The sequence below is a fragment of the Phoenix dactylifera genome, chromosome 2 (assembly GCF_009389715.1).
Source record: "Phoenix dactylifera cultivar Barhee BC4 chromosome 2, palm_55x_up_171113_PBpolish2nd_filt_p, whole genome shotgun sequence".
Taxonomy (NCBI): Eukaryota; Viridiplantae; Streptophyta; class Magnoliopsida; order Arecales; family Arecaceae; genus Phoenix; species Phoenix dactylifera.
The window spans coordinates 24,911,829-25,056,007 of NC_052393.1; the positions used below are offsets into that span (position 1 = coordinate 24,911,829).

At 39.0% G+C, this 144,179-nt stretch overlaps 6 protein-coding genes across 12 annotated transcripts; 3 read left to right on the forward strand and 3 right to left on the reverse strand.

Annotated features, from left to right (window-relative positions):
• Positions 1 to 1,183: 1,183 nt before the first annotated feature.
• LOC103712090 (putative nuclear RNA export factor SDE5) lies at positions 1,184 to 50,008 on the forward strand. Of its 4 annotated transcripts, none has more exons than XM_039123748.1 (12): positions 1,184 to 1,373; positions 3,585 to 4,218; positions 6,908 to 6,933; positions 29,564 to 29,641; positions 35,049 to 35,119; positions 35,309 to 35,541; positions 41,310 to 41,386; positions 41,539 to 41,595; positions 42,279 to 42,346; positions 42,460 to 42,569; positions 42,676 to 42,746; positions 49,590 to 50,008. In XM_039123748.1, exons 2-12 carry the CDS (start codon positions 3,645 to 3,647, stop codon positions 49,713 to 49,715), a joined length of 1,491 nt encoding a protein of 496 aa, XP_038979676.1. In that variant the 5' UTR covers positions 1,184 to 1,373; positions 3,585 to 3,644; the 3' UTR covers positions 49,716 to 50,008. The 4 variants fall into 4 exon arrangements, with proteins under 4 accessions (XP_038979676.1, XP_038979675.1, XP_038979672.1 ...); XM_039123747.1 differs by having other exon boundaries at positions 1,187 to 1,373; positions 3,562 to 4,218; positions 41,304 to 41,386; XM_039123744.1 differs by having other exon boundaries at positions 1,189 to 1,373; positions 41,304 to 41,386.
• Positions 50,009 to 53,134: 3,126 nt separating this feature from the next.
• Positions 53,135 to 63,485, reverse strand: LOC103712091. Of its 4 annotated transcripts, XM_026806584.2 has the most exons (8): positions 63,325 to 63,485; positions 62,640 to 62,903; positions 62,437 to 62,568; positions 56,149 to 56,209; positions 55,898 to 56,033; positions 55,442 to 55,769; positions 54,445 to 54,573; positions 53,135 to 54,152 (listed from the first exon to the last, which is right to left on the reverse strand). In XM_026806584.2, exons 3-8 carry the CDS (start codon positions 62,534 to 62,536, stop codon positions 53,590 to 53,592), a joined length of 1,317 nt encoding a protein of 438 aa, XP_026662385.1. In that variant the 5' UTR covers positions 62,537 to 62,568; positions 62,640 to 62,903; positions 63,325 to 63,485; the 3' UTR covers positions 53,135 to 53,589. The 4 variants fall into 4 exon arrangements, with proteins under 4 accessions (XP_026662385.1, XP_008796713.1, XP_008796711.1 ...); XM_008798491.2 differs by lacking the exon at positions 62,640 to 62,903; XM_008798489.3 differs by having other exon boundaries at positions 62,437 to 62,903.
• A 2,641-nt stretch (positions 63,486 to 66,126) lies between these two features.
• On the forward strand, positions 66,127 to 71,260 carry LOC103712141. The gene is made up of 6 exons (XM_008798578.4): positions 66,127 to 66,677; positions 67,198 to 67,620; positions 68,749 to 69,447; positions 69,544 to 69,607; positions 69,707 to 69,889; positions 69,963 to 71,260. The coding sequence occupies exons 1-6, from the start codon at positions 66,204 to 66,206 to the stop codon at positions 70,931 to 70,933; spliced, it is 2,814 nt and encodes a 937-aa protein (XP_008796800.2). The 5' UTR covers positions 66,127 to 66,203; the 3' UTR covers positions 70,934 to 71,260.
• A 15,739-nt stretch (positions 71,261 to 86,999) lies between these two features.
• Positions 87,000 to 104,822, forward strand: LOC103712092 (monothiol glutaredoxin-S11). The gene is made up of 3 exons (XM_008798495.3): positions 87,000 to 87,420; positions 92,153 to 92,227; positions 103,396 to 104,822. Exons 1-3 carry the CDS (start codon positions 87,253 to 87,255, stop codon positions 104,641 to 104,643), a joined length of 1,491 nt encoding a protein of 496 aa, XP_008796717.2. The 5' UTR covers positions 87,000 to 87,252; the 3' UTR covers positions 104,644 to 104,822.
• Positions 104,823 to 104,843: 21 nt separating this feature from the next.
• LOC113463045 (heat stress transcription factor B-4b-like) lies at positions 104,844 to 110,436 on the reverse strand. Its single transcript, XM_039123750.1, has 2 exons — positions 110,036 to 110,436; positions 104,844 to 105,532 (listed from the first exon to the last, which is right to left on the reverse strand). The coding sequence occupies exons 1-2, from the start codon at positions 110,297 to 110,299 to the stop codon at positions 105,251 to 105,253; spliced, it is 546 nt and encodes a 181-aa protein (XP_038979678.1). The 5' UTR covers positions 110,300 to 110,436; the 3' UTR covers positions 104,844 to 105,250.
• A 7,840-nt stretch (positions 110,437 to 118,276) lies between these two features.
• On the reverse strand, positions 118,277 to 132,944 carry LOC103712093 (RNA-binding protein 25). Its single transcript, XM_008798496.4, has 8 exons — positions 132,177 to 132,944; positions 131,607 to 131,652; positions 130,292 to 130,341; positions 130,082 to 130,123; positions 125,522 to 125,635; positions 120,301 to 120,379; positions 118,784 to 118,855; positions 118,277 to 118,696 (listed from the first exon to the last, which is right to left on the reverse strand). Exons 1-8 carry the CDS (start codon positions 132,776 to 132,778, stop codon positions 118,649 to 118,651), a joined length of 1,053 nt encoding a protein of 350 aa, XP_008796718.3. The 5' UTR covers positions 132,779 to 132,944; the 3' UTR covers positions 118,277 to 118,648.
• Positions 132,945 to 144,179: the final 11,235 nt, after the last annotated feature.

Consider the following 144,179-nt stretch of genomic DNA (forward strand, 5'->3'; position numbering starts at 1 on the left):
TATCACTTCAATGCATCTTATAGGAAAAACCATTTATAGTTGGTTTTTAAAGATACCTTATTTTGCAGTTCCTTCGAGGGAAACAAGCAAGTTTTTGCGCTAATTTCTAATTATAGAATTGAAATAATGCCTCCTTTTCTTTTTCCAAAATGCTATTGCAAGACTATTAGAAAAATTGAAAATAACAAAATTATATTGTATAGACAAACCTACAGTGGATAACCAGAAATTAAAAAAACTTGTTTGGTTCGCGGGAAAAGGAGGAGGAAAAGTGTGGTGAACGGAAAAATAAAGAGATGCATTTTGTTTGGTTGGAGTTTGCAAAGAAGAGAGACGGAAAAGTTATATTTTCGTGGGAATATGATTCCTACGTTTTATGAAAAAGTCTTTCTCATTAGAAACATGGAAAAGTTACTTTTCCGTGAGCTGAGAATCGAAATATTTTTATTTTTTTCCAAAAAGGCCCTTCAGCATCAAATCAAGAATTTTTATTTGATCCAAAGCATTAAAGACCTAATTTTTTATTAAGGGTATAATAGGAATTACACCTAATTTTCTAGGAAAATAGATAATCAACCAAAAATAAGCACTCCAGAAATCTGTTACTTTTTCATGATCAACCAAATATAACAAAGTACTTTTCTAGGCATGCTCTTTCCAGAAATTTGCTTTACAGAAATCATATTTTCTGCGAACCAAACGAGCCCTAAAAGAAACCGCCAAATTCGGTCGGTTACAAGAAGAAAAGCGGATGTAGTGGGAGGGCCGAACGCCCTCGCGCTCTCTTCCTTCCTCCTCTCTCCAGTTTGAGGACTTTGAACATAATTCTCATGACTTAATATGGTTGAATGGATATTGAATTACAAGCTCCTAAACATTTTAGCTTATACATTTCTCTGCACAATCATACAAATCACTATAATAAATGAACAAGCAAATGGTTTTTGGTGGTCTTAACATGGGAATTTGCAATTATTCATTGATCTTAAACTAGTACACTCCAAGGAATAAGGATGGAAGAGGAAAACGCGTGGCTGGGGTCATTGATCTTATTCCTTTCCCCCTTCCAGGAAAGAGAGGAAAGCCGAACGCTTTTGGAGTTTCGACTCAAAACTACGATCACACTTTGATGCTGACTCCCCCATAAACCCTTCATAAAAATGTATCCTTTTCTTTAAAACATGATAACAAGACGCTAACAGTTGAATCAAATCAAAGCCATATAAATGCCCGAATCGACCTTCCCCCTTCCTCGCTCTTTCCCCTCACTCGCCGCCTACTTTCTTGAGGACCTCGAAGCGAGCGAGCGAGACAGAGAGAGAGAGAGGGAGAGGGAGAGGTGGAGAGGCGAGCGAACGAGTCCTAAGCCCCGAGTAAGCTTCACTTTCCTCTAATCCTTGTGCTCGATTCATCTCTGTTGATCGAAACTTCGATGCTATTAGAATATGTTATTGTTGTTGTTGTTCCCGTAGCGCCTGGCTGAATGATGGGTTTGTTTCTGATTACTGAGGGTTTGGACTGGAAAGGCTGAGCAGTCCATTTTTTCCGTCATCTGTTCCTGCCGTTCCGAATGGGTTTTTCGTCGATGATTGTTTCCAAGGTTGATGCAGGGATTCTTGCGGCATTGAAATCTTTAAAATAATTGACTCATTTGAGCTTGGGTTAGAGCTTGATGGCCACTTTAACCTTCCAGATCGATACCAACGGAGGATGGTTTGAATTGGTCATCGTATTATAAAGCTAAGGCTTTTTTTTTTTTTGGTAAAAAAAGCTAAGGCTTTCGATCCCTGTATAAGAAGGAAGTTAAAAGATTGAGCTGAAGCGTAGTTGAAAAGTTTTGGTTGCTTGTCTGATCATATGTGAGATTGTTGGAACGAATCATGCATTTATCAATCATTTCGAGAAGCAATATAGGGACAATATATCAGTAAAGGAAAATGAAAACAGAACCAACTCCCTAAAATTGGTCTTCTATCTCAGCCAAATGCCTGACTTTCATCTATTTCTGCTATGAAGATTTCTTACCTCTTGTCCACAAGGACTAATTAACTAAGATGCATTGAAGTGGTTCCTTACCTGGACTATGGTGAGCATCATATGGGGAATTTTATATGCTTGTTGATAATTTTGAAAGATAAATTATTTTCTGGCAGTAAGATTTTGCGATGAATAATAAGAATGTGTGATTAGCATGAAGTGGCTTCCTTGGTTGCATATCTCCATCAATTTCAAAAAAAGCAAGTACTATCCGTGTACTGTTTGCAATTAGGGGTCCTTTCTTCAATATTGATTCATTTTACATGCTCTGAGTCGATAATTCTGATTCACCATGTGGGTTTCGTTTGAAGTGTTTTAAAGTTATTCTTTCTTTTCCTTCAATTCGCTCTCTCAGTTCTCTGATACAATATCTTTGTCGTAGTAATTGCATATCTACGAAAGAATTTTCACTGTAACTTTAGTCTTCAGTTTGTCCGATCATGAGGCTATATTAAGCGCTTTTGAATAAATGACTGCTAATCTTGTTTCCATTAAAAATGCAAAATTTATTAGTTTCTGGTCTTGGTTAGTGCTTGTGATTCTTGACTGTAGATTGTTCATCATTCAGTAAATCAATAGCTGACTGTAGATAGTTTCTGGTCTTGGTTGAGGCATGTTACAAGCTGACTGTAGATTGTTCATCATTCAGTAAATCAATAGCTTTTGATTCCTCGATGACAATAGATGAAAAGACTGAAATGAATTGCAGTAGAGAACCTTGCATTACCTTCTTCTTCCTTGGGAACTAAACGTACTGGATCTTCATTGAGAAACCAAAAGATACAAACAGACGAGTAAGAAAATAAACAAACACTGAAAAAGCAAGCTTTGACTGTGGAGATCATTAATTCAAGCAATATTTTCTGTATTATGATTTTTAAGATGATGTCTGCTTCGGTATGATGTCTGTTTCAGTGTTTCAGTTGCATATATCAATGGGGGTCATTCTTCACTCTCCAATCATCTCCTCAAGCATCACTACCTAATTGGATTCTGCTAAATTTGCTTAATCCATCTTCAGATCTCAAATATTAGACTACTGAGGAGGGTGCTAAATGTTTGCCTACCAAAAGTTGAACATGGCATGGTTATATGAAAGTTCCTCCAATGTGTTGGTCACCATTAAGGTCCTCCATTTTGTTAAGTTGTATGGTCCATCTAATATTGTTCCTTTGCTCAGTCTGTATTCAGTTGTTTAATATTAGATCTAACGGCTTTTGAAAATAGCTTATCCTTTTCTTATAAAGCTGATGCAAATTTGTTTACCTTTATCAAGCTTTTGGTGTATCCTGATAAGGTTTTACTTTATTATGAATGAACGTAATGCAACATTTGCACTTCTAGTCTATTTCGGAGTAGTGTTTCCCTAAGTTCAGCAGAAAACCACTCAAATAGATCTCCATTTCTTGTCTGATTGTGCATAGAAGCCTCCTTAATAAATTCAATCTTTCCATGGCTTCCTTGTATTTTTTTCATGCAGATGTCAGACACTGTACATATTTTTCATGCTAATAGCCAGATCAGTTATTTGCTTTGTCCTTTGTTAGGTCCTTCAATATTAACCTCATTTGAAGCTTATCTTCTGGCCCTAAAAGACTATCTGGTGAATGGATCCATCTAGTTCGCGTGCTTCAAAACATGATGCTGAGTCGATTGCATTGGAGACCTTGCTTGAGGCCTTTGGTTCAGCTTGCTCCCTTGAAGAGATAGCCTCTGCTTATTGCGAAGCGAAGGGTGATATGAGCAAGGCCGGTGATATCCTCTTACAGCTTCAAGCAAAAAACTCTAATGATGTTTTTCATGCTCAAAATGGTGAGATGAATATTTCTCAATCGGTGGAGTTATTGCACAAGGATAATGTTGAGAGTTCAGCTTTTACACGCAAGAATTCTAAGGGAGCAAAGCCAAGGAAGTTCAGTGCTTCAATGGGTACTGTGTCAAGTTTTTTGGGCAAGTCATATGCCCGTCCAGCTTCAGCTTTTCTTGAATCATCTGCAAAGAGCAAACCTCTAAAGATTGAAGTGAAGGGATCAGCAGAAGATGAACATGACATGGAGAGAGTGGAATCGCATTTTGTGCCTAAAAAAGAGCTTTCAACTGATACGGATATTGAAGAGTTTCTTTTTTCTATGCTCGGAGATGGGTTCAAGCTCAACATGGACATGATTAGAGAAGTTCTTGGCAATTACCTCTCCTTTCTGTTTATTTTATGTTTCTATTTGTTTAACTTTTCATGTTTGCATGAATTAACATTATGGTAGCATTTGGATAAAAGGTAATGTGCATATTCATTGATTTAGCACTTTGTGTTTACTTTTTCCTCCGTTATATTTTTTTCATTATCTCATGATTGTTAAGTTGTATGTTACTTGTGTTCTTTTAAAATGAGATCTGGGAGTTTGCGAGTTATAAATTATTGTATATTAATTTTAATTTTTCTGCAGAAATTATACCTGTAGTGCCATTGCAAAGCAGTTATTTCAATATCAGACATTTTCCTGGGAAATAAAGGAAGCTCATAATTTTTAGGTGAGACAAATTACCCATAAAGGTAACAGTTGAAAAAAATAGGCAGCTTGGTTCTAGTTATGGAGTTTGAATTGCAAGGTATACGAATTTTGATCCATCAAGCTGCATGTTCAAGGCCGTTGGATCGAACCCAACTTTTCAATGATAATGATCAAAATAGATGGTTGATTTTCTGTGAATATTGATAAATATCACCTATGTGTTGTCTTCTGCCTACCAATGCTAGATAAAGAATGCTAACATCCTACGGGCAAGATTTTTTCCCCTTATTTTTCTCTGCAAGTATATATTGAGTCTCCCCACCTGGCAGTTAATAGATTGGTACTACAATATAGCTATCTATTTGTTTTCTCTAATGAATTATTTTCTCTTGCTTGCACATTTTTCTCTGTTGCCAAAATATTGTCATCACACTACAATTTTCTTTAGATGTCTATTGATCCTTGGACTACCACTTGATAATCAAGATCTATTTTGGAAAAGGTGCTTAATTAGCTAGTTTTCAGATCATTGGGTTGTGTAGGTAAATAAATTATGTGTGGACATCCCCTTATAGTATTATTACGCATTTTAATTTTAGAGGAATAAACTAGCTGTGCTATGTCAGACTCACTTAATTAGTTCTGTTTGCATCCTCAAACTATCATCATTCATCAAACTTGGAACTTTGAAGTTGCACCCAACATGATCAATATTCAAGACACAGCACAGCATTTTTTCTCCAGCACATGTTGATATTATTTAGCTGTGTTAGTTCATGCACCGAGCATATGTTGGAGCCTTACGTTTTGTCATTAGGGGTGTTGATGCTTATAGATGAAGCCCTAACTCTAGTCTAGCTGGTACTGACTAAGAATTAGGAGATTTCACTTTAGTCATTTGTTTGTTAATTTTCCTCTTAATATCTTTATCATGCAGCATTCACTGGTAATATTTAAAAAACACAGTTAAATAGAAATTTTACTTTGAATTCTTATTTTGTGCATTAAGATGCATGACAAATGTATGAAGATATGTGAAAGGAATGACTAATATATATTATCACCATTTTGGCCATTGGGGCCTGTCTTTTTTTTTTTTCTGCATGTGACCTGTATAGCATTTTTTTTAATGAATGTTTATTGACTTGTGACTTCTATCATAGTCCTCTGATTAGGAATTGCCAAATGACTAGAAAAGTTGTGGCACCATTTTAAAAGAACTAGGGATATCCATATTCCATAACATTGCACCAACTATATTGGAATAAAATTTATGAGCCAGATTATATATTATAGGAAGGGGTTATGGAACAAAGGTTGGGTAAAAAGACAAATTAACTAACGTAAGTTTTTATGCTGGGATAGAGGCTATTGTTTATATTCTGCATCATAGCCATGCCATTATGAGAACAAATGATAGGAGCTTAAGCAAGTGAAAGAAAATACAAAAGTTATTTATTTTCATTTTTAAAAAAACGGTGCAAAAACATCAGAAAAATCTGCAAGAAGCAATAACAGATGCATAGGGTTCTGATTTGTTCAAAAGAAAAAAATAGTGTTCCAAAACTTTGAATGTTGACCAGCAAAAGATAAATGGTTACTTCAAGAAGTACTTATATTCTAGTCTATACAGATCCCTCCAATGAGGGAAAAAATACGCCCTTATGTGTAAACATTAGAGACTCCTTATCAGAGGAGTAACTTTTGAACATTAGCAACAATGTAGAACGTGTTTTCTCCCTTTTTATTTTTTACATCTCATTTGGGATATGTTGCTCATAATGCTATAGCATCGATTACATATATATAATCTCAGAAAAAAATGACTAGCAAGATTTTCTTTACTGCTAAATTATTGCCCATCTATTTTGGGCAACTTTGTGTATCCTAATTTACCATTTGTTAAAAAAGGATCAAGTGATTAGTTAAAATCGGATCTTTTGGATTATCTGACTATCATTATCAAGTTCTTCCATACTATTAATTTGGTCAAACTTTGAAGCATATATTTTGTTGCACATGCCCCCTGACATTTTGCTTGCAATTTAATCAGTGTGCTTACAGCCAGATATTATATTGATCATATATTCAGACGAGTAGACGACTATTCATGAGTATTATGGAGAACGTTCTGTTATCCATGCAATAGAATATGATCAAATGTGCTACTTGCTCTTTAATTGTAGTTCTCATGCTTTGACTGTCCTTACTTGTGTTGCATTTATTAGAGCTGCTATGTTTCTAAATGCATTTAGATACTCATATCTTTTGAGGCATCCTATTGTTTTTAGGTTTTTGTTTCCACCATAAGGGTCTTCTTCCCATAAGATATCATTTGATAGGTTTCTGTGTTTTTGCAGGTCAATGCGGATACAATATTAAGAAGGTGAAATTTCTGCCTCCTCAAGAATATGATGTTTTGATTTTTTTTGTCCTAATAAACAATTTTGAGGATGATAGTGTTATTTTGATGATTAACAAGCAATTATCTAGAGTATGCTATAAGTTAAATTGATACTTCATTTATAAGTTCATTACTCTCAGTATATTTGGTTAATTGAAAATAGATACATGACCTTGTTCATTTGAATGAATCTAACCTTGAGAATGCAGCAAAGTGTGGATTGAGTCGACCCAAAGGTTGATTGGGTCGACCCCGGCACATCAAGAAATCATTTGGCACACTCCTGCAAAAATGGCACAAATGAACAGTGAGTTGGGTCGACCCAAGGTAAGCATGAGTCGACCCAACCTTGAAGAACCTCAAAAACACAACTGAAGAATGCTCTCTGGATTTACTGAGAGGGTCGACCCAAACAGTGGTTGAGTCGACCCAAGCTTGAGTCGACCCAAACCCTGAGAGGGTCGACCCAAAGGCAAGACAGAAAGACAGACAGAAATTGGTTCTCTGGAATTACTGAGAGGGTCGACCCAAGAAGAAGTTGAGTCGACCCAAGTGGACTTTGAGTCGACCCAAAGAATGGTTGGGTCGACCCATGGGAAGGAAGGCTGAAATTGAAGTTTCTGTGGTTTCTGAGAGGGTCGACCCAAGGAATGTTTGAGTCGACCCAAGGCAAAGTTGGGTCGACCCAAGGACAGGTTGAGCCGACCCAAACACGGGCTGAACAGTAACGGCTAGTTCTGCAACTGTACTTTTTGTCCTTCCCAAGGTGAGTAACGGCTAGTTTTTCAAATCTAACCATTGGGACTTGTCCTAAGAAGGTGGGAAGCTATTTAAAGGGGCACTATTCATCAGAGAGAACAACTTTTGAGAGGGATATCAAAGAATACACAAGAAAACAAAAGAGCCCTAATCTCCTTCATCAAGAGCTTCATTCAAGAATCAAAGAAAGGGATTGAGCAGATTCAAAGAGGCATCAAGAGCTCCATCCCCCTTAAAGAGTGAAGCATCCTTGACAAAGAAGAGCAAAGCGACTTCAAAGCGATAAATACTTTCTAACTCTTCCTTGTAGCTTATATTGTTTCATATGCTCATTTAGGAGTTTGAATCTTTCCTTTTGTTTATTAAACACTTTGTAAAGGTTCGTTGGTGAGCCCGCAAAACCAACAAAGGTTTTTGGTGAACCCGGAAAACCAAAGTGTAAAGGTTAGTTGGTGAGCCCGCAAAACCAACAAAGGTTTTTGGTGAACCCGGAAAACCAAAGTGTATAGGTTCGTTGGTGAGCCCGTAAAACCAACAAAGGTTTTTGGATTGTGAGCCCGGAAAACAATCCAACTGTAATCCGCGAGATTATAGTGAATTCCCAAGGGGACGCTTGGGGAGTGGACGTAGGTGCTAAGGAGAGCACCGAACCACTATATATTGTTGTGTTTGTGTTGTGCTTGTGTTTTCATTTACTCTTGCATCATCTTCTACTCTTGCGTTAGTTTAACTCACTCAAATAGCTTAAGAAAGCATCCACCGCACTTAATTAAGAAAACGTTTAAAGCATTAAAATTTAGAAGAAACCAATTCACCCCCCCTCTTGGCTTGTCACCTTGGGCAACAAGTGGTATCAGAGCGAGGTGCTCTAATAGTGCTCATTGATCTAACAATCAAGAGTTAAAGATCATGACAACCCAAGTGGGATGTGCAATGAGTGAGGGGCAATCCACAAATAGACCACCTCTATTTAATGGCACAAACTACACATATTGGAAAGCTAGAATGAGGATATTCATTCAAGCTTCGGACTATGAACTGTGGCAAATCATCACTAGAGGACCTCACATACCCACACTTAACATAGATGGCACTATCATACCCAAACCAGAAATGGATTGGAATAAAAGTGATAGAAGATTAGCACAGTTAAATGCAAAAGCTGTAAATACACTTTACTGCTCTTTAGATGTAAATGAATTTAATAGAATATCCACTTGCACCACCGCCAAAGAAATTTGGGATAGACTTGAGGTCACACATGAAGGGACCAATCAAGTTAAGGAGTCCAAGATAAACATATTAGTACACAAGTATGAACTGTTTAAAATGGAATCTACTGAGTCCATAACTGATATGTTTACTCGTTTTACTGATATTATAAATGGGCTTAAAAGTTTAGGAAAGTCTTATTTTAACTCTGATTTGGTGCGTAAAATTCTCAGGTCTCTACCAAGGAATTGGGAGGCCAAGGTAACCGCTATTCAAGAGGCAAAGGACCTCAACACACTGCAGTTAGAGGAGCTCCTAGGATCTCTCATGACCCATGAGTTGACAATGAGGCAAAATTCAGAAGATGAGGTCAAGAGAAGAAAACCCATTGCCCTAAAGACTACCACCCCTAGACAACAAACTGAATCGGAAGATTCAGATGATGATGAAGATATTGATGAAGAAGGGATGGCAGTGCTTGGGAGAAAATTCAGAAGATTTATGAGAGGTAAGAATAAGTTCCATAAAAAGAAACCCTTTCTTAAAGGTAACTCAAGCAAAGAAAAGGTTAAGGATAAGGAAAAAGAAAAGGAGACTCCCATTTGCTATGAGTGTAACAAACCCGGGCATTATAAGATAGATTGCCCAGATTTGAAGAGGATGGCAAGAAAGTTGAAAAAGAAGAATTTTATGGCCGATTGGAGTGAAAGTGAGGAATCAAGTTCGGAGGACGAAGATCATCAAGACACGGCCCAAATATATCATATGGCCAATGACGATGAGGTAGATTCTGAACTTGCTGTGATTTTACTGTTGATGAATTGCATGATGCATTCTTAGAACTCATGGAAGAACATAAGAAAGTAATTAATAAAAATAAAGCTCTAAAAGAAGAAAATCAATCTCTCATTAAAGATAAGATAAAACTGTCTCATAACTATGAAACATTAAGTAGGAAACTTGAAAATGAAACTAAAAATCTAATTGCTGAAAATGTCAAGCTAAAAGAAGATGCTGAAAAATATAAATCTTTGGTAGATAGATTTACTCTTAGTTCTACCAAATTAAACTTGATTCTTGATAGCCAAAAAGCTGTATATGATAAGGCCGGTTTAGGGTATAGAACAAATAGGAAACAAAAACTCTTAAAGAATATTTTTGTAAAAGCTAAAAGGGAAAATATTACTTGTTATTGTTGTAATAAGATAGGACATAGAGCATATGAATGTAATTTTAGAAAGTCTAGTCAAAACAGATCAAGTAATAATCAAAAGATAAAATTCAAGAAAGTTTGGGTTCCAAAAGGAACATGGAGTACTAACCCTAAAGGACCCAACTTAGCTTGGGTACCTAAAGGTTCTTCTTGATCTTGATTGCAGGTGTGTCTTGCAGCTGATAAAATGGAAAAACGATGGTATCTAGATAGTGGCTGTTCAAGACACATGACCGGTGACGAAGATCAATTTGTTACCTTGGAACCAAAGAAAGGTGGAGTAGTGACCTATGGAGACAATGGTAAAGGGTATATCATTGGAAAGGGTAATATTTTCATTGCTCCATCTATTTTTATAGAAAATGTTTTATTAGTTAAGGGTTTGAAACATAACCTTCTTAGCATAAGTCAATTTTGTGATAAAGGATTTAAAGTTACATTTGAAGCATCTGTATGCATAATCACAAATCCTAAAGATAATAGCATTGTACTTGTAGGACAAAGGCAAAGAAATATTTACTTAGTAGATCTTCATGAGTTAGGCAAGAAAAATGGTTTATGCTTAATTACTAATGAAGAAAAGAAAATTGAAACTAGTTGGCTTTGGCATCGAAGATTAGGACATGCTAGTATGGAATTAATATCAAAACTAGTTAAGAAGGAATTAATAAAGGATGTGCCAAAATTGATTTTTGAAAAGGACAAAATATGTGGACCATGTTCATTGGGAAAACAAACTAAGTCATCTTTCAAATCGAAAAACGTAGTATCAACAACTAGACCATTTGAACTCATACACATGGATTTATTTGGACCTACTAGAACTACAAGTCTAGGAGGAAAGAAATATGGACTAGTTATTGTTGATGATTTTTCAAGGTATACATGGGTTTCATTTTTGGCACATAAGAATGAAGCATTTTCAGAATTTTTGAAACTATATAATAAAATCATAAATGAAAAGAAACTCACCTTAGTAGCCATTCGAAGTGATCATGGTACTGAATTTGAAAATCAACACTTCGAGGAATTTTGCACTAAAAATGAAATATCACATCAATTTTCAGCACCTAGAACGCCTCAACAAAATGGGGTTGTTGAAAGAAAAAATAGGACATTGGCAGAAATGGCACGCACAATGTTGTGCGAGTCAAATCTTCCAAAGTACTTTTGGGCTGAAGCTATAAACACCTTTTGCCATATTCTAAATCGAGTTTTAATACGACCTATAACTAAGAAAACTCCTTATGAACTTTGGAAGAATAAGAAACCAACTGCAAAATATTTTAAAGTGTTTGGATGTAGATATTTTATCTTAAATAATGGCAAGGAGGACTTAAGTAAATTTGATGCCAAGTCAGATGAAGGTATCTTCTTAGGATACTCCACATCTAGCAAGGCATACAGAGTATTCAACAAAAGAACCTTAGTAGTAGAAGAGTCGGTCAATATTATATTTGATGAGTCTGATAGTGAGTCTGCTAGGAAAGAAAATACTATTGATGATGATACAGGAATTATCGACTTTGAAAAGTTGAAAATTGATGACGTGCCAAATCAAGATAAGGGAGATGATTGCGTGCCACCACAACCCCAAGACGTGCCAAAAGAATGGAGGTATGCACATGGACATCCTAAAGATTTAATCATTGGTGATCCATCTCAAGGGGTAAGAACTCGATCATCTCTTAGAAATTTAAATGATTATCTTGCTTTCGTTTCACAATTAGAACCTAAAACTTATGAAGAGGCTGAAAAAGATACTAACTGGATAAATGCCATGCAAGAGGAATTAAATCAATTTAAAAGAAGTAATGTATGGACATTAACTGAAAGACCAAAGCATAATTCAGTAATTGGAACAAAATGGGTATTTAGAAATAAATTAGATGAAAATGGATTAGTTATAAGGAATAAGGCTAGACTTGTAGCTAAGGGATACAATCAAGAAGAAGGAATAGATTTTGATGAGACATTTGCTCCTGTAGCTAGATTAGAGGCTATTAGATTGCTTCTGGCATTTGCATGTTTCATGGATTTTAAATTATATCAAATGGATGTGAAGAGTGCATTCTTAAATGGTATTATTGAGGAGGAAGTATATGTAGAACAACCTCCAGGATTTGAAAATCATGAATTGCCAAATCATGTGTTTAAACTACATAAGGCATTATATGGATTAAAGCAAGCACCTAGGGCTTGGTATGATCGACTAAGTAAATTTCTACTTGAAAATGATTTTTGTAGAGGAAATGTAGATAAAACTTTATTCATCAAAAGAAAGGACAAAAATCTATTAGTGGTGCAAATATATGTAGATGACATAATCTTTGGTGCCACTAATGATACTCTATGCAAAGAATTCGCTGATTTAATGCATGGAGAATTTGAGATGAGTTTGATGGGAGAACTAAGCTTCTTTCTAGGATTACAAATCAAACAAACCAAAGAAGGCATTTTCATTCATCAAACTAAGTATACAAAGGAAATACTGAAGAAGTTTGGGAATGAAAATTATAAGGGAATTGGCACTCCAATGAATCCTACTAGTAAGCTAGACAAAGATGAAAAAGGAAAAAGTGTTGATATTAAGCTCTATAGAGGACTAATTGGATCCTTGCTCTATCTTACTGCTAGTAGACCCGACATTGTATTTAGTGTAGGGATATGTGCTAGATACCAATCGGATCCTAAGGAGTCACATTTAAGTGCTGTTAAGAGAATCCTTAGATACTTAAGAGGAACTACCACCATTGGATTATGGTACTCGAGAGACTCCTGTCTAGATTTGCTTGCATATTCAGATGCTGACTTTGCTGGATGCAAGTTAGATAGGAAGAGCACAAGTGGCACATGTCAATTCTTAGGAAATAACTTAGTATCATGGTTTAGTAAGAAGCAGAACTCAGTAGCACTGTCCACAGCTGAAGCTGAATACATAGCTGCTGGTAGTTGTTGTGCTCAAGTATTATGGCTCAAGCAACAACTAGAGGACTATGGAGTCAAACTAGATAATATTCCTATTAAGTGTGATAATACTAGTGCTATCAATCTCACTAAAAATCCAGTTCAGCACTCTAAAGCCAAACACATAGAAATAAGGTACCATTTTATTGGGGATCATGTGCAAAATGGAAATGTATGTATTGAGCATATATGCACGGAAAAACAATTGGCCGACATATTTACCAAACCATTGAGTGAAGATAGATTCTGTATGCTCAGGAGGGAGTTAGTTCTCCACGAAGGTAATAGCTAGTTCTCTTTCCGCTGAAATGAGATTACTGCTCAATATGATCAATAGGATTTTGTTTCCAAAGACCGGAAGATTCGATCTCATCACTGAGCGAGATCTAGCAGTGATGGAGTGTATGATTCGAGGGACTCCCCTAAATCTTCCGGCTATGATATTGAGACAGATGAGGAAGGTAATGTGCAGCAACAGGGTATCACTACCTTATGGTATGATACTCACTTTGATATTTAGACAGCACGGTTTACCTCTCGAGGAGGAGGCATCCAAGAGTCTGCATCACACTGACACGTACACTGCACGGACACTTATACGCATGGGATATGAGAAAGTGAACGGGCAGTGGATTCACACAGGTGCAGGCATTCAGGGTGAGGCACCAGAGGGAGATGCACCAGAGGATGAGGATGAGGAGCCTATGGATCATCCTACTGTACCCTCAGAGGCTGGACCATCGTCATCCGCTCCTCCGACAGATACGGATGACTTCTGGAGCAGGATGACAGAGCTCATGACAGCTCAGGCGAGGACTATTACTGACGGGCTCACGAGCCGATTGGACGCCCGGTTGGATGTCATGTCTGCTGAGATCAGTAATCTGAGGCAGCAGATAGGAGCACTCCGGAGAGAGAGAGAGACACATGGACCATCTGTGCCACAGGCTGCTGAGTCAGAAATATCGGCACAGAGTCATCCCGCTCGTCGTGCTCCACGCCAGACACAGTCTCACTAGGCTCGACCTCCCCTCGCCACGTATGCTAGGAGGATGAGGACTAGATCCCAGCCATTAGATTCCCCCTAGGCTGATCTTAGCGTCTATGTTTAGAGCCTAGGCTAGATATCTAGTTCTCACATGTATCTTGCTTTTCTCCTATGTATCTTGTTTTTATCTTATGTATCTTTAAATCTTGATTAAGGAACATTGTATCTGTCTTTGTTTTTGACATGAATGTATGAAAATGTTCCTATTTTGATCAATGAAGTTTGAAGTTTATTATTTATTGCATCTTTTCCCATATATATATTTTTGATGATAACAAAAAGGGGGAGAAGAAAAGAAAGAGTATTTAAGAAAAGAAAGAGTATTAAGAAAAGAAAGAGTATTCAATTGAAAGAGCATTTTATTTAAGAAGTAAAGAAAGAGTATTAATTTTGGGAGAAGTAAAGAAATATAACAAAAAGGGGAGAAATAAAGATAAAAGTTATGTAAAGAAAAGAGAAATAAATGGGCAAACAAATTGAAAATCATATAAGAAAGCTTATACATCTAAGGGGGAGCAATTTGTAACAATGAAATTGACTAAATCAAAAATTTCCATCAAAGTTCAGAATTTGGCACATATAAATTCAGAATTTGGCACGCACCTCTCGCACCCCGATACATAACCTGAAACTCAGAGTTTATCTCCAATTTTTGAAGTTTCATTGCTAATGAATTATAAATGAAAGGGGGAGCAATTCAAAAAGTCAAATTGGCAACATTTGAATGATATAGGGGGAGATTTCACAAGTATATATGAAAAGCTGAAATTCAGCAATTTAATCCCTTTTATAAACTGACTTTAAAGACAAGTATCAATAGACTTATACTCTTTATTTTGTAATCATCAAAAAGGGGGAGATTGAGGATGATAGTGTTATTTTGATGATTAACAAGCAATTATCTAGAGTATGCTATAAGTTAAATTGATACTTCATTTATAAGTTCATTACTCTCAGTATATTTGGTTAATTGAAAATAGATACATGACCTTGTTCATTTGAATGAATCTAACCTTGAGAATGCAGCAAAGTGTGGATTGAGTCGACCCAAAGGTTGATTGGGTCGACCCCGGCACATCAAGAAATCATTTGGCACACTCCTGCAAAAATGGCACAAATGAACAGTGAGTTGGGTCGACCCAAGGTAAGCATGAGTCGACCCAACCTTGAAGAACCTCAAAAACACAACTGAAGAATGCTCTCTGGATTTACTGAGAGGGTCGACCCAAACAGTGGTTGAGTCGACCCAAGCTTGAGTCGACCCAAACCCTGAGAGGGTCGACCCAAAGGCAAGACAGAAAGACAGACAGAAATTGGTTCTCTGGAATTACTGAGAGGGTCGACCCAAGAAGAAGTTGAGTCGACCCAAGTGGACTTTGAGTCGACCCAAAGAATGGTTGGGTCGACCCATGGGAAGGAAGGCTGAAATTGAAGTTTCTGTGGTTTCTGAGAGGGTCGACCCAAGGAATGTTTGAGTCGACCCAAGGCAAAGTTGGGTCGACCCAAGGACAGGTTGAGCCGACCCAAACACGGGCTGAACAGTAACGGCTAGTTCTGCAACTGTACTTTTTGTCCTTCCCAAGGTGAGTAACGGCTAGTTTTTCAAATCTAACCATTGGGACTTGTCCTAAGAAGGTGGGAAGCTATTTAAAGGGGCACTATTCATCAGAGAGAACAACTTTTGAGAGGGATATCAAAGAATACACAAGAAAACAAAAGAGCCCTAATCTCCTTCATCAAGAGCTTCATTCAAGAATCAAAGAAAGGGATTGAGCAGATTCAAAGAGGCATCAAGAGCTCCATCCCCCTTAAAGAGTGAAGCATCCTTGACAAAGAAGAGCAAAGCGACTTCAAAGCGATAAATACTTTCTAACTCTTCCTTGTAGCTTATATTGTTTCATATGCTCATTTAGGAGTTTGAATCTTTCCTTTTGTTTATTAAACACTTTGTAAAGGTTCGTTGGTGAGCCCGCAAAACCAACAAAGGTTTTTGGTGAACCCGGAAAACCAAAGTGTAAAGGTTAGTTGGTGAGCCCGCAAAACCAACAAAGGTTTTTGGTGAACCCGGAAAACCAAAGTGTATAGGTTCGTTGGTGAGCCCGTAAAACCAACAAAGGTTTTTGGATTGTGAGCCCGGAAAACAATCCAACTGTAATCCGCGAGATTATAGTGAATTGCCAAGGGGACGCTTGGGGAGTGGACGTAGGTGCTAAGGAGAGCACTGAACCACTATATATTGTTGTGTTTGTGTTGTGCTTGTGTTTTCATTTACTCTTGCATCATCTTCTACTCTTGCGTTAGTTTAACTCACTCAAATAGCTTAAGAAAGCATCCACCGCACTTAATTAAGAAAACGTTTAAAGCATCAAAATTTAGAAGAAACCAATTCACCCCCCCCCCCCTCTTGGCTTGTCACCTTGGGCAACAAATTTTTTCTCTATTCCTGCTATATGTGCACTGGTATGTTTGTATGACTAGATAAACCCATTCGTATGCACATCATGCGCTGCAGATGACATTCTTTTCGCTATTTATTCTATCAATTAACATGTAAATTTGGTTGTATTTTCCAAAGAAATAAACTTTATTTAATTATTCATAATGAAATAGGGAGAATCATGAACACATTGAAGATAACATGGTGCTGCATTTCCAGGTTACACCACAGATTGTCTGGGTGGGGCTGGGTTTGTAAATATAAGATTTATAGATGTGGTGGAAATGTTTCTGACCGGATTTGGCGCTGAAATATTGCTTTTTGGCCAGTCTATTTCGCTTTTGGGGTTACTTATATATGTCTAAGACTGTGTGTTGCCCAAGGTGACAAGCCAAGAGGGGGGGTGAATTGGTTTCTCTAAATTTTTACTATCTTAATTGAGTCAATTGATGAGTGAGTGAAGTTAAAACAATACACAATGCAAACACACAAGAAGTATAGTGGTTCGGTGCTCTCCTAAGCACCTACGTCCACTCCCCAAGCGACCCTTTGGGAATTCACTATAATCCCGCGGATTACAGTTGGATTGTTTTCCGGGCTCACAATCCAAAAACCTTTACACTTTGGTTTTCCGGGATCACCAAGAACCTATGTTGGTTTTACGGGCTCACCAACGAACCTTCACAATTGGTTTTACGGGTTCACCAACAAACCTACACCGTTGGTTTTACGGGCTCACCAAAAACCTATGTTGGTTTTACGGGCTCACCAACGAACCTTTACAAGATGATTAAAAAGAAGAAGAAAGTTGAAACTCCTAGTTGAGCAAATATAACAATTATAAGCTACAAAGAAGAGTTTAGAATATAGTTATCGCTTGATGAGACTTCTCTCTTCTTTGTCAAGATTGCTTCACTCTTCAAAGGTTGATGGAGCTCTTAATGTTCCTTAGAATCTGCTCTACCACTTTCTTTTGACTCTTTGAGTGAAGCACTTGGATGAAGAAAATTAGGGCTCTTGTCTTTCTTGTGTGAGCTTTGATATTTTTCAAAAGGATGTTTTCTCTGATAAATAGTGTCACTTTAAATAGTTTTCCTCATCCATTGGACATTCCCCATTGGTTAGATTTCAAAAACTAGCCGTTACTTACTGTTGGGAGGACAAAAAGTCATTCTGCAGAACTAGCCGTTATGCTTCTGCCCGTGTTGGGGTCGACCCAAACTTTCCTGGGGTCGACTCAAACCACTGTTCATCAGACTTGGGATCGACTCAACTTTCACTTGGGTCGACCAACTTTCACTGGGGTCGACTCCTGCTTCATTGGGGTCGACTCCTGCTTCATTGGGGTCGACCCTCTCAGGAAACACAGAACCTTACATTTCAGCCGTTTTTCACTGGGGTCGACTCAACACTTTTTTGGGTCGACTCAAGGTACAGTGGGGTCGACTCAAGTTCCATTAGGGTCGATCCTCTCAGGGATTCCAGAGAGACAGTATTGAACGACACAGCCTTGGGGTCGACTCATGTTCAGTTGGGGTCGACTCAAGCATTCCTGGGGTCAACTCAATCTGGGGTCGACTCAAGGAAGGTTGGGGTCGGCCCTCTCAGTAAATTTCAGAGACTTGTTTTCTTGAGGCTTGAAGATGGGGTCGACTCAAGCAAGCTTGGGGTCGACTCAACTACTGTTCATCCGTACCATTTTTGCAGAAGTGTGCCTGATGGTTCCATGATGTGCCGGGGTCGACTCCACCAATCTTGGGGTCGACTCATTCCACACTTTGCTACAACTTAAGGTTAGATTCATCCATACAATCAATGAAATATACTTCAAGCAATTTTGAATGTATGCCATGATAGTGCTACATACTCTTAACAATAAAAATTACTATTGTCCCTTTAAGAGTATGTTTCACTTGAAACTTTGTCGAATTAGAATTTAGAATTCACTATCCCTTTTCTATCGCAAATTTTATCTCATTCTTAATCATTGAAATACATCTTGATCTCATTCTTCTATTATACCGAGAGTGACGAACTCAGTAATGATGTATAATGTTAACTTGTAGTATTTAATTAGATATTCCCTCAATGGTTGTGTTAATCATCAAAATACCACTATCATCCTCAATCTCCCTCTTTTTGATGATTACAAAATATTGAGTATGAGCAGATTGATACTTATCTTAAAATTAGTTTTAGAAGAGCTCAAGTTGCTGAATTTCAGCTTTTCAAATTTGAGAGAGAAGTCTCCCCCTTTTTATCCAAATATTGCCAATTTGAACTTTTGATTTTCTCCCCCTTTCTTTTATATTTGGTTAAAGATGAAACTTCAAAAATTTGAGATAAAGCGAGAGTTTCAGGTTATGTATCGAGGTATGAGAGGTATGTGCCAAATTTCGAAATTTGATTAAATGTTTAGACTTTAACATTTTCATTGTTACATATCGCTCCCCCTTAAGTGTATATTATCTCCTATTATAATTTTCAAACTTGTTTGTCAACTTATTGTAACTTCTTTCTTTCCTTACTTCTTCCCCTTTTTGTTATCATCAAATAGGTGCATGACAATAGATAAGTGGATGCAGTAAATAATAAACAGTCAAGTTTCATTGATCAAAATGGAACATTGTAGTACATTAATGTCAAAAATACAATGTTCTTCAATCAAAGTGCAAAGTACATCAACAAGGCAAAATACATATGAGAGTTAGATAAATCCTAGGCACTAATTATAATGCTAACACCAGCCTAGGGGGTATCTAAGGGCTGTGATCTAGTTTTCATCCTCCTAGTATAAGTGGCGAGGGGAGGTCGAGCCTGATGGGACTGAGTCTGGCGTGGACCTCGCTGAGCTGGATGACTCTGTGCCGAAACCTCCGACTCAGCTGCTCGGGGCACAGATGGACCATGAGCCTCTCTCGCTCTCCGTAATGCTCCTACCTGCTCTCTGAGATCGCTAATCTCAGCAGTCATAATGTTCATCCTGCCCGTCAATCCGTCAAAGAGAGTCCTCACCTGGGCTGACACAAGCTCGGTCATCCTACTCCAAAACTCCTCTGTGCATCCCGTGGGTACGGATGACGATGGGCCAACTTCTGAAGGTGCCGTAGGATGAACCTCAGGTACCTCAGCCTCAGGGATGGGGTCTCCATCCTCTGGTGCATCACCCTCTGGTGCATGTATCCCTGCTCCTCCACGCACCCACTGTCCGTTCACCTTCTCATAACCCATGCGAACTAGGGACCGTGCAGTGTAAGTGTCGGTAAATAATAGATGCCTGGAGATCTCTCCCTCCACTGATATGTCATGCTGTCGGAAGACCAGGGTGAGTATCATACCATAGGGCAGGGAGACTCTCGACTTGCATATAGCCTCTCTCATCTGCCTGATCATCATAGCTGGGAGGTTCAGGGGAATGCCCTGAATAACGTGCTCCATAATGACCAAATCTCTTTCAGATATATGATCAAATCTCCTGCTTTTCGGAAACAAAATCCGACCTATGAAGTTGTGCAACAACCTCATCTCAGCTGATAGGGAGCTCGCTATCACATTCTCGGAATAGTCAAAATCATCGTTCTCAAAGATCAACTGTAGAGCTCTCAACTTATTTTTCGGCCTTTTTGGAGTTGCACCTTCGTAGGGGAGATGGAGCAACTCACTCAAACTTTCTTTTGAAATCCTAACCCGTACACCTCGGACTTCAGACACAAGCCCTCCCATTCCAACTTTTAGGAAGGCATAGAACTCACGAACCAAGTCTGGGTAGGTCACCAAATCTAGGGAGCAAAGATGCTCCCATCCTTGCCTTCGGATCCAATCCCCCAACCGGAACCCTTCTTGATCCAAAAATTTGGAGTGGATCCTTCTCCCCGTGGTTACCGATCTCCCCGCATATTTAGCAAGTTGAACTGAAGGGGAAGGAGGTGGAGGAGGCTCAACACGTGTCTCACCTTGTGGGGGAACTGTAGATGAATCTCTAGCATGTCTATCTACAATGGTTGGGCGTGAGACTCTTTCGGATCTCTTAGCAACGGCTCGTTTGGGTCCCATTTTCACCAAATCCTTCCTTAGGTCTTGATCTAACGGCGTAGAGAAGCAATCTAGCACTGTTTGGAGATGATTGGAAGGGATTGGAAAGTGGAAAATAGGGTTTTAGGAAGAGGACAAGATGAAACAGTGCCCTAGAATAGCTCACGGGTCCCTCTTTAAAAAACAGGGTCTCGTCGTTGGGTCGACCCTAGATCTTTCTTGGGTCGACTCAACGTGGGGTCGACCCCATTCTGGCTCGGGTCGGCCCTAGTTCAAAATATTTTCTTTCTCTTCCTTTTTTTTGAAAATTCTTCCTTTCCTCCAATTCTTACAAATTCTTTATGGGACAATGATACATGAGTAAGAAATCTATAGATGACTAGTTTGACTAATGTTTCATGGGTTTTTCGAAATGAGAGAAGAGTATAATGAGACAACTTGTTCCTTTTATATCTTCTTAATCAAAAGGATCACATATGCCTAATTCCCTCCTAAGCATGTAAAATCTATCTTCACTTAAAGGTTTTGTGAATATGTCAGCTAATTGTTTCTCAGTACATACATGCTCAATACATATATTTCTATTTTGCACATGATCTCTAATGAAATGATATCTTATTTCAATGTGTTTGGCTTTAGAGTGCTGAACCGGATTTTTAGTAAGGTTAATGGCACTAGTGTTATCACACTTTATAGGAATGTTGTCTAGTTTAATTCCATAATCCTCTAGTTGTTGCTTGAGCCATAGTACTTGAGCACAGCAACTTCCGGCAGCTATATATTCGGCATCAGCTGTTGACAATGCTACCGAATTCTGCTTTTTGCTAAACCATGATACTAAGTTATTTTCTAAAAATTGACATGTTCTACTAGTGCTCTTCCTATCTAATTTGCAACCAGCAAAATCTGCATCGGAATATGCAAGTAAATCTAGATAGAAGTCTCTAGAGTACCATAAACCTATGTTTGTGGTTGCTCTTAAATATCTAAGAATTCTTTTGACAGCACTTAGATGTGACTTCTTAGGATCTGATTGGTATCTAGCACATATTTCCACACTAAACACTATGTCTGGCCTACTAGCAGTAAGGTAAAGCAAAGATCCAATTAAACCTCTATAAAGCTTTATATCTATACTTTTCCCTTTTTCATCTTTGTCTAGCTTACTAGTGGGATTCATTAGGGTGCCTATTTTCTTGTGATTTTCATTTCCAAACTTCTTTAATATTTTCTTTGTATACTTAGTTTGATGAATAAAGATACCTTCCTTAGTTTGCTTGATTTGTAATCCGAGAAAGAAATTTAGTTCTCCTATCATGCTCATCTCGAATTCTCCTTGCATTAATTTAGCAAACTCTTTGTAAAGATTATCATTAGTGGCACCAAAGATTATGTCATCTACGTATATTTGTACTACTAGCAGATTTTTGTCTTTTCTTTTGAGAAAAAGTGTTTTATCTACATGTTTTCTACTGAAATCATTATTCAGTAGAAATTTGCTTAGTCGATCATACCAAGCCCTAGGTGCTTGTTTCAATCCATATAATGCTTTATGTAATCTAAACACATGATTTGGCAATTCATGATTCTTAAAACCAGGAGGTTGCTCTACATATACTTCTTCCTCTATAAAACCGTTTAAGAAGGCACTTTTTACATCCATTTGATACAGTTTGAAATCTATGAAGCATGCAAAAGCTAGAAGTAACCTAATAGCTTCTAATCTCGCCACGGGGGCAAATGTTTCCTCAAAATCTATCCCTTCTTCTTGATTGTATCCCTTAGCTACAAGTCTAGCTTTATTTCTTATAACTACCCCATTTTCATCTAATTTATTTCTAAAGATCCATTTTGTTCCAATTACAGAGTTATGCTTTGGTCTCTCAGTTAATGTCCATACATTACTTCTTTTGAATTGATTTAATTCTTCTTGCATAGCATTTATCCAATTTATGTCTTTTTCAGCTTCTTCATAAGTCTTAGGTTCTAATTGTGAAACAAAAGCAAGATAGTCATTTAAATTTCTAAGAGAGGATCGAGTTCTTACCCCTTGAGATGGATCACCAATGATTAAGTCTTTAGGGTGTTCATGTGCATACCTCCATTCCTTTGGCAAGTCTTGAGATTGTGGTGGCACGCGATCATTTTCCTTTTCTTGATTTGGCACGTCATCAAGATTCAATTTTTCAAAGTCAATAATTTCTGCATCATCATCAAGAGTATTTTCTCTCCTAGGAGACTCACTATCAGACTCATCAAAAATGATATTAATTGACTCTTCAACTACAAGAGTTCTTTTGTTGAATACTCTGTATGCCCTGCTAGATGTAGAGTATCCTAAGAAGATACCTTAATCTGACTTGGTATCAAATTTACTTAGATCCTCCTTGCCATTGTTTAAAATGAAACATCTACATCCAAATACTCTAAGATATTTAGCAATTGGTTTCTTATTCTTCCAAAGTTCATAAGGAGTTCTTGGTTATAGGTCGTATTAAAACCCAATTTAGATATGGCAAGCAGTACTTATAGCTTCAGCCCAAAAATACTTTGGAAGATTTGACTCGCACAACATTGTGCGTGCCATTTCTGCCAAGGTCCTATTTTTTCTTTCAACAACCTCATTTTGTTGAGGCGTTCTAGGTGCTGAAAATTGATGTGAGATACCATTTTCATTACAAAATTCTTCAAAGTGTTGATTTTCAAATTTAGTTCCATGATCACTTCGAATTGCTATTAAGGTAAGCTTCTTTTCAGTTATGATATTTTTATAATATTTCAAGAATGCTGAAAATGCTTCATTCTTATGTGCAAGAAATGAAATCTATGTATATCTTGAAAAATCATCTACTATAACTAGTCCATACTTCTTTCCTCCTAGACTCGCGGTTCTAGTGGGTCCAAATAGATCCATGTGTATGAGTTCAAAAGGCCTAGTGGTTGATACTATATTCTTTGATTTGAAAGATGATTTTGTTTGCTTTCCTAATAAGCATGGTCCACAGATTTTGTCTTTTTCAAAGATCAATTTTGGCACATCCTTTATCAAATCCTTCTTGTCTAGTTTTGATATTAAGTCCATACTAGCATGTCCTAGTCTACGATGCCAAAGCCAACTTGTTTCATTTTTTCTTTCTTCATTAGTAATTAAACATAATCCATTTTTCTTGCCTAACTCATGAAGATCTACCATGTAAATATTTCTCAGCCTTTGTCCTATAAGTACAATGCTATTATCTTTAGGATTTGTGATTATGCATACTGAAGCTTCAAATGTGACCTTAAAACCTTTATCACAAAATTGACTTATGATAAGTAGGTTATGTTTCAGACCATTAACTAATAAAACATTTTCTATAAAGGTGGATGGAGTAATGTAAATTTTACTCTTTTCAATGATAAATCATTTTTCATTGTCTCCATAGGTTACCACTCCATCCTTCTTAGACTCCAAGAACAAATTGTTCTACGTCACCTGACAAATTTGGGTTCCACCTTATTAGCTGCAAGACACCCCTGCAATCAAGATCAAGAATATGCTTTAGGTACCCAAACTATGTTGGGTCCTTTAGGGTTAGTACTTGATGTTTCTTTTGGAACCCAAATTTTCTTGAATTTTAGCTTATAATTGTTACTCAATTTGTTGTAGCTAGACTTTCTATAATTACATTTATATGCTTTATGTCCTAATTTATTGCAGCAATGATAAGTTATATTTTCATTTTTGGCTTTCACAAATATGTTTTTTAAGTATTTTTGTTTTCTATTTGTTTTATATCCTAAACCAGCTTTATCATATACAACTTTTTGACTATCAAGAATCATATTTAATTTAGTTGAGCTAAGTGTAAACTTGTCCACTAAGGATTTGTATTTTTCAGCATTATCTTTTAACTTGATATTTTCAGCAAATTGACTTTTGGTTTCATTAGTGAATCTCTTACTTAATGTTTCATAGTCATTAGATAGTTTTAGCTTTTCTTTGATAAGAGATTGATTTTCATCTTTTAGAACTTTATTTTTGTTGATTAATTTCTTATGTTCTTCCATGAGTTTTAAAAATGCATCATGTAACTCTTCTACTGTAAAATCACATTCAAGTTCAGAATCTACCTCATCGTCATTGGCCATGTAGCAGATTTGGGCCGTCTCTTGTTGATCTTCCTCTTCCGAACTTAACTCCTCACTTTCACTCCATTCAGCCATGAAGTTCCTCTTCTTAAGTTTTCTTGTCAACCATTTCAATTCCGGACAATCTATCTTGAAATGTCCGGGCTTGTTACACTCATAGCAAATTGGTGTTTCCTTTTCTTTTTCTTTGTCCCTACCCTTTTCCTTGCTTGAGTTACCTTTGAGGAAGGGCTTCCTTTTATGAAATTTCTTCTTTCCTCTAATGAACTTTCTGAATTTTCTTGTAAGCTTAGCCATTCCTTCTTCATCATATTTCTCCTCATCATCAGATTCTTCTGATTCAGTTTTCTGTTTTGGAGTGGTAGACTTCAAGGCAATGGTGTTTCTTTTCTTGACCTCATCTTCTGAATTTTGCCTCATAGTCAACTCATGGATCATGAGTGATCCTAGAAGTTCTTCCAATTGCAGTGTATTGAGGTCCTTTGCTTCTTGAATTGCTGTTACCTTGGCCTCCCAAACTCTTGGTAGAGACCTGAGAATTTTTCGCACTAGTTCAGAGTTAATATAAGACTTTCCTAAGCTCTTTAGCCCATTTATGATTTCCGTGAATCGAGTAAACATTTCAGTTATGGACTCAGTGGATTATATTTTAAACAACTCATACTTATGTACTAATATATTTATTTTTGACTCTTTGACTTGATTAGTTCCTTCATGTGTGACCTCCAGTCCCAAATTTCTTTCGCGGAGATGCATGTAGATATTCTATTGAATTCACTTACATCTAGTGAACAGTAAAGTACATTAATTGCTTTAGCATTTAGTTGTGCTAGTCTTCTATCACTCTCATTCCAATCCATTTCTGGTTTGGGAATGATTGTGCCCTCTATACTAATTGTGGGTGTGTGTGGTCCTCTAGTTATGATATTCCACAATTCATAATCTAGAGCTTCAATGAATATCCTCATCCTAGCTTTTTAGTATGTGTAATTAGTACCATTAAACAGAGGAGGTCTATTTGTGCATTGCCCCTCGCTCATAGAACATCCTACTTGGGTTGTCATGATCTTTGTCTCTTGATTGTGAGATTAACAAATACTATGTGAGCACCTTGCTCTGATACCACTTGTTGCCTAAGGTGACAAGCCAAAAGGGGGGGTGAATTGGTTTCTCTAAATTTTTACTATCTTAATTGAGTTAATTGATGAGTGAGTGAAGTTAAAACAATACACAATGCAAACACACAAGAAGTATAGTGGTTCGGTGCTCTCCTAAGCACCTACGTCCACTCCCCAAGCGATCCCTTGGGAATTCACTATAATCCCGCGGATTACAGTTGGATTGTTTTCCGGGCTCACAATCCAAAAATCTTTACACTTTGATTTTCCGGGATCACCAAGAATCTATGTTGGTTTTACGGGCTCAGCAACGAACCTTCACAATTGGTTTTACGGGTTCACCAACAAATCTACACCGTTGGTTTTACGGGCTCACCAAAAACTTATGTTGGTTTTACGGGCTCACCAACGAACCTTTACAAGGTGATTAAAAAGAAGAAGAAAGTTGAAACTCCTAGATGAGTAAATATAATAATTATAAGCTACAAAGAAGAGTTTAGAATATAGTTATCGCTTGATGAGACTTCTCTCTTCTTTGTCAAGATTGCTTCACTCTTCAAAGGTTGATGGAGCTCTTAATGTTCCTTAGAATCTGCTCTACCACTTCCTTTTGACTCTTTGAGTGAAGCACTTGGATGAAGAAAATTAGGGCTCTCTTGTCTTTCTTGTGTGAGCTTTGATATTTTTCAAAAGGATGTTTTCTCTGATGAATAGTGTCACTTTAAATAGTTTTCCTCATCCATTGGACACCCCCCATTGGTTAGATTTCAAAAACTAGCTGTTACTGTTGGGAGGACAAAAAGTACTTCTGCAGAACTAGCCGTTATGCTTCTGCCCGTGCTGGGGTCGACCCAAACTTTCCTGGGGTCGACTCAAACCACTGTTCATTAGACTTGGGGTCGACTCAACTTTCACTTGGGTCGACCCAACTTGCACTGGGGTCGACTTCTGCTTCATTGGGGTCGATCCTCTCAGGAAACACAGAACCTTACATTTCAGCCGTTTTTCACTGGGGTCGACTCAACACTTTTTTGGGTCGACTCAAGGTATAGTGGGGTCGACTCAAGTTCCATTAGGGTCGACCCTCTCAGGGATTCCAGAGAGACAGTATTGAACGACACAGCCTTGGGGTCGACTCATGTTCAGTTGGGGTCGACTCAAGCATTCCTGGGGTCGACTCAAGGAAGGTTGGGGTCGGCCCTCTCAGTAAATTCCAGAGACTTGTTTTCTTGAAGCTTGAAGATGGGGTCGACTCAAGCAAGCTTGGGGTCGACTCAACTATTGTTCATCCGTGCCATTTTTGCAGAGGTGTGCCTGATGGTTCCATGATGTGTCGGGGTCGACTCCACCAATCTTGGGGTCGACTCATTCCACACTTTGCTGCAACTTAAGGTTAGATTCATCCATACAATCAATGAAATATACTTCAAGCAATTTTGATTGTATGCCATGGTAGTGCTACATACTCTTAACAATGAAAATTACTATTGTCCCCTTAAGAGTACGTTTCACTTGAAAACTTTGTCGAATTAGAATTTAGAATTCACTATCCCTTTTCTATCGCAAATTTTATCTCATTATTAATCATTGAAATACATCTTGATCTCATTATTCTAATATACCGAGAGTGACGAACTCAGTAATGATGTATCATATTAACTTGTAGTATTTAATTAGATATTCCCTCAATGGTTGTGTTAATCATCAAAATACCACTATCATCCTCACTGTGATAATAACATTAATAGGTGGCATAGCTTTGTTAAGGGACTGTGTTAAGACATAACTCCCAAGCTTATCTTGTTCAGTTGAACCCCATCTCGCCACCTTAGTTTACTAGTTCTTGACCGGGAATAGTAGATTCTTTAAATGATGTTTTCCTTTCCACTCTATTTACTTGTGTCAAGATTGTTTCACGACCTTCTGGCCCGTTCAAGTCTTGGACCTAACTATAGAGTATGTAACAAAATAAGAAGCTGGAATAGTTGATTATTTTCCTAACGTTTTTCTTGAACTTGTAGTTGAGAACACCAAAAATCTTGACCATCAAAATCCAAAACATTATTGGGTTTATCTCATGAGGAATAATGAGGGATTTGTCAATTTAGGAGAACTAATGATTTTGTGGAATATAATTGGATGCTAACCCCTCATCAAGACCACTAGGACAACCAACTGTGTATTGTGGCAAGCACAAAAAGAGCAGATATGCTAGGTGGACGAGTGATGCTCTAAAGGGCCCATAGGTATCTGCTTGGTATAGTATGTCACCATTTGGCTTGGAAAAATAATTTATGTTATTGGATACCTCAGAGTGGATGACAAAAGACCTTAGATTATACATTCTTTTTTGGGTTTCGTCTAGTATACCACCTTAAGATGGTTTGATCATTTGCAATAGGCACAATTTCTAGAATGAATTATGAAGATGGCATAGGAGGTAAATTTTAAAATGATAGGTGATGAATATTAATCAATAAAGGAGCTCAATTAGTATCTAGGTGTGCTGTTGGGTCACCAGGGAGAGCAGAGTTGCGTGAGGTAGCTATTTGCTGCTGGGTCCCACAAATTGTATTTTACACAAATTGTGGCTTTTAACAAGGGTTGCATTCGTTGTTTGTGACAAATCAGTAGTTGACCTAGATAGGTCCTAGAACGCTGATGTTGATACTTCATACTTGATATGATATCAACAATATACCAATTTTCGAATTTATTTTTTGGTCTATTTTAGTACTATAACTTCTATAAAATCTTTGCACTGCTGGGTGTTCACTGATTAGCTTATAATCAAGGGAGCTTGCTGGTTGCGTTGGTCAAGTCTCTGCGTGTTGGACACCGGTGACCTGAGTTTGATTCCCTCACCCTGATTTCAGCTGGGCTTTCTCCTATCCTAGTTCTCAATACATCTACACATATATGTACATATACACATATATGTACATATACACATCTACACATATATGTACATATACACATCTACACATCTATATGTACATACACATCTACACATCTATATGTACATACACATCTACATATACATATGTACATACACATATACATATCTATATGTACATACACATATACATATCTATATGTACATACATATATACATATATATATATATATATATATATATATATATATATATATATATACATACATACACACACACACACACACACACACACACATATATATATATACACACACACACACAGAGAGAGAGAGAGAGAGAGAGAGAAAGAGAGAGAGAGAGAGAGAGAGAGAGAGAGAGAGAGAGAGAGATTTGTATGATTAAAAATTGAATAAATACAATTTTAACATTCTCAGTGGTTTTTCAAGATTTTTATAATTCTTCATAATTCCAGGATGAGCCAAAAATATCAAAACTAAATATCCAAATATTGAACTATATATACATATGTATATATTAATTATGTAAGATATGTCTTCTGGACTTGTTTTCTTGTCTTTTTAATATTTTTTTTTAAGTCCTCTATTATTTTGTCCGAATTGACAAATACACTGAAACTTGTAGGCCTGCTGAAATGAATTTTCAGATCTTGCACAAATATATAAAAAGTTTGCTTGATGTTGATTTCTTTACGTCAGTCTCCACATCGTTTTGAATTTTCTTAATGCATATTTGTGGAGAAATGATTAACAATTTTGTTATTCTTTTGGTTACGTAGAGCATGGAGGAATTGTTGGCATTATCAGCAAAAAACTTGGACAAGAATAATTCAGTTGACAATAATGTAGTGAGAGAAGTAAGTCCAGCAGTTAAAGATTCTAACTTCTAAATTGTTGTAGTTCTTCAAATTATTAAATATTGGCATACATCTGATGAATTATATGTGTGTGTATCACCTGAATTTTTAATTGTTCCAATTGTTTATTGTGAATTCTAACTTCTAAATTGTGTGTAATCACCTAAACAAGAATAATTCTGTTGACAACAATGTAGGGAGAAAAGTTAAGTCCAGCAGTTAGAGATTCTAACTTCTAAATTGATGTCATTCTTTCAGTTGTTTATTATTTGTATGCATCTTATGAATTCTATGTGTGTGTGATCACCTGAATTTTTTCTGCCATAACTGTTCTTTTATAAGAAATAGTTTGAAAGCATTTTCATGTAACTAAAATATGAACTCTAAAAGCCCTTGTTAAATAACTATAATTTGTATTTTCAAAAAATTATATTCAAAAGATGACGCTTTCACTTTCCCATCTTAGCTCGTGACTTGATCAAAGCTTGAACCCTGAACATTCAGTAGCAGGGCAAAGGAGGGGAGGAGATGGGGAACCATGCTATAGTGTCAATGCTATAGAAAGCATGAGATGCACTGGTAATCCGGCCAATCAATGATTAGTTAGAGAAATCTGGCCTCCAGACTAAGATGAGACCAAGATAAATCACATGTACCCATTTCTCCTCTTCCTTCTTTAATCTCAATTCTTTTCCCTCTCACTTTATTTTTCAGTGGAGTGCGGTAAACTAAATGCTTTATGGGCATCATGAATTGATGCATTAATCGGAAACCTAGAGTCACAATGGCGGCGGGTGTGGTATATCATGGTGTTAGACATTTTTTAAACTCCATCCATATTGCAGTTCTTGCTTTTGTCCTTGTTGTCATTTTGAACTTGTTCCCTTCATCTAACCTTGTTTATACTAACACTTTTTCTCTTCTTTTATGCTTTCGAAATCATAGGAAGCACATTTTCCCTTGAAGCAATCTTCAGAAAGTTAATTTTAACATGTTCCCTACCCTTTGGGCTGTTAATTTATTTTTCGTACAGTCCCCTCTTGAATACAAGCAATTATTTAGTAAATACTCTGAAGGTACTCTAGCTTAAAGTGGCAAAATGCATGAAGGAATGGTACGGTTCCAGTTTGGTACCGTATCGATATAGTATGCAATGGCGTACTGGTTCCATACCACTACACTATTTTTCTATAATTTTTTATTTTCAATTTTTGTTCTTTCAATTTTTTGTTGTTTAGTGATTATTTTAATTATTGCTGTTTAATTTAATATTTCAATATTATTTTGATGTCTCTTATGTCTGATTGGTCTCGAGTCTCGACAAGTATGCTATCATTGATAAATTAGTGCAATTGTAACATAATTAAATACATGAGTACATATAATTGAATGTACATTGCATTATATCAAATGGATTTGAAGTATAAAATATATACTGACATCTAAAATTTTGTAGAGTGTCTCCGAGATAGCCATCATGATGTTGATCCTTTATCTGATACTTGACTGGTTATTCGAAGATTGAGATAGCAAAGTTCGATCTATAAGCTATTTGAGGCTATGGAGGGTAGTAGTCACTCGAATACGATGCCTCAAATGAAGGATATCCATGTAGGTCATAGCGTGGCAGTGTAAAATATGATGATGATCTGTGATTGAGATCCAGATACACCTATGAACCTTACCTCACATGTGAGGTCATCTGCAAAAGCAATGTCATGTCCTGAACCATCTTGAGGGGACCGTCTCCTATATGCAATCGTATCCCTGTATGATCTACTAGATTGTGCCCCATGGTCGCTATCTTGTGTGGCATGGGTAAATTGTGACTCATCGAAAAATCCGTATCCATTGGGTTGTCATATATACCCATGCCTTGTCAACTACCACCTCTCTGGCTACCATATTCATTATCACTCAAACTATCATTATCATCATCATTGGTATCACGAGATGATTTAGGAAACTAGTCATCTAAGGGCTCATTGGTCTTGGAATCAAAGTGAGCAGATTTCTCATCCACTTTTTGCAATGCAATTGCAGTTTCCTTCCTTTCTCTTTCTTGTTGATCTAAGGAAATGCTTTCTTTCCTAGGATGCACCTACCTGCCTAGCTCTACTAGATGGCTTGACTGGATCCGCCAACCTAATTGGCCCTACCTGCTTGACTAGGTACCATGGTGGCCTCTTCTTAGTATCTCTCTATTAAATCTTTGGGAGGATGTCTCAGCATGGAGCCCCTCCAATCAAGGTATGCCATACCGGTATTGGTAGGCGTACCGGTTCGGACTGGTTTGTACCATACCGAACTGGCCAATAGCGCAAAAAAGCGCAGGTGGAAAAGTGCGCGCAGAAGCTCGCTATACGCGCGCGACGTGATAAATGCCATAGAGTGGCATTTAATGCCACTCTGTGGATGCCAAAGTCCAGGGCACGCTGCTCTGCGCGGGGATGCATTTCCCCGTGTGCTGCCCCACGCACGGGTGCGAATCGGACCCCGGTCTGGTACGCCTCTTTTTCGCTCGATTCCGACCCCAAAGGTGCCAGAACCATTTTCCACTATTGTACCGGATCGGTCCGGTACGGGCCGATTCAGTATACCATGCCTCTAATGATGATTAGCTCCCCCTTGACCTCTATGGTTACTTAGCTAGATATGAGCTTGATGTATCATTCTATCCATTATTCTGCATCCACCCCAGCCTCCGTTGCTATAAAATTGACCAATCGAGGAGTCGGTCCTAGCTCATCAAACTTGTGATACTATTGCTAGCCCTCAAGCCAACCAATCATCAGATCTTCCTCATCATATACGAAATCATTATGAAGTTGATCATCATACTTCAGCTCAATCTTCAACACACTTCAATTTGAGCCTTAGATTATAATGGACATATACCAGGTCATTAAGCGCTTCTGTGTGATGTAGTTCCTTGATTTGCTACAACATCAAAGCGAAGGTAGACCAGGTATGCTCACAGCTACTGGAGGTGACTATTTGTGAGAGGGTCCAGACCACCAATCTTCTTAAGATTTTGGATGATTGCTCGAAGGAACTACCAGTCGGCTACAAATGCAATTAAACAAATTTCATATTAGACACTACTTATTACAAAACATCGGACCAGTTATAACTGGTGTATAAAAATACTTGGATTCATGCTATTTTTGCTTCCCATGGTTGCCTTCTCGCCAAAGCTGTGGGAGCCCTCCTTAATGCTTTAGTCTGTGAAATAGGGACGACAACGGATCGGGAATGGGTCAGGTAGACCATTACCCATCCGGTACTTGCCTCTGAACGGGGCGAGTTATATAGGGTGGTTTGGATGGATCGGGGTCGGGTAAAGCTGATTATTTTTTTTTTGTATACAGATCAAACAAATAAAAAAAATATACCAATAAACCTTAGTACTTCACATAACATTAAACAAATTCAGAGTTGAAGACAGAATATAACAGACCAAATTTTCAACAATAATAGAAACATAACAAACAAAAATATTATTTTTTAAGAAATCAAATATTCTATAAACTAAAAAAAAGTAATCAACTAAAAAACTAAACAATTAAGCATCATGGCGTTTAACCTTTTACATGTTCAATTTTTCTTACGAGTTGAATGACTAGGGCAAAGGATGGGGAGGGGATTTGTGAAGTTATTTAGAAAATTAATTTTAATTTGGATGAATGTAGCAACTTACCATGGGTGCTACATATATTTTTCAGCTCATGGGTATGCACTAATCACCATTTATTTTTTTAGAATTTATTTACGTTTGGCTTAGGTTTGTATAGCTCAAATTTAAATAAATTGCGACCAAATTAAGGTAGCAACTAGTATGCATACCCCAAAAGATGCTTCCAATTTTATAGAAAATTTTGGATCAATATTTTATTTCTTATTATTTTTAATCCGAAAATATATTTTAATCTACAAAATTATATGCTTAATAAAAAATCATGATTTCTTTGGATCTGCGTAGATCATTTTTCGATTATAACATATAATGAATTCATGCCTCCACTTATTTTTCCCATATTTGCCCTATTCTCAATCTCCAAACCATGGTCTGCCGTACCGGTCCGTACCGGCCGGTACGGGCCGGTACCGAATCAGCGTGAAATCCGGTACCGGTAATTTATTGTTGAAGAACCGGTACGGGACCGGTTCGGACCGGTACGGGACCGGTTCGGACCGGTACGGGACCGGTACGGACCGGTACGCGACCGGTACGGACCGATAAGGGACCGATTTCGTACCGGTCTGGGACGCCACTGGTACGCCGACCAGTACCGGTACGGCGGAGCTTGCTCCAAACAAAAAAATAGATGAAAAAAGGAAGAGGAGAGGGAGATTTACCTGATTCTGGTGGGATTTCAAATGAAATCTGGGTTGATATCATCTTATCTAGGCCTTTTTTAGTGAAAACAAAGAAAAGTTGGGAGGGCTAAGAAGGCACAGGAGGCCTTTTGCACCTCCCCACTTGTTATTAGGGTTGAAAAGCAGCTAACCGCTTGAAGTGCCCTAAACGGAGTATAACTAGGTGGTTCTACTCTGTTAGGGTCGGTTCAAGCTAGATTGGCACCTATTTCAAACCATGTGGTCATACCGTCTTGGTTTCATACCGAAACAGTTTGGTACACCTCGAACTGAGAGGTTTAGGGCAGTACGGTAGACAATGGTGGGAAGGGCAGAAGATGAGGAGAAGAGAAAGGTTTTGAGCAGGGGAAGGGGGCAGCATATGTGAATAAAAGAAAATGCAAAGATGCTTTTGGTATTAAATTTAGACTTATCATAGTAGCTAAGGTTTAAATTAAAGTATGCAACAATTATTGGACTTGGACTGGACCTTGATGTGACCAATGTGAGCATGGATTTGGGGGGTCTGATAATTGACGGATCTGGATTTTATGTGATTATCTGCAGTCAGTTAGATCAGAACTACAATCTACAACTGCATATACTCTTTTTGTCACAATTAACCTTGTTATACTTCGGTCAAACTCTGTTCCTTTAATTGCCACAGTTTAAGAACTTTTTTTGTTGTAAGGAAGAGAACAGTAACCTAGCTTATATTTTGAGCAGTCCATTAAGTAGAATTTATTAAACAACAGATTGAAAATTTTGTAGCTGTCTTGCTGTCGAGCGATGCTTCTCTTTTTTTCATTCTTGGCAATTTTCATTTTCTCATTACTATTGAGTCACTACATTTCCAATTCAAAACTTTGGACTTCGTGTATTTGTCTTACATTAGATCTTTGCTTCATTGTTGAGCAATGCACTTTCTTTTGTACTTCCATTAAATTTCCTTCTTTTGTAGTAACAGGCTTAAGATAGCTAGTATGCTAAATTATGTTGCTTTTATTTTTTGTTATAATTTAGTCAGTTGACATGGTTTGTTCTGTAGTCGACAGGTGGATGTTCAAAGTGGGAAACTTCTCTTTCTGAGGAAAATTATCTGAAATCTTCTACTCAAAGGTATGTTTGTTGACTAAAATTTTGAGGGCATATGATATTGCCTATATCTTTTCTAAGAATATACAAAACTGCTGATTATATATGCTGATGCTATTCCTGTGATGATTAAAGACCTTGCTTAGTTGTTTTTTCAATAGAGTCAAATACATGTTTATGTTTGCTTAATGGTAGGTTGACCTTTTTGTGCAGCAACATTATAGAATCATCTTGCCTGGACAAAAAGAGATCTAGCTTGTCAAGGGAAGTGCTACAATCATTGTTTAATGCTCCTGAAAGATTGGAGGAACCAAAACCAAAACGCCTAGAATGGGGGTCAAATAGAACTAGAGTTGTTGGACAAAAGCCAGTTACGAAACCTCTAGAGGACCTTTCTTTGTCAACTAAGATAGAAGATCCAAAGGTGAAACTTGACAACAAAGATGGTGCGTACTTTTAAAAATTATATTTTATTCTCACCTTCGTATATCATAATATTGGAAATCAAATTTGTGTTGTTAATTGTATGCACAGTCTTTAGAATATTTTTTAAATTAGTGTAACAAGTTAAAATTTTCAATTATTGCAAAATAAAATTGGTCAAGTAAATTTTCTCTTACAAATGAACTTCAGTTAGTTTATAGGGCCTTCGTGGCAAGGTCCTCCTAGCCGATACCGGACGGATTACCGATCGAGGACTAGTTCGACACATCTGTACCGTGCCATTCCTGGCCATACCGACATAGGGAGAGCCGAAGAGGGAGGGAAAGAGGGAAAAAAGAAGAGAGGAAGAGAAAGAGAGGGACAGGGAGGGACGAAGGGGAGGACAAGGGAAATCTTGATCCTAACCTGATCCCGAGGGAGCGAGAAAGAGAAAGGGAGGGAGGGAGGGAGGGAGGAAGGGGGAGGGCAAAGAAAACCCTAATCCTAACTTGAGCGAGCATACAAGAGAGATAGAGGCAGAGGGAGAGGGTGGGAGGACTTACCGGGGGGGGGGCTAGGGGAGGGGGATTTAAGCGAACCAATGATGTTTCATTTTATAGGGCTGGTTCAGCATGGTTTGGTAAACCATGGTTAATGGCTTCTACTATTTTTCCTTCTTAGGTGAAGCTTTTATGCTAAACTCAGGCTAGAGGCACTAGGACATAAAATGAGATTTATATGGTGCAATCATTGGTTGGCTGTTATTAATCATGTCATGTTTAAAAGCAAGGAGTGAAGTGTCAGGTGTTGTCAGGTTAGCATGGTACCATCTGTCGTGTTGAGTGTTTGTTATATAGTAGAAGGGAAAGATATACTTCTCCGTGGAAAGTTCTGTAGCCGGCCGGCTAAGATGCTACGGAAACTTTTTCTCTTTTTCCATTCTAGGATACTTTTGATTGCTTTAGAGTAAGATGTAGGAATGAATTGAATACTTTATTTTATTTAAAGTGGACACATGATTACTAAAAACATAATTGAAACTGGATTTTGGAGTGATACTTTAATTATTAATTCAAACTTTTAACATCAAAATAAGGATAGTGTATGGAACACCTTGAGAATAAAAAGACAAACATAAAAGGTGCTTAATTCCAACAGTGTCAGCATCATCATTGCCATTATGCTCCTTTAGAAATGTGAACATCATGGATTTTTTTGAGTTCATTAGTTTCCTTGAAATGGACTGCTCTTAACACTGGAGCAAGGAAAAGCATAAGGTCAAGCCCTGACAAGCATAAAAATGTTGAGGATAGAACCTCTTAGACCATTGGCCTATATATTCTTTAGTCCTATAAATTTGGTTAATTATTTATTCCAAAACTCCAGAAAGGAAGCATTGTTTACTTTAAGGTCATGGGTCTAAAAGAAACCAGGATATGTACTGTTGCCTAGTTGGTGTATTTTCTTGTCAACCGGTCTATGTAACAAAGAAATAGCATTAGTACTTCATTCTCTTTATTGGATAATGTTGGAACCATTGTAATATATATATATATTTTAAACTTCAGCTTGTGGTGAACACAGATGCAAAGATATCTGTGTGTGCATGTGCATGTATCTCAGTTGCAAACATGATTCCTGAAGACGTACTTGGAGAATAACATAGTGACTTACTGGGTGAGATAACTAAAGAATAATTTTGCAGTTTCTATGAGATAATTTCTAATATAACTCTGCACGTGACTGGTAATTCTTGAATTTTTCATACACTATATATAGATAACTTATTCTGGTCCCTTATTATTTCTAAGTTTGTGTCATCTAAATAGGGTTAACCAGTTTTCCAGGGTTCTGTCCAGCTTGAAAAATCTGTGTCAAACATGTATTGGTTAGCTGGATAGCATCTGACAATTTGGATGCATTTGATTGCAGATTTTAAAGGTTGGTGGAGATGTGGACTCTTCCAACACTGAGTAGGGCCTATCATAGTAATCTTACAAGTGTGTTCTTTTGTTTTTTAAGTTTGAACAGAGGAGGTTGAAAGGAAAAAAACATAATATCATGCATCTCATATGCTTAAGAGAATTTTGGATTATGAGCAGAAACTTATATTTCACGTAAAGACTACTTGTTAAATGTGTGATAGATATACTTTAATTGATCAATTTTTCCCTTTGCGTCCCCCATATCTCTCTTTTTTACTTCTTGCCTAATCAGACACCAATACAAGCATCCGCATCTAACTTCCGGTGTTAATAAATCATCTATCTTTGTGTATTTTGTTTCTTTATTGATTTGTAGTGGTCATTGTAAAGTTCTCTGCCGTATCCTCTTTAAGAAAGCATTTTTTCCAAATTATTTTCAGCTTTTGTTACACCCAATTTTACTGTTATAATTGGTTTTCCATCAATTTGTTCTTACTAGTGTCCCTCTGACTGATTGTGCATGTTAAATCTTTCCCGGTTATTGCACGGTCTTTTTGACTCTATATTTACTTTCATTATTGTTATCCATAAAAAGGAGCAGCATGTAAAAATCATAAAACACCAAAAAGTGTGTTTCCTCTTCTTTCTCTGTGCTTAGTTAATAATGGATGTATACTCATCTGTCCTTCCATCTTTCCATTTTACAGGGATAAGTTATAAAAGAAGATAGCTTTAGGATATCTTTGAACAAGAGTTTTTATTTAAAGCTTTTTCTTCATAATCTATAATTTGTTTTGGTTCAATCTATTCTTAATCACTTATACTGTAAAGTGCAAACTACTTTATAGTTAGATTGAAGTCTGTTCGGTCCATATTAACGATGACACATAGTCCAAAATTAACTTATATATCTACCTCATCTTCAATAGGAGTCAACCGTTGATGTATAATTAGTGACTTTATGTTGTTCCATTTGTGTGCATACTGTAATTAGTAAGTGCAGCTCATTATTATTGACCAATGAAACCCTCACACTAGTTCTAGTATCTGTTTGTATGCTCTTAACCGGTATATCCGTTGTGGATTCTTTCTTTTTCAGCACTAACTGAATCTTCTTTGTATTGTAAATATTCTTCGCAGGAACCAAAACTGATTCATTTTCACTATCATCTTTCAAATATTTTCATCTAATATCTGTATAAGAAAATTGTCTTGACATTGTCCTTCTTAACATAAGACAAATTTATTATTTATCTTTTTTCTTGAAGTTAATCTGTGTTCAACCTTCATGTAATATAGATTCAATTGAAAAAGTTTGCTAAAAAGCTAACATGCTTACATTCACGCCCTCATATTCCTTGCTTGTTTAAATTATTTCATTGTACTTTATGCCTCTGTTAATTTTTATGTTTTTTCCTCCTACCTAACAATTTCAAATTATGTTTTACCATGATAGGATCCTAAAGGTTATAAAAATTATATTATATTAACAGAATTTCTTATATAACCAACCAAAGAAGAAAATTTCTTACATAGAGAAATTCCGTGAAATCTAAAACAAAATTTGTTTTAGAAAATTGCTTTCACTTCATGTCAAGTTTTAAGGTTTTAGTTTTGACACATTTCATATGATGCTTGTCTAGAAACATTTTCCTTTGCTAAAACCTTCCAAAGTTTGCGAAACTATTTTAAAAAAATTGTTGAGATTTGGGGATATCTGTAATAATGTATAAAAAAGTTATGGTGATAGAGTAGAGGTACTGAGGTAGTATCCTTTTAGTGCGATGGGCATTTGAAATTGAGGCTTGATAGTTGATACTTGACACCATTGATCATTATCAAAGACTTTTGAACTACCTAAAAGTAAAACTGATGTTTTTTTGAGGTTTCTTACCTATGCATCTTGTGTAACAAAAGGAGATTACTAGCAGAGCTATTGTGAAAAAATATTTTATGGGCCATATAAATTTATAATTCACGGTATCATCATCTAGACATCTTAAAGCACACTCAAACCAAAATTCAACTGATTCAAATGCTTCTGACCAAAAAGAGAATCAAAAAATTGTATCATGCAATTTGTATCATCAGATCAACTACATACATAAGTGGGGTATCTTCAAAACTTTTGTTATATGGTTTCTACTCCTTTTAAACATTGTTGATCATTTTTTAATTGTTTTGATGTTTATTTAACTGTTTCATTATTGATTTTGTATCTATATCATCGAGGTTTGAGATCGTATGCAAAGGGCAATAGAGGAACTTGTGATGTGATTTTGAATTTTTAGATCAAATTTAGAAGAGAACAAAAGTATGAAAGTTCCAACTTCGGATGGAAATTGGAAATCTGTAAGTTGGAGCATGTTCAAAGGAGTGAATCTAACTTCCTGATGATGAATTTAGCAAGAATTTGAGTTGCCTAGATTCGTAGCAGGTGTGAGATTGGTGAAAATTCCTTTAAAAAATGATGCCAAAGCACAGATATAGGTCTAATAAAATAATAGTTTTACTACACATGATGAAATAATAATAAAAATGCTCATTTTATTGTTGTGATCTCATAGTACAGATATAGGTCTAATAAAATGATAACATGATGATTAATGTAGCAGATAATCTTTATTTGCAAATTATTTTCACAACGGGCTTGAGCCTAGATGAAAACAGTTGAGTTTCAAAAGAACCTCAATATATGTGATGAATCTGATTATGATAAGAGATTTAATTATTGTTGATTTTTACAAAAAAACATGGTGAGTGCTTACTTTTTAGTTTTTTATCTTTTCTTTTTTTTTGCCTGGGGGTTGAGGGGTTCGCTATTGGGCACATTTTGGATATGGTCTGGGAGTTCGACAAAAATTTGAACCAAAGATTTAAAAAAATATCTCATACCAGCTCTGTATTGACTAGGGACAGGTACCCAAAATGTCTTGAGGCATAATAACTCTGTACCCCTTAGTACACCCCTTTTTATAATTTGTGCTGGGGCATATAGCCCCTGTGTCGAGAATAGGACATATCATCTGGCCACGTTATGGTACTGATCCTCGAAATTTGAATCTTTTCTGGAGTGAGTACAGCACCCTAGCTAGAAGATTATATTTACTAAAGTAAGAACTTGTAAAGAAATGATAAATTTGTTGGTTGGGAGGTTATTTAGATTTTGGAGCACTGCAACTTAGAAGCTTCTTTGGATTAAATTTAGAATATGTGAATACATGATTGATCTTAGATAGACTTTAGATGATATTAAAAGCATTATAATGATTTAAGCAATATCTCTTTTATATTTTAACTTTGATGCGTGCTGAAGGATCCACTCCACTTATTAATGAACTTTTTAATACGAGAAGGAAAAAAGGGAAATCTGGTGAGACAACCTTGGACACTCTTCAGCTTGTTCTGATCTTGGAACCTGTATCATGTGCATTGACAAAATACATGTTGTATAGATTGCTTTTGACGGATTGGCTCCTTGCAGTACAATAGTGACAGAGTGAAATGTGCATTTTGAATGATATCAAACTTGTATAATTAATATTTGCAACTATGTGATTTGAGTTTTAAGTTCCAGTTTTGTTTCATTTTGGTAAACGATGGATGTATATCAAGGGTATTGACTGGTTTTGCATGGAACTGAAACCATAAATTCTGGATGTGCATGTGCTTTGTTGCATGATCATGTGTCCAACTATGCCTATATACTTGTTATTTTATTACCTTTAATAGTAAAGTATGTCAAACTTCTTCTTCTTCTTCTTGTTATTGCTGTTGTTTGTTGTTGTTGTGTGAGGAGAGAGAGAGAGAGAGAGAGGAAATGTATTTAAAACTTCATTTTATCTGCTTGTTCTATCTAGTTGTAGATGAGGAGGATGACTACCAGTTCCTTCGGAGAGCTACAAAACAGCACTGGGATGCAATGAAGCAATATTATGAAGCTGTAAGGGGTCCATGCCATTACTTGGAAGAACTTTACAAATTACATTATAGCTTGCTTGTATTACTCTGTTCATATGAATGGACCTGTTTGTCCGTAACTTACAGTGTTTCTAGAAAATTCACGATCCAAGATATGATTTGTGAGTTTCACAGGCTGTAGATGCGTTTACCAAGGGTGACCGCAAGAAAGCCAACTACCTTCTAGAGGAAGTAAGTTTCACACTTATGATGGGATGATTTAAATTAAACATAGCCAGTAAATGTTTCTTATTCTCGATTGTATTGTCTTGCACTGTTTCAGCTTGCTTTGCTTTCAAGTTTTTGCAGAAAAAATCATTCCTATAAATTTTTATTTTCCATTTCTATTTTCTAAGGGACATGACTTACTCTTGATTGAATTGTCTTACACTGTTTCAGCTGGCTTTACTTCACTGTTTTGCACGGTTTTAAGTTTTTGTGGAAATAACCGTTCCTGTAAATTTTTATTTTCCATTTTATTTTCTAAGGTAATGACTCTAATTGATATCCAATCACTTATTTGGCATTTATTGTAACTCCCTTTATTTTTTCTTCATGTTATTTTTTTATTTTTTTTTCAAGACAACTATGTCATAGTGTGTCTGCTGTTTATTTACTTTTCACCAACATTTTCTCTGAAAGAGAACTAACTCTTCCACAAGACATTATATTATGCTTAGTGTATTAGAAAGGACATCATAGCAGAATTCTATCATTACTACATGATGAAGCATGAGTAGTTCTGTCCATTAGAAGGAACCATCTTTAGGAACTTCTATTACCTTATGTATATATGTATCTATATATGTGGTTTGTGTTGATGTGATAATTACTTTGTAATAAGATATTTCCTAAAAATGTTACTGGATTTCAAGGGAAAACACTATAACCAAAAGGCTCGAGAAGCAGACGAAAAATCTGCTGTGGAGATACTTGACACAAGGTTTGTGCATATTATTTTCTGGATTTGATTCTATATTTTTTCAATTTTTTTTGTACTAATTTTCTAATGTATGTTGAAATTCCACATGATTATGGGGTTGATTTGATTTGCAGAAAATCTGGCATTCAAGGGAAAGTTATTATCCTTGACCTACATGATCATCATCCAAAGGAGGCATTAGATTTGTTGAAGTTACATCTACGTTCACTAGCTAACATTCCATGTAAGAGATCATATTCTTGCAAGTTCTATTTGTGTTTTTTGTATTTCATTTCTCTGTAAAGGTTAGGCATGACTTGATAATCATATGTCCTTTTGTTTCACGACAGCTTTTAGACACTTGAAAGTTATCGTGGGTACCAATGCTGCAGATATCACAAAAGGGAAACGGAAACGAATGGTAAGAATTCTTTAAAATATTAGTATTCCATTTTTTAATGTCATCCAAAATCAGTGAGACAGGTATAATGCTCATGAATTTTCCCATAAGGTTTAAAATCTGAGAAAAATAATGTGAAAATAAAAAAGGTGAAGCATGTGTGGTTTGGTTCGAACTTGATCACTGATTTGATGAGGATCACAAAGTCAGTGCACAAATGTGCATAGGTTGTGATGGTTAATGTAAAAAGACATGTCTTAGCATTACTCAGTTTTGGAATTCGAACACACAAAATGTCATGTGAAAATATTTTTATCTCCATACTAGTAGTTCTGGAAATAACCACAATATAAAGTTTATGCCTCCCATGTAGAGTGTAGCTTAGGGATAGGGTACTTTTTGTGTTTAAGACAAGGCCTCCACAATACCTCATGTTGAAATGCTTTGCTGCTCATGGGTCCTATGTTCCGGAGATCCTTGCCTTAAGCATGAGGTCATGTGAACCTCAGATAATTCTTAAAAAAATGCTAATAGATTCTACAATTAAAGTCAATGAGAAAGTACATATCTTTCATATAGTTGTTATCACTTTTTAATATTTTAATTGTCAGTTTGTTGTATAAACAAAAAATTAGGTGCCAATTTATACCATCTCATATTGATGATATATGCAGTGTTGGAAATGTTGTTAGAAAACATAAAAGAGGGTGTGTAGCTGTGTGCACTATCTGCCCTGTGTGCCTACCATACTGCTACATGTTAGCCTAACTTTGTATTTGTCATATGATACACAACTAAACCAGACCATAGTGGTTGGAACCTGCATTTACCTGTTCTTGACTATCTTAAACAACCTTATTTCTATTCAAGATGGTCTAAAGTATAGTTCCATTAATCTTTTTGGCTTTTGTTATTTTAAGTATTTGATGCCTTGATTTTCAGTTGGGCTAGACAGTTAAGCAAGGCACCGTGTTGCATCAAACCAAAGATTAGAAACTACAATAACACATATTAATCTGCTTCCAATAGTTATACTAGGATATGAGATCTGTTGGGCCTCAAAATTGCATATAAACAACTATAATGCATTGTTTATGTGTAAATGTTGTTACATATTCACATAGTGAGAAGGGTGAAGAGCGATTTGATCACTAGGATTAAACTTTGAAGATTAACACAAAATTGAAGCAAATTGGATTGAAGAACCCTTCGTTTGGTGAAGGAAGTTCTTTATGAAAAATTTAATTAATATCTAAAAGGGCCACCTTCATACAATGTATGAGAAGCTTATATAGGACATGACCTCTATCCATAATTTGAGCATTAAACCCAGTAGAAAATCATACTTGAAATAGGACTCAATAATAAGGAAACATGCTAGAATTATTCAACCACGTATATAGAAACCTAACTAAATTTTGATATTGACTCCAATGGAAAATTTATAGGAAAATCCGGTGAAAATCTCGGAAGTCTTCTTGCAAAACTTGGCATGGTCTAGCTGGTCAAATTACTTGCTGGCTGCACTCTATACTGCATCACATATACCCTAACAGCCATTTGCACGGAAATTTAGAATAATTTGAGAATCTAGAAATCTATATATGTTAAAAACTTAAGTTGTTTGTTTGATACATATCTATACACTAGTACAAACAATAAGTTGGCTTCTATTTAGAAAGAATGAAGAAAGTATCAGTCTCCTGTTGTTGATCAGATGCCAAAAATGTATGATTGGTGGTAAGATGCTCTTTGTTTCTTGATTGAAGCCGGTGAGGTGCTGGATTTTGCCCATGCAGATTCTGTCAAATCTTAGATATTTGGTTTGTCATTCCAAAAAATCTGAAGTTTGATCTCCTGTGGCTAATTGGGAATTAAATTTGAGATTATCTTGCTTCATGTTGTATAACATAATGTTTATTGAATTTCCTTTACTGGGTGATTCATAATCCTTTCTGTCTTCCCATCACTTCTAAGCTTCCAATTTTGGTTTTTTAGTTGACAAAATCTATTGTTTGGGTCCCATTATACCTTTATGGATTCAAGCATCCTTATTATATACCCGCGACCTGCTCAATTTGTTGCTTGGAAATGGTCTAATGATGCTTAATTTGGTTCCCACATGAAGTATCTTTGTTAGATGTCTCATTGCCATCTTCTTCTAATTATCTTAGTCCTTTTACTTGCTCGCTAGCTTGACTTTGAAGTATGGTACACTATACCGTACTGAACCAGACAGTATGGGGCATACTATACTGTACCGGTTCGGTACCGGTACATGGTATGGAGGGTGTACCGATCCTTGGTATGCCAAACCGGTCTCCGTACTGGGCATACTGATACAATGATAGGGTTGCACCGGTATGGGGCCCGGTATCGGGACAACATACGTTGCTTTAAACTATACACATGATAACTATACTGAACAAATTGCTCGCTATAATCTTAGTTCTCTATCATTGTCATCAATCACCTTATTTATGTGCATTAGGTATTTTACGTTAAACAACTTTTGTGTACAACTGCTAGATGACCATCGCTTCATGTACTTGCATCATAATTTACCTTGAAACTTGTTTATGCCTCAAGATAATTAAAGATTTCTTGTTATCAGGTCCTTATAGATACTGAAATTAGTTTTCACAAGAGTGGCTGCTAGGATACATTAAAGTGCATCTCAAGCAAGCATAAGTCAAATTGGGGCCTTTGGTCTTTTTGATTCTCCAAGATAGGCTAGAAAACTAGTTTTTGGATTATTGTTAGCTAAGCCATTATTAATATTTTTTAAATCGATTATGATCTTTTGCTTCATCGGAGCAGTTCGTTTCTTTTTTTTCTCCATCTAGAGGTTCTGTGATTTGACCCAAATTCAAACCAATTTAAACCCAACTCAAACCCATTATGTTATCCGTGTTTGAAGTTAGACTTTATAAATTTAGATCCATGCTGCATTATAATCCTCCCAATCTAGCTTGGACAGGTAAATAGCTCATGTTCGAATTCAAATTCTTACCTAATCCCCATTTTACTTAATTCTAATTAAAGCTGAAAGCCAAAACAAAAACTAGCCTTGTATACTTGCACCTAAAAATTGATTAATGCTCTGTGTTGCCCATCTTTTCCCATGCTGTGTATGGGAAAGTGCTTATTCGACATTAGTCACGCAAAACATGTCAAAGAGATGCTTTTCAAAATGTTTGCTACAAAATTGATCCTTGATGGGTGTTCTTTTATAACAGAAAATGAAATCTAACTACATTTCCTTCAGTGTGTAGCATTAATTGTGGCTAATCTCCTATTAATATTAGGTGGTTATGAGGACATAAAATCATTTTCTTGCAGCTTTTAGTTATTGTTCTATACCTTATGATTTAGGAGGATCACCGGACTCGATGTGGACGACTTTGGCCACTACGAGTATTCAGTATGATGACTAGACTCGATGTGGACCATTTTGGCCACTATGAGGATCCAGAAGGATCACTAGATTCGATGTGGACCACTTTGGCCACTACGACTAGGGCTAGACAGGGTTCAGGAGCAAGATTCGCCACATCGGGAAGCCAAGTCGCAGGCTAAACTTCTGGAGGCTATAACTTGGTCATATAATGTCCGATTGAGATGATTTTTGTTTTGAAATTAGGTATCTTTTCGAGATCTACAACTAGAACGTTAAATTGGGATAAAATTCCACCGTTTAGACCCCAAAATGGGCTGGTTAAACCGAAAGTTTTCTATTTAGATGAGATTTTGACCAGGCGTAGCTTTTTATTCGATAAGAATTCGGCAAAGCGACAGAAGGCAGAGTTGATGTAGAAATCGAGATCTACCTCCTCGATAATTTTAGCTTTTTTTACTAGAGATGTCTATTTTAGGAAAAAGAATTCTACTAGGATTAGAAAAAGAAATCCAATCCAAATTGTGTTAGAACAGATCTCACATTATAAATAGAGCCTATGTACCTTGTTTTTTCGAAGAATCAATGGAAGAAAAGAAAACTTAAACCCTACTTTCGCAATATTCCATCTTCTCTATTTCTTTTAAGAGATCCGAGTTGAGCAGGTTGAAAGAAATCTTTCTTCTCCATGATCGGATCAAGTTGATATCAGAGCCATGCTCTTACCTGGTGAAATTCCAACTTGATCTTATCAAGTTGGTATCAAAACCATGCTCTTGCCTGGTGGAATTCCAACTTGATCTGATCAGATCAAGTTGGTATTAGAGCCTCGGTCCTTTACATCTATGGAAGCCTTAATGCTTGGTCTAGATGCGCGAGTGGTATAAGGAGAAGGGTTATCCATGCTTGAAATATATTGAAGGATAAAGGCGAGTATGGTTGCGAGTTCTACCTCGATGAATGATGGAATGATGAAACGTCTCCCACAACTAGAGAAGAAGATAGCCCAACTCACTAAGATCGTGTCTCGATTGTCAACGTTTTCAACACGAGCACTAACAACTCTATCTTTGAGCAAAATCAAGTAGTTTAGCCGCGAGGCAGGGAAACAAGCTTTTCTCCATCTTCAAATCTGATTTAGCATGAGCTAAATCCTCTAAACAAGGGGAGCTCTGATTCAGAAGGATCACCAGATTCGATGTGGACCACTTTGGCTATTACGAGTATTTAGGAGGATCACTAAACTCGATGTAGACGACTTTGGCTACTACTAGTATTTAGGAGGATCACCAGACTTGATGTATACCACTTTGGCCACTATGAGCAGGGTTGGATAGGATCCAGTAGCAAGATCCACCACATCGGAAAGTCGAGCCGCAGGCCAAACTTCTAGAGGCCATAACTTGGTCATACAATGTCCGATTGAAATGATCTTTTTTTGAAATTGGATATCTTTTCGAGATCTACAACTAGAAGGTTGAATTGGGATGAAATTCTACTGTTTAGACCTTGAAACGGGCTAGTCAAACCAAAAGTTTTCTTTTCGGATAAGATTTTGATCGAGCGTAGCTTTCTATCCGATAAAAATTCGGCAAAGCGACAGAAGGCAGAGTTGATGTAGAAGTCAAGATCTACTTTCTCGAGATTTTTAGCTTTTTTTACTAGAGATGTCTATTTTAGAAAAAAAAGAGTCCTACTAGGATTAGAAAGAGGAATCCGATCCAAATTATGTTAGGGCAGACCTCACATTATAAATAGATACTATGTGCCTCATTTTTTTGAAGAATTAATGAAAGAAAAGGGGATCTAAAGTCATACTTTTGAGCCTCCATCTTCTAGTTATCTTTCGAGAGATTTGAGTTGAGCGGGCTAAAGAAAAATTTTCCTTCTCCTTGATTGGATTGCCTTCCCTATTTTCTTGTTAGTAAACTTCTACAAGCATGCCAAGTCCAACGCTCAGCTAGTTTGCTAAATAGTTTTGTCACCCATCATGTTAACCTGTTTACATATTCTTTCTTTCAGTACCATTGTCAAATATGATAAGAGGTCCATAAACTGATTTAATGTGTTGAATCCTCGACGCCTCAAATATGGTCATGCAAGGGCTCATCTGTTTGTGTTTATGTCATGTGCATTAGGAAAGAAATTAAGCAAATTTGATGTGCTTCTAATCCATGCTAATACATGCATGTAAGTAGGACAGAAGACTGCTAACTAGGAAGGAGCCTTTGCATCTGGCATAATGAGCATTTCTCTTAATGATTCTTTAGAAGAGAACATTTTAGCATCAAGAAGAGTCATGGTTTTTAAGTGTCTTGCTGATGCATGAATGCAGCCAACATGCATTACGGGAACTATACTTTTCTCGAAAATGATGAAGGCATAATTTCTGTTCTTTGTGTAGCCATCATTGACCGTCTTGATGCATGAGTTGCAAGAAGTCTTGATTTGGGAGGAAATGTATGTTCTCTTCTTTTACTGAGGATTATTTATTTTATTCTGTTTCCTCAAGCATTTAGGTTTTAGAAAATGTCCAGATAAATATTGAAAGTACATCGTGCAAAGGTCCCTCTTGTACCAAAAAGCATGTATGGCTGGTGCTTGTCAATCACTAGAAGTTCCTGTGTGGTGGAAGCAAAGGTGCTCTGTTGACTGAAGATTGGGGATTAATAGTCAACAGGTCAACAGAACAACCTTATATTGCTGATTTCATAATAGATGATGCTAGCCTCAAGCAACACCAGCTGTGATGTTAGATTAGTGAGATCAGTTGATCGATTTCTTATGTCCATGGAATTTCAAATGGATGTTAAAGTTTACTTGTTTTATATTTCCCTGAAACTACTGTTTGAACTAAATCCTACATATGACACAAGCTCCTTTGTTTATGTTTAAATCAATATATTAAAATATCTATATTTATTCATTTTGTTGTGAAATGTTAGTATTTGGGATATGTTACCAACATTCGAAAGATAATAAGCCCTAAAAATTAGAATAGACAATTGTTAATTTTATACCTGAATGACATCTCATACAATTGTCAAATAGGTATCCTCTCTGCTTACTGACCTATCAATAAGTTTCAAGTTTGCATATTTAAGGTGAATGTAGGTGCCGCTATCAAACAAGCCTTATAAATAGCTTGAACAGATGCTACTTGGATGTCCGCTGAGAATTATGACTTGTTTGTATTTACCCCTTTGTTGAGATTGGTAAATTGCTTTATGTCAAACTAAAGGAAGCCACTTTCATTTTCTTCCCTGAATAATTGGGGTCCATTATTCGATGGCATATCCAACCAAATGTAGAATATCTAAGCTTTTTCCATTTTTAGCAACTTGTTACTTATTTTGCTTCATTTCACAAAGCACCTTGATCCTTCTTCGCTAAATTTTCTGGTGATATGTTTGATACTTGCAATAATTTGGCTGGATCATTTATTTTCAAAGTGCTTCTGCAAGCAGGTTGTGAAGCTTCTGGAGAAGGAATCCATTAAATGGACTGAAGAGGAAGGAAAGCCCGGTACATACTTAATTCAGCTGGATCTGATAGATCCAAACAAGTTGAGTTTTGTAAAGGTCTCAGAGTGATCCCATGTTTTTAGCTTGCCTTCAGGACTAGTCCTCTTTCCCAGTGAGCAGAAAACACGCCGCTAGGGGACTCCCAAAAAGGCACTCTTATTTCTTTTGAAGGCGGTATACTTCAATTTTTGGTAGCTTGAAATGATGATGCGCATAGCTGAAATGAGCCAAAAAAAAAAGAACTATTATTTTTTATTTGTTTTTTTTTTCTGTTGAAGCACCAACTTGCAACTTGATTTTGGAAGCAATATTAGACTCTTTGCTCATTATTAGCAAGCAAATGAAAAAGTGGTGTGTTAGAATTATTCTTGTTGAGAAGGTGAAGCTTCACGTTTGCTTGGACTCTTAGCAGCCTATTAGATTTGTTTTATTTTTTTCGAAAAAAGGAAAATGTTGTCTGTAAGCTACAGACTATAGCTGATGCAAAATGATGTGTTTTAGGTCATTAAATACTCCCCCCTCTAGTTGTATCAAAAAAGACTCCCCCATCTAACTTTCCCTTCTAGAGTGGGAGAAAGTCCCGAAGATCTATCTCCATCGACGGCCATTGGCCGGGGCCACCCTGTGTTTTGGTCGGATCCTTGTGACCGTTTCTTCTTTAAATTATAGAGCCACTGCTTCACCAGAGCGCAAGACTTTGATCCAGCCTTCCCCTTCCTTATTTTGTACATCTTCCCGGCTTGTGCTATGTGCTGATATCCTCGTAGCCCCGACAATGTCCATATGCACAAGGGACAGGGTGGGTTCCAAGCTCATGTCCAAAGGTAGCAATGAATGTACCAGGGAAATCTGAGGCCGAGGTTTTTGATATCACTGCGTTGATGTCTTTTGGGTTGGCCAGAGAAATTTGGGGCTCTCATTTCGCTCATGAAGTGTTCAGGTGTGTTCTTGTCTTCTGTGGGCTCTCACATCCTAGTTTTCTTAAGGTAAACTTCGATGGAGGGTGGTTGATGAGGCGCCAGTTTTATCATCAGAGATTAGCAAGCCAGATTAGTGGCGGCTAGAGGCCGGCGGATCTTCGATCAGTCTATCGACAACACCGAGATTATAGCAGTATGGGAGGGAGTGTCCTATGCGAGGGTGCTAGAAGCAGATCGCATCATTTTTGAGAGAGTGCTACGGTGATCGAGGAGATCTAGAGGCCCAAGAGTGCTAATGGGGGGATGCGATTGCTCCATGATATTCGTTATCTGTTAAGTGAGTACACCTTCTATCGGGCTACTCATGTTTAGAGAGAGACTAACAATGCTAGCCCATCTCCTCAGCAGCTTCTTTTACTTAAACGTACCAATTGCTTGACCCACAAGGTGAGGTGACTAGGCTAGACCATACTTTGTACCAAGTGACCACTTGGGCCGTTTTCATAATAATAATAAAGAAAATAGATCCCTCTACCTCACTTTTCACTTAGATTCCCTTTAATCCGCCAAACCTATCTAGTCCAAGAGTAAAATGTATATTTGAAAAGTAAAGCTATTTATTTCACTTAACCCAGACTGATCTACTCCACACAGTAATTTATTCCAAAGTATAGAGAATTGGGAATAGGTTAACATGCTTCGCAACCCAATGCAGGCTTATAATATGCAGCAACATAATTTTGGTAATAGTAAACGAAAAGTCTAACTAGTTTGGCAAACAGATCATGGCCATATGACATGAAGATTGGAATCGAACTTAGGTCCTATATATTTAATACAATCAAGATCTTTCAAAGGATAAAGTGCTAAATATAATATGGCAACATTTTTCTTTGAAGGATATCATTCAACTATAGAGGCGCCAATGCGGTTTTTAGATTTTGAACAGGCATAGACATAAGTTACCGATTTTGAAAGGTGCGTATGTGTGTATCTACATGCACTTCTGTTTTTTGTAGAACGGTAACTACTTTTTGAAGCGTATAAATGAAAAGAGTTGAACAAGAAATTTTACATGAATTTTTAGTAAAAGATTTAACGACTTCGATATTGGGTCTTCTAGATCAAATATCCATACTGTTAATTATAATCTATATCTATAAAAAAAATCTAAAAATAAAAAATTTATCTTTTGGGGATCCAATCCATGCATCATTAGGTCAAAACATTCTAGCATAAATGATAGGGTAGTTAATTTGAGCACTCACTTTATTAATCATAATCTATGTATATTAAAATATGTATAGATTGAAAATTAATAAATTTTGATACATAGATTATATCGCATAGTTCTGCATTATTAAAACCATTAATTTTTACACTCGCTTAATGCGTAGGTTAGAAATTTAGTTTCCAAGACTTTTAGTGATGTAGAATGATAATATAGATCTCCAATTTGGAGAATTCATCATTGACCATGCACTCAATTTTTTTTAAAAAAGAATTAACATACCGTGGGTAAACGTTACGATATATAGATATATAGATATATAGATATCCACACACATACATATACAAAAGCTGTAGCCCACCTCAGCCCAAATAATATTCTTAAGCTATGAAAGAGCAGCAGCTGCAGCAAGGAACTGAAGGTTGCATATCAATTGCTGCTTGAGGGTTTGGGTGGACAGCATTTTTCAGCACAGAACGGGTACCTGGTAGATGTGTCAATATGCCAAGTTCATATCAAGCAACCAGAAATTTTCCGATGGCTCTGATGCAATCATCTAGCTCTGGAAACAAAAAAGTAAGGACTAGTGATCAACCCTTGAAATTTGAGACTAGACATTGTGCCCACCGGGTGCAGGAGTGCATAAATTTAGTTGCTTTTGAAAATCCAAATTGATCACCTTACAGACACGTACATTCATCTTTGCAATTAGGACTAGCCCTCACGCGTAACAACCCCCACTGGACCTCCCTTCCACTAGGAAATGTACGATACAGGTCATAGGACTAGCCCTCCCGCGTAGCAGCCCCCACTGGACCTTCCTTCCACCAGGGAATGTTCGATACAGGTCATAGGTTTCACAAGTCTAATCAATCATATTAATGGGGAGGTTTCAGCCTGTCGATTGGCTCTCCAAGCAGGAATTTGGTATTTGAGTACTGTAGCTGGTTCTTGGGATTTTGAAATCCCCAGGAGTCTGTGAGCATGAAAGCCTAGTACGGATTCATTCCACAAAACTGTGAAAATATTGCTTAGGATTGAGCCTTTTCAGATCTTAGGGGAAAAACAAAAGACAACTAAAATTGCAATTAAGGAGTGGAGCTTCAACCAAGACTTCAGACTATATGACACTCGATCACCATCATCTTGTACAGAATCTACTAGATGAGAGTCATACATTTTCTTTTACGGTTCTGTCCTACCACAGGTTTGCTTCAGAACGGATCCACGCTATTTGAAGTGTCAATTCGATTTTTCATTTTATGCACCAAATAGTGGCGGATCTGATACATTGAACTCAATTAAACAGCATCATATCATACATCAAGCAGATCATATCCACACTTCAATGAAGTTTTCATTCTGTTTTTCATGTGTAATTATGGTTGATCCATATACAATGAACTCAAGGAAACAGCATGATATCATACATATAATTGTTCTCAGAAATGAGAACCAGGACGAGAGAGAGAGAGAGAGAGAGAGAGAGAGAGAGAGAGAGAGAGAGAGAGCCAAGACAGCTACAGACCTCAGCAAAAAGAAATTTTCATGCTCAAGTATGAAGCAGTAATAAGATTCCACAAAACTTCAAGATATTAGATTCTATTGAACAACCAAGGCGTCCTCTTTTCCCTTGTGCGAAGCTGCACTAAGCTGTAACGCGTTACACTGGTGGATGTCATCTCATCAAACAGAGCAGCAGGATCACCATCTTTAACTAGAAAAATCAATGCTGAAACATGTTAAAATGGAGAAATCTGCAAATTTCATTTATACTAGGAGCTCTCACCCATTACAAACCATCTTCATCACTGCTGTCACCAAACATGGCAGCCATTTTCATGGCTAGTTTTGCAGCCATTTCTCTCCTCTGAAAATCAGGCATAAGCCGCAAGTTTTCACGCATGTTACCAATCTCAGACATCAATTTTTCAAGATCATCAAGACCATAAAGTGCATCCTCTTCCAAAATACTGTTGGCTGCATTAACCTCAAGCTCCACTTCTCCTTCAACTTCAGAGGCTGCAGCCTGGTCTGCAGATGCATCTCTCTTGTCCTTCTGATCCTGATACTCATTTGCCCTGTTCTCAGTATCAGGTCTACCTTCAGTGACTGATTCTGAGGCAGTATCGCTAGGAAAAGCACTGGATGCTCCAACAGCAATATCGGAGGTTGAGACGTCAACTCTAGATCCACTACCATCAACCATTTCATCTTTTACAAATTGATTGACTTCAGAAGCAAATCCCTTCTTGCTTGTCACACCTAAATCACCAGTGTTGTCCCATGGTTCATCAGAACCATGGGATAAAACCTCGTACTCAAAGTCATAATCAGATTCATCATCTGTGGTTTCTGTCAAAAGACAAGGACCAAACAGCAGTTAAAAATATGATCAGTATGTAGAAATGGGCAACAAAAGAGTAATTAAGGAATAAGATGCCCTCAAATTCAGGGGAAAAATGATAGCTGGACAACAAAAGAAGATTGAAAATAGGTGAGAAAATACATGGAGAAACTTCCCAATCCAGCAAAACTAGGCCTTGATATGGGAGTAAGGGATCCATTATTTGAGCCTAAATTGATAGCAGTATGGTTTATAGGTTTTTCTTATGTTTAAAGTCATCTTCACATGGAGGCTACTTGCCTTCCTTGTCTACTAGGGAAGGTGCCGTTATCCTGTTTCCAGATTTCAGGGTCATTCCAGGCCACATATGAGCAGAAAGGGCTCCATGGAGTCGCTCTACACCTTGAATATCACCATCAACTGACAAACCTGTCCGCAAACACATTAAACAATTTTATTGCCAAATCAAAACTTTAAAGTAATAGGTTCACATTAGTAGAAAATCTAAGAGAAGCAAAAACTAAGGCAACCAAGCTATTGTAATACCCTTGCTCTCAGAAAATACTAGAGCTAAAAATTATTTAGAAAAATTAATATATTTAATCAAGCACTAAACACTGAGTGCTTGCTCGTGGATGGTATTACCTCTTGCCCTTTGAGCAAGAGATCAGGGGTTCAATTCTAAGTGGGCCTTCATTTCAACCCCCAATTAGCAAAGCCCGATTCTATGAGCTTTGACTCAACATGCCTGGAGGCCTATGCTTCGCTATAGGTGGGGTGGGGTGGGATGCGGTGGGTATGGGCAGCAGGAGTGGTTAAAGAACCCCTAGTATCAAAAAAAATAAAAAATAATATATGTATGTATATATATATATATATAACAATAATCAAGCTCTTGAACTCAACAAATACCCTTGTATGCACATGTTCTTGCACCAAAATAGATGATAAAGCACTAGTTCACATGCCCAACGACAGCCTATAGAATCATACGTCACATCAAGATTACCCTTAACTATTGAAAGCTGCTAGAGAAAAGTATACATGTTTGAGGAGATTTCAAGCCACTTGAAAAGGAAAACCAATGGAAACAGTAAGCCATGAATTGTAAATAGATGATGCATGACTATGTTTCCTTATTCATGGACCCATCCATAATAAATAGCGATAGAAAGAATACTATATGTGAATTCCAATACAACAACAACTCTAAGAAAGAAAAGACATGAACTTCCTTGATTCAGAAGCTTAAGTTGCAAGCATAACTAGCAATAAAAAATATGTAAAGGGTACTTACATTTATCAAAGTCAGCATTGGAAGCACAAGCTTCTATATATTCTATGTTATTCTGGCAACACCATTCCAACCAGGACTTCCTAATATCCAAAGATGGTTCTTCATCCACCAATAAACTACATCCCTCAGTCTCATCAATCCCATAATCCAAGTATTCTGGATGGGGATCCCCAGCGGAATCTCCATGCTTCTGCATATGTCTTCTGTACTCTCTATGAGCATAATGACCAGGCACAAGATCTGCTTTGTTTCCTATGCACAATAGTATTTCAAACCTCTTAATGTCAATCTTTGCAACCCAATTTTGGAGAGCAAGAAAAGAAGATCCCTGCAGACAATGAAATTAAATCCAGTTAAGTTGGCTCATGTGTAAAAGTTAGACACTTCTAGAGCTGACCAACCAAACATTAATAAAGACTAGATGAGCAACAAACAAAGGGAGGAAGCAATTCGAACATCATTCATGTCAAAAACCATCACTAAGGCAGCCAACTGCTTAAAATTTGACAGAGTTCCAAAGGAGAATCCTTCATCAAGATGAGCTGTCCAAACGGAAAGATCAGCAGAGTAATATTTTGTATCAATAGTCCACCTAGTAGATCGATAAAACCACAAAACAATATTAGACATAAGACGGATCCATGTTGAGGATCAGCATTTGTAGTCACAAGAGAGTATCTAGCTGATAGGTTATGAAAATCACGTACCCTTGACAAAGTATCCCCGAGGACAAGTCACATGTGTCAGGAAAGTCAATAGAAAGCAAACCTGGAAGTCAACAGCCACAACCGCAATGAGATACAAGGACCAGCAGAAATGTAACTTAGCTAAACATCTTCCCTAACCAAAGTAAAGTGTCAGGACAAACTAAAACAACACTCTTGCATGTGCGCAACATAATATCTATTCAGAAAAACCAATAACACCAGCTAAGGAACACAAGCATATGACTAGGTAATTAATATAGAATAATTAAGGCTACAATGTACATCCTGTAACTTGCGATGGTTTACTTCCAATGATAGACTCAGCTCGATGGAACAACATTATAAAAGGGCTAGCACTCACACATACATATGAGTCTATCAAGTTTCCCTTGGGGGGAAACTTCTTTGTTAACATACAAGATTATAGGTGTCAGGATTTTGGAAAACCAATTTTTTCCTATCTTCCCCACCTGTCTATCTCTGCTTATCTATAAAAAAGAGAGATCTAGCTCTTGAAGTTTCCTTTTAACACAACTTATTCTTATCCCTTTTCAATTTTATTCCTCCAAATTGATTAAATTGTTGACTAACGACCTAATTTTCTAAACATACAATTGTAAGTGCCTGTATACTCAGGTTTGTAATCTACATAATTACATAACCAATATATGTGCATGTTTACTGTTTCCAGCAAGGTTTGCTGTACCAACCTGTACCACCTAATACCAAGTGTATCGTACTATACCGGTGAGGTACTAATATAGTATCGAGGTTTGATTCAATATATCAAGAAAATTGGTCCGAACCAAGCAAACTGCCCTGTACTGCCCAATTCCATGTTGTACCAACCCATACCAACTGATTTCATGTGGTCCTAAAGTTGGGGGTGAAATGTTGGGTCGATGTAGTGTGCATACTACACCATATCGACTGTACCATCCATGTCAGCACGATACAGGTGCCAGTAACGGACAATGAACCTTGCTATCTAGGTTAATGAAGATGTCATGCGAATGGATTATGCATGCATGCATACATTGAAACAAATGCACATACATGCATACATATATACACTAAAATATATACATTAAGAACCAATATTGTTGTTAGCTACACCACTTAAAAAATGCAGAAACATGTTTCTAAACTATATATCAATTCCACACAACATAGATGATATCAATAGGGGTTAGTGAGCAAACACATATGGAGAAGCAATATAAACTAAGAATCCACATCAATGATCATGATTTATACAATAAAATATTTAACAATCAAAATTTAGTGGTTTGGACTTTCGATTCTTGCAGCCATCAGCTAAATGAAAACATGGTATTTTACCTTCATCTAACACTTTGTCATCACCTAATGCATAATTAAGAGATCTCCAAAACATTTGATGTTTGGATTATTATTATAGATCATTTTTTTATTGTAGATCATTTTTCAACTTGTATTGCTCCTCATTAAGTTTGCAGTAATATTCAAGCTTAAATTCTACTAGTGTGTTTCTAGCTTAATTTTATGCATCCATGTTTCCATTTACATGCAACCTTCCCACCCCCTCACCCTATCCAAAAAATAAGTAAATAATAAAAATTATTTATTCATTAGCATATGTTTGTACATTAGCTGACACTTTATATTAGCATATTTGTACATAAAAGGGTGAGCGTTAGCGCAACAATAAGGTTATTCCATTGTGACCTCAGGGTCATAGGTTCCAAACACAAAAACAGTCTCTCCCTCTACAGGGATAAGACTATGTATATCTGACCCACCCTAGACCATGCAAAAGTGAGAGCCTCATGCACTGGGCCACGCCTTTTAATGTTTGTACATGTCAAGAAGAACTTTTGTCAACCAAGATGTACATAGACCAAACACTGGGATTGGTCTATGCACATAGACCAAGATGTACATCCACTTATAGTTTAAAAGCAAATAGTTTAGATGCCTAAACTAGTTTCTGAATATCAAGGGTGACATGTATGATAGTATCATTCATCAAACCACATGCTCCTAGATAGAGCAAAATCAGTTGATAGAAGTTGCAATGGCACCAATAATCCATATGGATGAACAAAAAACATATTGGGGTGTAATGAAATCCTAATGGTATATTACCTAGTGTTTCAAAGGTGACATGTATGAAAGTATCATTCATCGAACCACATGGTCCTAGATAGAGCAAAATCACTTGATAGAAGCTGCAATATCCATATGGATGAACAACAAACATATTGGGGTGTAATGAAATCCTAGTGGTATATTACCTAGAATTTCATATGCAATCTACTCCTTTCAAAATAATACCAACCAAAAGATATTTGCTCGGTCCACTTTTTCCAACTAGGACCAAGGGAGGATAAATTAGATGCTCAAGATATCGTGTCACTTTCTTGCATATTCTGGATCCCAGAACATAAATTTTACAATCCTTAGCTTTACAGAAGATTTATAGATGCATCTTTCACTTTTTAAATGAATTCGATTCTTTTTTGTTTCAACTAAACAATGTAAAGAGAGCCTCTACGAAAACAAAAATGAACATGAGGATCCTGTGCCTTTTTCCTGTATCTCTTGCAAGAGTCGAGACCCAATCATTCCAAGTATCAATAACTATCTATAACTAGGCCTGTTCAAGTTTATAGGAAGCAAAAAATATTTTTTTATGAGATCCTATACACCCCGCCTCTGATGAACTTGGAAGTTCAAATTGCTCATAGGAATTATTGTCTACATCTCATCCTACAACATTTTTTTCCTTCTCTTGCCATGATTTGTCAACAAAATACCATCTCTTTGTATCCTTTTTTGTCATCTGTTTCTCTTTCTGAAATCCTCTCCGAGGCAAAGCCACGTGGAAAACAATGATGTGAACATGCAAGCACCTGCAGAAAACAAATTTCACACTTTGTGCCTATTTAAAGGATAACATGTAATTACTCATAAGTAGGCATATATTGTGGAAAATTTTGTCAAAGGAAATGTGGTGGAAAGAACCTGCATAACAATTTCAAAACATTAAGACCTTCCCTAATAGATTCTGATTGTTGCTAATTCCAATTGGCGATTACACTAGAAGGACATAAAGAATGTCATCCAACATCAGGATTTATTAGAGAAACCTTATATAGGATAAAATCCAGATTTTGGTGGTTCCGGCGGCGGCGGCGCCCGGGGGGGGGGGTGTGGGGGGGTTGTGGTGGTGTTTACAATGAATGGACTCAAAAAAATGCAGGTGATCACACAGAATTCATAACTCACAGTTTCCTTTGTCACTGGATGTTGATTTCTTGATTTTATTGTGATCCTTGTGACTAAAACTGAAGGAATAAAAAGTTGCCAAAGTTTAAAATTAAATGTTTCAGCAAGACAATTTTAGAGGATCTTCTAAAAGTTGAAGTTGCAAGATCCAACAAGGGATCAACTTATGTCTAATGAAAGGATCAATTTATATCAAAAGAAAGAACATGGCAGATTCATTGACCAATTGATACCCTGATGGGTCAATGTGCATAACTGGTACGAGTCCAAAGTGAATGGACTCAAAAAAATGCAGGTGATCACACAGAATTCATAACTCACAGTTTCCTTTGTCACTGGATGTTGATTTCTTGATTTTATTGTGATCCTTGTGACTAAAACTGAAGGAATAAAAAGTTGCCAAAGTTTAAAATTAAATGTTTCAGCAAGACAATTTTAGAGGATCTTCTAAAAGTTGAAGTTGCAAGATCCAACAAGGGATCAACTTGTGTCTAATGAAAGGATCAATTTATATCAAAAGAAAGAACATGGCAGATTCATTGACCAATTGATACCCTGATGGGTCAATGTACATAACTGGTACGAGTCCAAAGTCAAAATATGAAAAACCCAAAGACTTATTAAGATGGTCAAAAAGTAACATTGTTAACCAAACATCTCATTTGCCATTTAGTATAGTGAGCTTGTAAATGCAAGCTCCCAGAGCACCTAAAAACCATATTGCGATGCAGTTATTTGTATATTTTGTTTTCAGTAAGGAGTTCAAGGTCAAGGTAAACTTCACGAAAAAATGTCATCCCTAAGTTCAAAGGAAAAATGGACCAGTGCATCTTAAGGATAGTTATAGAGGTGAAATGTTTTTAGAATGTAAAATGGATAATCCAATTATCTACCACATGGGAACCAGGCAAGCCTAGCTTTTCGAGATAACAAAGATAAGAAGCATTCTTGTTGCTTAATGTGAAGTTTGATCCCTTAATGAGCCATGTATATGGAATGTCGCTCAGTGATTCAACAAAGCAAATATATATAGCCTTTTCTTTTAAGAGAGAGAAAAGGAGCGAGACCCCTCATTCTATAATGATCCAAGTCCAAGTACTTAGGATGCACCATCAGGACTCAAACTTGAAACCTTTGGTTTTCAAGCAAAGGAGCATTAGCACTGGAGTAAGGCTCCCTTCACAAATAAAAGCAACATTTCATTAGTGAAGCGGACATATTATTTACTTACAAAAAAGGAAGTGGGGCTCTAATCTTATTAGGCAACACTTTTATCATCTTGCGATGGTGGTGGGCAGATTATTGATTAATCTAATATAGACCTCAATTTACAATGAGATGCTTACGATGTCATGAGATCTAGTCATAATACCACTCTCAAATTGGATTCTATTTTGATGGTATGTTATCAGATTTAGTCTATTGGAAGCTTTAATATTCTAACAAAACTATGCTTCAAGTCCATATAAACTTGCTAGAAGTTTGACTTAATTATAAGGCCTACTTAAAACAATTGCATGTTTTCTTTATCCTATTTCAATTTCATTTTTCTTTCTATTTTCTGTTTCTCTTATCCTTTCTTACTAACTCCATTCCTTATTCTGCTGGATTTAGGGGCAAACAAAGATTTAATTTTGTTCATGTGTTCCTTCAATGATGCTGATCAATGGATGGTTAATACATTCTTGCAATAACAAACATGACAACATGCTCTGACCCTTAAAACCACAGAGAGGGGTATGAGTAAGATGGACCTAGTGAAAATTTCTAAAGGAGGGAAAGGAAGGGGGAACGGAACTTCATCCCAAAATATGCCATCTCCTCTACAAGACAATCATATGTACGTACATACATATATACATACACAGATATGTATAAGCATGACATGTCCGCCCCTCCACATGGAACTATTAATTAGACAATAAATTCATCATGCCTAAAAGGAACTAATCAACATGAAACTATGAAGTCATTAGAAAAACTAAAAGACACCATGATGTATTACAAGGTTTTATAAGAAATGGATGGCAAAGGTTTTATAAGAAATGGATGGCTTTGTCGACCAGTTATCTACCTGCAAAAGATGACCATGCAGAATCGAAAAGTCCCTTGGAGATGGACTGGACCTTTCAAAGATTTTGGCCTAAGCCTATGTCATTCAGTTTGGAGTCCATTTACATGGACATATGAGGTGTCAGAAGTGATGCATCTGGTATGGGAGAGCCATTGAAATTTATTTTCTAGATGGAATAGCATGTCCAACGAGCACTGTTCATTGCAATTTAATCATACGAAATTTCAAACAAGAAACTGAAGGGCTCAAAATTAGCTTATCCAACAACTGGCCACATGCATCAAATTGATTAGAATTCATCACTGCAGGCTGCTGAATGTCAAAATAGTTAACAACCAAGATTAGCATAAATAATGTCACAATGAACAGTCAAACTTGTCCAATGCTTCAGTTCGGTTTCTTTAGATCCTATGACTAGAATACCACTGAAACTAGGATTCTCATTTTTTTTAACCCTCGAACACCTCTGATCTAGAACCCCCTATTTTTTGTCACTTACCTTTTGACACTCAAAAGACCTAGGGCCAGCCATAGTAGCTGGAATATTTGACCTATGGTGAGAAACCACTGGGTAAGCCTCTTTACCATACTCTTTCTCTGCTAGCTAATTTAGAGCATCTTGTTTGTCACTTAGAGTCTCCCAGAGTCCACATTTTTAATGTCCAGAAAAATCTCTCAGCTATTGAACATCATATCCCTAACTATATGAAAATAATTGATCCTTTCTTATTCTACTACTACTTATTATTCTCTCTTCTCTTCTTCTTAATTTATAAGCTTTTAAGCAAAACCAGGTCTGAAATCGCACAAAAACCTGAGAAAATTTATCAATTCTAATCGGTTCTAAGTTCTTAGAAGCTGGACAAAGATCAATCAGGTTGATGACACCGAAAAGAGATCTATGAACCCAAAGAAATCCAGAAGAGAGAGGGATTAGAACTGACGGGAGAGAAGAGTCCGCTTGCCAACGTTGGGGGAGCCGATGACGAAAAATCCCGGCCGGCTTTCGACAGGTCCTGTGCCGCCTTTGTTCTCCACAGCCATGTCTTGCAATCGAGGCCCAAGCCTGCTCTGCCCTGAAAAGCTCAGGTTACGAGATGAGGAGAGTTAGGGATCCGGAGAAGGAAAAAGCTACCGGGCTTCTTACAAATAGAAGAAGCACGTCATCTCCACTGTTTGTTTTCAACTCAAAGACTAAAAATCCATGGTTGGGCGACGGGAAGCACCGGTTTAAAAGATGAGTTTTTTAATAAAAATAAATCAAAATATTTTCCCCATTTTTCCTTCTTTCTTTCCTATTTCATAGTTTATCCTTCTGCTTTTCCTCTCCACCGCCCTATGATTCTCCACCTCCACCAAGCGCCCCCCGACCGCGCGTAGTACGCCGCCCAGTCCAACCCCACAGCACCACCTGCACCACGAACACCATATTGGTCAGCTCCGCCCCGTGCACTCCTATCAACACTCCCATCAACATCCCGATCCATTGACCGTCCCGGTCCCTCCCGGTCGGGAAACCCCCGACCCCGATGCTTGAGGCAGAGAAGGAAGGCGGAGATGGAATTGGCCGACGGCGAGGCCATTCCGCCCTTCCCAGGGGCGAAGGGCCCCCCGATTGCCCTCGATTGGTTGTTGCTGTTCGACGCCATTCGATACAGCAAAAACCCTAACTGCGGAATCCAAAATCCTAAGGGAAAAAAAATCCTAGCTTGAAAGCGCTCCGAATCCCCTCGGCGAAAAAGAAACCGCTCTGAGATGATGAAGAGAAACCCTAATCGGTCGGAGAAGAGATGAACCGAGATCGCCAAGAAGATTAAGAGGGAAAAGCTCACCTTTTGGCGGACGCTTTCCGAGATATGGGAGGAGAGTGGTGGTGGTTTTCTAGGCACAAGCGCCACGAAAGGAGATCTATGGCGAGGGTTTTGGTGGGGTCGGTGAGGGTGGGAGAGAGAGAGAGAGAGAGAGAGAGAGAGAGGAAGATGGAGCACTGAAGCTTGAAACCGGTTGGAACCGGAAAACGATAAAAGGACAAGTTTATCCTCCATAGATTGAATGGTTGTGATTTGAAATTGTTATGAATAGAATTTTTTTATTTTATTATTATTTTTTTTTGTTACATCCGTGACTCACACTGGTGTGGGCACATTCCATAATAAGCCCAAAGATGCCGCCCAGTCCGCCACGCTATTTGTTTTAAAAAAATATAAATAAATCAAAGACATACTCCCTCAAACTGTGGCTCAGTTCTCTCACAGAGATGTTTCATAGAAGAACAAACAGAAGTTGAAAGAAAAGTTTACGTATCAAGCAAGAGATTTTTTTTTTCCTAACGTGAGAGAAGAATTTGTGGAGAAAAAATAAATATGATAAAACGGAACGAAAAAAAGGTTGAAAGAAACCTGCACGAAAAATATTTTTAGATATGTAATTTAGATATATATCTTAATTTGAAACACAGAAATTGAAGTGCAATCTGACATAATTGAACTAAAAAATTATAAAATTAAATAAATTAATGTAGTTGAAAAATTAAAGATAAAAAAATTATATAGATTAATAAATAACATGTCATCCATTTGTTACACGCAGAGCTCTCCCCCTTTTTCCGTCCGACTCTTTGGTCTGAAGAATGCTGGTTTTAAGGCCCGGCTAAAAAAAAGAAAGAGCTTCGCTCATGTACATATGAGCATAATTTCTTAAGATAATTATCCAAATATATGTTTCATCCTGATAAGTAACCTCCTAGGCTAATAGCACATAAAAAAGAATGATACTTGTATGGTGCACCGGAGGATAATAAAAATATAAATATAGATTTGTATAATAGAATAATAAATAATGTCTCAAAAAAATAGAATAAAAAATAAATTAGAAATATAATTTATTTAATAATATGATCATTTTGTTTCCAACGCCTTATTAATAAAAACATTGGTAGGAAAAAATGAATTGTTTAAGAAAACACTTAAATGTTTATAGCAGGATAAATAAATGTTTGCTTATATTGAAATATCTGATTCTTCAAGCATACCAACTGGCACATTAAATGCAAAAATTTGGGGGCAAAATTTTTTTTGGTCTCCCCAATTTCTTTGATGGCCATAATACGATTAGCACATCAAATATAGAAAAATATAGAGGCATAATTTTTTTTACCTCCTACTCATTTTAATCACCATAATACTGTTTGTTGCATCAAATATATGGAGAAACAAAAGTGAAATTTTTTTATTGCCTCCATTTCAATGGGTATGACACTAATTGGCATGTCAAATGCAAAAGAAATTGGGGCAAAATGTTTTCAATTTTTTTAACCTTCCACAAATTTTAATTACCATTAGACTAATTGGCACATCAAATGTACCAAAAATAGAGCCAAGTCTCCAAATGACTTTCTAAAATAACTTTAAATATATTTCTAAAATATATTTTTTGAAATTTTTCCTTTTGCATACGTAGAGAAAATTTTTTTTTCTAAAAATATATTTTTTGCAATTAATTTTTACTTGCCTTCCTAAAATAATTAAGGGCTTTCTAAAATAACTCTTATTTAGATTTTCTTTCTCTCTACATGTGGGAACTTCATATGGCTAATAATTTTTTCTAGAATAACTAATATCAACAGCTTTCTAGAAAAACTCTAAATTCGATTTTTTCTAAAATAGTAAATAAAAGCTGCACTTAAATTTAAAATTTATTCTATTTTTTTATGCATGCATGGAGAAAAATAATAAAAAAAATTACTTCAAATTTTTTTTCTAACCTTCCAATTGCTTCCACAGCCGTAGCAGGCACATCAAATATAGAAAGGAATAGCGGCAAATTTTTCTTTAGATCTCTCGAGCTTTCCAAAATACGTTTGTCGAAATTATATGTTGCAGTAGAAATTTTTTTCAAAAAAAAAAATAACATTAATATAGTTTTTTAAAATAACTGCACTATTTATGTTAAAAAAAAAATAACTGCACTATTTGATATGCCACCTAACTCACATTTTTGAAGTAAGCATACTATTTAATATTTTAAAGTAAGTGTACGATTTGACGTCCTATATTCAGGTAAGTGTACTATAGTCTATATTTTGTCGGTGAATCCCCCGGTTCCAAATCCAAGGGGGATTTGATTTAAGCAAGTGAAAGATTAAAAAAAAAAAAATCTAGTTTCCGAGCCAAATCGATCTCCAAACATTTCAAAAGAATTCGAATCTGATATTAGGCGACACAAGTACACGTCCGCATACAAATTTTATATGCACACTCACGTTCCCCATATATCGACAAATAAGCGGTAAAACGAACTGTTCCCGCATATTAAGTTCTATAATCACGTCCGCATTTTAAGCCCATTCAGCGTTCCGTTGCGTCCTCTCATCTCCCTTACCTTCTATAGTGGTCCAATCAACGATCGGGAAATCCGCCTGCACCTCTGCCATCATCTCCCGAATCACGAGGCCTCGTAAGATAACATAACCGCGGTAGCCCTAATCTCCGAAGCACCCTCGATTCGAGTTGGCAGCAGCATCAACAAGAAAAAAGACAAAATCCTCGCGGTGAGCACTGATGGTGACCGGATCCCCAGCAACCCCGCCCCCTTACCCTCTCCTCGTCTCCATTATTACTTCATCTCATCTTCCCCAGATCTTTACCCTCTTGCATTCCCGCCAAAAAAAAAAAAAAGAAAAATCTCGTCCCAAACCCTAACCCTAAACCGAATGGCGCGGAGGGCTCGGAGAGGAGAGTCTTCGAGCGGTGGGAGGACCGCTGGCGGGGGCTTCGTTGCTGGGGCCAAAGTCGAGGTCCGGAGCGACGACGAGGGATTCCGCGGCGCATGGTACGAGGCTACCGTCGTCCGATCCCTTGCCCGCCGCCGCTGCTCCGTCGAGTACGTCTCTCTTGTTTCTGATGCGGATCCATCCGAACCCCTCCGTGAGATCGTCCGCCGCTCCCACGTCCGCCCTCAGCCTCCGCCGCCCCCCTCCCCCGCCCGTTATCAGCTCTTCCAGCGCGTCGAGGCTTTTCACAATGATGGGTGGTGGGCCGGGGTGGTGTCGAAGCTTCACGGAGAGGATTCTAGCAGTTTTACTGTGTGCTTCCCCAACACAAGGGAGGTGATGGACTTCCCGCCCTCGGAGATCCGGCCGCTGCTGGAATGGGTTCGTGGACAGTGGATCGTCGCTCGAGACCAGGTAAATGTCTCACCGTTGATAAAATGTTGCCATCCTTGGAACGTTTTGAACCCGTAGTTAGCGAAATGGGACTGGAAAGGTGTAAAGTTTCCAGCTTTGGTAGTTATGATTCTATAATTAGTGATACGGAACAGGGAAACGTATAAATTTTCCACCTTTGGTATGCTATGATACTTTATCTAGTTGATATGTATTCGGGAAACGTCTAAAATTCCCATCTTTGCTGCGTTATGATGCTTAGTCCATGGACAGAAGGGAAAGGCATGGGAAACTACGTGAAAACCCGTAAAGGTACTGCTGCGATGCTGGTTTGTTGTTTTTCTTGGTGCATGGGAAACGCGTTTTGAGTGCTATATGTTTCCTGTGGTTTTGCTGAAGCATTTGAATTCACTTCTAACTGCACTGCGTGCACTCAATTGGGAAGGCAAATCAAATAATTTTCACAATGGAACGCTTGATTTGATGTGAAACCCGTTTCATGTTAAGGCTGGAAGCTCTCTCACATATTTTCACCTTGCAGGAAGTGGCTGAGCCACTGTTCAGTGTGGGAGCACAGGTCGAGGTCAGCTGGGAAAGAGAGAACTATGGAGCTGCTTGGTTTGCTGCTACAATTGTTAGTATGATCAGCAAGTCCATATTTTTGGTGGATTGCAAGACCTTGAGAGCTGTCACTGACAGAGAGTTGTCGACGGAGATTGTTGATGCTCAATACATTAGGCCTGCACCTCCCCTTGCATCAGAAGATGAGGATTTCGGGTTACATGATGTTGTTGAGGTGCTTTACCATGGCGGGTGGTCGCTAGGAGTTGTTACTCAGATTTCTAATGGGTCAAAGTACATTGTCAAGTTGAAGCATCATGAAGAGGAGATGGAGTTTAATTGTTTTGAAATGAGATCCTGCCAGGTATGGAAGGATGGGCAGTGGATCAGCTATTCCTCCCAGGTATGTATGGCTTCAAGTTAGCACTTTTGTATTGTTTCATATGTTGGCCTTTCAATGCCTTGTAGTATTGCTATCCCCTATCACCTACAATTCCATCCTGCATATGTTCTACAAAATATTTATTATCTCAGAGTCTTGCCAGCAAGTCAATGTGGCACATGGTATTCCATAACAGCCTAGGTTTTGGATGATATCAGTCTATACTGGTGTCGGGCACTTGCTGATATGGCTTGTCACCACACAATACAATTGAATACAATACAATACACTGCATCGATGTAGGCATGACATCATACATGTGTGGTCTTTTGTTTGGATAAAATCATTCTCTTTTTATATTAGCTGGATGTCCACTGATATTAGCCAAGATGTTATGATCAACTTAGACTATTTGGACATGTGCTCTTTTCATGGATATTGTCTACTGTACACAATGCCAAGATGATAGTTGATCTCTTTTTTTTTACTGTATTAGCCACTATTTAGATATCCTGATTGTTACATAAGAGCTGAGATATCTGGGTATCTTGATCTTTTTAAAAACTATGCATCCTTCCATCTTGATCACCATAAATTGATTTCTTGTTTTTATTCTGTTTTTAGCTTTCTAGATTTTCAAGTACAATTTGCTTTTCTATGGGTTCAAAAGAGTCGGCATGGCTAATGTGAACTTCTGGTTATCCTATATCTTTGTACCTGCAATAATTCTAATCAGCCATTAGAGTTAAATTGGAAGCCTGATCTATAATAAGTATATTAACAAATGAAAGCTTGTCAGTTTCCTGGGTCGTGGCTCAGGCACAGCGAGAAGCTAGAGTCTTTAGAGAGATTCTTTCTGCTTTTATGTAACTGGAAACAATATAGAGGTATACACCAAAGTTAGAAGAAAGTTACATGTTAGCAATTCAATGGAGTGGTTGATGATTTTACTTTAAGTTTATGGTTGTTCAAGCATGGCAATGAACATTTTAATCCGTGGTCATGTATAATAGGATTTCATATTCTTGTGGTTTGTTCTTTCATGCAGTGATATTTGCATCTTTGTGTGATCGTTCTGCTTAGGAATGTGTGTGGAAATTTTTCAGTGCCTCCTAATTATTTATTGGCCTCTTCTTTTCAAAATTTCAGGTCAAGAATAGAAAATCACCAATGCTTGGTGGAGCTAGTTCTGCTGGACCTCGACGGCAATTACATGTTGGCAAAAGATCCAGTCTTCCTATTTCAGTATCAACATCAAGTGATGATGATGATGTCACATGCGTCCCTCTTTCTGGTGTTTTGAAGCGTATGAAGACTGAAGGATCGGGCACTGGAGGCTGGATGAGGTCATCTCAACCTTGCAGAAAATTAAAAGAAGTAAAGTTATTTGATTATAAGTTACATTCGCAAGATCGTTTTTCATCTAAAACTCCATTGGGGGTGGAGGCAGAATCCCATGTTGCCAAGCTGTTGCTAGAAGATAGCCTCTCTTCATTGGATGTGCAGCATTGTCTTGAAAGCACCTCTCCTGAGAAGACTGCAACAAAATTACCGCGAAATCGCTCATCAATGGAGCTAAATTATGGGCAAAACACGACCGAGATGAATGGTCTAATTAAATCATTAACCGGGAGGAATGAGCCTTCTGATTTTATGTACAAGGGATCAGAACATCAGTCAAAAGCATCTGGCTTCAACCATTCTCTGGTTAATGATGAGGCCAGCAAGCTCCTCTCGATTATGGAATGGGGAAGTTGTAAAGGTTCCCGTGGTCCTAGAGGGAGTTCTATGAAACGAATAAAGAAGCTTGCTATTCGGGCCCCGCATCGACAGAAAAAGTCTCCTGAGGTTGTGAGACCTCGCTATTGTAGTTAGTTTGATAATAATTATGTTTGGACTTCATGATTCAATTTTCCAATTACTATTTTTTCTCCTTGTTCCCAGAGCATGAAACAATATTCACAGGAGGAGATAAAGAAAAGGAAGAGAGGCAGGCCTGCAAAGAAAAGTATCATTCACATGCATGCCTCTATAGTTTGCAGATGCTGCCATTTTAAGTTTAATGCATTATGCTCCCTGTAGCTTAAAGCTGCTCATCAACTTGCAGGCATAGAATCGGAACAAGCAGAAGATTTGCCTGAGCAAGTTGCTGAAGAAGAACATGGGAGGCAAGAAATTGAGCAATCAAATCAAGGTCAGTCTTGTGATGCATCTTTTGAAACTCGAGCGCATAGTCATCATGATGAAGCAACGGGGTACGAGGACCTCCCACTACTTGCGATTACGCAGGGTATGTTTGAATAATAATATTGAAAATTACATGTTTGTAGTATTTATCTGATGCATTATATTTTCTGTTGCAGATTCTCCAACTAGTAATGCTGTCAGCATATGTCAAACTGATCAACAAATAGAGGTATTGGAAGACAGACAGACTAAGCCTCAGATAGAATTAGCATCCCGAGCTGATACATCGATCAAGGTCCCCACAACACAACAATCGTCATTCATGCTAGGAAGCTCATTTCGCACTAGGCTTGAAGAGATCTTAACTTTTGATGCCCAGCATAACAACACAGCAACTGGAGCAGAAGAGGGAGCTCTTGTATCTGTTTCCAAGAAAGATAATGCTGCTTCATGTGAGGGGCTTAATCCTAGTGAGTCACCATCAAAGAGAACTTCTGGTGAGAACAAGGAGGCTTTGATTGATCCATCATCCAGTCATTCATCTTTGAAAGAGGTAATATTACCATTTTTGAAGAGTTCTTCCATGTGGGAATCAATCAAAGCAATGGATATATTCCATATAATGCCACAACAACCACATTTCCGCCCATTGGAGCAGTACTCTATGGAGTTTCGAGAAGGAATGGCCATAGGTCTTATGGTATCATTTGCAAACCTAGCAACTAGCATTAACAAATTAAACATTGCTGATAACCGATCCACTTTTGAAGAAAGGTTGAAGGCTCTTGGCCCCTTAGAGGCAAATGGATTTGATGTTGGACGTCTACGTGCCTGCCTGGAGGAGTTGCTAGAGACACAAAGTAATCAATGGCAATCCAAGAGTAAAATAGCAGAATTGGAACAAAAGATCATAGAGAGAAAAGGTGATAATGACAGGCTTGGCGCATTAGCTGTTCAATTAGATAAAGCTATCATGGAAGTGGAGCAAAATCTAACCCATTTCCGGGAGAGCAGAGAGTTGGTCATAATGCAAAGGAAAATTATCGATACTGAGATATTGAAACTGCAAAAGGATGTGCAGGAAGCGGAGGAAGCATATCGTTCTGCCGAACGTCATTTCAATAGTACAGCAGTTGCTCCATGGTGAAGGTAACATGAGCACATCAGCCAAGGGTTTCCTACTTTTGTGTAAATATGATCTTCAGATCGGAAGCTCCTCTTCTCGTTATATGCACTATGCACTCCTCGATGTCTCATGATACATCTCAAGTTCCATTGAAATGGTTTTTGTTGATTAGGTGAACTACTATCATCATAATTAGACATATCTGATAGGTGCCTACGATATAATAGAAATCTGAAGGCAGTTCAGATTGGATGCTTCGATCTTCAACCTGTATATTGTTTGGCATCTCTCGTGGGATTTCTATTGCTGAGAAAAAGTGTTTTTAGTAATTAAAAAGTTTTTTTTTATGATGCTTTCCAACGTATGCATGCAAGGATATCATTTTTCATGCCTCGATGTTTGTTTGCATTGACTAGTAGCTGCATATAGCTTGAGTGCTGAAACTGGTGAACGCAGTACATACAGACCAAAAAAGTGCAACTCTAAAGCGAGATAAAGCACACTGCAGTGATACCGTATTGCTTGCATATTTGTAAAGTATTAAATAGGCAATGGATTTATACATATTTTAATTTTCTAGCTGGGATTTCTGTAAGCTAAAAGTTTCTGAACAACCTGAATGTAGAATTCATTGAAGAGATTCTTAAATTCCGTTTGAGTTGATTTGTTCCAGAGAGTTGCAAAAAGGGCAGTTTTAGTGCTTGGAACATCAGATCATTAATATGATGGAAGAAAATAAGATGAGTTACAAACGTGTAGAAAGGGTTGAGCCTTAAGCATCTTACTTGATCAGTTTTTTTTGTTTTCTTAATTGTAAAATAAAAACAAAAAACAAAAAATAATAAGATAGGGGTTTGTCAAAGAGCAGGTTTACAGGTCACGCAATAATGGGCTGAGGGTCACAAACAGGTCGCATGGGAGATCTATTTAGATTTTTGATATCTATTTAGCTTTTTGTGTATATATATTTTTTATCTTAAAATTACCTTTTTTGGCATAAATTGTATGCATCTTTTATAGTTACAAATATAAAATTTATTTATAAACAATACTAAACTAGTGTATAATATTTTCTTTCTTTCTGTTTAGTTTACTTGGCCAAGCTCAATCTAGTCAAAACCAGCTCTATCTTCCTTCATTTGCTAATTGAGCTAGTGGATATCAAACCACATTCTGATCCGAACCTGAAGTGCTCACCAACAGCCATAGTTCCCTCTTCCGGGCTATTGTTTTAATTCCCCTCTTGATCTTCCTCTGCCCTCCATTGAGTTCATCAAACTGGCCTTTTGTTTGCACTACTTAAAAAGTATTTTATCTAAACAACCAATATTCTTTTCATTTTTTCACAAAAAAAAAAAAAATAGAACGCTTGCACTGAGGGAATGCATGCAAAACCCTAAACCAAAATTCAGTTCATCTGCTAGAAACAAAATCTATTGCAAGTTACTTATATGTTCTTGATGGTTGAGTACATAAAAGAATTGATTATCAAGGGATGATTCAATAAGGGATCATCCCTCTTAGGCCTCCATGTGATGAGGTAGCAACTGCTAAATTTTCACCACTTGGGCACTTGGACCACAAATTGGAAACCAGCATGCACATACATTCATTCAAGCCATAACATAACATCTAGATGATAAGATAAATGCAATATATCAAATCTAGCTAAGGTTATGAATCATGGTCAAGAGTGACTTTGGCTTCTATCTGACAATTTCCTCTGAAGTCTAGCCACATTCAGCATGACCATCACATAACATCTTATCATAGATACTGCCTATGAATTGAAAGTAGGCTATCTTCCATGCCTTCTTCAACCACATATCCTAGTACCTCACCAATGGCAAACCTTATATTTTGAGACTTACCATGGTCAGCTTCACCACCACGTTCACCATCATCATGGACTATTTTAGGACCTGAAGTCAATTCATCACCTCGGCACTGATTTAGTTGATAACTAAGAGCCCAGAATTGTTCTCAAACCATGACGATGGGAATGAATGAAATTGGCCTGCCTCAGGGATGTGGCTGGTTAGGTTGTTGCCGGAGACATCAAGGTAGGAAAGGAATGTAAGCATTGGTAGCTCCAGTGGAATGAGTATGTGAGAGGTCAAGCTGTGCAAGTATCATTGCATTTAGGCTGCTGAACCCCAAGTTCAGCCCATGCAAATCATTCATTGATCCAAGATTTTCAGGAAGAGATCCCAGTAATGAGTTGTGGGAGAGGTCAAGGAATATTGTTTACCAAGATGTTGATTGTTGTTGTGGTGAAAAATCTTGGCAGAAGGGCACCATTCTGCTGCTACAAAGCCCTGCAGATGGCTTTCCTCGAGCTCCAGCGGCCTCTAACGAGACTTGAGGGTTCAGGCAGGAAGGTTCAACATCATTCCTTAGGATATTGATCTAAACTTGGAGTTTACAATCTTTGAAGATGCAAATGGATGCGGGACGTACCTAGCTAGACTGGTTGTTGCCCAACTTGAGCCATACAAGGCTTCAACCAAGGTTCGTTGTCTCGGTACCGGATTTTATACTAGTGCCATACTAGCATTGTGTTAGTGCGCTATGGTACGGAGTCTTTGTGATATATTGTATATCAGTAGTCTTTCGTACTGAGTACTGGCACCAAACTGTATGGTATAGTACGCTTTGTACAGTCTGGTTCAAGCCGGTATGGCAAACCATGGCTTCAACAGTCTCCAAACTCTAGTGGAATTTCACCAAATAGCAAGTTGTTGCCTAGTTGGGGGATACGAAGGCTTTGAAGCTTCCCTAATTCAGTTGAGATTCTCCCTGATAGGTTGTGTTGCTGGAAATTGGACCCGGGGGCCGCCGTGAAGCCGGGGAAGGAGGAGCTCCGCTGCTGCAGGGGGCGGACGGCGGTGCGCCGGCTGGCTGCGTCCTCCGCTGCGGGGGGGTGTGCAAGTCCTGCAAAGAAAACCGGTGGCCGGGCTCCCCGGCGCCGGCCCTCCGATGCCTAAGTCAGAGGGGGCAAGTATGTGGAGAGAGCAGGGGAGAGAGTATGTGGAGAAGACAAAAAGAATCTCGTGTTCAATTGTGTCTGTACTGTTTTCTTCCTTTTTCCCCCGGTCTAGGAGGGTTCTCTCCAGCTCCGGGTTTTTTCTCTGGTTTTTGGTCCCCTCTCCCTTTTCCCTCCAGGTTTCCTTTTATAGGAGGATTTTTGTTACCTGGGAGGTGACAGGAGGTTTGTCTTGTTTTGTAATAATTGGGCACGATTTGGCTCATTAATGGCGTAATGGGGAACGGGACCAGATCAGACCGGAATCAGAGAGTTGTCACGGTCGATCGGACCTGTTGGAGTGGTTGAACCGCCGGCTGTGGTGGGCCTGGGGTCCGTGGATGGTAAGTGCATTTATTACCGAATGAACCGGCGGTCAGGGAGAGCCATACGTTCTGATGGTTCAGTGATCCGGAGATCGTCTTGGGCCGTGTTCATTAAATGCCTGAGTGCATCGGAGACTTGAGGGAGTCTCATGCATTAATGGCAGGTCGTGCCGAACGCCTGAGGAGATCTGATGCCTTGATGGCTTGGAGATAGTGGCAGGTCGCAAGCCGTAGGAGTTGTCAAGTCCCTTGGACTTTAGGCGGAGGTTGAACATTTGGTTAAGGCATCGGCTCTGCAAGGGTGCCGAGCCGAGCTGATCGCCCAATGGGGCGCCCTGTGGCGGGGCTGCTTTGAGTACTCCTGGTCGGCGCCCTTTAGGCGAGCACCTTCTAGCAGAGCGCCTCGGCGCTGTCTTTGGTCGGCACTTTCTAACCGAGCAGCTTATTTTGGTTGGGCACCTCTTGGCGCGCACTCTGGTCGGCGCCTTCTAGTCGAGCGCCTTCCTGGTCGGCGCTCTCTGGTCTCGGCCTTCTGGCCTCGGCTCTCTGGCCTCGGCCTTCTGTGCTCGGCCTGCTGTGCTCGGCCTGCTGTGCTCGGCCTGCTGTGCTCGGCCTATGAGCTCGATCACTTGGACGAGCTCGAGAGCGGAAGAGCTCCATCACTTGGATGAGCTCGAGAGCGGAAGAGCTCCATCACTTGGGATGAGCTCGAGAGCGGAAGAGCTCCATCACTTGGGATGAGCTCGAGCTTGCTGATGGATTTGGGTGCTATAATTACATTTGTGGGGTGGTCCATTTTTCCACCAACACTACCCCCCGACTTCCGAGTCCGAGCTGCTTTTTGGCTCGGGCGAAGGAAGTGGTTCGGTCATCGATCGTCCTGGTGCTGTGAGCGTTCTTACACCAAGGCGACTGAAGACGCTTTTTCTGCTCGGAGTCCGTTCTTTGGGGACGTCGGCAGAGAAGAGTCCAAGAATAAAATAATGTAAAGACATTAAATGAATGGGTACCTTGTACCGTATGCGTCCTTGCGCCGAGGCGACTGAAGACGCTTCTCTGCTCGGACTCCGTTCTTCGAGGACGTCGGCAGAGAAATCCAATAATGGGTAATGTAAAAACATTAAATAAATGGGTACCTTGTACCGTATGCGTCCTTGCGCCGAGACGACTGAAGACGCTTCTCTGCTTGGACTCCGTTTTTGGAGGGCGTCGACAGAGAAATCCATCGATGAAGGAACGAGCCGAGCTCGTTGGTTGAAGCTGGTAAAGAATGAGCCGAGCTCGTTTGGCCAATAAAGACAACATCCAAATGTATCGGGGCATCCCGATGAACCGGGGCGTCTCGACGTCTCGAGGCATCCCGGCCGAGGTCGGGGTAGGAGCACGAGCCGAGCTCGTCCGGTCAGAGGACCGCTATTCAACAATCGATGGAGCACGAGCCGAGCTCGTCCGGTCAGAGAGGACCGCTAACTCATAGCCGATGGAGCACGAGCCGAGCTCGTCCGGTCAGAGAGGACCGCTAACTCATAGCCGATGGAGCACGAGCCGAGCTCGTCCGGTCAGAGGACCGCTAACTCATATCCCGACGTCTCGGGCGTCCCTATAGCCGGGGCATCCCGACGTCTCGGGGCATCCCGACGGATCGGGGCATCCCGACGTCTCGGGGCATCCTGACCGTGGTCAGGGTAGGAGCACGAGCCGAGCTCGTCCGGTCAGAGAGGACCGCTAACTCATAGCCGATGGAGCACGAGCCGAGCTCGTCCGGTCAGAGAGGACCGCTAACTCAGCCGATGGAGCACGAGCCGAGCTCGTCCGGTCAGAGAGGACCGCTAACTCATATCCCGACGTCTCGGGCGTCCCTATAGCCGGGGCATCCCGACGTCTCGGGGCATCCCGACGGATCGGGGCATCCCGACGTCTCGGGGCATCCTGACTGTGGTCAGGGTAGGAGCACGAGCCGAGCTCGTCCGGTCAGAGAGGACCGCTAACTCATAGCCGATGGAGCACGAGCCGAGCTCGTCCGGTCAGAGAGGACCGCTAACTCATAGCCGATGGAGCACGAGCCGAGCTCGTCCGGTCAGAGAGGACCGCTAACTCATATCCCGATGTCTCGGGCGTCCCTATAGCCGGGGCATCCCGACGTCTCGGGGCATCCCGACGGATCGGGGCATCCCGACGTCTCGGGGCATCCTGACCGTGGTCAGGGTAGGAGCACGAGCCGAGCTCGTCCGGTCAGAGAGGACCGCTAACTCATAGCCGATGGAGCACGAGCCGAGCTCGTCCGGTCAGAGAGGACCGCTAACTCATAGCCGATGGAGCACGAGCCGAGCTCGTCCGGTCAGAGAGGACCGCTAACTCATATCTCGATGTCTCGGGCGTCCCTATAGCCGGGGCATCCCGACGTCTCGGGGCATCCCGACGGATCGGGGCATCCCGACGTCTCGGGGCATCCTGACCGTGGTCAGGGTAGGAGCACGAGCCGAGCTCGTCCGGTCAGAGGACCGCTAACTCATATCCCGACGTCTCGGGCGTCCCTATAGCCGGGGCATCCCGACGGATCGGGGCATCCCGACGTCTCGGGGCATCCTGACCGTGGTCAGGGTAGGAGCACGAGCCGAGCTCGTCCGGTCAGAGAGGACCGCTAACTCATAGCCGATGGAGCACGAGCCGAGCTCGTCCGGTCAGAGAGGACCGCTAACTCATATCCCGACGTCTCGGGCGTCCCTATAGCCGGGGCATCCCGACGTCTCGGGGCAGGAGAAATAATCCTTCTGAAGATACTTCTGCACGGTCGGGTCTCTGGCTTCGAGGTCGCCCACAATTTGGTTGACGACGAGCTGAGAATCGCTGAAGGCCTTCAAGTCCTTCACTCCTAGCTCTTTGGCTAGCTTGAGCCCGGCGACGAGCGCTTCGTACTCCGCCATATTATTGGAAGCAGGGAACTCGAGACGCAGGGCTTGCTCGGCGACCACTCCTTCTGGGCTAGTGAGGATGAGCCCTGCTCCGCTACCCCCCGAGTTTGAAGAGCCATCGACATGCAGAGTCCATGTCAAACTCGGGGTCTGCTCCACTGGTGGTTCAGGTTCGATCTCGATCTCATCCAGTATAGTGCACTCGACAATAAAGTCTGCGAGCGCTTGTGCTTTGATCGCCGGTCTGGGTCGGTACTCGATGTCGAATTCGCCGAGCTCGATGGCCCACTTGGCGATCCGTCCTGCGTGATCTGATTTCTGCAGGATCTGCTTGACCGGCTGGTCGGTCAGCACAGCCACTGTGTGGGCTTGGAAGTACGGTCGGAGCCTTCGAGCCGAGATGACCAGAGCATAGGCGGTCTTCTCGAGCTTGGTGTATCGGGTCTCGGCGTCCCTCAAGACCCGGCTGGTATAATACACTGGCTTTTGAAGTTTGCCCTCCTCTCGGACCAGGACCGAGCTTACTGCCGTAGGGGAGACGGCCAGATACAAGTAGAGGTTCTCACCCTGTTGTGGCTTTGTGAGCAGGGGAGGGGAAGCCAGGAGATGCTTGAGCTCCTCGAAAGATTGTTGGCACTCGTCCGACCATAAAAAGTTCTTCGGCTTCTTGAGGGCTGCAAAGAATGGAAGGCAGCGCTCAGCCGAGCGGGAGATGAATCTCCCGAGGGCTGCAACTCGGCCTGTTAGCCGTTGTACCTCCTTGACCGTCCTGGGGGGCGTCATCTTTTGGAGGGCTCGGATCTTCTCTGGATTGGCCTCAATTCCTCGCTGTGTAATGATGAAGCCGAGGAATTTGCCGGAGGTGACCCCGAATGCACATTTGGCTGGATTGAGCTTCATCTGGTACTTTCGGAGTGTGGAGAATGCTTCATTGAGGTCGGCTATATGATCTTGCGCCACCTTGCTTTTTACCAGCATATCATCCACATAGACCTCCATATTCTGGCCTATCTGATCTTTGAAGATCCGGCTGACCAGTCTTTAATAGGTTGCCCCGGCATTTTTCAAGCCGAACTTCAGGCTATAGCAGTAGGTTCCCCCCGGACTTCGCCGACCCCCTGGCTGGTGGGGAATCGCATGAGCAGGTGATGAGTGGAGACCACCGCTCGGAGGGCGTTGAGGCCTGGCCTTCCGAGGATGGCGTTATAGACCGAGGAAAGGCGTATCACGAGGAAGTTCATTCCCACGGTACTTTCACGGGGGGCGAGCCCGGCTGTGACCAGAAGGTCGATCTCGCCCTCTACTGGGACTGAATCCCCAGTGAATCCAACCAACGGAGCATTCATCCTCCGCAGCTGTTCTTTGGTCATCCCCATTTTACAATATGCACCAAAGTACAAAACGTTCGCCGAGCTTCCATTATCAACTAAGATGCGCTTTACATCAAATCTATTTATGATCATGGAGATGACCACGGCATCATCATGGGGAGTTTCGACTCCCTCTAAATCATCATCTGAAAAGGAGATGGCTTCAGAGGCGCGCAGGCGCTTTGAGGAGGTTTCTTCCTCCGGAGCTTCTCCAGCCGAGGCTCCTCCTCGGATAGTGTTGATGACGCCGGCGATGGGCCTGTTGGCATTCGAACCTTCAGGCTATGCTGCTCCTTCGGCGGGCTGCTTCTCTTCACGCGCCTTGCACAAACCGATCGAGCACCCCTCGGCGGATGAGTGCTTCGATCTCATTTCGGAGCTGGTAACACTCCTCGGTATCATGGCCTTGATCCCGGTGGAAACGGCAATACTTCCGGTTATCGCGCCGGGTTCGGATATCAGGTTTCGGAGGTGGGAGCCGGATGCGATCCCGACTCTCGATCTCCATGAGGATTTCGGCCCGAGGAGCGTTGAGGGGAGTGTATCTTTCATACCTCCCTTCAGGTGCAGGGGCTTGCAGTGGGAACCTCAGGCGGGGTGGTGACCTCTGCCGTGGCGGTCCCCTCAGCCGGGGTGGACTCTTTGGGCAGGGCGGATTCTTAGCTCGTTGTGGAGACGGGCTTTTAGGCTGGCCGCGCTCCTCGCGGCGTCTCTTCTTGGGGTTCTGCTCGGCTCCGCCCCGCCTGGCTGCCACGGCTTCTTCTGCCTTGGCGTACTTTCGCGCCCGAGCGAACATTTCGGTGAGGTCCGCGGGAAAACTCTTCTCGATCGAGAAGAGAAATCTGTAGGACCGGGCTCCAGTCTTCAGTGCCGACATGGCGATTGACTGGTCAAGCTCCCGGACCTCCCATGTTGCGGAGGTGAACCGATCCAAATACTCCTTGAAGGATTCTCCCTCCTTTTGTTTGATGTCAAGGAGGGAGTCAGATGTCCGCCGCTGGGGCTGGCTGGCGGCAAAGTTGCCAGCAAATTGTCTGCCGAGCTGCTCAAAGGAAGAGACAGTACTCGGCTTCAGCCCGGTAAACCAAAGCCGGGCTGGTCCTCGGAGTGTCGCCGGGAAAGCCTTGCACATCATGGCTTCCGAGGCTCCTTGTAGGGCCATTAAGACCCGGTAACTCTCCAGGTGGTCAAAGGGATCTGCCTTGCCGTTGTAAGGCTCCACCTGGGGCATCTTGAACCGGAGGGGAACCGGTTCATCTTCAATCTCCTGGGAGAAGGGCGACTTCGTATTGAACTCGAAGTCGCCGTTATGTCCCGATTTTCTCCCGTGGAGTGCCTGGATTTGGCGCTCCAGCTTTTCGACCTTCTTGTCGAGTTCATCATTCTGGAGGATCGCTACAGCGGTTCCTCCGGGTGCAGATTGCCCTGGAACCGACTCAGCTTCTGAAGGCTGTGGCCAACCTCCGTGGCCTCTGGCTGGGCGCTCTCTCCAGGGGGAGGCCTGGACTTGGGAGTCCTGACCTTGAAGGGGAAGTCCACTTGTAGGAGGCTCCGGCTGAACCGGAGCTGGAGGAGGCGGTGCCGTTGGGATGCCCCTGGGTTGTAAGCTTTGGACGGCGGTAGCCAACGCCTGCACTTGCTGCACCAGGGCATCAAATTGTTCCGGTTGAACTTGAGGTGCTGGCTCAACCGGGGGTGGTGAGTTCCGAACGGAACATTCTGGGCTTGGTGGAGGACGTCGAGAGGCGTTGGAAGCCCCTTTGCTTCTTAGCTTCATGGTAGCGAACTCGGTCCCTTCCTCTAGCGCCAACTGTTGCTGGAAATTGGACCCGGGGGCCGCCGTGAAGCCGGGGAAGGAGGAGCTCCGCTGCTGCAGGGGGCGGACGGCGGTGCGCCGGCTGGCTGCGTCCTCCGCTGCGGGGGGGTGTGCAAGTCCTGCAAAGAAAACCGGTGGCCGGGCTCCCCGGCGCCGGCCCTCCGATGCCTAAGTCAGAGGGGGCAAGTATGTGGAGAGAGCAGGGGAGAGAGTATGTGGAGAAGACAAAAAGAATCTCGTGTTCAATTGTGTCTGTACTGTTTTCTTCCTTTTTTCCCCGGTCTAGGAGGGTTTTCTCCAGCTCCGGGTTTTTTCTCTGGTTTTTGGTCCCCTCTCCCTTTTCCCTCCAGGTTTCCTTTTATAGGAGGATTTTTGTTACCTGGGAGGTGACAGGAGGTTTGTCTTGTTTTGTAATAATTGGGCACGATTTGGCCCATTAATGGCGTAATGGGGAACGGGACCGGATCAGACCGGAATCAGAGAGTTGTCACGGTCGATCGGACCTGTTGGAGTGGTTGAACCGCCGGCTGTGGTGGGCCTGGGGTCCGTGGATGGTAAGTGCATTTATTACCGAATGAACCGGCGGTCAGGGAGAGCCATACGTTCTGATGGTTCAGTGATCCGGAGATCGTCTTGGGCCGTGTTCATTAAATGCCTGAGTGCATCGGAGACTTGAGGGAGTCTCATGCATTAATGGCAGGTCGTGCCGAACGCCTGAGGAGATCTGATGCCTTGATGGCTTGGAGATAGTGGCAGGTCGCAAGCCGTAGGAGTTGTCAAGTCCCTTGGACTTTAGGCGGAGGTTGAACATTTGGTTAAGGCATCGGCTCGGCAAGGGTGCCGAGCCGAGCTGATCGCCCAATGGGGCGCCCTGTGGCGGGGCTGCTTTGAGTACTCCTGGTCGGCGCCCTTTAGGCGAGCACCTTCTAGCAGAGCGCCTCGGCGCTGTCTTTGGTCGGCGACCAGCTGCCATTAGAATTTGGTCACTTGGATTATTTAAGCTGAGATATGTTGTTCTGAGATTCTTGCAACCACCAAGCTCTAGCAACACATTCCCAGAAGGAAATTGTTGGATGGTAGAATTTTCTGAAGAAATAAGAGATATGAGCAAAATTGGGTTAGGATGTTACTTGTGAACTCATTTGAGCTAACATTAATGACTTCAAGCAATGTGTAGTTCATCAATGATGGCATTGGCATTAATCCACTGATTTTATTGAAGGTAAGAAATGTATCCGAAAAAAAAGAAAGAAAAGGAAGATGAAGTTATTTCATAGAGTTAAGAGTATTCGCAACAGTCTTTACGACATCACTGGAAAGATGATTTTTGCCTAGGTCAAGAGTTTAATAAATATCTACGACAATCGGCCGGTGAGATTGTCACTCGATAGGTTAAGTTTCTTTCTCCCCGGGTAGTTCACTCACTCCCAGTGCCTACCATTTCTATATACTTTTGAAAATAGAGAGGGAGAGCTAGGAGCTCAATATTGGAAGAGCGCCTTCTCTTTTTTTCAGGCAATCGAGTTAGCTGGGCAAGTTTCCTGTAACCGATATGTAACGAAAAGATTGATTGGTTTACCGCATTCATTCATGAAAGCACCTCCCTCTCTCAGGTGGGCCTTTACCTTTAAAATAGAGGAGAGGTAGTCGTAGCAGGAGAAGCAGAGGAGCACCCCTAAACCCCTCAGGTGTTGATCACTCGACCCCGACCGGTCAATCTCTTGTCATTGCTATCTCGTGCGTGAAGGGTTGCCCATGCTCCTAATTAAGTCCATCTGGGTCTTCCTTCTTTAAATTCAGGTTCAGACTCAATCGACTGTCCTCTCTGACAATATAAAATAAACCAAATTTGATACCTGAATATTCGGTTTGATAACCTGCTACTAATTCCTGTTTCGCTTCCGGTAAATCATCCGGAATCTCACCTGAAAACATGTTATCTGATAATGAAAGCTCCTTCAAACTCTTAAAATTTTTCAGAACTTGTGGGATGTTGTCCTCAAGAGCATTACTGGAGAGGTCAAGTAGCTTAAGTCATTGGCAATTGATCAGGCTTGTTGACAGGCCACCGATATTAAAGTGTTTGTAAGACTAGTTAGAGTGGTTTAACATTGTGATAGTCTCCAAATTGCAGCTTTGAAAAATGCCAGAGAGGTTCTTGTGGGAGAGATATAATATCTTCAAAGATCAATATCAATATGAAATCAAATGGAATCTCACCAGAAATAAAGTTGTGAGATTTGGAACTTCAAGGTTCCAACAAAAAGGTATGTTGCGTAATTCCCCATCTAATTATTGTTGGACAAGTAGAGTGTCTCAATGTTACAGATGAGAGATGGAGCTTTGCTGTGTGAGATATCCCTATAAAATAAGTTTCCTAGGAGTATGATATTCCAAAGGTTTGGCATTGATACTATATCAAGGATACCCCAACAACCGAGAAATTGGCACCGCTGCAGCTCTTTAAGGCAGCAATTAGATCAGACTCTATGGAAAAAGTACAGTAGGATGTGTAGATATAAGTTTCTTATTGGCGCTTGAGAGTTGGATTGGAGATCTTAGTAAGAGAAGCTCAAAGTTAGAGAAATTTATGGATCTTGGTTCACACTATTGGCTGGTTGCATGGAGACTAGTGTGGACAATCAGAGGGGGCTGCCCTGCTTATGACTGTTGAAGAAGGTTTTCCAAGCTGCCGAGTTTGTCTAACGAAATGTGTTGGCAGATCTATTCTCTGTTTTCTATTTTAGTCCTTTTGTTAGTTCATAAGATAAGAAAATTCTTTTTCAGTCATTTTTGCTCTACTTGTCTGATGTTCAATTGAATTGAATAACAAAATATACTTTTAAACCTTTTAGCTATCTTCAATGGCCCCTAGAACGACTTCTTTGATGCCTCGGTACTCTATTGGCAGTATCGTTCCAAAACTGCAAAAAAGAAAAAGAACCTATGACTTATATATCATAATAGAGCAACCTTATCATTGTACTAAGGCTCACCTTCCTTTCTAGAACTACTTAACAAGTGAGAAAGTAACATATTGGAATTTAGCCTTGCCATTCTATTTAAGTAAAATCTCTCTAGAAGCCATGGATCTTGGCGAGATCCTGTGGAGTACTTGTAGAATCCCATACGAACAAGTTGAGCCTGTCAAAGATAGATGCATTTTGGGTTTAGAAGGCACATTTCCAGCCTGGCCTCTCAATTTATGTAAAGGAACAATCAACTTGCAATGAATCTTGAAGGTTAACATAGGATAGCTATTTAGGCTTGGCTAATACTAATGGATTTCACTTCTCTGGTCATCTTTCTTTTCGAAGGTTTGAAGGCATTGCCAATTGTAAATACAAAAGCTCTGTAATTGTTTTGATGAATAAATTGAAACTTGAACCATCACAAAAGCACTCAAAAACTGGTTTAGCTGGTAGAATTGTTGGGTGTTTTTATAAGTAACTTGGATTTGAATTCAGCTATTTAAACTTTATTTTCTCAATATATAGCATGAGTTAGTAAATCTTTTAGTTAACCTTACACATAATGATTGCTAAATATTGCTAAATCAATAAGACAACAAGGATTCAATTATTGCTATATTCTCAAAAAATTTGCATTGCTATTCAATTTTGTTTCAGATAATTTCATAGAAAATCAACAAAAAAAGCTCATCTTTCATGTAAAAATGCTCGGCGATACTTACCAAGGGTTTGTAACACGATTATTGCGTTGTTAAAATGTGAAAATTTAATGTGAACAAAGGAGAATTAGTTTCTATTGATTTTGCCAGAGGATGGTCCTTAAATAGAAAATCATATCTTTGTCGTTTAAGACTCTAAAAGCTAGATTTAATTGAGGTGGAGAATATATTTCAAATGAGACATTGTTTTGCTATTTTTCTACCAGGAACATTGAATTGTTCGTGAGATGATTGCTCCTTATTTACCTTAATCAAATAATGTAGCTGAAAAAAAGAACTGAATTTTATTTAATATTGTAAATGTCATGCTAATTGGCTCAGGTGCATTCAATAACTTATAGGAGAAAATACTCACTCTTGTATGTTTTCTTTATCTTAAATCATGTGCCTTAATAAGGGTAATAACCAAATACCCTATGAACTTTGAAAGAAGATAGCTCTTAGGTTAGATTACTTGAAAGTGCGGGGTTGCCTAGCTAAAGTAGGAATACCTGGATCTAAGAGAAAGAAAATAGGGCTTAAAGCGATGGATGTTGTTCCAGATAAGAACACAGATAGATTTCTCATGATTAACTCAGAGGGTAGTGAAATCTCTATCAATCCTATAATTGAAGCTAGAGTACTATCTATCTTAAGAATATCCTCCCCTTTGAGTCAAGAATACCTTATTGTCTACCTAGCTCTAAAGGAATTCTTTACCTACTAAATCGAAGGGGAATTGTAATTATATCAAGAAGCATGTCCTCAATAGATTTCCCAGTCTGGAAAATGCAATTAATAATGACTTTGAATCCATCACCCATAATCATATTCGTAACTTAAAGAGATAAGCTTGTATGTTGTCAATGTGTATTTTTAAAAAGAAAAATGAAGACTAAATGGGACTGTTGAGAAATACAAAACTTGATTGGTAGCTAAGGGTTTTGCACAAAAGAAAGAAAATGACTATTCTAACATATTCTCCTATCTCTATAATCACTATACTTCGAATATTGTTAGCTGTAGCATCAGTGGGCATTGTTCAAATTAATAATATATTCATTGGATGTTAAAACTGCATTTAAATAGTGACCTATAAGAAGGGATTTGTATAAAACAATTTGAAGTTTTTTAGGTTAAAGGACAAGAAATCAAACCATATGGACTCACAGAGTTTCTTTATAGCATGAAAAATTTGATAAAGTCATTCTACTATATAGATTTAAAGTAAATGAGAAGGATGAATGCGTATTCTAGAGACAGATTAATCATGCTTGTGTTATTTTGTACATTTATGTAAATGATATCTTAATTTTTGAAATTTATTTGAGTATAGTACATATCTATCTAATAACTTCGATATGAAAGACCTAAAACCTGCTAATATAATCCAAGGAATGATGGTGATACGAAGAACTGTTGGTGTAGCTCCAAACCGATAGATTGTTATAGAGAAAATGTTAAAGAAATGAATTACTTCAAGCACAAATACAATATCCAAGAAAAAGTATTCCGAATTAATTTACCAAAGGTTTGCTTAGAAAAATAGCTATAAAATCATCGAGGGGGAACAATTAAAGCCTATAAGGCAATCATGTGCAGTAATAGCCCAACTTCTATGATTGGAGATCTTATCTTTTTTAAAAAAAGATACAATGAGTAGGAGTAAGTCAATTGCATAACTTGTTGAAAGCACCATGGAAAGCATGGCCTTCCAATATCCCTCTAATGACAGTGCTCATATACATACTTGCATTAATTCGTAATGCACGAACATATATATAACATGTGGAATGACTTTTTCTCTATAATGTGCTAGTCACAAGCATGCTTGAAGGATTCATTTATGTGAGAGTATTGTAAGGCTGCGGCTTAAAAATTCAAAGACCACTCTGCATTACCATGTGTTTGACTTGTGGAAGTTGGGTTCAAGAATATAATTCAAAGTGTTGTTCGCTAAAACTCCTTTAAATGGATACATTTAATACTAGGTGTAAGTTCAAGCCTAGAAGACACCAAGATTGAATGCAAAGCCCCATTCATTTTTTTTTTTATATCCATTCAAAATTTTATATCTTTTCATGGGATTGTTAGAGACGTTGGTACTTTTTTTAGATTTGTATAATTATATTTTTGTTGTTTTAGGCTCTTGGGAAAAAGCTTCAAAACTATGAATCCTTCTTAGTCCCACATTAGATCAAAGGTTTTGCTAGCGCACTTAATGGCTTTATAAATAAAAGGGAGATGGGAGGTTATAAAAAGGACTTCCTCAAACCATGTCCGCAGTAATGAATCTCTTCTCACTTCTTTTTCTTTCTCTTTCATCTTGCATTCTTGATATAATTTCCACATTCTATTTTTAGTATTAGAACGACTGGGTTCCTCCATTCTCTATCGAGATCATGATTTGGAGAGACCCTATCCATATTGGAGGTGTTGTATTAGGACACGATTATGCATTTAGTTCGAGGCTAAATCATTCCTACCTCATTATTCTATCTTATTCAACTTAATTATTGCACGTTTAATCTCATCATAAATTATTTTACCAAAAAGCATTTTTAAAAATTCACTATTTTTATTTTAATTTTTCTTACCTCATTATATATTTTAATATTCATTTCAACACTTCAAACTAAATCATTTTTTTCCATGACAGACTTTGTGTCTAAAAAAAAATTGTATATCATAGGTAATTTGTTTTCCCACTTCTAACTCATTTATTCCATTTTAATAAAGAAATGTTCAATCTTATATAAAGATGAAATAATTTATTTTTTTCTCTCTCCTTTGTTTCACGAATCAAACTAATTAAGCTTATCTATTCACAGACTTAGTGCACCCTCCAAAATTTTGGCTCTGCATGAATAGAGCTGGAAATGCAAGATGGTCCCCAAATTGGATGGCTCCTGATTGATCACACGTGTCGTGCTGTTTTTTGGACTTTTTTCCCCCCTCTCCTCATCCAGTCTCCAGGCGTCCGCCCACGGAAAAGAGAAATATACGACACGCCCCGAACCTCGCCTCCGCCTCACGCAAAAAGAGAAGCCAAAGCCCCGGAAAAAAATAAAATAAAAATCAACAGCAACATTGAAAGCGAGTCATCTCTTTCGTTGGGCCTTTCCCCTTTTCTCCGGAGCTCTCTTTCGAATCCCTCCGCCGCCTCCTCTCTGCGTCAAAAAAGCAAACAGTAGACGAGCGGAGAGAAAACAACGGAGAAGATGGGGAGCGTTAAGGATGTGCAGTCGAAGAAGGAGCTCGACGACGCGATTCGCGGGCCCACTCCCGTCGTTCTCCACTTCTGGGCGTCCTGGTGCGAGGCCTCGAAGCAGATGGATCAAGTCTTCGCCCATCTCGCCACCGACTTCCCTCACGCCTTCTTCCTTAGGGTCCGCTCCCATCTTCCCCTCCTCCGCTTTCGGGATTTATGTGGCCAGCATACTATTCCTTTCTTCTTTAAATCCTTTTGTTCACGTTTTAAAGATTTTGCCTTTGATCAAGTATTTGGTCAATTCAGGTTGATATCTTGCCTAGGTTTTGTTTATTATTTGTTATCAATCTATTGAATTATTGAATTGCTGAGTGGGAAAATATATATGAGATTAGGGCTATTGCGATTATGATGAGAATGGGGTGTTCAAAAGAGTCTGCTGTTTGTGTATGGGCTTACTTCTGCTGATTGGTTTGTTTGAGGAGTAAATTTTTCTTCTTTACACTAACTTTCTGCAGTCCTGTGTCTGTAGGGAATTTGTATAGTCGATAGTGAAAGGGTGCTCATCCACGCTTGTCTCCTAGTTGCAGGAATCTTCAAAAGTCTCATATTTTGGCGCTTATGCCCTTTCCTTGACAACTACCATTTACTATCACAAATTTGTAGCCTCTCTCTCTCTCTCTCGGCCCCCCTTTCCACACCACAAGTCTTCATTGTCTTTTTGCTCTAATTTTGAATATTTCACTTTCAAGTTTTTCCTTATGTTTTAAAATCTAGTTTCCAAGGTTTCCTGTTCTACAGTATGTCAGGCAGCTAAATAAGCAATATAGCTTGCTATTGGCTAGGATAGCAACATTTGTCTCTTAAGCAATCTAGTAAGAATTATTTTTCATATAATCTGTTTTTTGTTGTTTCATCGCTTTCCAGAGTTTCTGCAAGTCTTGATTTTCGATGATAGGATGAAAATAAAATATCTTGCATTGGTAATTCTTCATCAGCTATATGAAGTAGTTTTATTGCCTTGGTGTATGCAAACTTTGTGATTTTTGAAAAGTTTTGATTTCCTATTGTTTTGCAAGATCTGAGCCTAAGTAGTAAGATTAGGATTAAGTCTATAAAAGGAGGGTGGCTATTATTTGTTCAGTTTTTGTGCAGAACCTCTATGAAGTTCTTCATGTCCTTGTTTGTTCTATCGCATTGTTCTTGCTAGGCTTGCAAACCTATGTGTAAGGCCTAGGTTCATGATGGAGCAAGGCTACTAGGAAAGACACCTCCTCTCTTACATTTTTCTTCTTTTGGTGTTTCACGCAGAACTATCTCTTCTTCAGAATTTCTTTCCTTGAGTTTTTTCTCAACCATGGCTCATATTATGATAGATTTGAATATGTTACATGCCCCTTATCTACCCATGTATGATAGATGCCATGACCAAATTAATCTTCGAGTTTACAAGGAGTTGAGTATCAGAGTTTCTCAAGAAATTCCTGCAAAGACTAGTTTTTTGGTTGTCGTTATCTAAACCCCTTCAAGCCCAGCTCAAGTCCTAGAATCTGAGATCTTGAATTGGATGCCAGTCATCTATGACTTCATAATCGAATAAAAATGAGGAGCCAAAGATAGTGGCTTTGGGTGCAGATGTAGGACAGGATCTCTTGATAAGATTTAGAATAAGAAGCACCTCAGAAAGCAGGTGCAAAGAAAATATCTTGAGAGGTTCCGAAGTGTGTGTGGAACCTAGATAGAAATTACATGATACTATAGGAACACCACCTTGTTAATTCTCTTCTGTTGAAATTCAGGTTTGGTACTGAAATTTTAGTGATCTACAGTTAAGTCTTCTAAAGGGTCTTCACGTGAATAGATGCATTCTTCTATGTTCTCCTGCATCATCATCGTGTTTATGCAAAGGCTAAGGGTGCACTGCTGGTCTCACTTGAAGTGTTCGACTTCTGTACTCATCTCCAATATTTAGATAATAAAACAATTGAAGAGTAAAATAGTTTACTATCCTGAAATTTCAACATTGTCAATTTGATTGTCATTTTCAGAATTAATGGATCAACCATGTTAAATATGATTCTCAAAAGCAATACATTTGTACAAGTTTAAACTCGTGTTCTGCATAGGTGCATAACAAGGAAAGGAAAATCACACCTGTTAAATTCAACTCTGTATTGATATTCAAATTATTATGTATATATATTTAAAGAAAAATTAATGAGAAGAACTTCAATTTTTATAACATAATGTGGACAAAGAATGGAAAATGCTCATGTTTATAAAAATCAAATCCTATGTAGTAATAGTGTATAAAATTAAGCTAGATTCCATGAATGAAGCAATATTTCCTAAAAGAAATGTATAAAATAGAAAATTGATGATCTACCCACCCATGGAAGGTAAATGTGATGAACCTTAAATTCATCAGATGCATCTAGATGAGTTAAAGAAATATTATTATGTAAATAAATAATTTTGTTACATTATAACAAGTCAACTTTTATATTGGTGAAAATATACCAACATGAAAAAATCAAAAGAAACAACCCCCTAATTCCAAAAGAGCAATAATTGATGGCCACCCATGGAAAGTGCAATAATCATAGTTTCTTGGTGCGTGTGAAATCATAGCAACCTACTGGGTGATTATTTGGAAGCAGAGAGAGCAGATAATTCATGGGCCATTTGTCTAATGATTAGAAAAAAGGGAAAAAAAACTTTGGATGCACGAAAGCAACAAATACAAGAGCTAGAAACCGGAAAATGCTCCCACTGGCATTATTCAACTTCTTTACTTAGTAGCAACAACATTCAAAAGGATCACGAGGCGGACAGACAAAAAGGGAAGAAATGTGAATGGGCTTTAAAATGGGAGACTTAAGAGGCTGCCCCAGTTGAGAACTTTTTTGTCATGTAGCAACAGCTCAACTTTCAGTGGACTCTATTACTTTGTTTATGTTGAGGTTTGACATTGAATTTGGATTATGACATAGTTGTCTGAGATTAAGCGTTTGGAAGCATGCTCCATAAAAGACAGAGATAATGGAAAACTTGGCTTAATAATGGTTTGGTTTTGGAATAGTTATAAAAAGTTCAGATGGGATAATAGCAATGCATGTAAGGGATCATAATCAAGTAAAGAATCATCTCTAAAATGCATGATAAGATTCTCCTGCAAAAAAAAAAAAAGAAGTCCCTTTCATCTTAGAAGTCGATATGGAATGGATTTATTGAAGTCTGAAGTGACTTCACAATTGATTCTCTTCAATTATTTTTGGGTTCTGGTAATTTCTCCACCTAAAATTTCTTAGGTATATTATGCATATTTTGTAAATGTAGAACCCCCTCCCTTAGCTTGGATATAGGAAGAACAAGATTGTCAAGACTCAAGGCTGATTTGACTAAAAGAATGATGGTTTGAAAATATGGTTTGCAAATATTAAAGATGCTTTAGTCTTAAAAAGTAACTATGCCTACTTCACCAAATAACCATAAATGAGCATAGTTTTGTGGCCTTTGAGCTGGTTTCACCTGGCTGAATCAGGGATTTAATTTCTGCAAGCTGATGCCTTGCCATATTAAGCCTGTAATTCCTATCTCATAATTGGTAAAATATCTATGTAAACCAAAATGTTTCATATGTAACTAGTGGAAGTCTGTCAGTCCAGTGGGTGGTTTCACAAACCTGTCTAAATATTTTGAATATCTTGTCGAGGTATTGTGATGGAGAGAACCATTTTCATTGTTCATGCAAAATTGGACCATTTGGTGGGAAGCTTGTTGGGATGTTTTCATAATTATTTTAGTTTCTCAATTCGATTTATATTCCCAGAATATGAAATATTTCTTAGATGCTTTGTTCATATAAAATTTTAAACTGTATCAAATATTTATGAATCTTATTACATACTCCATAAACTTGAATATGGGAATTACTTACAAGATCTCTAGGTTTTTAAGCTTCTTGGTGTTCTTTTCGATCTAGTACAATGACATATTACATAATTCTAGGTTCCATATGTGCTGGAAGTTTATAATTTGATGCTTTCCCATTAATACTCAGATTTGGTTGTACGATGTTTCTTGAGTCGTTGGTTGAGATACATTGTTCAAGCTTTAGCTCATTTCTTTTTTTGCTTTGGTTGGTGACATGTTTGTAATATAGGGAGCTTAATTTGAATTTTCTTGTTTCGCTATATATTGAATAACTTTTGCTTGCTTGTTGTAATTTTATCATCGGATTAGCAAGGAATCTTTTTATTTTATTTTATTTTTAAATAGAAGGGAATAAATTGAACAAAAATTATAGATTCAAATCTAAATTATAAAATTTAGATCATTATTTTTTATATGAAGTTATAAGATATTCTACATCTCTTTATGTCAGAAATATAAGATAAGATAAGCAAATCAATTAAGAAGAGAAGGAAAGAGTTCTCCCTACCCCTTAAGTAAGGTCGTCTAAGAATGCCATGCAAGATTTAAGGTCATAAAGTTAATTTTTACTACATTATATTAACAAATGAAGAACACATGTATGATAGATATCATGACAATGAAATTTACTGTATCATCTGTATAATCACTAGAGATATTATCTTGTTGTATTGAGTACATGGCCCTGGAATGCCTAATTTTGAAAGTGAATTGTTTTAGTTCAAACGTATATGTAAATAAGATATAAGTGCATGAAGTGTTTATGGATATGGTCTTACCAAATGAATCATCAAATGTGAGCCATATATCATATAAATTTCAATTAAGATTGTATCATCCTTTTTATTTTTCTAGTCAATATATTTTTGTTATTGTATGTTCTTTCTTTATATGATTGATTAGGAAATGTAGATTTTCTCTCACTTTAATTTTTCATCTAATTTTGTAGTTTTTGGCTGTTGAACTTTTATTAGGTTGAAGCAGAAGAACAGCCAGAAATTTCAGAAGCTTATGCAGTTTCTGCAGTGCCATACTTTGTGTTCTGCAAGGTCAGCATAGTCTGGGCTATCGCACATTCTTTTTTTATTGTTATATTTTTGCAATCACGTTTAGGACATCTATGAAATCAAACTCAAATCCATATGAGAAGAAGTGAAACAAGAAAGTAGTCATAGATAAGTTTGTAATGTTTGTCTAAGAATTGGTAACCTAAATCATTTATAAATTTAGTTGATCTCTGAAAATGGATGTTTTTCTAAACCCTTAAGTCATGCCAGCAGGATTGAAGTTATTCTACTTTTATATACCAATACTTAAATTTTTTATCTTGCAACAAAATTTGATGAAACTTTATATTATTGTAACTTTGAAAATACAATGACACAGCATATAGGTAACTGTTAGATTTTCACTTATAGATTTTAAGTACTGTGTTTCTGTCTCTTTTGGCATTCTATATTGATATTTCCTTCATTTTAGAAAAAAATCACCTTGAGGAACATTTCACAGATGGGTCTTTTGACATTTATTATCTGGATCTACGAGTTAATGTTGCGGGTCACTTATATTATTTCTTCTTAAGCAGGTGATTTTGGGTTACATAATTGATCAAGAATAAAAAGATACTCTGGAATTAACTTATGTCTATGGTTTTTTTAATTTTTTATTTTTTTAAGAATCTGGTGGTTATTCACCACCACTCAGCTTGAGGCTGCTCACTTGGAGAGATGGGTGCCAACCAGCTGAGCTACCAGTAGTTAGCATGACTATGATTTTCTTATCTTCGCTACTTTTCTTGAATTGCTTTGTCCAACTTGTAACATTGTTAGGCTGATTGGTGAAGATGTTCTTTAAAGAAAGTTCTGATAAATTGTCTCAGTGAAAATTCTAAAGATACTTAAGTTGTCCCGCATTATTTTTTAGTATATTGTGCATTATCTTCGAACATCTTTTGCTGTTGTATATTATGATGTTAGGTGTCTATTGCTTGACTATTTGAGGCGGCTTTTACTATTAAGCATGCTTAATTGATGACTAACATTTTTCATGGATGATGCATGCCCTTAATTTCTAAATAATTGTGGTTATTGCAGTTGTTCCATATGTGGAAAGAACCACATAGAGGTCTTAGTAAACACCTTATACTCCTAGCAGTGAATGAGAGTGTCCCAAGGAGAATTCAAGAGAAGTCCCACCAAACTCTCACACAAGTTGCATGGTGTTTGTAGACAAACAATAAACCCAGTATAATACCTAGTAAACTGCAGTCATCATTCTTACTGCATGGCTCTTGTTTAATTCACTGGGGCCATTGGCATTCTACTCTCTCTCTCTCTAGGGACGAGTGGGTGTGGAGCCAATTATTCTAAAAGACTCCTAACGAAAGAGATCATCATATTCTGGGTCAATAGGATTATGAATTAGAAAATAGACTAGTAGCATGTGATTCTTCCTAAAAAAAAAAAAAATAGGAGGATTAATTTTGGCCAAAGATGATTTGGCAATGCAAGTAGGGAGTACTTATAGCTGCATGTTCATAATTATGAGTATGACCTCCATCTCTTGTGCTCATACTAGATCCTCACTTAGGGGTTTCTTGAGGGTGAGGGAGATAAGAGAGGATAGTTAGAGAGGGAGAGACCGGCAAAATTGAAAGGGAAGGGATGAGGGTGGGTGGGTTTATCCTACCTTTCCCTTTTTGACAATGTAAGGTGGGGATTCTTTGTCTAATGTTACAAGTCATCATGGGCTAGGCCTTATTACTTCGGATAAAGGCTCAACAAAGCTAATCCATATCTTCATTCTGTTTAAGTGGTTTTTGTGGCAAACCAGAATCTACACACACCACGTAGTATCCTACCATCTGTGTCATCAATTTTTGGAATAAGCTAAACATGCTATAAGCTTGAGTCTAGGAAAGTTGGCTAAGATAGGGATATTGCTTCAAGGGCTATTAGGTACATGATCTATTAACATTTAACTAGACAGAGTTATGACTTCTCATGTTACCCTTGCACCTAAATTTTAACTGATATAGGACGATGATATTATGCTACAGACTTCTTAGAGGTCGGAACAATGCGAGATATGCCACTCCATGTGATGATACAGGTATTCAAATTTTGGTTATCCATTATAATGATTAATTTGAGTTTCTAAGGTAAATTGTAGTTTTGATTAGTTATCAAACAAACACTTCCTCTAAGGAAACACTTCACCAAAAATCAATCTATATTTTTATTAAATGCAGAATAAATTTATCAAATTTATTTTAATTAATTACTGTTGCTGGACTTGGAGTTAACTTTGATCAATTTTAATTATCTGAATAAGGTTGTTGGTCTGTGCTAGCCTGACATGCCATGCTAGGGAGCTAGTGTTGGCATAGGACAAACATTTATGCTGTAACCGTGTGCTTGGTCATATGGACCCATGCCAAATTCAGCCAAAATGTATTCTTTTCCTTATTTCCTTATCTCAGTGAAGCAAATATCATGCTGCCCATTGGATGGCATGCCCCATGTCAAACTAGTTATCTCCTTCGCCATGCAATCATTTTCTTGCGGGGCATCTCATTTGCTGTCAATAATAATCGCATGCACATGGTACCCAATAGACTACTGAGTGGTAAGCTTGTGGCTCAGACTACTCTACCTAATCATGAAAGTGATAGTGTTCAATATCATACATGTAAATCTCTCAGGTATGGAATGTTCTAAGATTAAGACAATAAGGAAAACAATCTACCTTAACAATGTTATTTCAAGCACACGTGTTGTTAGCTAGCTAATGTGTGGACTGATTTCAGTGACTTGGCAAAGTATCCATCATCTTCTGATCACCACATGTAGTTGGCAGTTGTATCAATGAGTCATCCAAACTCATTCTTAGTTCTGACTACTTCAAAGGACAGAAATTGCAACCTGATTTTTCCCTTGACTGCCATTGGCAACTGAGATTTTATGATATCCCTTGGATCTTACATGTGTTATACCACCTCGTACATCTCATGCTAAGATAATCATCACCCAATAGACATGAAAAGGGAAGGAGTTGTTTCATTAACATCTTAAGTAACATCTCGTATGTGAAATTTTGTGGCTTCATTAGGGCATCAACTTGGACAGAGCGGTCATATCTATTACTTCTTAGCTTCTGGTATTAAGGCATGATGCCAGTTCAATTTATGGGTTCTAGAATTCATCTCAATTATTCTTGAAGATTCTATTAACTAGTTTCCGTATCTGAATCTTAAATGATTACTCTCTCTTAAGATTCAAAAAAAAATTCTTTCCTCTCAATAGAATATTAGATGGTTACTCTGGGTCATATATGGCTTTTGTTATATGTTTAAGAAGATCTAGACAAGTCAATGGTATTATTGATCCTAATATTAACTAATATAATTGTCATCATGGTCTATTGAACAGTCCCGAACCGCCTGACTTGGAGCATAGGTTCAGCCCATATTGAACCAGTCTGGTTTTTGACCGGTCCGGTTTGGTGTTAAAAATGGTATCGGCCCGTACCAGCCTGAACTGGCCATATCGGTCAGTACCAACTAGGAACTGATGCGAACCAATCGGCAGTTCGTACCAATTCCAAATTTTTTTGGGCTTTTGGATGCGTGAATCAGGCCAAACCAGTGGTACTGGTTCGATTCGGTCCAAATCGGTACCATATTGGTCCGATGGCCGAATGGTACGCTTACCGGTACCAGTTCGGCAATTCTTGTACCATACCGAATCAGTGGGGAATCATGATGATTTAGCATTTTGAAATGATATAGATGACAAACATAGTTGCATTGGTTGAAACTGGCCCAAGCTGAATGGTTCTACCTGCTTTCAGGCAGTACTAGCCCGGTTCACCTGCTCGAACCAATGGGCCCGCAATGAAGGCAAGATGATAAAACATTGTATAGATCCAAAACTTAGCCCTCGTTAAACAAGGAGGCCAAAACATAGCATCCTTACCAACCACCAATGATCAGGTACATCTGTTAGTTAATGGAATAGGATGTGACACTTGTTTAAGCCTATTCTATGTACTTGCTGTTTGAAAGTTGGCAAGCTGGCAACACATGCCATTTTCAAGGTATCCCATTCATTGCTTGTTGGAGCTGTTTGAACCAAAGAGGTTACCATCAGAGAAGTTGGGGCCCTCTTCATGGTTTCCTACTTTTTGAAATTCTTGGCAAAGCAGCCACTAAGATTATTGGGGTTGAGGTCCGTGAGGATCTACTTCTGCTGCTTGGTTATTCCCTTGCCTTGAGGAAGTGATGTTCTTATCTTAAATGAAGAGTGGCCAGAGAAATGGATTAAGCCATTGGTTGTGATGAGCACTATTGATGGAAGGCATTGGCTTTGAAAAGTACAATGGTATTGGTATGGGGAGTATTCAAAGCTAGGTGATTGAGAGAGAAGGGAAAAAGGAAGGAAAAAAGGGTGTCTATTTGAGAGTAGAGAGTAGAGAGCCATTTATTCCTACTTAGGAAGTTGAGTTATAGAGTCATTGATCTGTATGATGTTTATCTGCACCCTAAGGATCTTTGAGGTCCCATGGCTTGACAGTGAGGCTTTGCAAGGAAACCTACATGGCTTCAAATGGGGCTGAGGTTATGTAGTGATTGATCATCATGATGTGCATGCATGCTATGGATCATTAAAGTCGAGGCATTATCATCTTAAACCAAGATATAGATGGATCTTTCTAATGTTCGTATTGGCATGCTATGACTTCAAATGTTAGGTACAATCTTGTTAGACAATATAATTAGGTAATGGATTATTCTCAATAATATTTGTAATTTCATATGGATCCCTTGTGTCGAAGGAATATTGTAGTTTGGAGCATTGTCTTTTGGATGCAAAGATGAAATGCTTGTGATATTGCATATAGGAATTATCATGGTTCGCTCTACCGCCACCGAGCTGTACTGGGGGCGGACTAGCACGGTTCTATCTCTTAGTTTGAGACATCGGCGAGGGAGCGGGAGAGGGAGAAGGAAAGAGGGAGAGAGGGACTGAGGGAGAGAGAGGGACCAAGAGAGGGTTCTGTTGCCAGAACCATCCTGGTCAACCACCGGTACGGCTTGGTAGGCCCCGAACCGCCTGGTTCGGGACGATTCTGCCAACCTTGCATTATATTAAACATATTTAAAGCATATTACATTATTTTACTACAATCTTGGTGTCATAAGTTTAGCTGCAATCTAAGATGTGATTAGTATACAACCATGGTTTAAATCTTGGTGGGATGTCTTGCGGGACACCTGGATTGGCTACCGTCCCAATTGTTGGGATGGGACCATCTCACTATCGCCGTAGCATCCTGGTTGATGTGTTTTGGGACATCCCTTGTCTCAGGAGCTAGGACAAGGTGGAATGGTGGTGCATCCCGTTCCATGAGAAACATGGGACAGCCTGTCTCATGGTATTTAAAACCTTGTCTACAAAATACATTGTTATCTAACCAAGTCGGGCTTTCTGTTTTGGTTAAAATCATAAGCTGCTCAACTATTTTTTAATAAGCAGTAGGCTAAATCCAAATTTGAGCTAGTAATGTATCATTGCAGCTGCATTCTCTAATTAATTTTGGTGACCTTTCACAAAATATCCTTGTATTTTTTTTCTATCGCTATGTGCTTGCACATTTCAAGTTCAAAGATGCAAGACTATCTACATAAGTTGGATTTGGTTGGTAATTACTTTACTTTTTATTTTTCCTAGCATAGTTATGAAGCTATTTTGATATGTGGGGATGCAAACTTTACAGCGTAGTTTGGAAGGGTGATAGGTATTTTGGTGATAAGAAAGTGTGAAACTTGTTTCATACAGCTAATACCAGCTTTAGGTGGGATAATGCCTCATGTCTATTTGGGATATATGCTATTATGCTAGGGGATAATTGTAGGTTTGATATAATGCTATTTAGATGTTGCCTGAGGATAAGACAAGAATTGGTATTTGAAGTTGCATGGACAAATTACCTTTTGCAATTTCTTTTATTCTTGGGTCATTTAGTAGTAGATAATAATATTATGTGAGGAAGCTAAAATGCTAACAAGAACATTTGGCCTTGAATGCTTCCTAGCAAAATTAGTCATGAACATTTCAAAATCAAAATCTACACCATTGATCATGATCTATGTTATGTAAAATGCCTAAGGATAGGAAGTTATGCAATTTTTTAGGTAGTTACTCCCTGCATTAGATGGATACAAGATGGATGATTCAATGATGTGATACCACATTTTTGGTTTGATCTATAGTCTAAACGAGAATCGAAATCAGCTGAAAGTATGTATGATATTTAGATCAAGATCAATGATTTGGATTTGTAAATTATATAATATACTTTTGCTTATTAGCTACATTTCTACTGTTCATTTTGTTCTAGTTTGATGCTTTGAAAAGAGACCTTCAAAAGAAACGATTTTAAGTCTTTAGACATTTCATACAACATATGTTATGTTCAAAGGTTTGGATTTTGATTTTGAGATGTTCATCACTGATTTTCACTAGGAAGCATTTGAGGCCAAATGCTAAAAATTCAGGCCTAACTCTCATTAAATTATGTAGATATTATATTAAACATATTAAAGTATTAGGCTAATATAAGTTATATTAATATAACACAGTGTTTTGGGAACCAGTCGGTCAACCCGCCTGATTGGCGACTCAAGAGCCTTGGTAGGTCTGGTCAGTAATGACCCAAAATTTGGGAGAAAACACCTGCTAGGTCAAATGGTTGAATCTTTTGTCAAATCAACTCAGTTTCATCCATCTGGGTCTGAATAAAAGCCTTAAAAAAAACTAAAAGTTATATATGCTGTGATTCGAACCTATGCCATTTAACACGGTAGCCCCTCTTCCAGCCATCAAGACACTTTATGGTGCTGTCTTATGGTAAAAATTTATTATACTTATATTACTTATTAATTTACTGTTTTATAATATTTATTGATTTATTTTATTTATGATGTTGGGGTCCTTAGGTTGACCTGCTGACCCATGACCCAGCAAGCAAAATTGGTTTTTTCGGATCAATGGTTCTGAACATTGATGTAACTTGCATTATATTGCACTATATTATAAATTATACTTTTATAGTGAACTTATTATCTTTTGTTACTATAAATATTGCAATGTTATATATTATCCATCAATATAATGGACAATTGATGCGGTGAGCAACAACCATTTTGGGAGGTGTCTGTTGGTCAAGTTTGGTCTCAATTAATGCACCAACTATTCAAACCCCTTGACTTCTATCAACAATCTTTTGCCTATAAATAGTCACCACCAGCAAGCGTTAATTAGGTTTGTTAGTGGGTTGCAAATGGTGCTACTGGGAAGTCTACATGAAGGGAATAGGTGTAGAGTTTTGGGGGCGGAAGCAAGTTATTTTTCTCTTGTGGTAAGTGGTATTTTAGAATGGATTGTTTACTCCAAAAAGGTGAGTGAATTACCTGTTTTCTGGGTGAGTGAGTCTTCTTGGTTCTTGGGTGAGAGAGTTCCCAAACAGCTCACTGTAGAGCCTTCAAGTCCTTGTAAGCCTTATTGTAACCAGTCCTCATTGGCAATCAAAGTTTAATTTCCTTCTTTCACTCCAAAACCTTCTTGTATGCTATCAACTATATAGGACACCGTGATATTATCCATAGTATTTTTAACAATGACAGTTTTGAAAGCAGAGAATATTCTCTCTTGTTTCTGTCAGTCAATTTTTATGAGAAAAATAACCCTCCCTGTTTATAAAAAAATTGTTAGTTGTCCACTTTCTTACCTGCGTTAACTACCCTAATGCACTCTCTCCTTTTCCAATTAGAGCAGATCCTTTCATAAAATCTCCCAAAAAGATTGGGCTTTGTCTATTCCAGATATATTAGATTCTTTAATTCAACTCCTAAACAAATCGGACTCTATCACTCTCTCTCTTCCCCCTAAAATGTACATTGCAGATGCCCTGTTGCTAGTAATAATATATTAATATTGATGTATTATGCATATTATATTATACACCATTGAATAATATGATTGTGTTGATAATATATGATATAATGTTATAATATTAAATTGTGCAATATATTGATAATATAGGACATAGTATATCACAGTATTATAGTAACATAATATCAGCATTATTCACATGATATTATAGCAATATAATAATATATGCTGCATTATTTTTTTGAAAATGTTAGATACTATAATGATCTTATAAAATATTAGTATTAGTAAAATAATGCACGTCTAAAATTAGGAGTGGGGCTTAATTTCGGGTACAACTCAATACCACCAGCCACCCCCACCCCCTCCCATCCTACACCCCCCCCCCCAGTATAAAACTATACCCATAATCTCTGGTTCAAAATTGATTGTTAGGGATTACAATCCCTACCATCAAATTGTTCATTTTCCAATCGTCCACAGGTTTGACAGGAGTCAAGGGGTTCTATCCCTTTTATGAAAGAATGGCTAATAGTAGTGAGAGAATCTTCTCCTTAACCTATAAGATATGAAAACAAACGCTATGATCTTTTTTAAAGCCCAAAGGAACCCAAACTGTCCTGTATTGGTTTGTTTCAATCATGGTGTGCTGAACCGGCCCGTACCGGCCGGTTCAGCCCATACCGAACTGGTACCGGCCAACTGGCCTGTACCGGTTCTAAATTTTTTTGAGGCTTTTGGATGCGTGAATCAAGCTGAATCAATGGTACCGGTTCGGTACCTGTCCAGTTCGGACCGGTACCGAACTGGTACTGGCGCTCACCGGTATGTCGGACCTTAGTTTCAATCCATGCTGATGGTATGAAAAGCATCACTTTGATACAAACTGGATGGATGATAGGGGCTAGCATTCATCTGATTATTAGGTCCATGATACCGATACATGTATGTGCTGTATGACATGCTCTTTTGAAGACTAACACGCAAAATCCATGGTAAAGAGGGACAGTGGAGATGGATATTGATGAGATTGCTATTGTCAATTTGAAATTATACATGAGATTGATGACACTCAAATTGGGACTATGTGACATGGAAACTATTCATGAAGCTTGGCTTTCTGCCTTAGGATAAAATTTGCAATCAGAAACAGAAGCATTGGCCCTTATAAAGTCTGAAATTAGTATGAGTTTAACTCACAAGCAAGATTTTGAGTGCCAAGCAGTGTTGGTTGATTGTCTGACATCATGCCATTGGATTACCATGACTGTCTGATATCATGCCATTTGATTACCAGAACTTGATAGGGGTTGGCATAGTGCTTGCTCATTCCTTTTTAAATCTTTTTACTTTTTTGGCATGATGTGGCAGGTTTGCTAGCATGTCCACTAGAACCAACACTTAACTACTTGCTCGCAAGTTATGTAGTGGCTAGGAAGTGTACATATTTCAAATCTCGATATTGGATAAGTATCAAATAACAATACTCATTGGATACTTCTAGGATACATGTCAATGCTTCTGTTAGGTATTCTGTTTCTCAAAATTAAACAAAAAGCTCCAGATACTTCCTGAATACACCCAAGATACTCCCAGGATACCTCCAAGAATGAAGTGGAGCTCTTAATGATGAATGGTTGATTTTTGAATTCATGATGTTGATATTAGAGTGTGGAATATGGATTGTGGTATGCTGATTTGAATGATGACTGGATGATAAGTTTGTGGAAGTTGATGTTAATGTGTAATGCATGGAGTGTTATTTTAATAGTATATTCTGCTGCATGAATGCTTTGTTGCCGTATCCTAGCCATATTGTATACTATTTTTTAAATATTTTTTGTACCAGCATATCTGTATCATATTTTTGTGTCCAGTATTTTATCCATGCTTCGCAGTATAATGATTAGAGGTTGTTTGCTGACAGTATCAAATCAATGGAAGGTACTCTTTGGAGCTGTGCTCATTGTTATATTATCGTGATTTGTGAATCTTGCTCTTGATTCTTAAGTAAACGCTTTGCTAGTGGTGTTGTCCTTTGACATGCTAATCACCAAATGGGATTGACTTCGATTGCATGATGTTATTGTAGCTAGGAGAATTTTGGATAGTCGACATCATATGTTATGACTAAGGCTGCAAATTGGTTAGGTTGACTTGAGACCCAACCCGCTTAGACCCAATCCGACCCGTTTTGGAGGACTCGTGGGGCCGGGTCGAGTTCTAAAATTAGACTCGTTCCATTTTCTGGGCCAAGTCTGGGTTTACTGAATTCAGACCCGACCCATTTGAAATTTGAGTAATTTTGGGTCTTCAATCCTACGATCCGACCCGACCCGACCCGAATCTATAAAATTATTTGAGCCCATAGGCTGCGGCCCGTGGGGGTGCAAACAAGTTCTGAAGCGATAGATGGGTTGACTCGACCCGAACCCGACCCGGACCCGAACTTGAACTGAATCCGAATTTTTTGAGTTGGGTCCGGGTTATACATGAACCCGACCGGACCCGAATGATCCGTTGGGTCAAAAATTGTAGTGGTGGACCCGATCCGTCCCAACCCGATCTTCTATTAGGTTCGGTTTGGGTCCAAAATTAGGACCCGAACAAGGAACCGGATTGGGTCGGGGTCACTCGTGACCTGACCCGATCTATTTGCACCCCTAGTTATGACTCTTAGAAGATCCAGAGCTTATTCTAGTTTCACCTTTCCCTTGTTTAGTGCACGTTTATGTGTTTCCAGTATTGCAAATAATTTATCAGTCATGGGTTATCGCACACATGAAACTCCTTTTCCTCTAATAGTTTAAATATTATTAAATTGATTTAAGGAACAAGTTTATAAAATGAAAGATTAGAAATTTAGAAACAGTATGAAAAATGATTTTATGCTGATTGCAGTAAAGCAATTAAGGAACAATCTTAAAAATCTGAAGGCAATCTTAAAATACATTTTTTATTGCATCATCCAGCTTGTTCTTATTCTCTTGCAGCATACACTTTGTTGATCTTCGATAAATTTGGATTTGTTGCTTAATTCAATTTTGTGCTGATACAATTGCATATCCACTTGTTGACATTCTATTGGAACATGTTTGCTACAAGTTCACGATTTTATTTAATTCTAACCAGAATAATCTGGAAGTGCCAATGATTTGCTGCTTTCCATTTGGTTGATAAGATGATTTAACTGTTGCTCATGGGGGGATTACTTGCCATTGTAGTCCTTAACAAGAAAATACTGATGTTTTTTCTGTTGTCAGGATGGTAAAACTGTTGATACCCTGGAGGGTGCAAATCCATCCAGTCTGGCTAACAAAGTTGCAAAAGTTGCTGGACCTGCTAATCTTGCAGAATCTGCTGCACTGGCCAGTCTTGGAGTGGCTGCTGGACCTACTGTTCTTGAAACAGTCAAAGAGCTGGCAAAAGATAATGGCTCTTCACACAGGGAAAGCCCAAGCTCTGACCTCAATGATAAATTGAAGCTACATCTACAACAGCTTGTGAATTCTCATCCTATTTTCCTGTTCATGAAAGGAAGTCCTGAGGAACCAAAGTGTGGGTTTAGCCGGAAGGTTGTTGAAATTTTAAAAGAGGAAGGAGTTCAATTTGGAAGCTTTGATATACTTACAGATAATGAAGTGCGTGAGGGGATGAAGAAGTTTTCAAACTGGCCAACCTACCCTCAGCTTTTTTGCAAGGGCGAGCTTCTTGGTGGCTCTGATATTGCAATAGCCTTGCATGAAAGTGGTGAACTAAAGGACGTTTTCAGAGATCACGGAATTCCTGTTGTTTCCAGTGAAAATAAAGTTGGAGCATCGGCAAAACCCGAACTTCCTGTATCTGGGAAAAGTGGAGGTGTTTCTGACTCCACAGGCCTCAGTGCTGCATTGGCATCTCATCTTGAAAGCCTTATTAATTTGTGCCCTGTCATGGTGTTTATGAAAGGGAAACCTGAGGAGCCGAAGTGTGGGTTTAGCCGAAAGGTGGTTGAAATTCTCCAGCAGGAGAAGGTTGCTTTTGAGAGCTTTGATGTTCTTTCTGATGATGAAGTCAGGCAGGGACTCAAAGTTTACTCCAACTGGTCTAGCTATCCACAACTATATATAAAAGGTGAGCTGATTGGAGGATCAGATATCGTGTTGGAGATGCAGAAGAGCGGGGAGCTGAAGAATGTACTAGCTGAGAAAGGGATTGTTCCAAAAGAAAATTGTGAAGACCGGCTGAAAAATCTGATCTCCTCATCGGCAGTAATGCTTTTCATGAAGGGCACACCAGATGCTCCCCGCTGTGGTTACAGCTCAAAGGTTGTGGATGCTCTTCAAAAGGAAGGTATTAGCTTTGGGTCCTTCGACATTCTGAGTGATGAAGAAGTAAGGCAGGGATTGAAGACATTTTCTAACTGGCCAACCTTCCCTCAACTCTACTACAAAGGTGAGCTAATTGGGGGTTCTGACATTGTATTGGAAATGCATAATAATGGGGAGCTCAAATCCGCTCTTTCTGAGTAGGAGGGATTTTGGTCATCAAAAGACCAAACTATTGTTAAGATTTGTCTTTTAGCTTTCAGAGTTTGACATCTTGAAATAGTTACTTGATGAGTTGATGCAACAGCATACGTCCCTAAACCTAAACCTAAATTCTATGAATAATATGACATGGACATATGCTTGCAAGATATTTCATTTCATCTGTGTTGTCTTTGGTTTTGACTGTGGACTTGCCCTCTGTAGTTCTGTAACAAGCTGGTAGCCCAGGTTCAAAAGTGTTAGCTGATTATTAGATGTCACCATTTGAGTCCAGTTTACTGCTGATGATTGCCTGTTTGCATAATTTAGTTTATTTTTTAGTATTCAATGTATTGAACTTCATTAACCTCGTTTTATGTATATGAAAGAAAATTATTTGTATGAGAGTTGGTAATTAATAAGAAATTAGACAGAACAAGGGCTGTGAGGGGTGCATGCTTGGTTGATCTGGAGAAAATTTGATTTGTCATATATTTCCAGACTGTGTATTGACAATGGTTTTCCATGGTTGAAAGAAAACATGTGCCATTTTTGGCTTTCAACTTGGAGAAAAATTATTCTCTATACTCAGGAAACTACTTTTTCGTCATTATCTGACATATTTAGATATGGATTTTAGCAATTCTGCCTCGAGAGCCTTGTAATGTTTGATCTGCGACAGCAGTTCTGCATTCCTTTGCTGTAGGATCTTATTTTCTTCAAGTACATCATTCTCTATGGGAGGTGGGCATTTTTCACAGGCTTTTAGAAAACTGGGGAAGACACTTGGTCCGCATTTTCTTCTAGCAATCTCTGCTAGCAAATGCCTCCTGCCCTTTTGAAATTTCTCATGCCGGAATTCCCAACGGTCAGAAGCAGTTTTTTTGAATCCCTGAAATAGTTTAATCAAAACATAAATCCACAGATAATGTTGATTTTTTTTTATTATCACAGCGTACAGATTCTGTCAGTAGTCTAACCAATATCTACACACATTATGAATCTATAGCGTTTTTTTTATTTTTTTGATTATTGCAACATACAAATACTATTGATAGTTTACATGATTTTTAAGGAGAGAACTTTGTGAAGTGGATAGCCAATCGCTCAATATCTCATTTTCTTTTAGCTTCATAGTTCTTCATAGTGGCAAAATTCTTTTACTTTATTTCATTTTTATTCTCTATGTTGTGCCTTCTTTCTCAATTATTCTTATCATTGAACTAAAGTCTCTACAGAAAAGTTCGGTACCACAGAATGTGATTCTGAATCGTTTAATCAATTTGGAAAAATTAACATGACAGCAGGCAGAATTGAGAGTTCAAATGGACGGACCATACATAACAGCAATTACAGAAAAAACAAATATAACGTAAAACCTCACCTTTAGCTTGGATACTTGGCGACAAGATGAAGAATATATGAAGGGAAGAAGAGAAAAAAGATCATTTGAATTCATCAGAAATTATCTAATGAAGGACAGAAGAAATAAGTTTAAAAATGATTCTTATGTTTTGGCATTAAGCATCTCGTGTTTTTGTGTTTCGAGCAGTTAAATCTGATCTCATTTAATTGATAACCTATGATTCACCATGTAAATACCTGTCCAATTTGGAATTTACTTGAGAAAAAGACAAGTACTGAAAAGAAAGGGTTTTTGGAAAATGCATGTAACTTTTGAATAGTGAAAATATTATGAGGAATAAACATTTGTGGGATAATATAAGGTGATTTTGTACTAGTAGTTTCTTTTGGAAAATTTATGATGCATATATGAAAGAAATTTTATGCTCAAAGTGACACTAAGAGATTGACCATTAAGAGGTTTACCATCCCTTTTTTGATAATTAGAAAGGGGCGAAGTTAAGATGAAACACTAGAATAAGGGTCGGATTGAGTCCAGGCCTCTCATATCAATACAAGATACTACTGAGTCGCCACCCCTCCGTTCTACAATCTCCTCATTCATGTCCTTCTAAACAAATGTAATGGTGGCATTCAATCATAGAGCCATGATCTTGACCTGCTTTTCTTAGATTGACCTATTAGATATAATCATCCTCAAGGATGGTTTGGATATGTTTTGTGGACTGAAGCATGCATACCAAGGACAAGCATGCTCTATGTTTCACCAAGTTTAGTATTCTTCAAACATTAAATCAACAAGGACAACAACCTAAAGCCAGAACCAAAGAAATCGATGTTCTTTTTTTTTTAAGTTTTTTCAGTAGAACAAAAATCAATGTTGATGAGCAAAAATACGAATATTCTATGAGGGCAAAATCAAAACTTCCTTTCTCCTCTCTCCTTTCTTTCTCCACCTGCTCAACCTTTTGTTCTGCATCATTTTATTATCTGAATGAAATGGTGGTGGTTTCCTTGTCACCATTTATCTGATAAGAAGGGCAATAATCAAAAGAATCACACATTGACCAATAGCTCTTTGATATTTTATTTAACCATTGAGAATTGGGTCATCGAGTATTCAATATCCAAGATTGAAATAATAGAGGATGAGGAAGGGTAATGACTTGAATAACTGATTTATGGTAAGTGCAATGACGATGAGGAGATATAACTGGCTGAATGTTCAAGTGACGAGTTAGAGTGTTGAAGGCATGTATTAGCATCTTCGACTCTAAAGATACAGAAGATTGAAGGTTCATAAATATTTTTTTTGTGTACTAGCCTGAGAGTTATTTACTAATTTAATAGGAGAAGTTTTTTATAACCAAACTGTTATTTGTGACCAGACATTTTAAATGATTAAATTGCCCATTACAGTGTTCCAATATAACCCAAAAAGACAAAAAAGACGAGTTCATAAAATATTTAGAATCCTAATCCAGAAAGTACTCTAAATCTTGGTTTATGAATTCAGGTGATCTTTAAACCCTAATCCAAGAAGTGAGTGTTCCAATCTAAAAAATGGTTAAAATATCACAATAAATTTGAAAATATGAATGTGAAAAAAGCTTATTTTTATATGTATCATAGCCAAGCTTTTATTCACATGCATAGCACATGACCTATGCTAGTTGTATGTAATAAGAGAGGTTTTTGGAGCCAGATATCTTATGGAAAAGTCTTCTGTAACTGGACTTTGGTCTTTGAACCATCAGGTCTCTAACCTTGACTCGATTTATTTTCGAGCTTCAACTGCGATGACAGTTATGGGAAAAAAAATAGCAGGCTGTTTATAAGAAATTATGGGTTGGATGATGCTCGTCCCTTTTGAATAAAGGACATGCATTGCTTGTGCTTGATACTAGTGATTTATAAATAGAGATAGGGAGAGGCAAAAACATAGTATTTTAGGAAGCTATGAACAACAAATAGCTGTCAGCATAATGTTCTGAACATTATATTACAGTATGGTTTTGTAAAAGTTTCCATCAACCCTCATTGTCAGATCTTAGAAGCCACCTCCATTAAATCCCAAAAACTATGCAGTGGAAATATGACAGTCTATCTTAATAAAGAAAGCTGCGCACCAAAAAATTTTCTATGTGAGCAACTACACTCCTAGATGTGTGTACTGACAGAAATAAAATAGGTCAGGTGAACATGTGTAATGATAAGAAGTCAAGAAACCCTCTGAAAGGAAGTAAAGCTAACAATTAAAATGAAGAGCTAATAAGAAAAATAGTAAATAATGTTAAAGAGGCATAATAATGAGTTTGTACAACCACACAAAAAATTAAGGTTTATGTGGAAAAACTTTGAACTGAAATCCATTATAAATAAGATCAATAATAAAACAAATTCTCAAGTACTTTCCTAAACCTGAAGTGTCACAACCTAATAGAAGACAGGGATTAAGCCCTCCAAACTTTGGGCATCAAGGCTCTGCACCACAAATAAAACTTCCAGCAGAACTAATGACAATGACACAACTTTGCTAAAGATTACCTTATACTTCTACCAGATTTTAATTGTGATCGCTAGTCTTAAAGAACCAGGTCTTGAAAAAAACCATAGAATTTGGGCACAATAAACAACTTTAGAGGAAAACCCAAAGAGATTTTTCTATTTACTCTTCCAATCTTTAAATTCTTGCTCTCTGAAGATCCTTTGTAAAAAAAAAAAAAAATCGATCTTTTGTCAAGAAAATTCTTCTTTCCAAGCCTTTCTTATCTTGGAAAATACCCTCTCTTTGGGATTGATTTCTTCTTGAAGCTTGCTTCACTTGGGGATAACTTTCTCATGATCAAGCCCTTCTCAATTTGGGAATAATTTTTTCTCCCTTAATTTCTTTCCAGGCTTAATATAGGACATATGGCAGCATGGGGCCATCTCTCATCTATTTTGATGATATAATAAAAATAACAACAAACATAATAGCAGTTTATTAAATAATCAGCATATTATTCACTTCTGATAAACTTGAGCTCTGATACCATATTAAAGCTTAATTAGATATAGAAAGGATCGACAATGTGTGTTCAGCTAATTAACAAGTTAGACTCTTAAATAAATTGGATTCCAAAATCTAGGCTCTCCAAGTATCGATAAAACGATATCTCCACTTTCTCTCTTCTTAGAATATTTATGTTAGGTGGCTTAAATTATGATTGGTCAACTCCTTTGGATTGCTTCAAATAAATCTTGTACCAACTTCAGTAAGTTTTCAGGTCAAATTTGGATATATATCATTTGTAGATATGCAAGAAGTCTGAAAATCTATTAGGACTACGATTTTACATGAGATAATCAACAACTATAAATACAAGGGGACTTTCTCCCTCTAGAAAACAAACTCCGCAAGGATCCCTACAATCCTTTTATCTAAGAGGCGAAAAATTGGTGTGCTACATGGTCTCTATCAGGCCGTTCCTTTGCTTAACTACATTGTACAGGAGTTAATGGATGTACAAGGATTTGCTTGGTGGTATATTCTCATCTTTGTGGCTTTGTGTCTTTAAATGGTTACACTATGATAGATCTTGTGCAAAACGATCACTGCAAATTAGTCTCTCTATCTCTGTGTGTGTGTGTGTGTGTGTGTGTGTGTGTATGATCACTCATAGAACAGCATGATCCGACATAGAATGAACCTCCTCAGAGAGTTGGATTCGTGGTTCCAAATCCAACGCTCAACATTGTGCGAGGTAATTAACGTGAGAATTTTGAAGGCAAATGCAGTAATATAATTCCAACTGATGTGTTTCTTATAACCGTGTACTGATCTTGGCTTGATGCAAATTAACTTTATCAAAGGAAAACAACTGGTAACCTCTCCATGATAATAAACTAACTACGTATCATTTGTTTCAATGTCTTCCCTTGCATCTAAACTGCTAAAATAAAAGAAAATGAGCAAGGAGGGCAGCATATATATATATATGATAATTGAATCGTACTAAAAAGAGACAACCTAAGATGCCTCGCTTACATATGTATTAAGTTGGCGGATGAAGCTGGCGAAGTTGCAGTGCTTGAAGTACCGAGGCAGTATGAACTGTGAGAACTCCTGGGGCAACCACACAACGAACCCAGTCCCCTCTTCATTCCACGAAACGACATGCGGTGCCTCCGATCCCTCGACGAGTTCGTATGTCTTCGAGAGGAACGGAGCCAGGGATCTGCCTCTGCCCCTCGGGCTCGGCGTGCGGCCCGGCCGGTTCGATGCCGATGCAGTCTCCCCGCCGGCCTCCATGGGAGCTAATAGTTAAGATCTTAAGCTGACTAAGGCCTTATATGGTTGCTGTTATTGTTGAGAAGAGGAGGAGAAGTCTCTCGTCCATTGCAGGTGGTGGCGGCTTCTCTCATCCGCTTGCTTATAATTTTCTTCTTTTAATTTCTTCTACTTCCTTGCATGCCATTTTTTTAGTGGTACGGAGATGCGAAGGAGAGAAGCTGGCTTTTGACTGACAAATAAGAGAGCAATAAATGTTGACTATAATGGACAAGTACGTAAGCAAGTATTGGGGAGATGTAGCCCGCAAGATGAGAACAGTGGATTGGGGAGGAGGGAATTAATGGACTGGGGAATAAAAAAAGAAAAACAGAGGTTTCCGATTGGACCCGCAAGAGAGGAACATGAAGAGAGAATGCAGTGAGAAGTACAGCAGAAATTTTCCTTTTTTTAAGACCTTTGTGAATAGCTTGGCGGCAATGGAGGGTCCACCGGGGAGAAATTTATGGAGGGGCTGTCGGCGCCGGATTTTGACCGTTGGGTTGTTTGTTTCTTCCTATTTTTGGGAAAACGCAACGTCCTCGGAACCCCCAGCAAATAGTTATGCATGGGAGAAAAGATTCGTGCGTGAGATAGCTCACAGGTTAGTTCATGTTCCTGGGGGGTGTGTATTCTCCTCATAATTGGTTTAATTGTGGAATAACTATCATCAAAATTTGAACAAGAATCATATGGGAAAGAATTGTGGGAGTGGCTCCTTATCTCTTAGTGCCCATTTTCAAGAAGGAACCCAAAATAACGAAAAAGTTAGGAATTTCTCCTGGAGTTGTTTGCCTTATGATTGAAAAATTAAAAAAAAATCGTGCACGGCATCCTTTTTCTTTTTCATCAAACCTCTCCATCCATCCTTTTCCTTATCAAGCAGTCTCTTCTATCTGTGAAATTTTTCTTCTCCTTTTCGAGTCCTTTCCTCTTCCTCCAAATCCCTCTTTCTTTTTTAGAACCTTTGCATCTTAAAGTTTATGAAATCTAAGAAATGGTGTGTATATAATTTTTTAGACAAAGTTAGAAAACTATATATTACGTACTAATACTGATAAACACTATGTTCCGGAAACTGTATATCGATTTATCTAAATATGTGTATTGGCTTATTAGATGACTAATTTGCTTAGTGTGTATTACCTGACAGTGTAATATGTATTGGTAAAAAGTGTATTCTGAAAATTGTGTATGAATTTAACTTGAGGTGTACATCAAATCACTGTCGAGTGTGTACCAAAGAAGCTTACAATATGTATTGGAAAACCGACGAGTGTGTATCATTTGGTCATGTAGTACGTACCAATGAATAGGATGTTTTAGAAACCGTGTATCAAATTACTTGAAGGCGTGTATTCAGTTGTTGAATAACTAATTTGCTAAGTGTGTATAACTTAGTGTACTAGTGAACACCATATTCTGAAAATTGTATATTAATTTATTTAGAGGTATACACTAGCTTGCTAAATGACCAATATAATTAGTGTGTATCACTTGGCCATATAATATGTACTGGTAAAAAGCAAGTTTTGGAAACGAGAAAAAAAAAATGTTGCGCATGATTCCCTTTATTTTTTTTGGTTCTTTTTAATGGCGGGACTTACGACTCTATTAGTAGGAGGAGTCCCCGACTTTTGAATTTCTTCTTTAAGATGGACATTAGGGAAAAAAAGGTAAAATAGGAAGCTTGTCCTGTATATTCTTCTATGGTGCCCACCCCATATGATTTTTGTTCATCAAATTTGCAATCAAATAGAAGGCTGAGTGCCAATCAGAAACAAAAGATGAAGTGTTATCAAGTTTTCCTATAATAAATTTCTACAATAAGGAGATGTGGCTGATATTTCTCTTTCCTTTGAATAAGTCCGAAGTTTCTTCTCCAAAAAAATTAAGATGGGTATACATTCTACTTGTTTTTCAAGGAAAAGGAATAGTCACAAAAATGAATCAATGCCGGTTAGAGAGTGGAAGGAGCAGGCTTCTTACTTATTTTGTTTGTTTTTCTCCTCTTTTGTTTTCTTCTCCTTTGCTTTATTTTTTCTTCACTGTAATCTTCTTTCTTCCTTGTTATGTTCTCTATTTTATTTTTTAATAAAGTTTGAATGAATTCCCCTCCCTTTCTCTCCCACCAAAAAAAAAAAGTAAAATAAACGAAAAATAAATTAACTTGAAACAAATATTTTCTCATCTAAGAATTTCAATTTGTGTTGCATCTACTTCTTTGCAAGTCCAAGTGCAATCATAACAAAAGCAATGTCTCCTCCATACTGCATCTTTGGAAGTTGAGCACAGAGGAATCTTGCTCAAGTCAAAACTTGAATAGCCTAAATTATGCTTGTGAGAAGCCAATTCCCATGTTGTCAGTCATAGCAATCTTTTGTTGACTGCCAATAAATAGTATGCTCTTCCTTGAGCTAAAAGTTGAAAATATGCTTCATCATATGAGCATTAAGAAAATTCTAATTTGTCGGCGGTGGACGGTGAACTTAGAGAAATTCTTTTCTAATGAATTCTTCTCAGATGAATAAGCAGCAGTTCTGCGCTTTTCAGAACCTTCAAGATCAAACAAGAGTGGAAGCCGGCAATTTGAAAGGTCTTAGTAGGTTCACAAACTGGATAGCTAATGCTACTGACCTTTTCTTCTCTCTCTTAATCTAGATAAGAAGAAAAGATTTCTGACAATCCCCAATCTATCAAGAGAAAAACACATGGAAGAAAATTATCACATCTTAAGAGGTGACATGATGATGCTATTTCTTGGACAATCATCTTCTGGTACAACTGAACTTCCGGACATGATAAACGTGCATGGGATTTGTGCCAGCAGATTCAAACTGGCCAAGGTATCATTCAAAGAGGTCTGGACTTTAGCATTGCAAAGGCAATGGAAGTCATAGGTGATGGCAAAACCTTGCAAAGGCTACAAGGTCCAGCCACATGGTAGATTACTCATTTAGAACTTCATATGCTTGCTTTCTTTCCTATATGTCAACAGCTAATACATCAAGGATCATGAATCTTGCAAGAAGGTTTCGTAGCAAGAATCGGATTTGAGATACCGACACATTCAGAATTGATATATAATTGCTCGCAATCATTATATTGTCAATAAAGCGGAGAAAATTGCTTCATAGCACGAAGCATCCCTGGAAATAAAAGATTGGGTGATAAACTTTTGCACTATTCAGATGAGTATATAAATTCTTTCATTCTCGAGGAGTATATAAATTCTCAGGAAGACATTCTATTCATGAGCTGTATGAAAGGGTGAATTGTGAAAGCATTTCAACTAAAACAGTAAATGTCATTTCTATGATGGAGGACAAAGATGTAGCATTAACGTATTGATGTATGTGCTAATAGACAGCAATTAGTTATCTTTCAAGAGTCATATGAGAAGGTTTTGTATCAAATAAAAGATTGATGATAGAAATAATGACATTTTAGAACAATTTAAAGAATAAACGGCGACAAAGACAAGAAAAGAAGTTAGAATATGGGGGGAAAAATGAGAGGAACACGAGGGGAGCACCAGGAAATTTTCTTCAATTTTGATCTCTCAAAATTGCAGTACGGCGGCACATAGATGGCTTCATAAATAACATTACTCCTTACTAAAAACTGAAATTTTTGAATTACTTCTATGAACTACGAGTTGTTCACAGTTATTATAGTACAAACAGAAGAGCTACAGAACCACAGCTCATCAAGCCTTCAAACAAAGTCTAAAAATCTCAGGCATAACCTACAAATAATCGACTAACACTGAAAGAGAACGAATTGGAGCAAAACTAGAGGTTAGAATTAGATCTAAAAGCGATCCTGAAGAATCATGGCCCCTTTGGTGAATTAGCAAAGAAGTAGAAAGTGGGCATAAAGCCAGGGTGGTGCTTGACATCATAAAGGTAGTTAACTAAGGATCACTAATCCCAAAAGACAGAAGACTAGCACAGGTAACATAGCAAACAACGTAATATAGTTCAGATTTTATGTCTAGTGTTCAACTTTGAGACTTGAGAGGTATGCTTTGCTAAAATAAAATAAAATAAAACTTGTTTGAGGGGTATGCAACATTGCAATGCTTAGGAATATAGCCTTAATCGATGCTTTGGAATCCAGTGCAACTTATAGTAGTATAACAAATGTGCCATGCCGCTTTTATTTTAGTAAGTAATCAACACAGATAGAGAAAAGGGAAAAAAGAAAGGAGAGCATTTTGAGTAATATCAACTTGTTAGAGCAAATTTTGCGATGATACACAAATATAACATTGTCAAAGATACTAAAGGTGGGGATATAGTTCCGCATAAAATCTAGTTAGAACATAAGAACATGAACGCAGTTGAAATTGTCCTCCTTCTGTCATATAAGCTTCAGAGCAGGGCCTTTGTTTGTGGATAAAAATGTGGCAATGTTGCAATCCTCCATAAATCTGTGAAAAAGACGAAGAGAATAATGATAAACATGGCGACGGTTCTTCATCTCAAATTACAAATGAAGTTTATCCACAGTATGACATTCATAGCATTTCCCCACGATTCTTCAAAAATACAATCACATATGTATATAGCCTACTCTTTGAACATTTTCTTCTCTTTGCAGTTTGATAAGTTTTCAGATTCACCTGTTGTAATATTTAATGAAGAAAACCAAATAGATTTTGTTGTTCATTGTGAAGAAGAAAAACAAATAAAGTCGCACAAGGTGAATAGATTCTGTTGAAAAATAAGGATGGATGGAAGAAGTCCAGTTGAATATCTAAATGAAGTAAAGATGGAAACAAGGTCTCTTGTGTTCATAATGAGAGACTTTACCAACTCTACGGGTTGGCAGCTTTGTGAAAAAGGAAAAAAGAAATTTGTATAGTTTTTCTTCTGGGGCCAGTGTTTAAATCCAGCCTCTAGCTCACATAATCCTGTACTAATTCTGTAGGAAAACCTCCATCAAAAGTGGCACATCTGATGTATCTAATGTGGCTAGCCTTCAAATCCAACCTCCTGCTCATATAATTGTCCAAGAAAACCAAACACCTAAATTAACTTCTACATTTGCAATGGCTCATTGCTGATCTACAAATCCAGCCTTTTGATCACAGCCAAATTTCCTACTCCATTGGCAATGACTCACTTTAATAGTCAGCTACTGGAGGTTCCTTCCTGATATGGGCAGTAGTTTCCCATCAGCGGTTTTAACTTCAGGACCAACTATTTTGCTAGCATAGATCATAGATGGGGATGCTTTTGGCAAAACAAATGCTTCCATGTAGCCAAGCTCTAGGATTGATTGATTTGTAGAGCACCTAGTGTCTCTGTGCAATGCATTTGGACTGCATTTGGTTTGGGAACAGAGAAGAAATAAGGCTTGAGAAAAAGCTAAAAAAGATTCATTCCTGCCAAACTTGCTTACAACAGCAAGAGCAATACTTATTCCAGTCAAAGATACGTATTCCTTGGTAAGTGCTTGAACAGCTGGGGACAAAAAAAAATCTTTATTCTTGGAACGAAGCATGCTTTTACTCCTGTCAGCCGGAGTTCTTCAAGAAATTTTAGACATGACGATGGTAAGAGGGATAGTGCAGGCTTCGTCATCAGAGGCTCAGATCTTCGACACCTTTGTATCAGGAGTGGAGCTGCAGGTGGCGTGGGCCGGTCTGGGTCATGCCTGGCGAGTAATGCAGGCCAGAGCAGTCATGCTTGAAGGCGATTCAACCATAGTGCTTGGCTAGATTCAGAAGGACACCGGTGGCATGGGTGGGTGCCACCTCTTGCTCTAGAACATTCAGACCATGGCAAGTGGCAACGTTCTCTAGACCAAGCATGCTTATAAAGAGGCTAATGGAGCCACGGATTAAGTTTCCTTGCATGTGGCTGACCGCTCTGGGGGAGCCCTATGGGCTGAGGAGGGAGAGGTGCGTAGAGAATTTTGAGATTTATTATTTTTTGACTTTTTTGGATATATCTACACAAAAATTGTATGAATTATCCATTGCAGCGAAAAAGAAAAGAAAATAAAAAAAATTTTAGGCATGAAATATGAGCGAGAATAACTTGTGGTATTACCATTCCTACTCCGCTGCTCTTTTATGTCCTCGACGAATGCACGCAAGCATTACTCCCAGCGGGGTCCCACGTCTCGCGTGGTTGCGGGTCAAAACTTGCAGCCTATCTGCTCGAATATTGTCTAGGTCAGCTGTTTCATCAGTAGAAAGACAGGCATCGTGATGGCTATAGAAGAGTCTCTTTTCTCTCTCTTTCTCTCTCTCTCTTTTTAAGGAATAGTAGGCACAGCCACCTAATTTTATTGGAAGGAAGAAAGGGAATTGAGAAAGGGAAAGACAGAGACCACAGTGAATTATAGCAGCCTCAATGACTCGTATGGTTTAATTAACAAAGGGCAGAACATGGTTCTCAGTTGCGAAGGTGTGACCAACGAAGGCCATCTTGTTCTGGCCTACGCTCAATTGCACCTCCTGTCCCTTGATGTGACCAAACAGCTAGCTAGCTAAGCTGTTTTCTTGTATGGCATTGTGGTTGGTTCTATACCACGATTAGGCGTTGGAGAGCTCTTTGCAATTGGAAATAGTACAGGAAGTTTGATGATGGCTGGAAGCTAGTGTCTTCTCTTTTTCTCTGATGTAGTCTTGTTGCATAGGAACTTGTAGTTCTTTTATTTTTCTTTTTTCTTATTCGTTTTCAGAAAAATATTGCAGCATTTAGACTTGGAGGCTGGACTGCCCTTGCAGGGAACTCAAGATGGAAAGGGTTGTGGATGAACTTATATATATAGTATTCGCAATTCCAATAGTGATCTTTTCTAGGAGCTCATTTAGAATTTTATAGGACTCCAGACACAAGCCAATGTGCCCTCTCAATTACATCCTATTTGCTCATCTAAGAATTTCAATGTCCTATATCTAAATGATCACAATTCACAAAACCTTGCTGCATGGTTGAAAGGTAATACGAGGCAATCTTGTTTATTTTAGTTAGTCAAACCTTGAATGATTTCAAAAACATGCTTTAGGAGGAGCCGTTCCTGTTAAGCAAAGAACGAACATACTGGTCAAAACAATCTCTCCTTTTTTTTTCCCGCAATTTGATGGAAGGTCATGGCCATCTTATACTGGCTTCCAAGAGCACGTCTTTCCACGAGGCAGAAGGTGAAAACGCACCCTTTCTGTGAAAACATTGATATTTTGATTCGATGGCAGATTGTGAATACAGAGAAATCCATTTCTACGGATTGTCTTCAGATCGTAAGCTGCAGGTCACCCGGCTGTTTCCAGAATCTCTATGAGATTAAACAAGAGAGGTGGCAAGCCTATATTAGATTCACTGCTGTAAATTATGTAGATGGATAACGCTAATGACAGCATTTATTTTTTTGATAATTTCGGGGCTTTCTCATTTAAAATAAGCAGGTTTGCTCACCATGATGCTTCTTTTCCAAGTCCATTGTTCTCAGAAGGACACCTGCTTTAGCTTCTCACAGAGTTCAGACCTCCAAGCATGGTGTAGGAACGGACACCTTGCATAACAGTTAGGGATGGTTTTCATTAGTTGTGACCTATAAAGCTCTGAATAATATCACCCACTTCCGACCGACACCAGAATGATGCAATGACTAGAATATACCTGTGTCACTTGGTGTTGCAGCTCATGAAGATTGTTGAATTTGCTCCTCAAAGCAAACAATGGCATGCAAGCTGGTTATGTAGGTATCTGCCAGATAGATCATGTCTTCAGTGCAAGCAGCACCTACAGCTTCATCTAGACTGGTCCACATGAGCAGCTATTGGAAATACTGCTCAGCAAAGTGATACCGTATCTGAACTTGGAAAGTGTAGACAAAAATCAGAGCAGCCTAGAATATAACTTCTCAGCAGCTCCACATAGATGCCAGTCCAATTATTCTGGGTTGATGGTCAAGAAGTCCATAAATTGGCACAGCAGCAGATAGTTTTACAATCAGAGATCACATGTTCTGTAGCAGCGCTGTCGAGCAGCTAATCTGCCCAGCTTTATAATCTCATCAGAATCATTTGATTGAAAGGCATCAACTACTTCATACTAGAAAGAGTATACCATTGCATATCGAGCTCAAGTATTGGGTAGACATGTTGGTGCGCCGATAAGAAGTGTGTACAAGATTGCGCTTTTTGAAAGCCATATGGAGGGAAGTAGATATAGCAAAGTAACAATTTTTCTAAAAACTGAAAATGAAGGATTGTTCTATATTTAGCATAAGTTAACTGTTAACCCGGAGTACGAAACATGATTCAACATGAAATAAGCAAGATATGTCCAAGTCGATTATAGATCCAACATCTTATGGAGCAGCATCTGGATCTAATCTTCTTTGGATTGCAGCTGCAGCCTATGGTAGCAAAAATAGGGGCATAAGTGTAGATACATCATCCTGCTAAAATCTGGAATATAATAATCGCTATTACAAAGCACTTACCTCAAAATTTCCCAGCTTATACTGATACATCATTTCTTCCCTCAAACGAGCCTGCTCCTTCATTGCTTGAGCCTAAGAATTCAGTGAATTGAAAATAAGCAAAAAGTTTTAACATGATAACAAGAGGAGATGCTTTATTTCCATGATAATAAAAGCTTCAGCATTGCATCTATGATTTCTGGTCAAGTCTTGTTGAAAAAACTTAACTGCATTGAGGAGGGGGTAACACATTTTTTTAAATTTTCTCCATGATTTGTACATGTCTTTCACAAGGTTGCAAGATACCTAGGAACTTTTCATGAAGAAGTGTAACAAAATTATCTGGAAAAGCCAGATACAATTCAGGGTGTACATGAGCCAAACATGAGCGAGCTGGGTCAGCTTGAGCTCAACTTAAAATTGTTTGGGGCTAGCTTGAGATCAATTCGATCTTGAAACATCGAGCTCAAGCTTGGCTCATTTGGTGTCAAGCTGGCCTAAGCTTGGCTTGAATTATCTCAAAACACAGAACCAAGCTAAGCATTTCAATGATAACAGATGGGGAAGACCTAAAGTAGGGGAAAAAGAAAAAAACGGAAAACCCAAATCCCCCATCTCTTATCACTCATCTCGCTAATCTGCATTTCTCTTATCATGAGCCAGACCATAGATCAGAACTTCTTTGGGTTTAAAAGTTCAAGAGGAGGGATTAGGTGAGATGAGAAAAAGAAGAGGGCGGGCAGCAGCTGGAACATTCAATGCAAAGCAGAGAAGAGTTAGGCACCCTTAAATTTCAATTCATTAAAATGAGCTATTAGATAAATATATTGGCTTCATTATCTACTAGCAAATAAATATTTGTGCTATTAGGTTCAAATATAATGACTAGATGTATTTCCTCCAAATTAAATTTGCTAGCAGTCAGAACTAAAAATAAAATTAACTTTTAGTTTATAAATAATTAATAAGTGATATATTATCTGATGTTTACATATTATTTTTTGAGCCATATTGACAAGAACGTGCTAGGCATAGATCGTGTTTAGCACATTTACTTAAGCTAAAATTTGAGACAAACACAAGCTTTTCATGAACAGTTCATTTGTTTGACGGTCCTAAAAGCAGCAAAGAGTGAGGGCTCCTTTAGGTTTCCACATACAGAAAAAAGATTTTACTGACCTACAAAAGATGGAACATTCGAGGACAATATTTTATAATGAAAGTTTCACTCCAAATCAAACCCCATAAGCAACCAAACCTTGCTGATGAGGATTCTTAAAGCTGGCCTGCTTCTGTTGGTGCTCGGGTTTCATACATTACAGACTTACAGTCCTCATCAGGACTGGCAACAATAGTAACTGACTCTTTCATTTAGCATAAAAACAAACAAGTCAATGATCTACTGAGATACCAGTGCTATTATCATTCATATAACTTATACAAGTGAAGTATTGTGTAAAATCCAGAATAATAAATTCTTGTTTTTAATTTCAAAAGGACCAGGGTTATAAATCAGGAATGGTAGAAGTTATTCTTACCATTCCACTTTGCATTGAGCGCTTTAAAGCCTCCACCTGTTCCTCCTTTTGTCTTTCACGTTCTCTCAGCAATTCTAGTCTGCAAAGATAATTAACTTAAACATTAGTTCAAACTAACCAATCTATAATTATATTAAGGTCAACGTTTTGAATAGGAAATAACACAGAATAGAATATCATCTATAAGAATTTTAATATTTGGAATCACGTGCATATGAAGGACATAACTTTACTAGATGATACAAGCATACAGCTTAGAGTGAACACTGAGTCTATCTGGCATATATGCGCAAAGTTGGAAGAATATACAGATCTAACATATGACAAAAACTGATATTGCAATCATATCATTGCATTAGAGAATTTTAGTTGCCACGTATAAGTGGTGGAAAAAATCACCATTATGGGTGTCATACTGATAAATAATAATCCATTTGGCATAGAGTAATTCCATAGCCTGGCTCCATACTGAACAAGTTTCCAGAAACAACCCAATTTTGAATGATTACATAACGAGACACAGCCAGACTAGCCCTTGACCGGAGGTTTTTAAAATTTTAACTAAGGTTTTGTCTTTCTTCAGCATCACGCTAATATCTTAAGCCAATTCGCTGACAACAGGCTCATTATCTGATATCTGGTCCATCATTAAGCTTACTCATTATCCGATATCTAGTCCATCATTAAGCTTACTCATTATCCGATATCTAGTCCATCATTAAGCTTACTGATGGGGCTAATGCAGATTATTAGCAATATACCATTGATTGAGAGAAATGATAGTTCTTGCTGTATTTTATGCCTTTTTCCTCGCTTAGTAAGAAAAAGATAAAAAAATGAAAAAGAAAAAAGGCACAAGATGAAATATTCATCAAGAAACCCAAAGTGATCCAGCCCCTTTATGGTTGGTCATATTATTGGAATGCAGATTCCCCACAACTCTAGGTCAAATTCCTCATAACTCACCTTTCAAGCTATTTTCTTTTGCCATCCATGGTATTAAAGGATAGACAAACCTAACCATGTCAGGTTTCTCAAAAAAGTTAAATTAAAATTGTAATCCAGGATCTTAGTTGAAGTAGTAGAGTTAGTAACAATTAATAGTGCACAGCAGTTGAAATAAATTGAGAGAGCCAGACATGAGTCATCCCTTCACAGGCCCCATTCAAGCAAAGTGGTGCATAGAAAATCTTTCTGACTGCAGATTTTGCATGAGACAAGATGAACAACAAATATAACTGAAATTTCCTGGCTCGCTAACTAAGTTTGCCCATCTTAGATTATCAGAAAATCCCTTTGCACCTCCATTTCGGTCTCGGTACCACATTAAATGTAATCCAAACATAACTACAAAGGAATTGCCTCTAGAACACTTGCCAATATATACCTAAAGGCCTTTTAGCATCTACAATACTCTTGAAACCACTTTCGATCCCGTTAGGTTTAGGTTCCCTAAAGAGCAACTATCCTAGTTAATCTCCACTTTCAACTCATTAATGTTCCAGATTGTTTTATGGTGTATTTACACACTAAGCATACAAAATGAATTTAATCCTACTGGTTATTCTATTCAGGAAATTTGTCTCCATATGTGAACCACAATGTTATGGTTTTTTTTCCTCGTCCTCCACATACCTCCTAATTTGCTCCTTCAAAGTCCCATAGCCACATTAATTTTTCCATACTTGCAGCTCATGAAGGTTTAAAGAAGCTTTCTAGGGATGACAAGGAAAAAAACCCTCATAAATTGGCAATTGACTCCAAATTGCTGTAGCTACTTAACTTTGCAGATTGTTTGTTCATTTTATCCACCATGCATGCCCATTCATACATATTGTGAAAAACATTATAGTTTCTGATATGGGACCAAATATGGATAGCCCACAATGCATGAGGACCCACAAAATAGGTCTGACAGGGATTTTATTTATATTAGTCACTTGCTATTCAAGCTCTGAGAATGGAAATACTAGAACAAAGGATCAAACCACCCTGGTCTAGGGCTATATGATTGAAGGATGATGGGAGAAATCATGATCCCAGTTTTTCAAGGTTTAATTGAATAATTCACTATAAGCTTATAACCAAGTTTCATCAATTAATGCACATAGATTTAAAAAGGCAACAACAGCTTCCAGATTTAAACAATCAAAGAATAGAGAAGAAGATCTTACCTCATGAAAACTATCAGGTATTTCAGTGCAGGGATTAAGTACAATCACTCTACAACAGATACCAAAGAAACTGAAACATGATAATCCAGGTATTTCAGTGCAGTGATTAAGTACAATCAGTCTATCACAGATACCAAAGGAAAAGTGAAACCTGATAATAACCTATGAGATAGTAGCAGTGAACGGTTTATAGAACATCATATGAGAGCAGAATTAGTAGAGAAGAGAGAACAAGAAAGAGGGGAAGAAATATGAGATAGGGAACCAAGAACAGTCGAATGACAGCTTCCTTTTCTTACTTCAATTTTCTAACATGCATGAGTTCCACATATTAGGCCAATCAGACCCTCTATCCTTTCCCAATCTGAGTATTTCTAAGACTCTTACAAATATAGAAACAAATTGCATCAAAGTCCTGCTAATCCACCAACATATTTGACCTCCATTAGGATCCCAATAAGCTGCATTAGTGTCATGCTACTGTTTATGAACAATAACTGGCCTCTTATTAACATTCAGAAAAAACAATTCAAAAACAATGTATTAAAGGAACTGAAAGCTACTCAATCAGCAATAAATTTGAGGTCATTGGATCAAATTGCAATTGCGCCTAGCTTCATGTTCCTTGCAGCAAGGTGGGCCTAAAATACCCCAACTCCCAAGAAACCTTGTGATTCCAGCCCTCCATGGGTCCAAATAGCAATCTGATTGCTTTTGGAGCTGTTCTTTTTTGTAGCCACTGAAACCCTCTCTTAGGCCTTAGCAATCTGATTGTTTTCATCTTGGAGACGATCTGAATTTCAATGGTTCGAGGATGCATACAAAGCATTTGGCCACTTCTCCACTTCTCTATGCAATGCCCTAATCTGCTGGTGCTTTTGCTGATAAGGCCCATCTTATTGTTAATTCCAGTCCCAAATAGAAGGCTGAAAAGGTTATCTACCCTGAAGCTGAAGAACGTGATGAACATAAGAGCACAGACAGTGAAGATGAAGAACTACAACATTGCATCATTCTCCGACCTCTTTTCATCACACATCAAGAAGATGATCATGTAGATTAGAGGTGAAGCAATATTTTCCAGAGAAGAGTGTGATGCAATAGACAGTTATGCACCATGATGCTCATTTCTGGGAGATGCATCAACGTAATCAAAAATGTTCATAAGTTGAAGGCCAAGCCACACTCAAATCCCTACAAGGTAGGGGTACACCAATTCCAAAGTTCATGAGAGGTGCTTGGTCACTTGTTCAATTGGTGGGCTTGTGGACCCAATGCAGTGTGGTCTTCTGTCAGTTATAAGGTCACATACTCCTAGGGAAACAGCAGGTTTTCTATAAAAAAGTACAGCATGACGGCTTCACAAATACATAATCTTCAGCGAAGAGTTCTCACCATAACATATGTGTCCATCAAGGATCTTCAAACGATGAAGTTAAAATAGATTGCCTGAATGTTCCTTCTGTTACATGTCAGCTCGAGTGGAGATAGCTTGTCAGATCCCTTCCCCCAACTCGACAGGGCGAGTTTTCCATGAGGGACAAATCAAAGCAGCTGTCATCGAAGATTGACTACTAATGCCCAAGGGAGGGTTCAACGGGTAACAAAAATCAGCTCCAAAAGCAATCAGATGGCTGTTCAGACTCGTGGAGTGCTAAGCTCAAGAGGTTACTCAGCAATCAGGATATTTTACTATTTTCAGCCCCAGTCTGCTGCAAGGAACATCTGTGCAGCAAGGAACAACTAGAATTTCATCCAACAACCAATTTTTTTCATGATTGACTAACTTTTACCTTCTATTTTGATACATTGTTCTTAAGTTGTTTTTTTGAACGTTAATAAAAGGTCGGTTAATGTTCACATTAATAGTACGTGCTATAATGACATGTTGTTCTAGGAGTCTTAATAGAGGTCAGATAGGTTGGTCAATTAACAAAGATCTTGAGGGGATTTGCTTCTATATTCGTAATATTCCTAGACAGACTCAAACTAGGAAAGACGAGGGATTTAAGTGGCCATCAATGTGCCTTGATTTTAGCACCAAAAATCATGCATGCTGGAAAATTTTATGAAGAAAAGAAGGCTATCAGCTAATTGTTCTCCCTCCCTCCCCTATATCCCATATTTCTTCACCTCTTTCCTCCACTAACTCTACCCTTCGTATCATATTTTGTTAACTGTTTACTGCTATTATTTTCTAGATTATAATCATATTTCAGTTTTCCTTTGGTATCTCTGTTAGTACTTAATTATTGCATTGAAATACCTCATAGTTTTGATATGGTAACATCTTCCTTTAATATTAATAGGGATTTCAATACTTAATTTCTCTATTGTTTGATTGTTCAGGTCTGACAGTTTTTGCTGTCTGTTTAAATCTGTGTGCATTAATTGTTGAAATCTGGCTATAAGCGTATGGCAAACTATTTGATTGAGCCCTAAAAGCCCTAGATCTTGATCTTTCTCATATTCCTTTACTCATATAACCTGAGAGCAAGAATATTTGATCCTTTAATTTCCTAGAAAACAAAAGTTAGCTCTTTGTTGTTCCATTCTCAGATCTTAGACAGAAAGTGACTAATCAAAGTAAAATTAGTCCTCTCGCATGATGCAGGATATACCTGCTTGGTCCTACATCAGTTTCCATCATAGCATCTACCAACAAGAGTATTTCTTACTCTCACCGATCAATAACGTTGTTTTGATCGAACAAGAATTCTTAGAGAATATAATTTGAAAATCATATACAAAAATACAGTTGCACAATTCGTTCCTACATATATATCCACATGCCATGTGGGAATGGTAGCGGCATCTTTCCAATAATAGGCACTCAATCTGATGGTTCATGCCGAGACATTAATTACCAAATGATCTGCTATGGCCAGTTAATAAGAAATTCTCAGAACAGCTAGCATAAAGCTATAACTTTAGTTTAAATGTAAGAAGAAACGCTGCACTAACTATTTACCGTAGAGACAACTGGAATTATCAAATGGCAAAACAATACATGTTTTATTGAAAATATTTGATAGACAACTACATACCGACGTTGTTCTTCATCATCAAAAATTGTACGCTCTGTTTCTCTGACTTTCTTCAAACCCTTTTTCATTTCTTTTTCCATCATATGTCGATGATAGGCATCTAAATCATAGTATCTGCAACAATGGTAACAATAGAAAACAAAATTTGTTAGGAAGATCGGTGTATTTGTACAAACAATTCCAAAAATCACACATTGTACCCCACTTGACTATAAGAAGTGAGGTCCAACCATTTCTTGTTTTTATATTCCCTCCTACATTAATACTCGTCCATGCATAATAATTTTATATAAGAACACTTAATATAGATGCAAAAATGAAGTGTTCCTTTGGGAGGCTCTTAAAAGTAACACATGAAAAAACCTTCATATTTCTGAAAGGGACGTTTTATATCCATAATAGGCCCATACATGAGAAAAGTTGGTAAGATAACCACTGGCGTCAAGATTATTGTGCAACAGAATAAAAATGTTAGTGTGCTTTCTGAATAGAATATTTTATCTTAATAGTGACATCCAAAATATAATAACAACTTGGAAGAGTCTGACATCCATAACATAAGAACAACATGCAATGTTGGAGGCCAAATTGAAAGTGGCACATGCCAAAGGAGAGCTAAACCTGGACCATCAAACTTTATCCCAGGAATTCTAATCACTTTTGTCATGCAAAACTGCATGTTTTTTCCTTCAGTAATTTAATAACGACGTTTTCATAGAAGATTTGAGATTTGCATATTGGAGTATTTAAGGTAACCTTTACTAATTCAACAGTAGTGATGATGATTATATTATAATAAATAATACATTTTAACTGATCTTGTAAGAAACCAAGGAAGAGTACAGAATTAATGGCATCATAAATAGCTATGGTGCCTGATTAAAAAGGGTCATAATTGAAGAGATATATCAGAAGCTTCCACTTGTATGAAAGACCCTATAGGAATCATAGCATTACATACACCTGCAACACAAAGCTTCCAAGCCCATTCTTCAGGAAAGAATCTTTTGTATTGATAAAAATAAGATTAGATACAAATTTTACTAAATTAATTTAAAATCATGAGCCAAATTCTAAAGCTATGAGCAGTGTATTGGAAGACAATTTTAAATAATGACAAAAATTCAGAGACACATCTGAGTTTAGGCTAAGGTTACTTATGAAATTTTTCTTATTTAGGCAAGGGATAGAAAGATTCAGAGACAACAGAACTGCCAATTATCATTATCAGCTTGGAGAAAGAATATGAGAGTATCACAGTAGGTAATTCAGTAGGCACTAAGAAAGGAAGGTGGGCTAGGATGATGCATTCAATCATTGAGGATATGTAGGTAGAAAAAGTGACAAGCATCAAAAGCAACCATGCTGACATACTTAAGCTCCATTTACACTGGGCCTGCATCAAGGATGAATGTAAAGATCATCTGTTTATACAAGACAAGAACTTATTATTGATATTTGAAATAATAGAATATGGCACATGATACTTGCAAATGAAATTTTGTTGAATGGTAAAAGTTTAAGATTAAGTGTTATTTGAAACAAAAAACGATGCCCAAATCAAAATGGATGTCCAAGAGAGAATCATGGGATGGTTAATTTCATGATCTTGGATTCAGCATGGAAAACAATGGGAAAATATACTGCCACATATCCAAGTTAAGAGTCGGGCAGCTAACTGGAGAAATTAAGAGTCGAGCAGATAACTAGAGAAATGCTTCTAGGATTGATGCATATTTTGAGATCCAAAAAAAATTGTAAAATGATGATAAGGCCAATAGTTTTATATGCTTTCAATGTTCCATGCAAGAAAGCAAGCCCAAGAAAATCAAGACTAAAATTAATAAGCAGGTTGAGATGGATAAGTACTTGTTACAAATGGGAATTCTAGGGAGAAAGTTAGTGCACTCTAGATGGCATAGAAGTTGCACTTTTGGAGAAAGAAATAACAAAGAAGTAGATGAGATAGCATCACATGTTAAATGAACATCTGAGTTGGTCTGTTAAGGAGATGTCATGGGGTTAGCAGAAGAGGAGAGGACAAAAAGTAACATGGCTAAAGTTGGGACAAATGATAACCGATCCAGAAAAGCTTGCAGAAACGCCAAGGGTTGCCCCCTAACAGGAATTATTGCAAAAGAAAGATTCATTAAGACAACCTGGGATAGTTGGGACAAAGGTTAATGCTAACGGTTATCATTTAGGGATAAAAGCAACGGTCCAATATGTGAGATCCAAGGATAGTTAGCAACCTTATAGATAACAGTTCAGCACTATAAGAAAAATATCGAGATCGATTATTGCTCAAGGAATCTGACTCACAGTGGGACATTTATATTTTCAAGATGATATAAGCTAATACTAGTCCTCTAGCACAATGGTTTGATTAGGATAAAATATGAAGCATGGTAAACTAATTGATAAACAAAACATTTGATTCATCAATACAATTACATCTGCAATGATTACTCAATTATTTTTAATATGGAATATTATCTTAATGTTGAATAAATAACAATGACGAACCATAAGACATATGGATTAGTAAATAAGGCTAAATGAATGGACAAACAATAAGAATTGAAAGCTCATATGATAATAATCCTAAAGATTAAAAATCCATGAGGTGGAAAAGTCCACCAAGGCTGCTAGAACAGCACAATATGCAAAGACAAGGGCATTACTCATGCTACTGCAAACTAGTGCTTGGTAAAGGTCTTTGTCAAGTTAAAAAATGGTGGTAGAACTGTAGTAACAAAATTCTAAAGAGAAACCTCAAAGACAAGAACAACTGAAGGATCCTGCATATAAAATTGTTTTCCAGGCAAAAATATAATAAGCAGCTAAAGCAAAAGACAGAAAAACAGGAATTTATGCAATTGATCTTGTGAATTATGTTAAATCATGAATTTACAAACAGATTCTCTAACAAGGCTCAAACTCATGTTTACGGCACAGTCAGAATTGATACAATTGCTAGCAATCATGATATTGTTAATAAAGCAAGAAAAATTGCCTCATAGCATAAAGCATCTTTGGCAATAGAATATAGGGCAACAAACTCCTAGATGACTATATATATGTGTGTGTATATATATATCCCTGAACAAAACAGCTGTTTTCACAAGCTGTCTTCAATTGTAAAAGCATTTAAGCAATGTCAGGTTCAGCTAGAACAAATTTCACCAATCAACTCAATGTCACTTTTATGATGGAGGCCAAATGATGCAGCTCTAGGCCAATGACTGCACAAAGAGTGTTTGGAGACCCTTTTGGTAGACAAACTAGGATTTCTTAGGTGATTTCTGGATATAGTCCAGCAATTTTTTAGCATGCAACGAGGTCTAATAATAGCACTTGAACCAGATGCCTAGAATTTCATAGCATGAAAGAAGAACTAGGGTTTCAATATCTTCCTGAAATTTCTACATGCAGATCTCAACAATAAAGTGCAATAAACACAAGATCAATGGTCAGTAGTGTTATATCTAGCAATAGACAGCAATTGGATCAATCTTTGAACAGTCATGTGAGAAGGCTGCATATCAAATAAAAGAGAAACATAATTAATCAGATTATAGAACAAATTAAAGCATAATTAATAATGAAGACAAGAAAAGGTGTAAGAAGACAGGTAAAAGGATGACAGGAAGAGGAAACAGGAGAGGATGTGGGTGAGGGACAGAGAGGGGGGGGGGAGGGGGAGAGGGGGAGAGAGAGAAAGAGAGAGCAGGTAGGCAAGCACCTGGAATACTTTCTTCAATTTTAATCTCTAAAAACTACAGCATATGACTCACAGATGGCTTCATAAAAAACAGAAATCCTTAATACTAATTTACAAACTACCCCTATGAACTAAGAGTTACTTTTCACAAATTTTTGTAGCATGAACAGCGCTGCTACAAAGACACAGCTCATCGAACCATCAAACAACGTCTAAGATCTTCTGATCACAGCGCTGGACTACAAATAACCTACTAACAATGAAAATAAAGCAAATTAGAGCAAAATTTACAGGCTACAATTAGATATAAAAGCAACCCTGAAGATTCATAGACCCTAGGGTGAATTACCAAAGAAGCAGAAAATGACATAAAGCCACTGCCCCTCACATCATAACCGAAGGATCGTTAATAACCCCAAAAGATGTAAGACTAGAACACAGTACGCATGAGGTAACATAGCAAATAATGTAATAGTTCAGATGATATGAATTGTATTCATCTTTGAGACGTATGCAATGCTTAGGAATATAGCCTTAAACAATGGTTCATAATTCAGTTTGTAACTTACATAAGATCTCTACCATGCCACATTCATTTACCTAGTCAACACAAGAGGGAAAAAAACAAAAAGAAAAAAGAAAAAATCATTGAGTAATATCAATAAAGCCAAAGCAAACTTTACCATGATATACATTATAGCACGGTCAAAGATATTAGAGATAGTTATATAGTTGCACATAAAAAAGGACAAATTGTATCTAGTTCGAACATATAAGCGATAACGCAGACGAAGTTATCTTTCATCTATAACATAAAATTCAGAGCAGAGGCTTACTTTTTGGATGGAAATGTAGCAGTATTATAATCCTCCATAAATCTGTGAAAGAGACAAAAAATATAATGTCAAAAACAGCAATGACTCTTAAAATATCCAAAATTACAAAACGAATTAAATCCACAGAATGATTTTACAGTATTTTCCCATGACTCTTCAAAAATACAATCAACAAAACAAAATTATCTTAAATAATTTTTTATAGCTTACTCTTTGAACATTTTTTTCTCTTCCCAGTTCGATAACGTTTCCAAATTCACCTGTAGTCCATATATAAAGAAATTAAAAAGTTGGGGAATACTATCAAATTCCATAAGAGTTTTACTGGTCATCGTGAAGGTGAAAAAAATGTAATTCACACATGGCAAATTTCCTTCTTGTCTGGAATACCAGCATGATTAACCAAGGTACATAATGGTTCCTTGTGCTTTTGGTGCTAAATCTATCCATCTAACTTTGAATGAAGGAATCGATTCACCATAAGACTTAAAACAATCAACCACAAATTAAAGAAAGTAAATTCAGTGCAAAAGAATATAAAGAATCTGGGGGCCTACAAGTGAAAGCTTCTTGAAATGATTTTAATGCCTCTGCGCGGCTATTTAACTTTCAAGACTTTTTCCGTTGTTTTAGTCTGTATCCAAAATCTCCAAGAATCATGATGAGCTTAGGGAGAAACAAAGAAGCAATAAGAGATTCTTTGTGCATTGCATGCTTTAGGACAATTTGCACAAACTAGGCACATTAAGCATGACTTGTCTCAGAAACCTGTCTAGTGATTCAACTCGAGTATGATTTAGAGTTGTCTCCATGGAGAAAAATTAGTTTAATAGTAATGAATGAAAGTTCAACAGGTCGCATAAATCTGCATGATTATAAAATAGTGCTATTTTTGCTCATAAACTGAACTAGATTCATACAAGAACTGACCAAAAACATTATAGTTCAATTTCTGATAAATAAGGTAGTTCACCGTTGACCTGATGTCGATAAAAAAGAAAATTAGTCAATTACCAATATGCACCCTCAACTAGGGGAAGGAAAAGAAAAGAGCCCAGCTCCCAGTATAGAGTCAGCTAAAATGACCAGGATATCATCAAAAGAAGTTAAAGAACATCTTATGAGCATTCCTCATATTGATATCAACCTCTACAACTAGTTCCAAATTCCTGACCTCGGTGACTAAGAAGAAAAGGGTTTACCAAGAAAACCAAGAGGACAGTCACAAGTAGGCACACCTACCTTAATAGTTATACAATTTATGCTCATACTTGGAAACAAAAATTCTATGTTCCTCTCAACTTGTGAGAAGTGTAGAATGCAAACGTATGCATCCATATTCATCTCAAAAGCACAAAACATAAGCTAAGAAGTCAAAATGGCAATATAAACCAATAACCCCCAGAATAAAAAGAAAGTTTAACTGTGAAGAAAAATAAAGATTCTCTCTGTAATGCCTTCTCCTAATGAGATCACAATCCATAACAGGAAGGAATTAAACATGTGTAGCACACAAAGGAAGTACCTGCTTTACTTCTGCTAACCATGCAGTAAATTCTGGCCGTTTATTCCTACGAAAAGATACAAAGAATTCAGACAATATCCAGTATCCATCAATTAATAAAAATGCTGACAATTCAGAGCATTGCTTTGGAAAGAAACTTATTTTTATACCTGACATGTCACTCCTTTATCCACCGATTGAATATATTTTTACTAACTTGCAGATAAAATTAATTTAACCAGCTCGTCTATAGCAGTTTTTACAAGAGGTATCATATTTGAATGTTTCAAATCTTGATGCAAACACTAGTAGAATAATCAGGAACATAAACATATATTTTTGCATCTCATAAAACCCCATGAGATTGTGATGTCCAAGGACCAGTTTTAGGTGTTTATAGATGTTTGGGATAAAAAACTTGATTGTTAATAGTTAAATTAACTGCATCATTAGGAAAATTTGAAAAAAAAAAACTTCTTTTACATCAAATCAGTGCATGACCGTCCAATTACAAACTCACAATTATATAAAATATATAACGCAGGTTCCATAAACCAAAAGAGAAGAACTTTTGCAATTATAAACACTCACCACATATCGATTTCCTTGATGATACCATACTGCCCCCACGAATTGGTGACCGCCCCCCTCATGGCCCCTTCTTTCTCTTTCTTCTTCTTCTTCTTTTTCTTCTTATCTTTCTTTTTCCTCCTCCTCTCCTCCTTCTCCCTCTTCCTCTTCTTTTCCCTCTCCCTCTCTTTCCTCCTCCTTTTTTCTCTCTCCCTCTCCCTCTCCCTTCTCCTCCTCTCCTTCCTCTTTCGTCGCCTCGCCTCCCCCTCCCTCTCCTTCGAGTCCGAATAAGAACTCTCCGACTCTCCCACAGAATCCTCACTCTCCGAGTAATCCGAATACGAATCAGAAGAAGAGGAATAATCGTCCTCGGAATCACTCTCCGAGCCACGACCCCTCCGACGGGAGCCCCTCCTCGAGCTCCGGCTCCTCCTCTTCTTCTTTTCTCGGACCTTATCGTCGCCGGAATCGCTGGAATCGTCGTCGCTGCTGCTCCTGTCCTTCTTCCTCTTGGATTTCTTGTAGCGATCTCGATCTCTTCTCGAGGAGGGCTCTTCGCCTCGGCCGTCCTCCTCCACCGCTTCCTCTTCTTCTGGTATCGATCCGTTCCGATCCTTCGCCATCTCTAGATCTAGGGTTTTATTTTCCGTTTCTTTTTTCTTGCAGGAGATTATTACAGGATAGGAGAGATGGGGGATTCTCAGTCTAAATAGAGCAGTAGAAGAGCTCGGCAACGGCGGCAAGAAGCAGGAACAAGGTAGGGATTTCTTTCGCTGGACTCCTCTATGGACCGTTTGATTTTATGATTTGGTTGGTTAACATGTAGTCACTTTTATGTACCATCCCATGGGTCTCATTGTGGTAAAACCATCGGGTATGGAGTTACCACGTAATGCAATCACCTTAGGGCTGCTTTTTTTTTTTTTCCTTTCTTTTTTTTTTTTCTTTGCTTCGCTAAACCGAATGATCTATACAACACGTGTACGGATGCACCCAATAAAATCAGAAAACAAAATATCACGGAGCTCCCGCGGTATCTCTCTGTCCCCTGCCCATAGGGTACTACTGGCATGGTTAGCTACATACGTGGCCACCCAATCCGCAGCCTCGTTGGCTTCTCTAAACACATGCTTTGTCTGGATCACCCCTCCGTCCCTCATCATCATCCAGATATCACAGATCAAGGGATGGTCGGCAACACCGGTCCTCTGACCCCCCTGGATCCAACTAATGACCGTAGCCGAGTCACCCTCCAAAATGACTGAACTAGCTGAGAGCACATGCTGCGTGTGTCGAAGACCCGTCCAGGCAGCTCTCAGCTCTGTTCCAGGAACTGTGCAGTCAAATAACTGACAGTCTCCTGCCGCCACAACCATGGAGTTCGGGTCCCTAATGACGAAACCCACTCCACCTTTAGTGCCACCATCCAGCACCGACCCATCAAAATTGACCTTGAGGAAGCTTGGGGGTGGGGGCTCCCAGGTGAAAAACACCGTACGAGAAGCTACCGAGGCAGAATGGGAACCCCAGATATCCCGAGCTATCAAAAGTCCTTCTAAGGAGGAAACACGACTAATCTCTGCCGCCTGCACCCGAGCGCTCTCCGCCACGAGCCTTGGCGACATGCTCTGCTCGCCAAAGGTTTGAGCATTCCTTGCCAGCCATATCTGGTATGCTGTGCAGGCCGCTCTAACCGCCTCTTGGCGTACAATGGGTTGCCCGACCACCAACGGATGGTCCGTAAGAACTGGTCCCCCTGAGACCAACCCTCCCATAGCAGCCCCGCCGCACGCCACACCGCCCTCGCCCATGTGCACTGAAACAGTACATGGTCTACCGACTCAACGGCTCTGCATGCCCCGCACTCAGGGGGCATCCTCAAACCCCGTCCACTAAGTACTGCTCTCGTCGGAAGCCGATCCCATACGACCTTCCATAAGAACAGTGCGACCCTCGGGTGGAGGCCTAGGCGCCAGCCCCAGGCACACTCCGGACCTGGCTCATGCTCTGGCCGGAGCACTCGGGAGAGCTCCCCCACCCTCACTCCGGTCCTACACGACGTGCTCCACACCCGGGTATCCGGACCCGCATACCCCGAAATTGGAAGGGACCGAACTCTCTCAGCTAGGTGTGCCCCAAACATGTGACCCAACCTAGCCTCATCCCAAGCAGCCCCGCCCGGGATGAGGAGGTTGCAGACCCGCAGTCCCTCCACTGCCTCAATGTCAATCATAATCAGCTAGAGTCTTAGGGGTAGGGCACCCATCCATGGGTCGCCAACCACATCAATACTCTACCCATCGCCTATCCACCATCTAGTATTCTCCCCGACTGTAGGAAGATATCTTGTGATCTCTCGCGACATGAATGAGCAGTGACGCCCACTGCAAATCGCCCCGGCAGTGCCCGTCCGGCCATATCTGGCAGTCATGGTCTGACTCCAAAAACCCTGTGGCTCCAACGTGAATCGAGCTGCATGTCGGGCAATCAGCGCCTCGCCCCGCTCCACAACAAACAACACCCCAAGGCCACCCTCCCTCACTGGCAGGCAGACACTTTTCTATGCCACTAAATGCATCCCGTGACCCCCTCCATACGACCCCCACAGGAAGCTCCGAAGTAGCCACTCGATCCTTGTCAGCACTATTTTCGGAACCACTGTGTTGGCTATGAAATGGACCGGCATGGAAGCTAGCACTGATCTAATCAGCGTCAATCTAACCATCATAGAGAGCAAAGATGCCCTCCAGTCTGCTCTGAATCCTCTGTACCAGACTAGAACACTCAGCCACCCATAACCTCCAGCCCGTGATGGGTACTCCCAGATAGCTCCAGGTCCCATCCTGAAGTGGCATCCCCAGTATCCCCCGAATCTTCTATCTGACCCTATGCTCAGTGCTAGGGCTGAAGGAAATTGTTGACTTCTGAAGGTTTACCTTCTGCCCCGACATTGCGCAGTACTCCGCTAATATTCTCCTGAGACTCGTGCATCCACTGCCCGCGCCCTAGCCAGGAATAGACAATCGTCTGCGAATAGTAAATGTGATATAGACCGAGACCCTAGGGCGGGAACAAACGCCTCCAGCTCCCAGTTAGCACAAGCACCGCGCAGAGCCCGAGATAGGACATATGAACAGATGATGAACAAATATGGGAATAAAGGGCATTCCTGTCTAAGCCCCATAGTAGACCTAAAGAAGGAGGAAGTGATAGTCAACTTTAAAGATCATGCAATAGCACGTATCTGGTAGAATAGTGATTACGGGTATCGATCCACAGGGATTGGGGTACAGTTGTTTTTCTTTTAAAAAAATAAAAAAATATTTAAAAGGAAGAGTTTGTGAAGAAAATTAAACTAAGAAATTTAATAAAAAATGCAATTAAAACGTTATTAGTTTGAGGGGGCCTAGGGCAAGGAATTCACCACTAACATCGGAACAAGGGTTATTTGTGTTTTAATTTATTCTTGGATTAACATGCGAATTGGCTACAAGCCTAATAAGCATTCGAATAAAATTTCACAAAAGTAATTTAGGCATAATCCATCTTTAGTTAGCATGAAATGTCTACCCTAATCTAAGGTGGCAGCACACCGCATCTTTCTTAAGCATGAACTATCTTAGTTTTACTTCAATGATCATGAAGAGCAGTTGTATAAACATCATACTTAAAATCACAGAAATTAAATATGAGATGAAATAAAATATTCATTAGGAGCAAAATAAAGTTTATACAACTCCAGGAATTGAAAATTAAAAACATAAAACTCGTGTCCCTTTGTTAGGGCTGCATCCGGCCCCAGTGAAGAGATTAGCTTTCCATGGTATGGGAGGTAGCAGCAACGACGCAGAAGGCCTTCATCATGACTGGGTTCCTCCCTTCTTCGTCTTCCCTCTCAGACTAATCTCAACACGAACTGAATAAAAATCAAACTCCCTTCCTCACATATTTTTTTTCTTTCCATGGGGAGTTATTCCCATAATACCCAAAAGTATTATCTCTCCTTTCCTCTTCTTCCCGTGAGAACTCCTCCTAGCGGGATTGAACCGAACCGAAGTGAAGCCTCCTCCTTTTATAGCTTTCCCAGCCCCCTCTCCTCCTCTCTCCTTCCTTCTTCTGTGGCTGATCCGAATGGAGGATAAGCTCGTGGAGACCTTATCTCTTCCAGATGATTGCAATATCCAATCTGGGCGTTGGGAAGAAGATGCGCTGGGATCGGATTGCGTGGAAGACGACTGCTTGTTCTCATCCGGCCGTAGAGAAAAACTCGGAACAGGGACAATGCGGAGAGGACGCGTGCTGGATGAAGAGTTGGAACTCGTCGTGGATGGAGGGTGGGATGGTTCTTTGGACTGCCGAAGACGTGGGTGCTTATCCGTGGGAGATAAGCATGGCTGGATTCGAACTTATCTTGAAGTAGGGGATATTTGGATGAAGCTCATGGCTGAGGCTTTGGCATCCGGCTGTAGGCGTTTGAGAAGATCTCGGAGGGAGAGGATGAGGATGCTGGGAAAATGTGGACGTGGGAAGCACAGGAGATTCGGGAAGATGAAGCTAAGGAGGGATGTTTGGATTGCGGAAGACATGGCCCTGTTCCGCTGAAGCAAGGAAAGTTGGATTTGGTGAAAAATCCGGATGGGGTTAATTCGGAAGAGGGAAGATACTGGATTTGGTTGGGATGAAATCCAGGAAGATGATACAGACGTGGGGTGCGGAAGAAACAGGGGAAAATGCAGGGGATGCGGAAGAAAACTCGTGAAGTTGGGAGCAAATCCGGATGGGGTCTCGGCTGGAATTAATCCCAAAGCAAAGGAATCCGGAAAAGGATTTGCTGGCTGGGACGTTGTAAATGTTGGAAGAATCATCCCGGACTGCTGAGATGTCATTGAGAGGAAGTGATCCGAAAGCAGGGAAGAAGGTTGGATGCATGCGGAGGATTGAACTTGGTCATATCCCGGAATGGAAGGAAGCTTAGGCACGGCTGGGCACGGGATAAGGATGAGAAGAGATGGAGTCGATCCGGAAGTTGGGAGGAAGGAACTCGGGATGAGCGTGATTCGGAATGGGATACGGCTGGGAGCGCATGGGAGTTGTCCGTGAAGAAAGGGAATGGTTGGATAGTTGGGATCTCTGTTCTTCCGTGGCGGATGCAGGGGATTGGAGTTTATCCGGGTTGTATTTGGACGTGGAGATCACATGGGATCCGGCTTTGGGATATGGATTAACGGGATGAAGGCTGGGATTCATCACAGGTGGAAGCGGTTCTAGTCTTTGGAAATGGGAGGGAAGGAATGACGTGGAGGAAGATGGTGTTCTTTGTTCCAACGCATGGGAAAAACAATGGGTTTGAGAGGAGTTGGGTGATGCAGGATGAATGGCTGAGATGGGATGAGGCTTTGGGATCCGTGCAACTAAGATAGTATGCTTTGAGATCTGAGAAACAAATAATTGAAGGAATTTTATTGTTTTTGAGATTAAAATTGGATCTGAGAAACAAATAATTAAAGGAATTTTATTGTTTTTGAGATTAAAATTGGATCATGTGGAAAAAGAGTTGGAACGAGTGGAAAGAAATTTAGGTGAATATGTGAAGAGTCAGGAATTAATGGGAAGCACTAGGGGTTTTGGAGAAGAGTTCTTGGAGTCGACTCGGGAGGATGTGAAATGATGCAGTGTAGTTTAGGCTTTACCTAATTAAGCATGACTCGACCTGCATACATTAAGCTTAATTAGTAAATAAATAAGTAAAACTCGAATTACCTTTAATAATTTATTAAAATGCAATGATGAGGGTAATACATTTTTTAGTTGAATTTACAAAATATGTAAATTAAAATAATGATAAGTGTTATGAATAAGATATTAATTTATGCATTATTTAGCACTTATCAGGAAGGCGTGCCGTTGATCAAGATAGAAAACTTCGACCCCCGGACGCACCCCAACACCCACTCAATCCAGATCTCATAAAAGCCAAAGCACTCCAAAGCGCATCGCAAGAAACTCCATCGAATTCTGTCGTAAGCCCGTTCCATGTTTAGCTTGACAGCCATCATGCTTCGTCGTTTAGAGGCCCGTCGAAGATCCCACATCATTTCTTGAGCCAGCATGACGTTATCAGAGAGATTCCTACCTCCCACGAAAGCACCTTGCTCCTGGCATTTGAGGCATGGCAGCAGATGCTTCATCCTACCCACCATTATCCTTGCCACAACCTTATAAAGGGTTGTGCACAAACTGATGGGCCTGAAGTGGTTGTGCTCCCTCGCATCCTGACGCTTTGGTATCAACATGACAAAGGTAGCTCTCCAATCATTGGGCATCACTGCCTGACTGAAGAAATATCGCACTGCCTCCACCACCGCAACCCGAATGACGCCCCAATATCTCCTAAAGAAAAAAGGTGGAAAGCTGTCCGGCCCTGGAGCCTTGTCCCCTGTCAGGGCCCAGACCGCCTCCTGCACTTCCTCCCTTGTCACAGGTCGCACCAGGAGTGCGTTCTCCGACACTCCGAGTTGCGTATCTGCCCTCGGGAGTTGGCCGACATTCCCAGAATCCCTATCCTCTGTCCATCTGGACCAAAAGAAATCCAGCAATATCTCACTAACCTCCGCCTCCCCCTCCACCTGCCGACCAGTCCCATCTCACAGGGAACGAATCATGCTCCTCTGCCTCCTGATGACCGTCGTCCGGTAGAAAAAACTGGTATTCCGATCTTCCTCTCTAACCTACTGGATCCTAGACTTCTGTTTCCAGAAGATCTCATGCTGGCGTAGCAACTAGTGATGATCAGCAAGTAGCCCCCGTAGGCGCATCATATTTGCCTCCGGGAGCTCACCCTCCTGATCTTCTCTAGTTTGAAGGTCGCTAATGGCGACCTCCACCACTTCCATCTTCCTAAAAATATCTCTCACCACATCACGGTTCCAACGGCGAAGCTGCCTCTTAGTTAGTTCCAACTTTCGTGATACCCTCTACATGGCATTGCCGTGCACCAGCAAGGACTATGCCTCCCGAACAATGTCCTAGGTTAGAGGGTAAGACAACCACACCTCAAAACGAAAGGGCTGTGATAGTCGGAGTCCGAGACTGTTGATAACAACAGTGGACAATGGTCATAAGCAATGCGGGATAAATGTCTAACCTGATAGGTAGGAAATCGGATGATCCAATCAGGGGTCGCAGTAGCCCTATCTATCTGCTCCCAAATCCTAGCCCCGCCATACTGGTTATTACACCAGGTGAATCGTGGTCCAGAGAAACCTAGATCCACTAAACCGTTCCGCGATAAAAAATCACGGAACTCTCTTTGATCTACTGTATCGGTAAAGGGTCGTCCTCCTCTCTTTTCACTTGCATTCAGAATACAATTGAAGTCACCTATCACTGTGGTCGGAAAACCCTGGGCAACTATATTAGCAATCTCGTCCCATAGGACTCTTCTATTCCTATGATTGGTGCTCACATACACCCCACATAATACCCATGGAGTAGCATTAGGTTCTGTAATAATCATGATAACCTGTTGGGGGTAGTTGTGGAAGACATCCATTGTCGCCAACCCCCGTTTCCACAACACCAAGATACCTCTAGAAAGCCCTTGGGAGTCTATGGCATAGGACTCCCAGTCAGCCTTCAGGCGGCGCTGCACTCGACGAAGTTCGTTGCCGGACAACCGCATCTCACAGAGAAAGCAGATCTCAGGGTTGTGGACCTGCACTAACCTCCTGAATGATGTCCTAAAAGACGGCTTGCCCGCCCCTTTACAATTCCATGCTAGAATCCTCATGGGAAAAAGTCTGAGAGGTCGGCCACAGGCTCATCCACCCCCTGGGCCATCGGGTCTAGCGCTACCTCAGGATACATCCCCCCACGCTGACCATCATCCTCACTCGCTCCAGAGAAAGCCCGCATAACTGCCGCTCGGGCCCTCTGTACCACTGTCGGATGATCCACCGCCGGTCTACTAGTGGTCCCTGCGACCGCAATCTGGTCATCACTGCTCTCCCTACTATCCCCTCGGGGTACCACCTTCCGAGTGGCCTGAGCCAACTGCTCTGCCTCGGGGTGGCTGACCAACACCCGGTCCCCAGCCCCATGGGCCCCTCCGCCCATGTCATGCTCGCCCAGGCTAGACTCCTGCCGGGGGCCTACTGTGACTCCAGTGCCCGCCGGAGGGGTTTTTGGCCTGGATCTCTCCCCTACCTGGGGCGGAGAACCAAATCAGAACACTATAGATGATCCCCGTGCCGGATCCTCGATGGTGTCCAACCGCCCAGGCGCACTCAATGCTCCTGGTGACCCGAACACCTCTAGTCCTAGCTCCGGGTCCATCACATCATGCCTACTCTCTAGGTCCGTCTCCCCGCATGTGAGGCCAAACCGGAAGGGACCAAGCCCCGAAAGCGTGAGCCCGGGGTCTGCCGGCTCACCAACAGGCTCGCTCGGAGCCTGCTGCTCACGAGGCCCACCAGGCGAGGGCGGCCCACCAAGCGCGCGCGGCCCAGCGGGCGCGCTCGCTGGGTTAAGGGTAGGTGGCCTAGTATGGGCCGGCCTACCCGTCACCCGAATTATGCGCGTGCGCACACGTGCCGTGCGCGTCACGCGCAGCGCACGTGCGCATGCCGAACCCACCCCAAACGGGCCGACTTTGGTGGGACTCAACTTGACCCACGCACCACGTTCAGCCGCAGGGTAGGGCAGTGTGGCATGTCTTCGGAGAAATTGTTTGTTAAATCAGGTCTAGCTCCACAGTGGATCAGTCCGATCAAAAAGTAACACATGCTAACAAAAAAATGGAAAAAAAAGAGTTAGATCATGTAGGTGCAAGTAGAGTGGTTGGAGCCGATGGTGCAAAAGTTGAAGGCCTTGCAGGTGAAAGGAAGCTTGCAGTCGCTTCTCAAAGCCATGAAGTCAATCACCGACTTCGATGAAGATCTATTCGGTGCATGGCTGAGTATCCGCAAGCCGTCCGAAGGAGTCCAATTTGGCAATGCGGAGCTCATTGGTAGAGGACGGTGGTGGGAAAGTTACCTCGAAGATGGTCTTTGGGTCACCATTGTTGTTGGCGAAGAGGTAAAGCCCAGTGGTGTTGATGGCTAGGTAGGCGAACTCGGTGTTGGACTCCTTAATGAAGTGGTTGTCGGTCGAAAGGCTTCAGTAGAGCTTGGAGATTTTGGTCCACTGGAGAAAGGCATCGAAGAGGATGATGAGGAGGCAATAGTCACCAGGGAAGACGTCAGAACCAGAGGTGGAGGAAGAGAGAGAGGCATCAATGGGGACGAGCTGGTCGAAGAGGTGGGAGTCGGTGAGGTGGTCGGAGGAGGACCGCAAGGAGGTGTTGGAGGTGTTGAGGAGGAGGAAGAGACAGAGAGCTTCAATGGGGCGAGAGGAAAGAAAAAGAGAGAACATGGGGCGGTGGGCTTGGTGGACAGACAATGGCCGTAGAGGGTGAGTGGAGGACGGCGAGGTAGTAACGAGACTGTTGATGGATGCTGGAGTTGAGAAAGGCGGTAGAGAAGATGGCGCTAAGGGCAGCAAGAAAGGCACCAATGGTGTTCACAAGATGGAGAGTGGAGGAAAAGGAAAAGGAGGGAACATGGGGCGGTGGGCTTGGCGGACCAGACAATGGCCACAAAGGGTGAGTGGAGGACGGTGAGGTAATAACGAGACTGTTGATGGATGCTGGGGTTGAGAAAGGTAGTAGAAAAGATGGCGCCAAGGGCAGCAAGTAAGGCGTCGATGTTGCTCACAAGATGGAGAGTAGAGGTGGTGGGGTTGGGTAGAGGAATTGGAGGAGATGATGGCAGCATCAGAGAAGACCAAGCGTCAAAGGAGAAGAAGAGACGAAAAGGGAGGCATAGTTGTATACATGTTGCTTTTTGGTTGGACTCGTCCACTATTGAGCTGATAGACCTAGTCCAACTAGTAATTTCTCATATCTTTGGATGCTCTCACTTGCATCGGGCATATAAAATGAGCTGTCGAGAACTACATCTCAAGCTATTTTCGCTACAACGAGTCTCGCAACCAAATAAGAGCCCGCACTTACAACCCCTCCTCACCTACATCAGGACTTTGTGGGATGATCATTGCCATCTTGCCATCCTCTTTTGTGCCTATGCTGACTTTATCCACCTTGGTCGGTGACTACACCAGTGATGTGGACCTTGACTTGGATGCCCTCAACCTCCATCTCCTTATCAAACCCTCGACGAAGAGGCCAAGGTCACTGCCTCTACTACTATCACCACATCCTCCTCCATTGTTGATGACCATGGACTCCCCATCTTTTCCTCCGCCACCCCAAGCATGCAACCCTCCATAATGCCGCACCCCCGGCTGCCTCCCCCAACCACAGCATCATCTTTGACCCTCATCAAGCACCTCCAAAATTCTGCTACCACTGTCGATGCCAATGACTATTTCCTCTTCATCAATGAGGTCGTTGTTCTCCGCGATGGTGACTGCACCAACACATCCTCTCTCACTGCTTGCCTTTGCACCTCCTCACCTTTTAGCTCTTGCCCCAACCCTAACTCCCTGCCAGCAGCCTCACCCACCGCAGCCATCTCCTCTCGTCCTTATCATTTTTCTGGCACACTAGAGAGTTAGAGCTCATGCAGATGAATAACATGTCCATTTTAATATGGATACTATACATTATGATAATTTTTAATGTTGGATGGATAGACCTTCACTTGCATCTAACTCTCTAATGTAGGGAATCCCTCTTGTTATCTAAATTTAGTAAACTGGTATGCTCCATATCAAGAATAAAGTATAGGGAATCACCATTGATATATTACTTAGCTGCAAATTTGCAAAACTTTAAACCATTCTGGATAAGCATTGAATTCAAATCGGGAGATGACAACACCATCAGATTTTAATAGGACTCTTGGGATTGGAGATCATGCTTTTAGCATTTTGTTCCCCATTCTTTATTCGCAATGGCTCCAACAAGGATACCTTGGTAGCATCTTTTTGGAATGAATCCATTGCCAGCTAGGCCATCCCTCTTAATATACCTATCTCTAAATTCAAAGATTATGGTGATGTTTCTCTTATTATGTCAGGTTTTCTACCTAACAAATCAATTTGGAAGTGGTCCCCTCTATTTTTTCTCGACGAACTCTAAATTTTTGAACAAAGGTGTTGTTGCCTGTCAAATTTCTGCTTGCCTTTGAAAGTTAGGAAAAATTTAGGGCATGTTTGGTTGGAGGGGGTTGGATTCTAGAATGGGAATAGGAATGAATGACTCCTATTTCAACCATTTGGTTGGAGGGAGTCTCTTAGCCATTCAGATTCCATAAGAGAATGGAAATGCCCTAATTTTCCAAACCCAATTCCTACTCTCTTCTAGTATTCAAATTCTATTCCGATTTTGATTCCAATTTTTTGTTGTGAACCAAATGCATTGGGATATATAGCCTTTCCGATTTCCATTCCAATTGGTTCTGATTCCAATTTTTGTCACAAACCAAATGCACCCTCAAGATTTTCGTGTGGTTGGTGTTAAAAAACAAACTCAATATCGCATAAGAGTAGTAGAAGAAAGGATGCTTTCATGATTGTTTGTTGTCCTCTCCATCACTTTGGCCCTAACTTTATTGATCATCTAGCTATTCTCTACCCTTTTACTCTAGGTTTCTAGAGGAAGATGAGAAGGTCTAGTAATCTACAATGGTCTGGCATAAACTCTATCAATAATCATAGCAACATCCATCTGCTTCTACGTTGAAGCTAGTATTGCACCTTCTCATCATTGTTGTTACTTGGAGTGTATGGAAGGAAAGACATAATTGAATCTTCTCGCAGAAATCTTTAGAGGTAGCATTTGTTCTCAAGAAGGCACTGCTCATATTAATTTCTTAGAGACGTAACATTTCTTCCAAGCTTAGCAGGCATTCTTCAAGCTTATTTAGGTCCTTTAACCTCTACTATTAGACTTATTCCCTATTTCTTCTCTTTAACAAATCTCACCATGTTTTCTTTGGATAGCATCCTACTTTACAAGTTTGT

Excerpts from the sequence above, each read along its gene's own strand:
- LOC103712141 (XM_008798578.4), top strand. The coding sequence starts at position 66,204 with ATGGCGCGGAGGGCTCGGAGAGGAGAGTCTTCGAGCGGTGGGAGGACC. Across the intron at positions 66,678-67,197 it reads GGATCGTCGCTCGAGACCAG|GAAGTGGCTGAGCCACTGTT; the intron begins GTAAATGTCTCA and ends TTCACCTTGCAG. Across the intron at positions 69,608-69,706 it reads AGGCAGGCCTGCAAAGAAAA|GCATAGAATCGGAACAAGCA; the intron begins GTATCATTCACA and ends ATCAACTTGCAG.
- LOC103712093 (XM_008798496.4), bottom strand. The coding sequence starts at position 132,778 with ATGGCGAAGGATCGGAACGGATCGATACCAGAAGAAGAGGAAGCGGTG. Across the intron at positions 125,636-130,081 it reads GCTACATTTCCATCCAAAAA|ATACTATGATTTAGATGCCT; the intron begins GTAAGCCTCTGC and ends CCATTGTTGCAG. Across the intron at positions 118,856-120,300 it reads GCTCAATGCAAAGTGGAATG|GCTCAAGCAATGAAGGAGCA; the intron begins GTAAGAATAACT and ends CTGAATTCTTAG.
- LOC103712091 (XM_008798491.2), bottom strand. The coding sequence starts at position 62,536 with ATGGCTGTGGAGAACAAAGGCGGCACAGGACCTGTCGAAAGCCGGCCG. Across the intron at positions 56,210-62,436 it reads CAAGCGGACTCTTCTCTCCC|GTTTGCTTTCTATTGACTTT; the intron begins GTCAGTTCTAAT and ends GTTGACTTCCAG. Across the intron at positions 55,770-55,897 it reads TGGTTTTTGACATGAATGAT|GGATCTTCTTTTCTTGCTCT; the intron begins GTTCGAATTGCT and ends CATTGTCTGCAG.
- LOC103712090 (XM_039123747.1), top strand. The coding sequence starts at position 3,645 with ATGGATCCATCTAGTTCGCGTGCTTCAAAACATGATGCTGAGTCGATT. Across the intron at positions 6,934-29,563 it reads GCGGATACAATATTAAGAAG|AGCATGGAGGAATTGTTGGC; the intron begins GTGAAATTTCTG and ends TTGGTTACGTAG. Across the intron at positions 41,387-41,538 it reads TGAAGCAATATTATGAAGCT|GCTGTAGATGCGTTTACCAA; the intron begins GTAAGGGGTCCA and ends TGAGTTTCACAG.
- LOC113463045 (XM_039123750.1), bottom strand. The coding sequence starts at position 110,299 with ATGGAGGCCGGCGGGGAGACTGCATCGGCATCGAACCGGCCGGGCCGC. Across the intron at positions 105,533-110,035 it reads TCCGCCAACTTAATACATAT|GGATTCAAAAAAACTGCTTC; the intron begins GTAAGCGAGGCA and ends AAACTATTTCAG.
- LOC103712092 (XM_008798495.3), top strand. The coding sequence starts at position 87,253 with ATGGGGAGCGTTAAGGATGTGCAGTCGAAGAAGGAGCTCGACGACGCG. Across the intron at positions 87,421-92,152 it reads CTCACGCCTTCTTCCTTAGG|GTTGAAGCAGAAGAACAGCC; the intron begins GTCCGCTCCCAT and ends AACTTTTATTAG. Across the intron at positions 92,228-103,395 it reads CATACTTTGTGTTCTGCAAG|GATGGTAAAACTGTTGATAC; the intron begins GTCAGCATAGTC and ends TTCTGTTGTCAG.